Here is a 135,980-nt window from a genome sequence, read left to right on the forward strand (position 1 = left end):
GGAGCGCAGAGGAGCGGGAGGCTGCCAGGACACTGACGTGCTGGGGGGGGGAGGGGTGCACTCATCCACCGCAACTTCGACTTCCTGTTGGGTCCAAACAGCCAAACCGAAGTCAGCAACCACGGAGCCGGACTGGGTCCGCACCAGGGCATCACCACCGGTGTCCGGCTGACACTTACATCCCACAGTGCGCTTTTCGGTCCTTGTCGCTGCCCATGTGCCCGGGGGAGCGGGGTCTGTCCCTAAAAGCTCGGTCCCCAGTCCGCATCTCCCAGCCTGGATCCTGTCCCGAGGCGACAGCCCAAGCTTCCTGCGGTGGTGTCTGAGGAGGCCACGCAGTTCCCTCTTGATTCACTCTCTTTGGGGCCCTCATGGGCAGGGGGCTGAAGTAACTGTGTTCCTTGGCTCATGGACCATTGACTCAGCATCCCTGACCGATCCCGCCACTGTGTTTATATTCAATTCATGGATTCAAACCCTCGACTAATAACTAATGATCCCCTCTCATCCCCACAATCCATTCGCACGCCCCACAGGCACCCCTTCTGGTGTCTTCTCGGCTTCATTACTTGACTGTATTCTACAGAACGAGTACTGTGGGCGCAGACTGTAACTTTGTAAGGCTGTTTTGCTCCGTGACTCAGTGTGTGTTCACACTTTCTCACTCATGGCTGTGCTTTGAACTCTGTCCTTGGTGTGCATGCATCTGCTTTGTACTTCCAGCTCTGCTCAGTGTCCTATGGGGAACGTCTACCACATGTCACCGTCCACCCTCCCAGGGTGGGCACCCATCCCTCCCACAAGAACATGGCCACCCCTGCCTTAAGTGTGTCTCTCCAGAATCTGTGTGAGACGATGTCTGCAGACATTGCCTAATGGCCCCTGGAGGCCAGGATGGGGGGAGGGGGTGCCCCCATTTGAAAGCCACTGGTCTTCCCCGTCTCTACCCCTGACTCCACACTTTAGGACCTAGGCCGGGTGGGTCCCTAACTTCCACATCTAGAAATGACAGATGATGCCAGAATTTGCTGTGTATTCTATTTAACTAAGGGGAGGGGAAGGTCAGAGCCATTCAGCTGTTGGCCGACATGGTCTCTTTGATCCATTGCAGGTAGGGAATCAGTTTGGTGTAGACAACAGGCATATCGGGGCTGCCACATGGGATGTGGCCCCAGGATGTGATTCCTTGAAGCACTCCATCGCAGATCAGTGGGCCCCCCGAGTCGCCCTGCAGCACAAAGGGGGGAGGAAAAGGAAGGTCAGCAAGGCTTCGGGTTCGGGCCAGCGGGATTCCAACAGAGGGTACAGCAGCTCGAGTCCTGGCCAATGGAGAGAAGACTTCAGGGTCTAGTTTCTGCGCAGGGGGGAGGGTCCAGGAGAATAGTCCCAGCAGACAGGTCAGTGGGGGGGAAAAGTGGGGTCCATCTACCGGACCCTCCAACATTCAGGGCTCAGCTCTGACGTCACCTCTCCCAAACAGCTTCCTCTGACTGGATACCGCTCCACAGGGCCCATGGAAGGGGGTGAGCAGGGAGGGGCAAGGTCAGTTCTGAGATTAGAATGATCCACTGTGGCAGGACAGGGATGAGATACAAGGAAAGAATGAGGGCCAGAGGCTTGTGAAGAAGGCTAGGGTGAGGGTCCAGGTCGGAACAAGGACAAACCTGGGTTGAGCTAGGCAACAGACATGAGGGGACAATGGGTAAGTCCGTGGGGGTTGGGCAGGAGGGGCCAGGCTTGGGAATGGATGGGTTGGGGGAGGTGAAGTTAGGAGTGGGAGACTTACAGACCCAGGGGTGGAGGAGGCCCAGGCTTGGTGAAAAATGCTGGGCTCAAGTGGGCCTCGGGGAGGTGAAAGGCTGGGGTGCCCACCTGTGTGCTGTGGGGGGGGGGGGTATTGTTAGTGTAGACATCTCCTTGAAGCTGCTCAGCCGAGAGACTAAGGCCAAAGTTCGGATCATTCTAGGTCACATCTGCTCCTCTCTTTGCTCGCAGTCGCTCAGCAAACCCTGGGGGCTCCCTTTAGAGGTATCAGGAGTGGACCCCTTCGCCCTCCCTGCCTCCACCCTGGCCACCCCTATCCTCACTCCACACCAGGCCTCCTGCCTGTCCTCACCCCTGCTGTCTGACCCCACACAGACCCCTGAGGGCCCTGTGAACAACCAAGTCAGGCCCCGTCCTGCTTCTGCTCAGCAGTGCGCACGGCCCCGGGGTCCCTCAGAGGAGCGGCACTTACCTCCCTGTGGCCCCAGGTGAGGCCCCACGGGATGGGCCCCTTTCTTCCCTCTGGTGTCGCCTCCCGCCCTCTCCCCTTGCTCCCTGGGCTCCATCCACACTGGCCTGGCTGACACCCTCACACACCCCAGGCCGCTTCCCCCCCAGGGCCTCGGCACCTGCTCTTCCTCTGCTCTTCCCCCCCTCCTGTCATGCTGGGCTCCCCCTCTCCTGCTGCAGGTGTCCGCTCAGCCCCGCCTCCTCCCTGTCTTCTCCCTCACCACAGGGCTGTCCCCTGGCTCCACGATGTCGTGATGTCTCCTTCTGCCCCGCGGCACCAGCACCTCCTAACATGCACTGTCACTTCTGTGTGACGTTCACTGTTTCTGTCTGTGTCCCCTCACGGCGGGGGGGGGGGCTGGCTCCGTGAGGGGGCTGCTCTCTGTCTGGTCACTGCTGTCTTCCCAGGGGCTAGGTTGGTGTGGGGCATGCAGTAGGTGCTCGGTAAGTAGGTGCTGCATGGAGGAAGGGGTGAATAGTGATGTGCAGGACTGAGGTGCAGGTAGTGTCTGGATGGGGGTGTGGGATAGGACAGGGGCAGAGGCACTGGGGGCGGGGCTATAGCTGGGCAGCAGTGGGACCGATGCCTGGTGAACCCTTGCACCCCCACCCTGAATCTGGGTTCCCTCCCCCAGCCCAGGTGGTCGAGGGGGAGAGGCTGGCTCACCAGGCACCTGTCACTGTTGCCCTCCAAAGGCCCAGCGCATGGCATGTGATCTGTCACCTTCTGGGAGTGGGCCTTGGCACAGACATCATTGGGCAGGAGTTTGAGGTCCACGCGCTGGAAATTGCCGATGTATGTGACTATGGACCAAGACAAAAAGGGCTGTGACCAGACCCCAGGTGGCTCCTCGGCCCCTCCTCTCTCAGACCCTGAGTCCAGTCCCCAGCCCCCTCCTCCCCATACCCAAGTGTCTGGGCTCCAGGCTGCAGGGTCTGGCCCTGGGGTACACTTACCTCGTTCAAAGCTGCCCCAGCCAGAGGCATAGCAGGTGCTCCCCAGTTGGGGTTCCTGGTTGGGCAGGTCCAGGACCCCCACAGCATCTGTTTTCTGGGCGGGCTCTGCCAGGCGCAGCAGCATGAGGTCGTGGCTGTAGTCCTCTCCGGGGAGGTGGGCGTGGTTTTTCAGGAGATTCAGGTTGAATTCAGGGTGTGGGAAGCTTGTAATTCGGCTGAAAACCTGGGCAGTGTCTTCGTCCATAAGCAGGTTGTTGTGACCCAGCCAGAGCTGGTAATTTCTGGGGAGGGAGGAGACTCCAGGGAATGAGGAGAGAGGAGGGGGAAAGGGAGTTGGGGCCAGGGAGAATCCCGAAGATAGAGAGAAACAAGGAGCAACCGTGGAGAGAGAGGGAGCGCCTGCAGGAAAGAAGTAGTCATGGAAAAATAGAGACCTTGGGAAAACAAAAGATTGTGACAGCATGAAATGCAGATCCAGAAACAAAGAGAAGTAGTGAAAAAGAGAGAGCTTGAAACAGGAGAAGGAACAAGGCAGAGGGTAGAACAGGGAGCCAGAAGGAGCACAAAGGGGACAGGAGAGGAAGCAAAAACGCAGCGACCCTGAGAAAGGGTCCCTGGAAAGATGCAGAGTGAAAGAACAGACGGGAAGAAGGAGCAGCAGGCCCAGTGAGACAGCGACAGGAAGCAAGGGGAGAGGGTAAGAAATGGGAGGGAGGAGGCCGACAGCCTGAGAGAGAACAGAGAGGGAGGAGGACCCGGAAGGGCTGGAGGGGGCCTGGGACCAGCTCAGTGGCAGCTGGTGCTGTGGGGCTGGCTCCCCAGCAGCGGGTGGACTGGCCCCCAGCCCAAGGTCAGCATCCCCCTCCCTCCCAGAACCTCTCCACCTCCTCCCTCTCCCTTCCTCTCCAGACTGTCTCCCCTTCTCCTCCTCCACCCTCCCCTTACTACTCCTCCTCCCCCTTCTCTTCCCCACCCCCCCTCCTCTTTCTCCTCCTTTTCTTCCTTCCTCCAGGGCCCCCAGCAGGTTCCAGCTGAAACCAGCCCTTCCCTGTGTCCCCTGGAGTGTATCATTGTCCTGGAGGGAGGAGCTGGGCACATGAGAAGCGCCCCCCTCACACACACATGTCAGAATAATCCCTTCCTTTTCTCTGGGGGTCCCCCTCAGTCCCATCCTGGGGGTGCTCAGCAGCGATGGGGGAGAGGGAGTGAGGCAGAGACCCAGAGAGAGAGATGGAGCAGCAAGGTAGAGGCTGAGACATACAGGTACAGGGGTGCAGCGGAGGGACCCAGAGGTGGACAGACACGGGGGGACACACAGAGACACCGAGACCAAACAGAGAGGGAGACAGAGATAAATCATACTCAGATAGACAGACACACACCAGAGCCAGTTACTGAGAGACACGGAGACACAGGGCAGGGAGACACAGGAAGACAGTCACAGGGAGAGACAGAGAGACAGGCTGCCGTGGGAGGGCTTCCTGGGGTTGTCCCTGCCACTTTCCATGGGACCCAGACCAGTGCCATCTTTGTTTCCCTGAGACCCCCAACCTCCCCTGAGGTGAACCCAGGGTCTGCGCCCAGTTGTTTATTCCCGTGGGAGTACAGACACCCCCCCCCTCCCCAGACCCCATGCTCAGACTCACTTGTGCATGCAATGGGCAGCTGTGAGCACCCACTGTGGGTGCACCAGGACGCCTCCGCACCCGATGTTACTGAAATTATACACAAGCAACAGCCAGGGTTGGAAATTCTTGCACTCCGAGCCTCCGCTGATCGGGGACTGGATGGGAGGCACAGCACCTGCAGAGGGGGTGCTGGGTGAGGGCGGGTGGGAGGTGGCAATGGGGCCGGGAGGGTCTAGGCTAGGAGAGGGACACAGGTGCAGAAGAGCAACGCTAGGTGTCGGGGGAGACGGGCAAGAGGTACCATAAGGGCCTGCAATTCTCCTGCAGTCCCTTAACTGTGTTGGTGATGGGTCCTAGGTGGGGAGACATTCTGTTGAAATAGACCCCACCCCAGGAATCAGGTGGAAAAAAAAACCAAGGCAGCTCTGGAGCAACTTGTGGCGTGGAAGCCGGCTGTTCTGTGGTGATTTGGAGTTCTTGGACTTGGGGATGGCTGGCTTTGGTGGGGGTGTTGGCTCAAAGAAGAGGAAGGGGTTCTAGAAACAAGTGTGAAGGACTTCAAAGGAGAGGGTCATTGACTGGGAGGGAAGAATTTGAGGGGTGTTAAGGGGTCTCAGTCTTAAATATCTTCTATACCTGGCATGGGACTTTGGGGTTCTGAGAAGGTGTCAGTATTTAGGGCATGGGGCTGAGAGATGACAGCTGAATGGGAAAGGTCAACTGGGGGCTCAGGAGCCAGAGCACTGGACCATGGAGAACTAGGAGGTAGGACAGAAGGATCAGGGTCCCTGGGTCCAGTGAGGAGGGAGAACTGCTTGAAAGAGTTGGGGAACCCCAAAGAGAGAGACAGAGATGGCCCCAGGCTGTGCCTGCCTGGGAACTGTCTGGGGGTCACAGGGAGGAAGCAGGGACCCAGTGTGGCAGAGAGGACTGTGAGGAAGGTGGCAGGGTGGAGAGCTAAGGAAGGTTTTGGGGTGGGAGTGGGAGAGGTAGGAAGAGACTGGTACCCTGCCTGGGCTGGACTGTGGGTGGGAGGAATAGGGTGCATGGATGGGGAGAGGGGATGGCCTTGTGGGGGCGGCGGGGTCAGAGCACCATGAGAGTCGGGACCCCTCTCCTTTTCTCAGATCCACTCTACTCACCAGTCCACCCCAGGGACATTGCCAGGCACAGGAGCAGGAACCACATGGGGCACAGAGTGTCCGGGAGCTGGCAGACAGTGAGCTAGGAGCTGGGGAGCAACCCTGGGAGCCTTTAAAGCCTACATCCCCCATGGCCACGCCCCTGCTCTGCTGCTAGCCAAGGCCTGGCCCTGCTTCTGGGTGTGGACAGTCCCCGCCCCCCACCCCAGGGCTATGGGAGGGGTGAAAGAGCAAGCACCTGTTGTTCTTAGGTCCTTAATCACGCTGGATATATTCCGGGGTCGGAGGCCCAATGGGCCAGGGCCTACAGCTCTCTTGCCTTGCTCTTGGCAACACAGGCAGTGAGGGGAAGCCCAAGAAAAAAGAATCAGCAGCTCTGCAGAATCAGGATGCCTATTACAAAGCCTCCAATGCCTACATGCCAAGAGAGATTTTGCACCCCAAAGTCCATTGGACTCTCAAATAGGTGCACTGTGTCTCTGAACCTCTCTGATCTCTGCACCTCCCTGAGCCAAGATGCCTGTCCCCCAACTTCCCACATCCCTGAGATATGAGCTTGGATTTCAGAACTCCGAGATTCCTGTATTTCCAGATGCAGGAATGAGTTCCCCTACTATAACGTCCCCCTGAAAATCAGTTCTTGAGGTGCCAGAGTTCCAAAATCCCAGCACTACTGGACCCAGTGATACGAAATTCCAAAGGTATTCTGGAACGAGTCTCCTAGCATCCCGAAATCCAGTGTTCTCCAAAACAATTCAGAGGTCTCGACATAGAGCCCCAACCAACTCCTGTCTTCAACCTGGGCATCTGATGACCCAGGACACCGAGATCACCTCCACATCCAGGTCAAGAGAACCCTCAAAGAATCCAGTGGCTCCACTCCAATGAACATTTAGATCTCGGGGCCTCGTTAATGCACCTCAGCATTAAGTGGCATTGAATGTCACATTTTGGAGTTTCTGAAGAGATTCAAGAACTAGATTGAGCCTTTTGGGCCTCCAGTGTTGACCCAGAATGTGTCCTACAAGCTATAGACGGAATGTCTGCATCCCCCCAAATTCATGTGTTGAACTGCTACTCCCCGGTGAGATGGTTTGAGGAGGTGGGGCCTTTGGGAAGTGGTTATGTCACAAAGGAAGAGCCCTCATGAATGGAATGAGTGCACTTAAAAGGGGTCCTTTGCCCCTTCTGCCATGATAAGACAAGGGAGAAGAAAGCCATGTATGAGCCAGGAAGGGGGCTCTCACCCATGGGAGACATGGGGGTCCAGCCCCTCCCATGTCAAGCACTTGATCAAATCTTTCCCCTTTCTGAGCTGAGCAACATGAAAAGCTAGATCCCAAGATAGGAAGTGAGAGAAGTGGTCATAGACACTCACAAGTGAAGACCATAAAGACTGGGGTACAAGAATACATTCAGTCAGTTACCTGGCCTCCCCTACACACAGATCAGTGTCACCCTGTGGGAGAAATGTGACTCAGTGTGAGTGACGAACCCCTGGATACAGCACCCAATCCCCATCCTAATCCACATACACAGCCTCAACCAAAACCCAATACAACTCAACCCAACCAACCCCAACCCTACACATGTCCAACCCAAGGCAAATGAACCCACCCAACTCAACCTAAAGGAACACGGCCCCCACATCCTCCCCATTCAAAATCAAACCAAACCCACACCATCCTCACATACAACACAACCCAATCCTAACCCCCAGGTCTTTAACATCCCCAAATACATCGCCCACCATTCCCAGTTCAACCCCCACATCATCCCCATCCAAATCAAACCAAACCATTTCAAACCCCAGCAATGCCATCCCAAGCCAACCCTTACACCACCCAGTCCAATGCCTATCCAACCCAGCCCAGCCCTGTTCCAGTCCTAACCACAACCACAACTCCACCCCCATTCTAACTGCTTTTCCTACTCCATCCTCAACCCTATCCAAAGCATTTTCTCTGGGGCAAGGGAAACCCAACCCAACCCAATCCCACTCCTAAGCCTGCCCACATCCTGCCTCCACCCATGACCTGAAGGAGTCTGAGCCCCTACCCTTCATACCTGCAGACACTTTTGTGTCCATCGGGCAACTTGGGTAGTCCACGATGCAAGATGGAGCCCAGAACACAGCCCTTGGTACAATGCAATGAACATGGGAGATTCACTGGAGAGAATAGTGAATTCAGTGTCACACAAGGTTATGAATGTGGTCATACTCTTTCATGGATATGCACACATGTGGATCACACTTTCAAACTTGGGTACTGTATGGACAGCACTTCAAGCTGAAATTCACTAGACATATGCATGTGATTCAAGAATCACAATAGGGGGCGCCTGGGTGGCTCAGTGGTTAAGCGTCTGCCTTCGGCTTGGGTCATGATCCCAGCATTCTGGGATCGAGCCCCGTATCCAGCTCCCTGCTTGGCAGGAAGTCAGCTTCTCCATCTCCCACTCCCCTTGCTAGTGTTCCCTCTCTCGCTGTCTCTCTCAGTCAAATAAATAAATAAAATCTTAAAAAAAAAAGAATCACAATAGATGTTCTTATGTGCATATGGATATAGACAGAGAAGTCATGAGTGCCTATGCACGCACACACACACTCACACACACATACACACTGACCCAAAGCTTTGGATGTACAAACTCAGACCTAAATTCACAGTGTCCAGTGGAGGTCTGAACGCATTCAATCCAGAGATGCACATACTTGTACACAGGGTCTAGACATACAAGCTGGGGTCCTGAATAAGGATATACAGGAGAGACGTCAGGATGCACTCAGGCCCCTAAAGACATGTTCACAAACATAGGTCTCTAAAATAGTATTCTATCCAGTGTTTGACTTCTGTGTGTTTCCATTTCCTCATCTGCTAAATGGAGGTTGTTGTAAGGTTAAATAGGGATCTGTGTGTGTGTGTGTCTGTGTGTGTGTCTGTGTGTGTGTGAGAGAGAGAGATAATGCCTAGGACAAATTGTCGCTTAATAAATAGTAGTTATTTTAATCAAAGATACATGATCTATGGGACATACGTGTGGATATTCATGTTGTGGACACAAATACGGTCACACTCAGACATATATGCAGACCCAGGTAAGATAGTCAAGGTCAAAACCGGCTTAATCCACAAGCCACTTAGTGGTGATTCAAAGTGGCAAGCACAAACCCAGAGGCCAAGCACTCAGGTGTGGACCCAGGGTATCAGACTCCAGCGCCACACCTGGACACAAGGCTGGGTATTGAAGATGACGGAGACATAGCTGGAGATACAGGCTTCAGGACAGGACGTATCTATCCTTCTCTACATCAGCCCCCAAGTCAGATGCTTGATGTTCAAGGTCTCTCACTGCGTTTCACATCTGATAACAAAGTTCGCAAGTGCAGGCAAGTAGGAGACAGGTAAGGCCTTGCACGCTTGCCACACAGATACACACAGAGCTGCACTGTGCACAATTACCAAACAGGCCGTTTTCGAGGTCAAAGGACGATGAACCTCTACACTGGGAAACATAGATACATCCCCTCAAGGTCAAAGCCACACACACAGACACAGGAGCCAACACTAGGGCAAGATTGGACACAATCCCACGGATCAAATGACCGCACTCTTCCCCCTGTTGTTGGGAATCAGGGCTGGAACTCCAGTGAGCAGAGGGCATGCAAATATGGTGGAGGAAGAGCATGAGGAAAACTGAGTGATGTTACCTTTCCCTTTCTTGCGGGCGAAACGTAGAGGGTGAGACCAGACTCATGTTGTTAGAAATTCTCCACGAGCGTGTCACGTGCCTTCAGAGCAAAGGAATGAATACATTTTTTATTCTGGACTGTCTTCCAAGATTGTTTGTCTATCATGCAGCCTTTCAAGATGGTATCTCCCTCGGAGAAGGCTGTGTACTGTCCATGATCTAATAAAAGGTAATATTTGTTTACTGTCAAGGACAATAAAAATTATATGCCCCTCCAGAGCAATTTTGTTTGCAGCCCAGAATTATAAAGATAATATCTCCATCAGAGACTGACTTGGGGAAAGTTTGCCAGCAGCCCCCTGATAAGATTAAGGATTCCTACGCTCAGGTCCTCAGCTACGGCACAAACCACTATGTGCACAGAATCCACCTATGCTCCTCTGATCACCCCCATGGGCCTTGGGGAGCCAGGGGAACTGGTGTGAATATAAAGCTACCATGCTGGGGCGCCTGGGTGGCACAGCGGTTAAGCGCCTGCCTTCGGCTCAGGGCATGATCCTGGCGTTATGGGATCGAGCCCCACATCAGGCTCCTCCGCTAGGAGCCTGCTTCTTCCTCTCCCACTTCCCCTGCTTGTGTTCCTTCTCTCGCTGGCTGTCTCTATCTCTGTCAAGTAAATAAATAAAATCTTTAAAAAAAAAAAAATAAATAAAGCTACCATGCTGCCTGCTGTGCCATGAGTAGTAAAATCCTGCCTCTGACCCAGGATCTGGTGTGTTCTGCCAGCACCCACGACACTGGCTGGCTCACATTTGTTTGCAAGGCAGTATATCTTAGACCCTTCAGAGTTCTTGACAAACAGCTAGGCACTGAGGCAGCACCTTGCCAGATGGACCTGGAGGTGGGCAGGGGACCCGCTGGGTACAGCCACATGGTGGAGGACAGACCAGGACTGAGCTGAACTTGGTGGGAGAGGTGTAAGCGGTAGAGACCCTGGACCCTTCTCCCCCATGGATCCCTCCAGACACAAGGTCATCTCACCTGCTTTTTGAGAAACTTCTTTTTACCACTCATGTCCCTCCCCCTGCTCAACATGCTCTTCCTCTTGGGCTCTCCCTCTGGGGAGAGTATACTGTTCCCTGAAATACCAGGACAGACCCCAGGTGCCTCAAAGCCTTTCAGACATGAGCCATTGCACACTTGCTCCCTGGATCTTCTCCATCCCCTAGACCCTGGCTCAGCCCACATCTCTATTTGGACCCTCACCACACTATCCTCCCTTTCATCAGGGTCTTCCCATATATCTCCTTTCAAATTCCAGATGCTCTTCTTTCCCAATCATGCCTTCATTTTAACAACAGACACCGGGATGGCTGGGAACTCATTTTACATTGTAATTCAGCCACTCAGAGGGTGAGACTCTAGGTTTGGACTTCAGAAATCTCAGCTCTGTGGCTATAAAAGATACATGGTTCTTTCAGGGCAGACATAGAATGGCCAAGACCACCAGAAGCAGTTTACTTGCCATTCTTAAAGCCAGAAATACACCATACACCAGAAATACATCTAGTCTCAGGGATCTCAGGGATACAGCAACTCTCCACTCTTTTTTTTTTTTTTTAGATTTTATTTTTTTATTTTTCTTAGAGAGAGAGAGTGTACATGACCAGTGGGGCTCGGAGGGCCTAGGCTAAGAGCTGGAGCTGTGCTGTGGAGTTGGAGGGACATGGGGGCAGAGGAGCACAGCTCGGGGTCTGGAGAGATGGACAAGGGGTATGGGAAGGTTCTGGAATTCTGAAGCCATCCCTGGGGTTGTGGGTTGGTGGCAGGGTCTGGGTGGGGAGACTACGTTGAGGGTAGAGCCAACCACAAAGATCAGGCAGGAGACAAGAGGGCAATGTCTGCAGTAATATGTGGTGTGGGGGCCGGGTGATTTGAGGAATCACACTGGGGAAAGAGGCTGTGTGGTCTGGGATATTAGGAGCTCCCAGAAACCCCGAAAAAGGGTCCCAGAGGGGCAGAGCCTGAGAGAGGAAAGTTTTAGTGAGTCCCATGCTGGAGAATCTTCTGAGGCCTGGGGTGAGCTTTGAGGTTGTAAAACATCACTGATTTAGGTAATAGTTCTAGTTGGGCTGAGATGAGCATCTTGGATGGATTTAGGGTGTTTGGGAGTGGGGGCTCCCAGAACTGTGGCTGGAGGCTTTCAGCTGGGAGTTGGGAGAATTGGATATTTCCCTGTCACAGAGTGACAGAAAGGATGAGGGTCTCCTATGAGCTGTTGGCATTCTAAGAGGGAGTGGGAGATCCAGGAATAATGTTGTGGTCATGGTGGGAATGCAATCAGGAGAGGGGCGAGTCATCCTGGGATGGGGTGAGGGATGGCCCTTTCTGTCTGAAGAGCATGGAAATCATGGTCTGAGGTACCAGAGCGACTTGGGATTCTCTTAGGGGTGGTCTCAGAACCAGAATGGAAAAGGCAGCCAAGCACTTGAAGGCCTAGGGATCCTGGTTCATCTGACCACCCAAATCACGGGTATCCCCACACAAAATCCAGTACTTCTTGCAATGGACTGTGTAGGTCTCAGGAGCTAGATTCATGCATCTCAAGGTTCATCTTTGAGGGTCTCAGAGGAGAAACAGAAGGGTTTTCTAGGTTTCCACCATTTTGATTACCAAGGCTGTTCTGAAAAATCAGAGCAACTCATGATGGTCCAGGTTATGTGTTATGTGTCTTTAACACATATTCTTATCCAAGATATGTGTTAAAAACTTGATAGAAAATCCTCCTCCTTTCCTATCTGAGTAACCAAGGAAGCTCTTGGGGCATTGAAAGGCACCTGCCTGGGACAGTTGGTAGAGCACAGGACTCTTGATCCCAGGGTGGTAGGGTAGGTGAGTTTGAGCTCCACATTGGGGATAGAGTTTACTTTTAAAAAATAATGGGGGCGCCTGGGTGGCTCAGTTGTTGGGCGTCTGCCTTCAGCCCAGGGCGTGATCCTGGCGTTCTGGGATCGAGCCCCACGTCAGGCTCCTCCGCTGGGAGCCTGCTTCTTCCTCTCCCACTCCCCCTGCTTGTGTTTGCTCTCTTGCTGTCGAATGAATCAATAAAATCTTAAAAAAATAATAATGAAATACTCTTTTAAAAAATAAAATAAGTAAGTGGACATTGTACAACTGAAATTAAAATAACATAGCATGTTAACTATACTGCAATAAAAAAAAAAGTGGGGGCGCCTGGGTGGTGCAGTCATTAGGCGCCTGCCTTCGGCTCAGGGCGTGATCCCGGCGTTCTGGGATCGAGCCCCACATCGGGCTCCTCCGCTAGGAGCCTGCTTCTTCCTCTCCCACTCCCCCTGCTTGTGTTCCCTCTCTTGCTGGCTGTCTCTCTCTCTGTCAAATAAATAAATAAAATCTTAAAAAAAAAGTGGGCAGAGATAAACCCATTTTAAGATCATAAGAACTGGAGTTGAGGCATACAGTCAGGGACCAGAAAACCCACATGCAGATCAGGGGTCCCCCGAGTCACCCTGTGGAGAGACCTTCTGGATCCAGCATGCCATCCCCATCCTGACCGTCGTCCACAACCCCAACCAAAATATCACCTGACCCACCCAACTCAGTCCTAACCCAACCCCAAACAACTCCAACTCACTCATTTCAAACCAAACCAATTTCAGGACAATGGCCCTTCCACAACGGATCCTTGGAGCCTAGGATTCCTGGAGAGCTGACATCCAGCCTTGCTCATACACCTTTCCACCATGGCTGCCTGGGGGCTTGGGCTCCTTGTCAGACACCAGGGCTCAGCCAGTTGCCATGCAAGCCCTACCCACAAGGGGGCAGGTGTGGGCAGCACGCTGGGCAGTGCCAGCGGTGGGCGAAGTCACACAGGTGGGGCTAGTTTCAACAACGACCTCATGGCGATGACCTTGTTTCTCACAGGACTTGCTGCGTGATGCCTGGAACAGCCCACAGTTGCTCTGGGGCATTGTGTTTATGCAGCCTGTACTCACCATGAACACCCATAGGAGCTGTGTAGGCAGAGGGCTCTGTACAAGTTGAGTGTGGGGTAGACAAAAAGACCAAAGCGTAAGCAAGCAACCTGGGCTCTCTCAACCCTATGGGATGTTGAAGTTCCACTTACCTGCTCTTAACACCCTACAGCACAGTCATGCCCTGCCGCTCAGATTCTTTGCAGTCCCGAGGCACACACATGGGTCTCCAGCCCCATGACTTCAATACATCCTTCCACGTAGTATGGGAGTTGGCAAATGTCCCTTATCCTATTCCCCAAACTAGAAGTTCAGGTCCCCAGACTACCTCCCACAACATCCAGGAGCCAACCCCCAGACGTCGCCATCCCCAGATCCAGCATCCTGCTGTCCTGACCTCCCCAGTCATGCCTCCTCGGGACCCTAAGCCCTGCACTGGCACAGCCTTTGCCAGTGGCCCCATGCAGCACATCGTGTTTGGAGATGAGGAAAGCAACACAGTTAAATGTCCACACATGGAGGGTCATTTGCCAGAGCTGGGAGTGGAGCTGACACCCCTCACCTTCCAGGACCTTGTCACCACCTCGAGTCTCTGGGAAAGTGAGTGGAAAATCCCTCAGGACAGGAGCCTTTTCCTGTACTGGTACCACTTCCCTGTGCCCTGCACTACGTACATATTATTCATATATGCTGTTCCTGCAACTTCTCCAGAAGTCTTTTTTTTTTTAAGATTTTATTTATTTATTTGACAGAGAGAGAGAGCACAAGCACAAGCAGGGGGAGCAGCAGAGGGAGAGGGAGAAGCAGGCTCCCCGTTGAGCAAGGAGCCCAATGCATGGCTCCATCCCAGGATCCTGGGATCATGACCTGAGCCGAAGGCAGACACACTTAACCCACTGAGTCACCCAGGCGCCCCCAGACATCGTTGGTTTTTTTTAAGCAATGCTCTTTCTTTAGGTTTTACAACTGCTGCCTGTTTTTCCAGAAATTTCCCCCACCTCCTTGACCTCATTAGCTATAGACTCCTGTGCGTGTGTGTGCACAAGTTCAAGTTGTAACTGTCCACAGATATATTCCGAAGGTCAGAGCCATACACACACGGACATGTGCATTAGGGCGGGATTTACATATCCAGGTCAAATGACCACATTCTGCCTGGTCAGACTGGGGAAACACGGTTGTGGTCAACAAGATGTATGTGGAAGGAGGAACAAGGTTCCTCCTGCAGAAAATGGTGGAAGGTGTGTTGTAACCAGTGTTGGGATAGAATTCCCCTCAGAGCAGTTTGTTTACTGTCCAGGACAATAAAGATGCCGCTCAGAAAAAAAATCTGTTTCTTGTCCTAACTAATAACATTCCACTCTCATAAAGATTTATTTGCTATTCAAAAAATAAATATGCCTCCAGGGCAGATCTGTTTATAGCTCAGATTAATAAAGATAATATCTCCTGAGCAGAGATTGTGCAGATTTCCTGCTGCCTCTGATGAGACTGTGGATTTCTAAGCTCATTTTCCTCCACTGAGGTACAAAACATGTGTCTGCAGCATAAACCTAGAGAAGGGACTCCCTCAACTCCGTAAAGAACCGATACAAAATCTCACAGATCACATTGGTTAATGTGAGAAACTAGATTCTTCCCCCCCGTGGCTGCAAACAACAAAAGGGTGTTTTCTCTCATGTCTCTTATTCAACATTATACTGGAAGTCCTAGCTAATGCAATAAGACGCCACCACCAAAAAAGAGTAAAAAGTAAATTAAAGGTATACTTAATTAGAAAGGAAAAACTCAGGGGCACCTGGGTGGCGCAGTCGTTAAGCATCTGCCTTCGGCTCAGGGCGTGATCCCGGCATTCTGGGTTCAAGCCCCACATCAGGCTCCTCCGCTAGGAGCCTGCTTCTTCCTCTCCCACTCCCCTTGCTTGTGTTCCCTCTCTCGCTGGCTGTCTCTCTCTCTGTCAAATAAATAAATAAAAAATCTTAAAAAAAAAAAAAGAAAGAAAGGAAAAACTAAGAAGGTCTTCGCTCCCTGATGACATGATTGTCTATCTACAAAGTCACAGAAAAAATTGACAAACCTTATGGAATCAATAAGCAATTATAGCAAGATTCTGTTAACCCTCTAAATAAAACTGTAAGTTATTTTACCAGCGACACGGGTTTATTCAGGAATACCAGAGAATTGCCGTTCGGGACAGGCAACCTATGGCAAAACCATAGGCAAGTCCAGAGAACACCTGGTAGGGATGCTCTTTTATAGAGGAAAGGAAAGAGTTGGAGGGGCTGTTTTAACCAAAAAGTCCACTGGAGTAACTGGGAGTCTGGAGCGCAGTGGCTTCTCACTGGCTGAGTTGTGACGGTCCTTCACTGGTGGGGCTGTTGCCTGGAAAGGAGAAAATCTTCCTTTTCCCGCTGGGTTAGTAAACTATATGCTTCTTCCTATTGAAAATGCAAGGTATGTCTCTTCTTGTTGGGGTCTGCAAGTGACAAACGGTAGAGCATCAGAGCTCCCCCTTCTGGCCCCAGACTCCATTTTAAATTGCCTTTTATTAATTTTTCAGTTGCAAGGATGCAAGGATGCTATCTAGAAGTCAACTGTCTTTTTATATACAGCAATGAACAGTAGGAGTTTGGAATTAAAAACACAATGCCATTTACACTAGCACTCACAAAAATGAGATCTTAGAAACTAATCTAAGAAAACGTGTGGAAAATCTATATAAGGAAACTACCAAACTCGATGAATGAAATCAGAGAAGATCTAAATAACTGGAGAGAGATTCCATGTTCATGGATAGGGACACTCGATATTTTGAGACGTCAGTTCTTCCCAACTTGATTTATAGATTCAAAGAAATCCCAGTCAACATCCCAGAAAGTTAATTTGTGAACACTGACAAACTGATTTTAAACCTTATATGGAAAGGCAAAAGACCCAGGACAGCCAGCAAAATCAGGAAAAGAAGAAGAAAGTTGGAGAACTGACACCATGTCAAGACTTCCTATAAAGCTACAACTATCAAGAGAGTGTTGTGTTGGTGAAAAAAAATAGATCGATAGAATGGAATATAGAGTCACAAAACAAAACAAATGCACACAAATAAAGTCAGCAGACTTTTGACAAAGAAGCAATGGCAATTCAATGCTAAAAGTCGTAGTCCTTTCAACAAATATGGAAACATTAGACATCCACAGGCAACAACAACAACAAAAAGAATCCAGACTAAGATCTTACCTTTTCACAAAAAACTGATGCAGAATGGAATATAAATGTAAAACAAAACTAACACATCAGTTATTTCTAACATAGGAAGGTCAGAAGCCAGGCACCAGACCCAGGGCATTCTGTGTGTGGTCGTTATGTAGTACCTGCTAGAAAGATGGGGACTCCCCTGAGGACTTTCAGCCCAGTTTCCACAAGTTCTCCTTCTCCCCCCCATTCTCCTTCCTTCAGGAAGTCACTGGGCAGGGAGGATTGTATGACATTGAAATCATGGCCCAAAGACATGGAATGTAGGAGGACAGCAAGTCAGAGTGTGAGAGGGAGAGAAAGAGAAGGAGAAGAAGTTAGACAGAGTCAGTGACTTCAGAGAGACAGAGCTGGGCACTGGCTCCATTCAGCTCCACATCCAGAAGTACAGGAGGGAGGGGGGAGAGATGGACTCGAAAACTGAGAGACACAGAGTCAGACATGGAGTCAGAAAGACAGAGAGACTGAGTTAGAGGAGGACATGCACAGACGACAGATTCCTCGAGGCAGAGATGGAGGGAAACCTCCAGAGGGTGATGGAGGCACAGGACCTGAGAGACAGCAAGTCCAGTACATGCACCACAGGGCTGTTCATGGGGCCATCTCTGGACTCCTGAGTCTTGTTCTGAGGTGAGCCCCTGCCTGCTGCCTCCTTGGTGGTGCAAGGATGCATGGATGAGCATCTTGGATTGGGTATGTCCCCATGGCCAGCAGACACACTCAAGGTGCTGTAATTTTTAAGTTAAACTCTGGCGCTGCTCTGATCCCAGACCCAGGTGAAGGAACCAGGAGAGGGGTCAAGAGTGGAAACACAAGGAGAGACCCCTGAGCCAGTCCCTAAGGCCACTGATCTACCCCCTGCCATCTCCTATTTTCAGTATCTCTCTCTCTTTTTTTTTAAGATTTTATTTATTTATTGACACAGAGAGAGACAGCCAGTGAGGGAAGGAACACAAACAGGGGGAGTGGGAGAGGAAGAAGCAGGTTCCCAGTGGAGGAGACTGATGCGGGGCTCGATCCCAGAATGCTGGGATCACGCCCTGAGCCGAAGGCAGACGCTTAACGACTGAGCCATCCAGGTGCCCCTGTTTTCAGTATCTCTGTTTCTAATTGACTATTTTGACCTTACAAGAGGGTTCATTCCTGCCGCCTCTGCCCTTACCTGCACACTCCCCCCAGTGCAGGTGTCCATGCCGCTGAGGTCCCTACTCCCAAGCCCCACAGTGTAGAGTGGACATCTTTTACAGCTCCCTCGTCAAACTGTGCGAGAATCTTTCTGGGGCATTTGCCCACTATCAGAACCTGTGGCTCTTTAGGGCATATGGATACTCGACTAGTTCTCCGGGTTAGTCTCTACCATGACTATCCTGGTCCGTAGGCTCACTAGCAGAGGATGGAAGTTTCTCTCCATCAGCTCCTGGGGTTACTTAGCTTCTCATGTTGGCAGTCCATGAGGTGCGAGAGGATGTCTCCGTTTTACCTTGCATTTATCTTACAAGTGATTTCGAGCATCTCGCAAACGATTGTTAGCTCTTTCATTTTCCCTCTGCACACCACTTGTTCATACTGCTGCTCATTTCTCTATAGGACAGGCCATCTCTTTCTTGTCCATGTGCAGGAGAGTCTGGTATATTCTAGATATTGATCTCTCATCTGTTGGGCACCAAATCACTCTTTCCTTTCATTCTGCTGTCTGCTTATTTATTTAACCCACCACATTCTTCCGTGAACAGAAGCCTTTAATCTCAAGGCAATGAAATCCATAATATTTTTGTCTTAAGTTTGTGTCTTTGGCATCATGGCTAAGATCCTCCCTCGTCCCTCCTTTACAAAGATATTCCCCTACATTTTCATGCCATTGCCCTATGTTTGTTTCTGTCTCTCTGTGTCTCCTGTAAATGTCTTGCTCTTTATGATCTCATTCTCCCTCTTTCCCTCCATGCCTCCCTCATGCCTCTTCTTTCCGTTCATGTCTCCATCTCTTCATCTCTTTTTTTTCTGGGCTTCCCCCACCTTCACTCTTCCATAATAATGTAATAAACAATATATGATCTACAGTCAGGCTCCCTGGATTCAGTTTGCTACCTGTGTGGTTTGGGATAATATGAAATAGTCATCAGAACCTGCAAAGTTCTAGCACACTGCTTGGCACATACCAGATGCTTAATAAATAGGACCTGTGATATGAACCATCTTGGAATATTCTGTCTAATAGGTGTCCCTTCACACACCTGGCATTCTGAGCCATGCCGGATAGTTTATGCTACCAATGTGATTTATGTTAACAACTGTTTTTGTACACCTGGGCCTGGGCCATGTTGCATCACTTGGACCTCTGGAGAGACGGGAGACTGAGTAGTTAAGGTCAGTCATGCAGATACTCCGTGCCCATTATACTGACCCCCCTATAAACTCTGGACACCAAGGCTTGGGTGAGCTTCCCTAGTTAGAAATACTTTGTACTTGTCACACATTGTTGCCGGCAGAATCACGTGCTGTTCATGCAACTCCACTGCAGGGTGGTCCCTGATTTCTCCACATTTCGATCGTTGATTCCTTTGTTGATTTTGGTGTGTATCCTGTCATTGTAATAAGCCATATAAACCACAGTATAACATATAAAACACAGGATAACAGTCAGTGGAATAAACCATATAAATCACAGTATTACAGCCTTTCTGAGTTCCTGGAATCCTCTAGGAAATCATTGAATCTGAGGGTGTTTGGGGGCACCTCCAACATACCTCCCTCCCCCGTAGTAAGTCACCTTCCAGGGACTCCAGTCTCTTCCCTTAGTCTGTCTGCCTACAACACAATGCTGACCCTACTGTTCCTCTACTCACAATTTTTCTAGGGCTTCCCACGGCCTCCAGAACAAATTGGGTTGTTCGAAGTCCCATCCTTGCTGTGTGTGTCTGGTGCACTCTGCTTCCAACTTCTGTTTCTTGCTCCATGGACAGCATCTACCATGGGTCACTGTCCCCTCTCTCAGAGTGGACACACATCCCTCTTTCATCTCACCATCACCACAGAGAACCCAGACATCCACCTCCTTCTGTGTGTCTTTGCAGAACCTATGTGAGATGTCTGCAGACATTGTCAACATTCCTGGGATGGGAGGACGCCAAACTGCCCGCATCTGAGAACTGCTGGGGTACACCTGTCTCTGCCCCCTTCCTTTCCCTCCTACTCTTTGGCTCCATATGGGTGGCCTGGTCCCCAGCCCAAGGGCAGAGTCCCCATTCCTCTCCTCCCTCTTCCTTCTCCCCTCTACCCTCTCTCTGCCCTCCCCCCTCCTCCACCCTCCTCCCCCCCTCCCCAAACACTCCCCCTTTCTCTTCCCCTCCCCCTCCCTCTCCCTCTCCCTCTCCCTCTAGCTCTTCCTCCATGGCCCCCACCAGGCCTTCCCAGTGTCCCCCTGCCATGGATCATTGTCCCAGAGGGAGGGCTGGCACATGAGAAGCCCCCCCAACACACACATGTTCAAGAAACTTATGGGTCCACTCCAAGTCCACTGGCCTCCCCAGCCACTCCCCTCCACCATACAGCACTGTACCAACGCCACCTTGGGGGCTGGGACATCATCGACCCAAATAATACACGCCAGAGCTACTCCAGCAAGTGCATCCAGGACACCTGGGTCTGAAGGAGGAGGAGGCTGGGGACCAACACCTCTCGGTCCCAAGGAGTGGGGGCTGAGGAGCCAGATGATGTCACCCACAGCTGGGTCCCTCCATTGCCAATAGCCAGGAAGCCAAATGATCTCCCCTATATGGACCTCAAACTCCTGTCTAATGACATGTGTGCCTGACACCACATACAGAGGATGACTGACTTCATGCTGTGTGCCAGGAACTTGGAGGGTAGTAAAGACACCTGCTTGGCGAGCCAGCCTCTCCCCCTCGGCCACCTGGGCTGGGGGAGGGAACCCAGATTCAGGGCGGGGGTGCAAGGGTTCACCAGGCATCGGTCCCACTGCTGCCCAGCTATAGCCCCGCCCCCAGTGCCTCCACCCCTGTCCTATCCCACACCCCCATCCAGACACCACCCGCACCTCAGTCCTGCACATCACTATTCACCCCTTCCTCCATGCAGCACCTACTTACCGAGCACCTACTGCATGCCCCACACCAACCTAGCCCCTGGGAAGACAGCAGTGACCAGACAGAGAGCAGCCCCCTCACGGAGCCAGCCCCCCCCCCCCGCCGTGAGGGGACACAGACAGAAACAGTGAACGTCACACAGAAGTGACAGTGCATGTTAGGAGGTGCTGGTGCTGCGGGGCAGAAGGAGACATCGCGGAGCCAGGGGACAGCCCTGTGATGAGGGAGAAGGCAGAGAGGAGGCGGGGCTGAGTGGACACCTGCAGCAGGAGAGGGGGAGCCCAGCAGGACAGGAAGGGGGGGAAGAGCAGAGGAAGAGCAGGTGCCGAGGCCCCGGGGGGGGTGGGGGGGAAGCAGCCTGGGGTGTGTGAGGGTGTCAGCCAGGCCAGTGTGGATGGAGCCCAGGGAGCAAGGGGAGAGGGCGGGAGGCGACACCAGAGGGAAGAAAGGGGCCCATCCTGTGGGGCCTCACCTGGGGCCACAGGGAGGTAAGTGCCGCTCCTCTGAGGGACCCCAGGGCCATGCGCACTGCTGAGCAGAAGCAGGACGGGGCCTGACTTGGGTGTTCACAGGGCCCTCAGGGGTCTGTGTGGGGTCAGACAGCAGGGGTGAGGACAGGCAGGAGGCCTGGTGTGGAGTGAGGATAGGGGTGGCCAGGGTGGAGGCAGGGAGGGCCAAGGGGTCCACTCCTGATACCTCTAAAGGGAGCCCCCAGGGTTTGCTGAGCGACTGCGAGCGAAGAGAGGGGCAGACATGACCTAGATTGATTCGAACTTTGGCCTTAGTCTCTCGGCTGAGCAGCTTCAAGATGTCTACACTCACAATATCCCCCCCCACCACCACAGCACGCAGGTGGGCACCCCAGCCTTTCACCTCCCTGAAACCCACTTGAGCCCAGCATTTTTCGCCAAGCCTGGGCCTCCTGCCTTCTGGCTCTCACTGATCGTCCCCTCCTCTGTCCCCTTGCCCAGCCAGGTCAGGCCTATTAGCACCTGGACCCTCATCCCCCCCCCCCCCCCGCCTGCTTTACAGGCCTCCAGCCCCCATTGTCCCCCTCTACTCCATCCCCCTCCTGCCCAGTCGGTCATTCTGAACTCAGAACTGACCTTGCTCCTGCGTGCTCACTTCAGGGCAGTGCTACAAGTAGGGAGCTCCATGAACTGGAGCTACTCTGAGAGCGGCACTCCAAAAAGTGCCCAACCAGGACGGGGCTGGAGGGCGCTGCTCCCCGAAAGGGACAGGACGGGGGCGTGGCCTCAGCTCTGGGGGCGTGGCCTAGACTGGCTGTTCTCTGGGCAGGTCTAGGCTGGGACTGTGGAATTAAGTCTTTCAGGAGAGGGCTGGTAGCCCAGCTATGGAGACAGCCTGGAGGGATGCTTAGAAGCCCTCCTTTGTGCTGCGCCAGAGAAGAGCCGCCCCACCGATGTCAACAACCTCGCGCAGCCACCAAGGACTCCCCCAGCACCGCCCCCAGCGTGCCAGCCCAGGTACCCTCCGCCTTACCTCCGGCTGGGTCTGGAGGAGGCAAAGTGAGCCCTATCTTTAAGTCTCACGGTGTCTCCGTCCTTGACTTTCCCTGCTCTCCTCGTGGTGTGTCCCAAGCCAGTCCCCAGGGCTGCAGCGTGGCAAGGTGCGCGGGGTGACCGAGGAGGTCTGCAAAACCGCCTACCAGTTGCTGTATCGTCGGGGCACGTTCTGTTCCAGCAGCAGAGGCCCGAAGGCAAAGGGCCCTGCATTTAGGATCTGGGAAAGGCAGGGGAGAAAGGAGGAGATCTGTCCACAGGGAGACAGGAGTGGGGCAGAGAGGAGGAGAGAGTGAGGATCAGGACACGAGGACGGAAAGAGGTGAAATAGGGAGACCCAGGGAGGTGAAAGAGAGCAGGAGACAGGCCCCATGCAGAGAGGGGGAGGGAGAAAGGAGCCGTGGAACACGGAACACTCCAGCCGGGCTGGAGGTGCAAAGAGAACAAAATGGGAGCCGGTGGGACATGCAGAAAGGAGGGAGGTTGAAGGAAAAGGAGGAAGGAGATGAACAAACTGAGATGAAGAGAGCTGGAGGAAGGCAGAGATTCTGACACGGAAAGGCAGGAAAAAAGAAACAGAGGGAACCAGAGGGGAGAGAGAGAGAGAGAGGGAGAGAGATAGAGGGAGAAAGGCAAGCTGGGGGACCCGCAGAAAAGCAAAAATTGAACTTCAGGACGGAGTGGGCAGAGGAGGGCCCAGGCTCTGAGACGTGAGTTCCTGGGGGGTAGACTGGGGGTGGGGGGGAGGCCTGTCCTGCCCACCTTCGTCTTTTGTCCTGTTCTGTCTCTCCACTCCTTTGATGTTCGGCCTGACTTGGATCTTGGTCCCTCTGCCTCTGTCCCTGAAGGACGGCGGGAGCCCTCTGGGCTGGGGTGGAGGGGTACTTGCAGGACTTGGTGTCCATAGGGGTGCACCCCTGCGGAAAACCCCAGCACACCAACAAATACCTGCGCAAACGTGGGCCCGTTCACTGATTGGATCCAAAAATTCCTGCAGAACAACTAAGGACAAATCTCAGGACGAGTCTCCAGCCTCCCCTCTCTGCCGCCGCCGAGATCCACCTTCTTCAGAGTTCCCGAATTCTGCGTCCTTCCCCCAAACAGCCCTCCCACAGACCCAAGAGCAAACCTCCGCGGGACAAGCGCACATTGGCGTCACCTAGCGGCAGGAGCCTTCCAGGGCAAGAGGAAAAGACGCAACGTTTGCAGTCTCGGTTCCCCCCTGCTCCTCAGCCTCCCCCCAGCACAGAACGAGAAATAGCCTCGGATGTAACCTTGTAATCCTAGTCCGTACATGAGGTTTTCTCCCTGCTGGATAGAAGAACACTCTCACGCTGGGGCTCCACGTAACTCCACGTTTCTTCTCCCTGGGACTCAGTGTCCCCATTTGTAAAACGGGAGTCTCCAGAAAGGAATTTCAGAGAAAGGTGCCATATCTGAGAGGTGGACAGACTCAGATTCTTCAAGTCCCTGATCTGCCGCTGCCCGACTGTGTCATCTAAGAAAGACCGTAGGACCACCCCTCCCTATGATTTTGTTCTCAGGGGAAAACAGGACTGATAATGACCAGGGTTACCCAGCACTGATTAAATGCCAGGCACGGGTTTCAGGCACTACTGCCTCAAAACACTCCTATGAGGCAGAAGCAATTATTCTCATCTTACAGATGAGGAAACTGAGGCATAGGGAGGCCCAAAGTTGCACAGTATTATGGGTTGGAGGCAAGATTCCAGGCCCCTGGCTCTAGAGTCCACATCTGAATCACATCCTGTGTTTACCAGTCTTCTAAGTGCCAACCTAATTTTAGGATTTACACACTTGCTCCATGCATATTACCTCCTCCAACCCAGAGACTATCCCCATCCTTTCTCCACTCCTACCCCACATTGGTACCCTGATAACCAGAGAAGTGATGCTTTGCACCCAAGGGGTAACAAGAGCCCTTGGATCATTTCTCCCCCCCGCCCCACAACATCTGTAGCCTGGATGACCTTGAATGACTGGGGGCCTCCCCTCCCCACTGTCTGTTCACCTGTGAAATGGGGTGAAATTAACAGTGCCCTTAGCTCCTTACGTGCTCTTAGATACTCCTTGGAAAACTCTATGAGGGGATCCTCTGATTATTTGATTTTAAGGATGAGAATCAGAAGCAGAGAAAGGAAGACACGCCAGAAGCTCCCAAAGGAGCAAGTGGGGAAGTGGGGGGTCTGAGCCCAGGTTCTCTGACTCCAGAGCCAGTTCCCTGAAACACCACCTTCAAGTCGTCCCACGTTGAAGGGGGTGGGGTGGGGGTGAAGGGGAGCCTCAGGCACCAGGAGTCCAGTCCCATTCCAGGGTGGGAGGGACACGGTGACTGTCTCCCTGGGGAAGGCGGTAAGATGAGGCTTGTTCAGACGGGAGGATCCCAGCCTCAGATGCCTCGCTGAAGGCAGCGACCTGGTCCTGAGGTGTTGCGGTCATCACTGAAGGGCTGTGAGCAGGGAAGGGAAGGGCTCCACCCTGAGCGTAGAAAGACCTTCTGAGACCACCTGGTGGTGGGTGGGAGGAGACAAAACAGAGGACTGGAGGCTGGAGGTGAGGGTCTAGGAGCGGAGGAGGATGCCCGAGCGGCAGCCAGGCCAGGGGAACGGAGAGAAGGGATGGGGCTGGAGACCGCTGGGCTGTAGGGGGATAAGGAAAAGGAAGGGGCGGGGACAGTGCCTGGGGGACTGACCGCAGACTGGGTGAACAGCGGAGCTGTCCCTGCGATGGGAAACATGGGGGGAGGAGTTTGGGGAGAGAGAAGTGAGTGAGGGCATAATGAGTGACAAGGGCCTGAGGACACTGGGGGTGAGAGGACGCCCAGGAGCCGGTGGCTGCCAGAGGCTGGAGTTCAGGGTCAGATGAAGGAGACCTGCGTGGTTGGTGGTTGAACCACAGGAGCTGAGGAAAGAAAGGCTCCGGGCTTCGGGGAGTGTTCGCAGGAGGAGGACAAGGCAGACGGCGGGACTCAGGCCGCCTGGGGAGGTGAAGGACAACTGGAAAGGGGCCCAGGAGGACGTGGATCGATAGCCCAGGTCTGTCGCGGTCCGAGTGGGCGGGAGGAGGGGCGCTGACGTCACCGCGTCGGGGGCGGGGCGAGGCGCCCTCCCAGTGAGCCTGCGAGCCAGGGCGGAGCTAGGCGTGAGATCCGTCGGTGTCCCCGTCTGTGTCATGGGGATGCTTGCAACACCTGCCTGCGTGATTTCGTGGGAGAAACACGTGCGATCGTGATGGAAAGCGCTTAGCCTGGCACCAGGGAAGCTCTCCTGATGAGTCCCCCAGGGGTTCACCTCCTTCCCCTCGTCACCACCCAGGTCCAGCAGAGGGAGGTGGCTCCCCGGGTTGAGGCAAACGGGCCAGCCAGGTGCTCCAAGAGTCAGAATACTCCCCCCAGCACCTCTGAGTGACCAATGCCTATGACGCCCCTCTCTGGGCTTCGGTTTTCTCCATATTAAGGAGGAAGCCATGATAACCACCTCACAAGGCTGTCAGGAGCATAAATGAAATAAGGACCACAGGAACGGTCCGACTGAAGCTGTGGCCCGCTGTGAGTCCTAGAGACTGTCAGCACGAATTTGTAGCCAGATGAGGGGGCAAAGGAGTTCTAGAATAGCTTTTAGCCTGGCAATCCAGAATGTCTAAATGTCTGGGGTTCCAGAACATCTGAAGATCCAGGGTTCTAGAACATGTGGAGGTTTGTGGTTCTACACAATTTTAAACTCTCGGGTTCTGAAGTGTTTGAGGACCTAGACTTCCAGGGTATCTTAGGTTCTAGATACTAGATTCTAGATTCTGAAGGTCTAGTATTCTAGAGATTTTGAGGGTCTATCATTCTAGAATAACGGAGACCCTAAGATTCTGGAATAACTGAGGGTCTGTGGTTCGGGAATATCTGAAAGACATCTGGTGGCTTAGGTGCCATCATTCTCAGATATTATCTGTGCGGAAATCAAGGGCCAAGAACCCATAGGCATTGGCCACTGAGCCCCTAAACAGTCAGCCCTTGTTCATGCACCCCTGGCTGCATCTGGCTTTCCAGATACTGAGAAGGACCATGTTTATAATAGGTCCTGACCTTCACTGGGTGATCTGAGGTCAGTCCCTCCTGCTCTCTGTACCTCCTCATTAGTTGAACAAGCCAGGATAGACTCTAGAAAATTGCTCAGGGCCCTCTTATGGTACTGAGACACTGGAAGACAACTTCAAATTCCCAAAGCTTTGAGTCATTCTAATAATGATCTCCAGAAAGCAGAATCCAGATTTCAAAATGCAGAATCAAGACAGCAGGATCCAGATTAAGGACTCCAGTCTCCCAGTGTCTAAATTCATACTACAGAGAAGATTCTAGGAATCTCTGACTTGTGGAACTCAGGCCCATATCTCCTAGTCCGGCCCTTTAAATGCACAATGCAGATTTAAAACTCCAAAGCTAATCCATGAAATCTTAAAAGTCTAGACCCAGATTCTAGAATCCAGGCCCCAAAACTCGAAATTCAAAATCTAACATTCATGCTCCAGGACCCAGGCTTCACACAGCGGATGTAAGGGGTCCTAGGACCTCAAGTCCTAGGTGCTAAACACCAAATTCCAGACTCCTAGTCTGGACTCTAGATTCAAAGGCCCTGGATCTAGAATCCAAGACTAAGACCTGTCACTCAAAGACCAGACTCTAGGATCCAGATTCTAGACTCAAACTCCAGAATTCGGACTCCAAAATCCATAGTCTATACTTCAGGTCATAAATGCCTGACTCTAGACCTCCAAACTCAGAGTCCAGAGTTGAAGATCCACAACAAAAAGTGCAAAACCCAAGATCCAGAATCCAATACCCAGGATTCAGAGTTAGGAGGCCCAGGCACCCAGATCCAGAATCAGAGATCTGAATCCAGAACCCAAAATTAGGAAGTGGGGATCCAGATCCAAAATCCAGTGTCCAAAATCAGAGATCCAAGGTTCAGAATACAGAATTGAGACGTCCAGATCCAGGTCCAGAATCAAAGATTCAGAACCCTACTCCAGGCACAAGAAGCATGGCTCTAGAGTCCAGTTTCTACACTCTAGACCCCAAATTCCACGTTCCAGGTTCCAGGCTGCTGGTCCTATCTGTTGATTTCCTCTGATCTTTGGGCTCTTGCCCTCTTACCTCCTCTCGCTTGAGGAACTGTCCCTGGCAGAGAATTCTTCCTTACAGACTCAGACAAAAGCTTCAACCTAATAAATGCTCATTAGGCCTTGTCCCCCACCCCACTAGCCACCTAGGCGTCCCCGCCTGTAAACCTGACTCTCAACCTCCTCCCACCCCACCCTACCCCCTAGACCCGGGTGGGGCCGGGAACATATAAATTCAGGTATTCAGGTGCCTTCTTCTGGCATCCAAGCTGCCCCAGATCAAGCTGGAGGATCTGGAGGGGTGAGATCTTTGAGACAAGAGCTGGGGGTGGGGGGATTGAGAGATACTCAGGGAGACACAGGTCTGCCCTGGTCTAGGGGAGACACTGGATGCAGACATGCACCGCCCTGAGGGACTTGAGTTTCAAGGGCACCTGCGTAGGTCCATGTGTCCTTTACTGAGGTCTCAGGTTGGACCTGAACCAAGAAAATGTCCTGGAGATGCAAGAAGGAACAGAAGGGGGGGAGGGGGGATGGAGGGAATCAAGAGGACGTCCCCGAAAGCGCTTGTATAAGAGCCAAGAACAAGGTCAGGAGTTATCAGGGGTTCAGCCCAGCTCAGATCAACTGCCCCAGGTGTCCCAGGTGCCAGGCCCCAGGCTGGGCAGTGCTGGGGACACAGAGAGGACCTTACGTGAGCGTTCCTGGGGATCTGTGATGTGACAGAGACACACCAGGGGCTGGGAGGCCCAGAAAAGATACCTGTTAGGTCTCAGGGCCTCCCAGAAGAGGTGGGAGCTGAGCCTTGGTGGGCAACTATGAATTTAAAGATGAGGGGAAGGCTTTAATTCATTCCCAAAGCTTGCTGGGAACTCCCGTGAGCTGGAGCCTTCACCAGGAATCCAGAGGCAGACACCATGGACTGGAGATGGTCAGAGGATCCCCCAAGGTGGAAGTGGACCCTGAAGGGAATGGCATACCCGGAAGGAGGAACCACTTGAGCAAAGGCATGGAGGCATGAAATCACAGGAAGGAAAATGGGAGAATCGGCTGTGTGTAGAAGGGCAAGGTCATGAGAGACCCCGTCAGAGGGGCTGGTGGAAGGGGAAAAACCACTAATACCCTCGAAAGTGAGGCTGGGGAACTAGGACTTTATTCTGGAGGTGCTGGGGATCCATGAGGGCTGTGAGCAGGAGTAGGACATGGTCAACTCTGGGTGTGGAAAGACCCTGCAGGGCCATGTAGGCGGGGGCAGTGGGAACTTGATTGGAAGAACAGACGGCAGGGGTGGGGAGCGGTGGGCACCCAGGAGGCCAGGTAGCAGGCTGGGATAGGGTCTGGGGGAGAATGTATTCTGAGCCAGAGCCTCGAGCACGGAGAGAGATCCAGGAGCAAGTGGAATGGTGCTGGGGCCTGACAGGCTGTGGGGGCACCTGAGGGTCTGTTCTGGTGTCTGGAGGAAGGACATGACCCTCGGAGATGGAGAACTGGGTTGGGGGGGAGAGCAGTCTGGGTTGGGGTTGGGGGAACAAAGATGGTGGAAGAAGTTTCTCAAGCAGCGGAGGGGATGAGTTTGTGTCTGGAGGGATCCAGGTTGAGCCCCAAGTGTCCAGCCATACACCAGTTCACTCTCTCCCCTCCCCAGACTTCAACAGAACCCTCGTCCCTGCTCTGCAATGTGGCTTCTCCTCACCTTCTCCTTCCTGCTCACGTCTGCAGGTGAGGCGGGCCCAGGTCAGGTCTGGGTCTATGGGAACATGGTGCCCCTCCCCCACTTCAGGAGCAAATCCTGGCCCTGCAGTCTTCCACAACCCCCCATCACCCTCCCCAAGTCCTCACCCTACCCTGAGACTGTCAGAGGCCTGGGGCTGCCCTAGACTCCGCATGCCACCTGGCGCTGCTTGCTGCTCCCGGGGTGACACAGACCTGAGTTCGAGTTCTGGGGCTGCCCGGTCCTTGCTGTGTGACCTTGAGGAAATTACTTCACCTCTCTCTACCTAGAGTGCCTTCTCTAGGGGACAGGACCCACCTATGACAGTAATGGCCAGGTTTCAATAGCATAAAGTAGTTAAAACTCATAATAAGCCTTAAACAAGTGTTAAGAGGCCAAGACCGCAGACTTCTAGGCTCGAATTCCAACTCACCATGTTTGGTTACTTAACATCTCTGTGGCTCGGGATCCCCAGCTGAACCGTGGAGATAATGGCAGACACCCCCCAGGCTGTGAGGATTCCATCTGGTCCTGTGGGTGAGGCACTAGAAGGTTTTTGGTCGAGGGTCCTGCCCTGTAAGAGCGTGTTGGCATTGCTGAGTCCTGGGTATACGCCAGGCACTCGCGTGGATATATGCCAGAGCTCGCCTAATTCTCAGAACGTCTCTGTGGGGTGGCCTCCACTGGCCTCATTTGATGGGGGAAGGGGAGAGGGTGGCTGGAGAGGGGTGGCCGCTATGTCAAGGTGACCCTGGGAGGCAGGAAAACTCCAGGCCATGTTCAGCTACTACCCATGGAGAATGTAATTGTAACCTGACACCTCTACTCTGGAGAAGTTGACTTTCATTGTACCCCCACATGACCCTCGCCTCTGGGGGCCCCTTAAAGCTCCCCCTGCTGCCAGCCTCCCCTCAGGCTTTCTCTGTGCTCTCTCCTCCCTGCCTCCCGCCTGCCCGCTGCACCCAGCGGGGGCCTCCACGCTCCTCCGGCTGGTACTGGCCAGGGGCAGCCTTGCCGCCCAGCTGTTCAGCCTGCACCCTCTGTCCTTCTTTGCAGGACAACAACCCCACCCTTCCCTTCTTAAGCCCCCTGTCCACCACATCCGCATTCCCCCAACCTCGCCAGGGCCCTTGTTCCAGTTCCTGACCCTGGAAGGCAGAGGAGGGGCGTTTGGTCTGGCTGTGCCGATTCCTGCCCCAGGGTGGGTGTCTGTGTGCCTTGCTGTGACCTTCAGGGGTCATATCCCCATTGCACCGTAGCAGATCATGGTCTTGTAACCTTGAAATATCCCTGTTTATGTCCTTGTGTGTGTGTGTGTGTGTGTGTGTGTGAGTGTGGCGGGTTTTCAAAGCCCTGTGTGTCCACATGCTGCCCACGTGTGTGAACTGGGTCCCCTCTGTGAAACTCAGTGAGTGACCTTGAACACCAAGTGACTGACCGGGGGGCTCATCTATAGACAGGAAAATATGTCCTGTCCTGTGTCTCTGGCTATGTCTTCGACCTTGGATGCCTAGCCCTGTGTCCATTGTTTCCCTGGGGTCTGATCTCGTGGGTCCACATCTGAGCGTTGGCCCTCTGGGTTCATGTCTATTACTCTGAATCCCCACACAGTGATTTGAAGACGAATCACAATGTGGACCTTGACTATCTTCATCTAAGCCTGGTCATCTGTCTGACTTACTTTGGCTAAATTTTTGTCCCAAACCCAAATATCCACATGTATGTCTGCATAAACAAATCCATGTGTCCTTTGTTTAAAATAACTAGTCTTTATTAAGCAGCTATAATAAGCCAGACATCAAAGACACACACACACACAAACTTATTTAATCCTTACAACAATCCCATTGTTGTAGGCCCAGAGAGGTCAAATAATTAAATAATTTGCTCAGAGGCTCACAGATAACATGTTTGGACCCAGGGGCTTTAGTCTAACATTCCAGATTTAACCACTCTACTTAGACTCATGTGTGTGAGCAAGTCTTTGGGGGCCTGAGTGCAGATGTGTGTCTCTCCCCATGTACCCTTATTAAGAACCCCACCTTGTTGTCCAGTCCCTGTTGGTTAGTGCGCAGGTCTGTGACTGGTATATTCAGACCCACGCCAGAGACTGTAAATTTATTTTTTAAGAGATTTATTTACTTATTTGTCAGAGAGAGAGAGAGAGGGAGCGCACACACAAGCAGGGGGAGCAGCAGGCAGAGGGAGAAGGAGAAGCAAGCTCTCCGCTGAGCAAGGAGCCCAACACGGGCTCGATCCCAGGACCCCGGGATCATGACCTGAGCCCAAGGCAGACGCTTAACCCACTGAGCCACCCAGGCGCCCCTGGAGACTGCAAATTTAGATGTGAGTTTCTTTGTGTAAATCATGTCTGTGGATGTGTGTGTGTGTGTCACACCCACGCCCATGCTGTAACTGTCCAGATTCCTATACACCTACGAATGTCTGTGCTGTGATTCTTGAACCCAAGTATATGCAAGTGAATTTCGGCTTAAAGTGCTCTGCACCTCAGTTCCTAAGTTTGGAAGACTGGTTGTGCCTACGTTTGCCCATGACCTTGGGTGGCCACATCTCCATTTGGCTGAGATGTCCAGACTCTGGAGCCAAGACTGTGTCATACATATCGAGTGGCCACAGCCATCTGATGTCTGTGACAGCTTGGAGATGAACTTGAGTGGCTGGTTCCAAGTGGCCATCTCTCTGGACCTGTATCCAGTGTCCCGGTCTCCACTCCTAATCTCAGAGGACTTCTTGACTTCTGGGCCTTCCCCACCTCCCTGCTCTCCCAGAATCCTGTAGTAAATGGGTGAGGGCCAAGGGCAAGGGGACAGTTGTGGAGAAAACAAGCAGCAGTTCTAAAAGCCAGAGAGAGGCAGTGCTGAAAATTCAAGGACAGGGACGTCTTAAGAGACGGCGGGGGGGGGGGGGGGGGGGGGGGCACGAGTGAAAAATACATAGTATGGGCAGGGTGCCGGCAAGGTGTAGGACCCAAGGAAAAGGGCTCTGTCCTCTGCCCCCTCTCCCAGCAGCCCGGGACGACACTGACAAGATGCTGGGAGGGGAGGAGTGTGAGCCCCACTCCCAGCCGTGGCAAGTGGCCCTGTTTGAGCGTGGACGCTTCAACTGCGGCGCTTCCCTCATTTCTGCACACTGGGTGCTGTCTGCCGCCCACTGCCAAACCCGGTAGGAAGGCAGGGCGCAAAGTCCTGGGGGGCATGCAGGCAAGGGTCTAGGGCTCTGAGAATCTTGGATTCTGAGCAGGCAAGTGCTGGAGCCTGGGGGCTGAGTTCCGGGTGGGTGCACCTCCTGGGTCCCTGAGGGGCAGGGGCTAGATCTGTTGGGTTCAGAGCCTTGGGCAGAGGGTAATGGCATCGCCAGATTTCCAGAGGGTGCGGGGACCCCAGCTCGCCCGCTCCGTTATCTTTCTGTCTCCCCCACACTCCACTTGCGGGTCATCGCCTGCCCTCACCTGCCCTCACCTGGCCGCGCAGCTTCCTGAGAGTGCGCCTGGGCGAGCACAATCTGCGCAAGCGCGACGGCCCGGAGCAGCTGCGGACCGTGGCTCGCATCATCCCGCACCCGCGCTACGAAGCGCGCAGCCATCGCCATGACGTCATGATGCTTCGTCTAACCCGGCCCGCGCGCCTCTCCCGGCAAGTGCGCCCCGTGGCGCTGCCCACGCGTTGCCCCCAACCCGGCGAGGCCTGCGTGGTGTCCGGCTGGGGCCTCGTGTCTGATGACAAGCCTGGGACCAAAGGGAGCCCAAAGTCACAAGGTGCGTGAAAGGACGGCGCTGGGTGCCGGGCCTCCAGGGTCCCTATTCTCCAGGGCTCTTGGGGGAAGGAGACAAGGGCCTGAAAATACGGATTCACTCCAAGTCCACTGTCCTCCCCAGTGAGTCTCCCAGATACACTACATTGTGCCAACATCAGTGTGATCCCGGCCACATCTTGTAACGAGGACTACCCAGGGCGCGTAACGGCCTCTATGGTGTGTGCGGGAGTAGAAGGCGGAGGCACGGACTCCTGCGAGGTCAGAGCCATGGGGTAGGGGGACAGGTTTGGGAGATCGTATGGGGTGGGACTGTGCTTGCTTTAAGCCTGAGAAGATGCTGGCGATAGGTTTGGGGATGGAGAAGGAAGAGCAGTTAGGATGGGGGTGAGGTTAGAGATGGATTGGGTTGTGTTTGGGGCGGAAGACGCCGCGGTTGGTTTGGAATGGCCTGGGTTTGAGTTAAGAATGGGAATGGGCTTGGGGCGCCTGGGTGGCTCAGTCGGTGAAGCGTCTGCCTTTGGCTCAGGTCATGGTCTCAGGGTCCTAGGATCCAGCTGGCCGTTGGGCTCCCTGCTCAGCGGGGGCGTCTGCTTCTCCCTCTGCCTCTGCCCTTCCGCTCGTGCTCTCTCTCTCTCTCTCAAATAAATAAATGAAATCTTAAAAAAAAAAAAAAAAAAGAATAGGAATGGGCTTGGTTTGATTTTATTTTTTTTAAAGATGTATTTATTTATTTTAGGGACAGAGAGAATATGAGGTGGGGAGGGGGCAGAAGGAGAGAGAGAATCTCGAGCAGACTCCCTGCTGAGTACGGAGCTGGCAGCCTGGAGCCCTATGCGGGGCTACATCCCAGGACCCTGAGCTGAAATTAAGAGTCAGATGCTTAACCAACTGAGCCACCCCGGCGCCCCTGGTTTGTTTTTAGGTGGAAAATATGTTGCGTTGAATGAGGGATAGGGTAAATTTTGTCTTGGATGTGAAAGACATGAAGACTGGGATTGGTTGTGTTGGCAGTAAGGATGGGCGTAGGTCTGGTGTGATTCTGAATGGGGAAGATGCAGGGGTGGGGTTGGGGTTACATGGGGAGCATTGAACATGGGTTGGCCGAGTTGTATTGACTTGTGTTGGGTTGGAGTTGGGTTGGATTGGTTTGGGTTAAATTGGGTTGTATTGAGTTGAGTTGGGGTGGGATTGCATGGGGTGGGGTTGGACTGGGTTTTGATTGGATTGTGAATGGTGATTGGGATAGGGATGGGGGCACTGGATCCAGACGTTTCCCATTCACACTTTCCCTTCTTCCCACAGGGTGACTCTGGGGGACCCCTGGTCTGTGGGGGAGTCCTACAGGGCATTGTGTCCTGGGGTGATGTCCCCTGTGATACTACTACCAAGCCTGGTGTCTATACCAAAGTCTGCAGCTACTTGGAGTGGATTAAGGAAACCATGAAGAGGAACTGACAATTTTGTTTCACCACCTGTGTCTCTGACTGAGCAGAAGCTCCCAGAGCTGGCCAGCAGCCCCATCCTGACCTGGGACAGTGTTGGGCCATCCCTCAAGACCTCTTTTGTCAAGGCACCAATGTCAGCCAAGGACTTGTCCCGTCTCAGGCCAGAGCCGGTGCTCAAGGTCACCTATTTAAACACCGAGATAACAAGAGTGCTGATGCAAGCTTCTCTGTAGGAGTTTCTGGAACTTTCTTCTGGGGATGAAGGGAAGTGGGAGCCAGAGACCGGGTGGGGACCCTGAGGCACCGTACATTGTTCCTTTTCACCCACTGCCCCGATGCCTAGCTGAAGAGAAATGGCTTGAAGTAAGGCTCTCTTCATGCATGTGTGCCTAGGTCAGCTGTGTGATCTTGAGGAAAAGACCCAGTGCCCCTCAGCTTCCGTTTCCCCATCTGTAAAACGGAGCTCATCATATTGCTTACCTCACAGTCTTGTAAGGATTAAATGAGGAAGTTCCTATGAACTGATTCAAATAGTGCCTGGCACTGGGGAAATAGATCTCTGGACCCCAGTGAAAGGACCCAGCCCACAATAGATGATCAAGAGTGACCTCATTTTCTTCGAGATTTAGTTGTGGGCTTCCTGGCGGCCGGGCAAAAAAGGCAAATGCTCTTCTTTCCTTAGACAGGGTTCCCGACACACAGCAGAGGCTGGGTTACCCTGCGACCTACTTTGACTTTACTGAAGAGCCAAGGGAAGGTGTCAGGGGCCTATGAATTCAACACTGAGGCTACGGAAATCTGGTTCCCCATTCTCAACAGAGATCCCCCCAGATGTGATCTTCAAGGTCACCCAATGTTGAACTACATGAACCTGGCTCCCGAGACCTAACTATTTTACTGGGGGGGAGGAGAATTAGAATTTATGGACAGGATGCTCTTGACGGTGGAAAGGAGATAGTCTGGAATTCGTGGGACTTTGGAGGACGTAACCTTGAGCATCCAGATCTGGGGAACAATGAGTAGGGGTGGGGTGTAACGGGATCCCAACATTGTTTGGGGGCAGGGGGACATTGGATTTTGAAATGCTAGGGAATTTATTCACAGACACCACGGAAACTTCCTATTTCTGGATCTGGGGGCACTAGGATTGTGATGGTCGGTACCTGCCACAATTTTATTCGGAGAGAAACAATAGATTGGGACCTAGGTCCTGAGTCCAGGAGTGCAAGAATCAGGGTGTTCTGAAAGCCAAAGCTTATGGTTCAGAGGCAGCGGAAGCTGCGAAACTGGCATTTCAGCTCCAAGTGGTGCAGGGAGAAGGGAATCAGAGCCCCCTGCTGGTGTCTGAGGGTACACTGCATCTTCGGGTGTGTGACTTTCCTTGGGGTTCCGGTATATGGGGCTTTGTATTGGAGGTCCGTGATTCCTCCGCTCTCCTCTTTCTTTTCCCACTCACCCCCCTCACCTCCCCTCACTAGCTCTGTCTCGAAGGGCAGGGGCCCAGGAGCTCCAGGCCCTGCCCCGTCTGGCCTCAGGCCTCAGGAATGCTTCCAGCACAATCAGGGCCCAGAGGACAACAGGTGCTTGCTCTCCCGCCCCTTCCACAGCTCTGGGGTGGGGGGAGGTGTCCAGCCCCCAGGCAGCAGGGGCAGGGCCTTGGCCAGCATCTGCGTGCCAGCAGAGCAGGGGCGGGGCTGGGGGGGTGCAATGAGGGTTTTAAAACACTCCTTGGGGAGGCTTCCAAGCTCCGAGCTCACCACCAGCCTGCCCGTGGTCACCATGTGGTTCCTGGTTCTGTGCCTTGCCCTGTCCCACGCGGGGACTGGTGAGACAGTGGGGAAGATGTGGGGTGGGGGAGTGGGCCCGACTCTCATGCTGTCCTCACCCCTATAACTTCTTCCTCTCCCAAAGTCCATCCCAGACCCAGGTCCCAGGCTCTCTCCCGGGCCCCTGAAGTCCTACCCCAGCCCCTCCTCATGGTCACAGTCATTCTTGCATTAGGTCCCTGCTCCCTCCCAGGAACCCCCAGAACTTTCTCCTCTTCCCCACTCAGACTCCTTCCTCTTACCAAAGGGGCAGAGCCTGGGCCATCTCTGTCTCTCTTTTGGGGGGACTCCAACTCTTCCAAGGAGTGCCCCCAATCCCAGCAGACCCTGGGACCCTGATCACCCTCACCCACCCCCCAGTTCCCTATGGCTCTGGCTCCTGAGTCCCCAAATCCTTCTACACCCTGGCGATTTTTCCCATCTGCTCTCAGCTCTCAACTAGGTCCTCCTGTCCCTGGCATCTGGTTCCCTTCAAATCTTCCCAGGTCCCCCAAATTCCATCAGACACCTATGCTTCTCCCCAAACAGACTTTCTGGCCCATGACTCCACGTGCGCCCCTCCATCCTGGTATGAGGATTCTACAAATGTCTCTTCCTTCCCCAGCTCCTTGTCCCTGAACCCTGATCCAGCACCCCCAACTTCTCCCTGAGGAAGAACACCCAGAGCCCCAACTACAGGCTGCTTTCCCTGTAGAATTTCCTTCCTCCCCATGCTCCAGCCCTCCCCAAGTGAATCCCTCCTGTATGGCTCTGGTTTTCTGGACTTCCCTCCAGGATCCCAAATACCTTCACAGCCCAGCTGTCCTGCCCTACCTCCCCCGGTACTCCAGCATATGATTCTAAAACCCCACAACAAGTGGGTCCTCCCTGCATTCCCCCAGCTGCATGGCCCCAATATGCCTCCATCTTCATTCCTGTCCGGCACCACCCCCGAGAGAACCCCAGGTCTTTCCAGTACCCTCAGACTATGAACCCCATCTCCACGAGGATCACCCGATTCCAGAAGAACGATCATCCGGCTCTGCCTCCCCCTGAGCCCGCTTCCCAGTCCTGACCCCAACCCCAGTTCCATGGCCTCACCTCTCTTACAAAGCCATTCCTGTTCAAGGACCCCAGACCCCCAGAGGACCCTCTCCCAGCCCCAATCAAGGGACTTCAAATCACACCGAGACTCCTCAGCCCACATGCAATTCTTGACCTCTCAGACCTACTTCCCCTGCATCTTTGCAGAACCCTGAAAGCCCAACCTAGGCCTTAACCGATTCTTCAGCCTGGGATCCCTGTAATCCCCCAAATCCTTCCTTCCCAGCTTTTGAGCCACTCCCTTGGGGCATACATCCTCTGTTTCTAGAATCTTTTTTCCCTCTCAGAACTCACCATTTTCTGTTCCCCAGGCCAAGACCCCAAATCACCCCCATATCACCCAATCCCCACACCACATGCTACTCCACACGCTGCCTTCTTGTCTCCTGCCTGATCCCCGTGGTTGGCTCTGTTCTCAGCATAGTCTCCCCACCCAGGACCCGCCACCAACCCACAATCCCAGGAATGGCTCCAGAATTCCAGAAACTTCCCACACTCCTTGCCCATCTCCCCAGACCCCCAGCCCTGCTCCTCTGCCCCCATGTCCCTCCAACCCCACAGCACAGCTCCCTCTCCAAGCCCAGTATCCCCGGTCCCACTGCCACCTCCCACCTGCCCTCACCCAGCACCTCTTCCGCAGGCGCCGTGCCCCCCATCCAGTCCCGGATCATAGGGGGCTGGGACTGTGAGGAGAATTCCCAGCCCTGGCAGGCAGCTCTGTACCATTATAGCAAGTTCCAGTGCGGGGGCGTCCTGGTGCACCCACAGTGGGTGCTCACAGCCGCCCACTGCTTAAACGAGTGAGTGGGGGCAGGGTGAGTGGGGAGGGGGTGTCTGTGCTCCCACGGGAATAAACAACTGGGCACGGACGCTGGGTTCACCTCAGGGGAGGTTGGGGGGCTCAGGGAAACAAAGATGGCACTGGTCTGGGTCCCATGGAAGGTGGCAGGGACAACCCCAGGAAGCCCTCCCACGGCAGCCTGTCTCTCTGTCTCTCCCTGTGACTGTCTTCCTGTGTCTCCCTGTCCTGTGTCTCCGTGTCTCTCAGTAACTGGCTCTGGCATGTGTCTGTCTGTCTGAGTATGATTTATCCCTGTCTCCCTCTCTGTTTGGTCTCGGTGTCTCTGTGTGTCCCCGTGTCTGTCCACTTCTGGGTCCCTCCGCTGCACCCCTGTACCTGTATGTCTCACCCTCTATCTCGCTGCCCCATCTCTCTCTCTGGGTCTCTGCCTCACTCCCTCTCCCCCATCGCTGCTGAGCACCACCAGGATGGGACTGAGGGGGACCCCCAGAGACAAGGAAGGGATTATCCTGACATGTGTGTGTGAGAGGGGCGCTTCTCATGTGCCCAGCCCCTCCCTCCAGGACAATGATACACTCCAGGGGACACAGGGAAGGACTGGTTTCAGCTGGAGCCTGCTGGGGGCCCTGGAGTAGGAGAAGGAGAAAGAGAAGGAGGAGGAAGGGGGAGAAAGCCTGGGGAGGGAGGTGGAGCAGACCTTGGGCTGGGAGCCAGGCCACCCGCTGCTGGGGAGCCAGCCCCACAGCCCCTGCTGCAGCTGAGTCTGTCCCAGGCCCCCTCCCTGCCCCTCCTGTCCTCCCTCCCTGTCCTCCCTCCCTGTTCTCTCTCAGGCTGCCCCCCACCCTCTCAGCCTGTATTCCTCCCTCTCTCCCTTTGCTTCCTGTCCCAGTCTCACTGAGCCGCTGCTCCTTCTCCTCCCTGTGTCTTCCTTCACTCCTGCTCCTTCCCTCCCAGGGCCTCCTTCTTCTGTCTCTGTCTTTCACTGTCCTCTCTCTGCCTCTCATCCCCTCTCTCCCTTTGTGCTCTTTTTCACTCCCCTGTCTTTGTCTCTGGCTTTGACCTTGTCACATCGCTCTGTCTCTCACTCACTGCCTTTTCTTCATAGCTCTTTATCTTCCCAACTCTCTCTCCGAGGTTACTCCTTGTTTCTCTCTGTCTTCGGGACCCTCCCCCAGGCTCCCTGGCCCCATCTCCCTTTCCCCCTCCTCTCTCCTCATTCCCTGGGGCCCCCTCTTTCCCCAGCAATTACCAGCTCTGGCTGGGTCGCCACAACCTGTTCGAGCACGAAGACACAGCCCAGTTTGCCCAGGTCAGTGACAGCTTCCCACACCCCGAGTTCAACCTGAGTCTCTTGAAGAACCACACCCGCCTCCCCGGAGAGGACTACAGCCACGACCTCATGCTGCTGCGCCTGGCAGAGCCCGCCCAGATTACAGATGCTGTGAGGGTCCTGGACCTGCCCACCCAGGAACCCCAACTAGGGAGCACCTGCTATGCCTCTGGCTGGGGCAGCGTTGAACCGGATAAGTGTACGCCAGGGCCAGACCCCGCAGCCTGGAGCCCAGACACTCGGGTGTGGGGAGGAGGGGGCTGGGGACTGGACTCAGGGTCTGAGGGAGGAGGGGCCGAGGAGCCGCCTGGGGTCTGGTCACAGCCCGTTTTCTCTCTGGTCTGTAGTCGTCTATCCAGACGACCTCCAATGTGTGGACGTCGAACTCCTGTCCAATGACGTATGTGCCAAGGGCCACTCCCAGAAGGTGACAGAGTTCATGCTGTGCGCTGGACAGCTGGAGGGCGGCAAGGACACCTGTGCGGTGAGCCGGCCTGCCCCATCCCCCCACCCCCAGGCCTCGAGGTGCTGGGGGAGGGGACTTAGGTTCTGGACTGCTGTTGAGAGCTAACCAGGCATCTGTCTCCACTGCTTCCCAGCTCCGGCTCCCCCAACCGAGCCTCAGCGCCCTCCCCCTGCTCCCTTTCCTTTCCCCACCCTCATCCTGGTCTCCCACAGATCTCTCTCTTCTACATCAGAGTCCACCTCTGTTGGAATCCACCAGCCAGAGGGCCATGGACTCCGGAAAGAACTGTGATTTTTCCCGGAGCTGGGGAGTCGAAGTCTGCTCTCTGTGAGCCCAGCTGTTAGAGCTGGTGCTCCGCCGGCAGAACTGGGGCCCTCGCTGACCTTTCTTTTCCTCTCCCCCTTGTGCTGCAGGGTGACTCGGGGGGTCCACTGATCTGCGATGGTGTGCTTCAAGGAATCACATCCTGGGGCCACATCCCATGTGGCAGCCCCAATATGCCCGCAGTCTACACCAAAGTGATCTCGCACCTGGAGTGGATCAAGGAGACCATGACAGCCAATTCCTGAATGCCCCCATCATGTTCCCTACCCCCAGTAAAATCAAATACGCATCAAATTCGCATCACGTTTGGTGTCCGCTGGCCTTCCAGACGCAGGGAACCTGGAAGCTGGGGATCCACCCGGCCCGTCTACAGCCTCTCCAGCCCTCCCAGGCTCGCGGCAGGAGGCGTGCACGAATGAGCTAGGGGAAAGGAAGGAGCAGAGACAGGTGTAGACAAACCTGCGGAGAGGCTCAGACCCCAAAGGGCAAGCAAGGCAGGGACTCGATACCGCTCACACACGTGGGACCCGACTCTGCCCTGGGTGAGAGGACGCAATGGAGGGTCGTACTTAAAGGTTGTGAGGCGCCCACGTTTTATTGTGTGGGAAAAGTCATTTGGGGGGGGCAGGTAGGAGATGTTATCCCAAGCCACGCCTTTCTGGGGGAGAGGGTGGTTCCCCAGGAGGGCGTAGCTACATCAAATGCGGGGCAGTGCGGCGCTCCGGCGGGGGCGTGGCTGGATGTCAGGGGGCGGGACTCGCCCTCGGAATGGGTGGAGTTCCTGCGCTGGAGTGCAACTTCGGGGCGTGGCCTGAGACGGCTAGACACCCAGGGGCGGGCCCTAGCTAGGCTGGGGGTGGGGGGGCACACCAACCGGTTGCACAGCTGACAGCTTACGGACACCGAGGGGATGGTGTCGCACTGTAGGGGCGGGGGTAGGATGAGGATTCAGTGGGCGGGAACAGAGCCGCGAAGGGTAGACCGTAGCTCGAGGGGTGGGGCACGTTCTTCGGGAGTGGGGCCTCGCAGGGAGGTCTAATCACGTGGCCACGATGAAGGGGATCGGCCGGTATCTGACTGCGGTCACTGCCCTGAGAAGCTCGTGTGCGGCTGTTTCGAGAGGCTTGAGGGGTTGAGCGCACTGGGCAGGTCCACGGTGTGCTCCTGGTCCGCGTCGGACTGCTGTTGGGAGATGCGTCTCGGGGTGTTCTGCTGCAAGGCCCACCGACGGTTGCTCACCCGCCGCGCCTTAAGGGACGTCCCTTTGCGCCATATGCCCAGGTGGTTTAAGTAGCTCAGAGCTCCTGCCGGTCGGGGGCGGAGGTGGCTAGTGGGCCGTTGAACTCCGAGCCACGCCCTAGGCCCCGCCCCATCCCTCGAGGCCGACTCCCCTCGGGTCCGCCCCTATGCGGCCCCGGGCCCTGCCTCGTGTTCTCGCCTGGGCTCCGCCCCCTGCCCTACCGAGGCACCACCCCTTCCCCCCAGCCCCGCCCTCACCGGTCCACAACATCAAGGCGCCGGCCGCCCAGCACAGGTAGGTGGTCACCAGGTAGGATACCTGTGGCCTCGGCTGCAGCGTCTCGCAGTTGACCACAAAGAGTGTCAGACTGAGAACAATCAGGAACCCTGCAGTGGGGTGGGGCCAGAGATGGACACAAGGCTGGACCGGGACCCCAGGACCCCCCAGAAAGAGAAGAGACAGACAGCCTCTCCTCTCCCACTCTTCGTGACAAGCCACTGCGCGCACGTTACACACACACGTATACATACGCACACACTCCGTGACAGACACAAAGATACCCGGACAGAAGTGGAAAGAGAGAGGGGAAGCAGGAAGGAGAGAGAGATACCCCTATACTCACCCCGACTGCGAAAGATAAAGTAGAATTGAGATGCACACAGAAAGAGCGGGGCAGAGACCCCAAATGACATTCGAAGACAGACACCCAGCAGATAGCAGGACAGAACTTTTGAGATACACCTCCCCAAAGCCAAAAAGAGAGACATGGGGAGAGATACTGGGTGGTGGGAAAGGCACCCCCTCCCCCAAGCCGACAATTACCAATGCTGAAGCTGAGAGAACTGAAGACAAGGTCGATCTTAGTAAGGCGTCGGAAGACTGGCTGGAAGGAGAGGCACATGGTGGGGAGGAGGGTGAGACACAGGATCAGGGCCAGCATCATGAAGCCCATGCTCATATGGATGAGAACTAGGGGGAGAAGAGGAAATGTCCAGAGTCATCCCCAGATACTCTCCAAGGTCACCCTCCTACCTCATCCCACTGACATCCCCATGAGCAGACCAATGGACACTCCCAAAGTTTGGCAACAGACATCTTCAACTTCACCCCCACTTCCATCACCTAAGTCCCTTCCTAGAAACCCCAAAATGACTCTCTCACAAAGTCACCCCAGGCACCTGTAAAGTCAAAATCATCCCCAATTACACCCTCAAAGTTGTCCCAAATCACCCCCACCTACCCCAAAGTCAAGCCCAGAACCCTCATAATCAACTTCATCCATACTTCCAAGGTGACCCCACAGATGACCCCAAGTCACGCCCACTCACATCCTCAAAGTCACCCCATAGAATCATCTCAATCATTTCTAGAGTCATCCCCACAGACACCTCCAAAGTCATCCCATACTCCCAAAAGGCATCCCACAACAACTCGCATTAATACCCTCAGTATCACATCTAGACACCCCCATAGCACCCTCAAAAATCATCTGAGACACTTTAGTCACCCCTAGTCTCCAAAGTCACCCTACTGCTAAAGTCTCTCCCATTCACATTCCAAGGTCCCCTAACGATCCCATTCACATCCCAGAATCCCCCACAGACCTTCTCCAAATCACCCGCCTTGACCCCCAGAGTATACACAGATATGTATACACAAGAAAAACTTCCAAATACCCTAAAAACCACAGAGTCACACTCAGTTTAAGTTGCTATTTATCCAATATACATTTCAGAACAAGAATTTTGGCCCCTTCTGAGAATTACATCTCCTTTTAGCCCTTCCCTACTTTGCCTACTTTTGAACAGTGCAAAACTGCTTCAGCCAAATAAGCTAAGACTCCAACTGCTTTGTTTCTGGCACACTGCACGTTTCTTTTTTTTTTATTATTTTTTATTAAAAGATTTTATTTATTTATTCGACAGAGATAGAGACAGCCAGCGAGAGAGGGAACACAAGCAGGGGGAGTGGGAGAGGAAGAAGCAGGCTCATAGCAGAGGAGCCTGATGTGGGGCTCGATCCCATAACGCTGGGATCACGCCCTGAGCCAAAGGCAGACGCTTAACCGCTGTGCCACCCAGGCGCCCCACACTGCACATTTCTAACACATAACCAGAAACCTAACCAGAAAGTAAAAGCTTGGTCATATATACAGAACAGCGAGTCCTCTGGGGGTCAATCACAAAATCCTGGTTGAGGACTGCTCATGACATTCCTTGCCTTCTGGGGCCACAAAAATAGTCATATGACTCTGGCTGAGCCAATCACAGTGCCCCATACCACAGGCCATGGTGATTGGCCCAAAGATGGGTACATGACCAAAGCCAACCAATCAAGCTCTGCTCTGGGACTTTTTTTAAAGATCTTATTTATTTATTTGAAATAGAGAGAGAAAGGGCACAAGCAAGGGGAGGTTCAGGCAGAGGGAGAAGCAGGCTCCCCGCCAAGCAAGGAGCCTGATGCAGGATTCGATCCCAGGACCCTGGGATTATGACCTGAGCCAAAAGGAGACACTTAGCCAACTGAGCCACCCAGATGTCCCCTGGGACTTTTTCTTTTCTTTTTTTTTTTTTAAGATTTTATTTATTTGACAGAGAGAGCGGCAGTGAGAGAGGGAACACAAGCAGGGGGAGTGGGAGAGGAAGAAGCAGGCTCCCAGCAGAGCAGGGAGCCCGATGCAGGGCTCGATCCCAGGACCCTGGGATCACGCCCTGAGCCAAAGGCAGACGCTTAATGACTGAGCCACCCAGGCGCCCCCCCCCCCGGACTTTTTCTCACTGAAGCTCTCAAGAGCCCTCTTTCCTCTAGTCAAGAGGAGGAGTCTGGGGCTGCCTGAGCCTTGGACCCAGTCTCATGGGAACAGGAGATCTGATTGAGTAAAACTAAGGAAGGAAAGCAGACGAGAGGATGGGAGAAAGAGAGTTGAGATGACATTCACATCCCTGGCTCTTGTCATCCAAGAGACTGGAGCACCTTGTAGTTTGGTCGGAAGTAGACATTTGTGGCATAAGCCTCAAGGTCCATTCCCCACTCTCGGCCCCAGTTATAAGCTAATCAATGCATTGCATTGCTCTGGATGCTATATTTGATTTGGGGGTGCTCGTGTGACCCAGCCACACAAGACTTTTGCAGGAACCTTTTTGTGTTCTTTTACTTGCCAGACTGGAGGCCATATTGTTAGTATTTCTGCCACTTGTGTGTCTGTCTGCTCTCAGATCCATTTGCCACCCTTCCCTGTTCTGTATTGCAAGGACTACATTTCTGAGCCTCCTGTGCTCAGTGGCTTATCATTATGTTTGGCTAATGGGCAGCACCAGCAGAAGACTGGCTCTGGAAGGAGAGGACAAGCCAGTGTATTTATTTTCCTCTCCCCAAACCCCACCTCAGCTGATGTCTTTAGCAATAGATTCTGGTCATCTCTAAGCAAATCTCACCATGAGTCTATGCCTTCCAGATGGCTACAGCTTCCAGGCCCTGGTAAACCACCTCCCTTTCTTCTGTCCCTATATTTACCACCTCTGAGGCATCTAGAATGATTTATTTTCCTAACTAGATCCTGACTTACCACTATGTGGGGCCTTGAGGATGAAGCCAATTCAAGGAGCCAAGAAACAGACAGATAGTCATGTCTGCTGCTATCACTTGGACTCTTAAATTCAGCGATGCCCGAAAGCATTCCTACTCCCACCCTTTTTCATTTAGATGAGACCATAAATTCTTTCACTCAAGCTATTTCAAGTTAGAGTTTCTGTTACTTATGATCCCAAAGGCTCCTGACTAATTCAAATCCTTTCCATAAGTTGGCAAGGAGCACAGGATTCACTGCTGCCTGCATACCACACACTAAAATCTCGTACACACACGCACACACACACACATGCACACACACACACACAAAACTAGAATTGAATTGTCACCAAAAATCTAGAGGGAAAGGAACTCCCCAAAGCTGAGAAGCAATTGGTAAAGTCTCAGAGGCAAAGCTGGGGAAATCAGAACATAAAAATTCGAAGTTTCTACACCTTAAAAAAGCCCTCAAAAGCTATATGCCAACCATAAAGCATTGTACAATCTTAGCATTCAATCAATGATGATTTACTTTTTAAAAGAGAGCTGTAATACTGCCGTGTGTGTGTGTGTGTGTGTGTGTGTGTGTGTGTGTGTGTGTAAGATTTTATTTATTTATTTGACAGAGAGAGACAGCCAGCGAGAGAGGGAACACAAGCAGGGGGAGCGGGAGAGGAAGAAGCAGGCTCCCAGCGGAGGAGCCTAATGTGGGGCTCGATCCCGGGACTCCGGGATCACGCCCTGAGCCAAAGGCAGACGTTTAACGACTGAGCCACCCAGGCGCCCCTGCCTTGTGTGTTTTTTAAGTGACCAACATACACAGTATAGAGGCATACCTATACGTGTGGGTGTGGGTGTGTGTAGATGTCTGTATAAACACAGCTATTTTCTCATATGTGCAGAAAATAAGACTAGAAGAACACGCAGGAGCTTAAAAATGGCTTAGCAGCACTGGTTACCCCCAGGAAAGGGAATGAGTGGGATAGGGGACGGTAAGGTGAGGGAGACTCTTGCACTTGTTAAAATGTTGAACCGTATAAATACATTGCCTGTTCAAATAAAAGTAACTTAAATTTTAAAATAAAGAAAAATTTTAAAATCACACAAAGTTAACGTGTTAGAGCAAAAGGGGAATGAAATGAACGTTCAACACTCGTTTTTCCTTCCCAGGAAGGAAACCAGCGTCCCGTAGAGCTTTAAGACCTCAGCACGTGACCAGCTCCATGACTAAAGAGCCGCACTAGACCTGGAACCAGCAGCTGAAAGGAGGCATGGACTCTATTCTGGTAGGTGTGGCCATAGCTACGTCCGGGGTCCCAGGGCAGCAGAGAAAGAGGTTCCCCAGTGGAGTCCAGGCCTGGAGAGACTGGGGTGCACAGGGCATCCTGTGCCCCACCAGCCAGTCCTCCGGAGGCTCTCTGGGCATGGTCCTGAGCACTTGGCTCCTGGGGCCCGATCCTCTGGCCTTGCAGGGGTTCTGCCAACGCCCCAACATCCTGTAGAAATCTATTTTCTGCTTAAACTAGCTTTAATTGGTTTCTGTCACTTGTCATGAGAACCCTGACTTCTCTGGGGAGCATATATCAAAGTCTTACAAAGTCTCCTCAGTTCTCCTGAAGCATTGCTGTTCTGCTCTTGGGAATACCCCCAGGGCAATTATACTCCAATACGGCATCATAAATATGGGAGAAAGTTGTGAACTGTTGTTTTTCTTCACCCCGCATCCATTCCCATTCTTCTGGCAGCAGCAACTTGACTTTGTTCAGAGGAACTCTGCCCACTTTCTGTCCTTGTGCTTCTCATAGAAATGACCCCTCCACTGACTTGTAAGAAAAGAGTGTGATCCAGACCCAGCCAATCACAGCATGACATCTTCCTGACCACAGCAACTGGTGCAGGGAGGAGGGAGAAATCCCAGGGAAGTAAATCTGATCCCATCAGAGCTAATCCTGAGAGCTTTGCTTGAGGGCTGCGGAAGGCAACTTATTCTCTTTTCCCCATGGTTGTTCATAGAAAGGACAGAATCTGGGTGCTGCTGGTGGGCCCCACTGCCACGCAAAGCTTGCCTGAGGGCCCAACACAGAGGAAGCCTTGACAGGCAGGTGGCAAGAGACAGATTCCCTAATGACACCCTTTAAGTGCCTGGATCCAGCAGTACCTGAACCCGGAATAGATCTATGCCTCTGTACTCCTCCATAACTTGAAATCATGTTTGTCTTATTTACACCAGCTTGAGTTTGGGAGGTATGCAAGAAAGAGATATCCGAGATAAATAAATAAGATTAATACCACACAGTGTTCTGGAAATTTCATGAACTTATTTGAGATCTGAAATGAAGGTAGGTGCATTGGCTGAAGAAAAGAACCTTTAATAATAATAATAATAATAATAATAATAATAATAATAATAATAGCAGCAGCAGCTAACCCTGGGGTAGCGTGTAATATGTGCCAGGCACCGTTTTAATTCCTCTACATGTTTTAACTTGCTAACTCTTCAAACAATGCATGAGTAGGGACTTCTACCACTACCATTTTAGAAATGAGGAAACTGAGACAGAAAGGTCAAAGAAGGTGCCCAAGATCACCCAGTCAACAAGCAGTTGAGCCAGGATCCAAACCCAGGCACTCTGGCTCCAGGTTCTGGGCTGCCTCCTGTTGGCAGTGCTCAAAAGCACTGGAAACACACAGAGACCTACAAGGAAGCAAAACGCTTCTGAGACGACTGGAAATCATCTTTTTAAAAATCATCTTTAAAAAAAAAAACACGCTATTTTTAAAAATGAGGGTGAGGGCCGTCAGTTGAACATCTGACTCTTGGTTTCAGCTCAGGTCAGGATCTCCGGGTCCTGAGATCAAGCCCCTCAGCTCAGAGTCTGCTTGGGACTCTCTCTCTCTCTCCCTCTGCCCCTCCCCCCTGCACTCTCTGTCTCTCTCAAATCAATAAATAAGTCTTTTTTTAAAAAGTGAGGGAGAGAATGATGGCGTCTTCACCCCTCTAATCACTAGGCAGATTGATTTTTGGTCAATTGGAATGCTCTTCCCGGGCACTAGGACAGTCCTGTTTCCCTGTTTCTTCAAAAGCCATATATAACTCCAGCAGACTCCGTCACAAGGCCTTCAGAGAATCTCCAGAGACCCTCCCCAGAATTCCAAACATTTCCCCCAAGAACATCCAAAGAGATTCGCCCAGAGAGTCCCGCCCCTGATAACCTCCGGAGACACGCCTTCCTTCGAGTACCCCATAGCCTGTCCAGGCTCCTACTGACCGGGGACTTGGCCCAAGTTGGCACACTTGTGCTTCCTGCAGTCTGTCCAGATGCCCAGGAAGCCAGTATAAGAGCCCTGCAAGTAGGCCAGACGTCCGTCCACCACGCTGAGCACCATCAGGGTTGCGAGGACGCTGAAGATGAGACACCAGCCCCGCAGGATGAACTTGCGGTCCTCGACCCAGGAAGAGACCACGTCGGCTGGTAAAGAAGAGAGTTCTGGGGGCCAGGATCCACCTGCAACCCACTGCCGCATGCGAGTCTCCGTTTCCGACCACAGCCACATCTCCATCCCCACCCAGACTTTGTCTTTTACCCCATTCTTTTTTTTTTAAATAAAGATTTTATTTATTTGACAGAGCCAGAGACAGCCAGCGAGAGAGGGAACACAAGCAGGGGGAGTGGGAGAGGAAGAAGCAGGCTCCCAGCGGACGAGCCTGATGTGGGGCTCGATCCCAGAACGCCTGGATCACTCCCTGAGCCGAAGGCGGACGCTTCACGACTGCGCCACGGAGGCGCCCCCTTTTACCCCATTCTCAATCCCCTTCCTCCCACAGCCATCTCCCCACCCCCACCCAATCCCCAGTGCCCACCTCAGCCCCATCTCTGATTCCAAACGCATCCTCATTCTCGTCTCTAACCCTAATGCCCAACTCGGCCCCCATCCACAACCCCACTCGAAGCCCGACCCTACTTGTTTTGTCTCCAACCCCATCCTCCAGTTCCTGTTCCCCAAACCCCATGCTCCATCTCTCCTCTCAACCTCACCCGCTTACCTAGACCCGTCATAAATCCCAATGCAGGACACACACAGCTACAACACAGGTCCCAAAGCGTGTTCACGAGGCCGAGACCCACAGTGTCGCCTATACCTATACTCGCCAAGCCCCTGTGACCCTGCTGACCTTCCCAACCGGCAGGGACTCCCGTCCCCCCTCCCTTGCTCACTTACCTCCAGCCACACAGACTTCACAGGGTCCCTCTCTCACTGAGAGCTTTCCTACCTGGGCATTTCCACACACAGTTCAGGCTGCTCCCTCTGCCTGGAGCATTCTTCTCGCACCCGTGCCCAGAACGCCCTAACCGCCCTCCCAGGCCATTCCTCCCACATCTCCTTTCCGAGCCGCCCAGCCCAGCCCACCCTCAATTCTTGGGCAAGGTCACCACCAAATGCTCCCACAGTGCAACATGCAACTTTTCTTCACTGGTATCCCCCGGACTTGTGCTGCCCCTTATTTCACTACTTTCTTCCCTATCGGTCTATCGGTCTTCCCCCACAGACCTCCTCGAGGGTAGGCAACGCATCTCTTCGGTTTCCCACTGCACCCTCATCGGCTGGTATCGAGCTTTTGCTATTTGTTCAATGAAAAAGGTAATGATTGCATGCAAGAATAAATGAACTGGCGGGGGCTTCCATGGTATCTAGGTAGAGTAATTGCTTCCCGTCCTTCCGTGACACCTCTCGATGTGGATTTCGGGGACAGTTGGGTATATGGGTCTCGGACTTGGGAAAGAGCTTGGCGGATGGAGAAAGTAACTTGGAGAGTCAAAAATCAACCTCTGCCACGTGTAAAAAATTCGACAGCTGTTGATTACAATGGGTTCTGGGTGCTTTTACATGTTATTAACCCACTTCATCCTTCAGACAACCCTCTACAGTCTCCTTATCTCCTTGGACAAATGAGGACGCTAAGACACAGAGGAGTCGGCTATTCCTGTAATTAAAGACATGAAAGTTTGTGCATTTTTCTTTTTTCTTTCTTTTTTGTCCCCAAACGGCTACCATAAAAGCCAAAAGGAAGGATGGGGGAAACGGAAGTTTAAATATCTCCCCTCCTGGGGCACCTGGGTGGCTCAGCCGTTAAGCGTCTGCCTTGGCTCAGGGCGTGATCCTGGGGTCCTAGGATCGAGCCCCGCATCGGGCTCCTCCGCTGGGAGCCTGCTTCTTCCTCTCCCACTCCCCCTGCTTGTGTTCCCTCTCTCGCTGCCTGTCTCTCTCTGTCAAATGAATAAATAAAATCTTAAAAAAAAAAAAAAAAGAAAGAAAGAAATATCTCCCCTCCTGACTGGTAAGGTTGCATATACACGGAATATCTGCATTCCCACTGACCTCTTTTGAGTTCTTCTCAAGCTGTGGCTGTTCTGTCTCCCCTCCCAAGCCCGGACTGCAGGTCTCTGAGGGCAGGGAATGGGTCCAACCTTCTCTTGGTCCCCGAGGCCTCAGAAAAAGGTGAAGAAAGACAGAGACAGAGGAGAAAGAGAGCAAGGAGAGACACTGACCTTAAAAAGGGACTACGAGGAGGAAATTGATTCAGGGAAGGCCCTGGGAATGGGGTGGGGGGTTAGGGGCAGATAGGAGGAGGGACTTACAAATTCAGATCTCAAGCCCTCCAGAAACTGTAAGAACTGACCTCAGAGACGCCGGTACCCCAGCGCTGGCGTAGCCCTGCTCAGCCCTGACCCTACTCTGGCCCCTCTCTGATTCTGCTCTGTCTGGTCACTCCCTCCCCACTGCCACCCCACCCCTGCCCAGTCCTGACATCTCTCAGACCCAGCCATGACCTCTTCTTGATCCGATCCTGACCCTGCCCATACCCGACATGGAACCCACCCTGACCCAGCCCCAGCCCCCATGTCACTCACACAGGGCAGAGTATGAATCCATGGCCAACGTCCTAACCTCCTGGAACCTCTCCAACTGTCATGGAACCTCTCCCTGCCCCCAGCTGCAGGCCAGACTGAAGCCCTGAGGCCAGCCCCTGGACAGCAGGAGAGACCAGAGAACACAGCAGAAGGGTCAGAGAGATCTAAACCACAAAGGACAGAGCCTGAACCTGGGAAAGAGACCAAGAGACTCCTAGGGGGCCATGAAGGTGCCTGGAAGGAGGGGCTAAAGCAGTTGGCAGGCTGTTTAGTTCATTTGGGGACTGACCTTGCCCTGCATTTCCACATGTTCCAGAAGCCCCAACCTCACCACAAGAGCACCCAGCCAGATGTCCTTCCAGCGGCTCCCAGTAATCCCCGAAAGGAGACCCAAGGCTCTCTGCCCGTTCTCCACAATCGCCGGGTGAGCATCCAAGAACCCCTACTAGCCAATAGTCGCTGGGCCGGTATCCAAAACACACCATCCATTATCAGCAGTCGCCGTGTCAGCACGGAGGACACGGCAGCCACTATTAGCGGTCCCCGGGTCAGTATCCAAGACGCACCGTCAGTTACCTTCAGTCGCCGTTTCAACACCCGAGACGTTCCACCCATTTTCGAAATTCGCTACTTCAGCGTTCAAGATTCTCCATTAACCACTCGCAACTCCCTGAGCAACAGAGAGTCAGTTACGTACAGCAGCAGTCAAGCCAGTAGCAAAAACCTCCGGCCAACGACCTGGAGGCCCCGCTCAAGTATTCAAGGCCTCACATCGCCGATCCGGGCCAAAGTTGATGTCCCCCCTTCAATTACTCACAGCCCCACGGTCAGTATCAAAAGCAACGATTCAATCATCCGGACCTCCCAGGAGAGTTTCAGAGACTCCGCGGACAGCGCCCAAATCAACCAAAGTACCCTAGACGACGATATCCAGAGCATACAGTCAAGCAGATCCACTGTGATCGATTCTGGCGGGTGAGAGGCAGGGGTCCAGGCAGTGGGCCGGGTTCTAGGCTAGAATTCGGGGGGCGGGGGCAGTACTCAAAGGTCAGGGACCAGAACTAAAACCAGTATACTGGAGGCTGGAGGTTGGACCCAGGTGTGGCAGGAAGCTGAATCTGAAGGTTGGCTCTGGGCAGGGGGGGGAGACTTGGCATAAAGGCTGGACCTGCGATTGATTCACCCTAGGAAGGGAATGTGGGGGTGGCAGGGTCTGGAAGCTAGATCTGGAGGCAAGGGAGCCTAGAGGCTGAACATGGGTGAGCAGGTTGTAGAGGCGGGACCTGGGGGATACAGGGCAGGGAGGATAGACACAGAGAAAAGAAAGTCTGAAGTCTCGACGGGATGGGACGGGGTCTGGCAGCTGGACCTGGGGTGGCTGGGCTGGGTGGCTGGATCAGATTTGACCCCGGGGGTGGGCACTCTGCCACAGGTTTCATAACAGGGGCAGACTCAGCCATTCACAGCTGCCCATGGGCTGGCGGCTGCTGCACCGAGCCAAGAAGATCAGCCGCCAGGTGAGCCTGGCACTGAGCCTGCTCAGCATGGCGATCATCGGTCTCATCTCTCTGGGCCAGCCCTGGGTCCACTTCCAGGTGCCACTCAGACCTCCTGGGCACCCTGATGGCTCCTTGACCATGCCCATCAACACCATCCTCTTTGTGCGGTGCCCTGACATCTCCTGCCTACATGAGTACGACCAGAATGCTTGTAAGGCCTGCTTACCATTCCTGGGACTCGACTCTCCTCTTTGTCCCAGGGACCCTTCTCTGCCTTCCCTGGGATGGTCCTCACTGCCCTGGGTTAGTCTTCCCTTCTCTTGATAGTTCTCACTGCCCCCCGGAGAGTGGTCCCTTCCCCCAGATGGTCCTCACTGCCTCACGACCGTCCTCATTGCCTCGGTTCATCTCGCCTCCATGGCGCCCTACCTCACAGTCCTCATAACCCTAGGATCTTACACAGTATCCTGAGGCTTTTTCATCCCCGGGAATCTGCCCTCATCACACAGAGCTGGTTCCTCAACGCTCACCCCACCTCTCCCTGCCCAAAAACCTTTCTCATTGACCCAAAGGTGTGTCCTCAATGCTAAAGGCATCTGCCTTCATATCCCTTCTCTAGAGCCCGATTTCAATTTTCTTCAAATGAGGCTGAAGAATCTTTTTTCTTTTTTTAGATTTTATTTATTTATTTGACAGAGATAGAGACAGCCAGCGAGAGAGGGAACACAAGCAGGGGGAGTGGGAGAGGAAGAAGCAGGCTCATAGCGGAGGAGCCTGATGCGGGGCTCGATCCTATAACGCCCGGATCACGCCCTGAGCCGAAGGCAGACGCTTAACCGCTGTGCCACCCAGGCGCCCCGAGGCTGAAGAATCTGCAAGGGAGAGGGTTCTTGAATAATCCCAACCTCAGCGGAGACCGGCTCCCTCATGCTCAGGGCCCGAGTGCCTCTCAAGTGTTCCTGGTTTCTTCCTTCCCCAGATTTGTTGGACTTGGCCTGGGCCTTTCTCCTCCTCGCCAGCATCGCCAGCTTCTGCCTCTGCATTTTACTTACAAACATCATCTTCTCCGCCAGCTCCAACTCGCCCATGCTGGACTTCTCCAGTGTCGTCATCAGCGCCCTGGCAGGCACGGCACTGAGATTTTGCCCCCAGGAATCAAGGCGAGAAGTACCTTGCCTGGTGTCCATCACGCTAGCCAGTCCCCTCCCCCACCACATTCCAATCTTACACCTATCCTCACTTTCATCACCAATCCCAATCCTATGTCCCTCCAAGTCTCCAAACCGTCCCCATAAAAAATATGAGCTTCCAACACAAGCCCATCTCTAGCCCCGATACCAGCCTCCGTTTTGCCTCCCATCTCTAGCACCAGCAAATCTCAAACTCACCCGTCTCCCCTTTGGGGATGTCCATCCCCATCCCAAACTGCATTCCAATTCTATCTACATTTCAATCTCCAAACCATCCCCATTACTATCCCCAACCCCTTTCCAAATCTCAACACCCAGCTCAACCCCGTACGTAACAATTCTCAACATTCGTTCCAAACTCAACCCAACCCCATCACCTGTGAACCTCACTTTCAAACTCAACCACAACCCATCCCCAACCCCATCCTCCCTCCTTATCACTCAAACTTCAACCTCTATCCAATACCCATTTCCAGTTCCAACCCCATCCCAAATCCTGTCTCCCCACCACCACCTGCTCTGCGTTCAAGCTACTTTTTTTTTTTAAAGATTTTATATATTTATTTGACAGAGATAGAGACAGCCAGTGAGAGAGGGAACATAAGCAGGGGGAGTGGGAGAGGAAGAAGCAGGCTCCCAGCGGAGGAGCCTGATGTGGGGCTCGATCCCATAACGCCGGGATCACGCCCTGAGCCAAAGGCAGACGCTTAACCGCTGTACCACCCAGGCGCCCCGCGTTCAAACTACTTAATCTTTCTGAGCCACAGTTTCCCCATCTGTAGGATGGGGATAAAATTTCCTTCCACGTGGAGGTGTGGTGAGGATTGAATTAGAACATGTTGGTACTTCATGGTACCTATTTAACTTTGCCCAAGTCCTTACCATGAGAATCCTCCCACCTGACCCAAATAACTCAAAATTGATACTCCGATTAGAACAGTCTAGTTTAAAAGAAAAAAGGAGGTGGAGGAGGAGGAGAAGGGTCTAGTTTCCATTTGCATGACAAATACACTTTTTAGGAAAGGAGGTGGGGCAGCACTTTAATTTGGAAATGAAGGCTATCAAGTGCCTGGCATTTGTAGTAATTGACCACAACTTTTATTGTATTAGGAAAACACTCTCGGAGAAGGTTAGTAAAGCCAAGAATAGGCAACACTCAACTTCCTTGTGTGCGAAGAGTGTTATCCGATGTGCCGGTACAAAGGGTAGAAAACACCTCTGTTTTATGTCATCTGATATAAGACTTTTTTTTTTTCTACAAAAAAAAAAAATTGCCCATTCCTTTTAGTTAAATGGAAAACACTTCCTATGTTATTTTTTAATAACATAAAGAAAAAAAATTACCCAGGACTCTACTACCCAGAATTTTAAAAGTTGAAATATTCAGAATGAGTGGGCTTCTTGTCCCCTTCTTCAGAAGCCCAACATCGAAGACCTGATACAATGATAATAATCGAGCTCAATTCTGGGCTCCCTGTGTGTCAGGAAATGGGCCAATCTCAACAACTCCTCATGACAGCCCAAGGAGATGAGTCCTGTGATTACCACCACTGTATAGAGGAGGGAAATGAGGCTCAGAGGGATGGCGTGGTTGCCCTAAGGTGGGAGGGAGAGGCAGGACAAGAGCTCTGGTCCGCTGGCCCCAAAGCCTATGGTTTAAGATGCCACCACGGGCTGGTTCAAGACTAAGACTTGCACTTCCGGTGTGCTCTACTGTGACTTTGTCAGGAGCCCGTTTTCCCGCCGGTGCATAGAGGTACAGGGAGGCGACAGAAAGTGGGAGAACAGGGGCGCCTGGGTGGCACAGTCGTCGAGCGTCTGCCTTCGGCTCAGGGCGTGATCCTGGCGTTCCAGGATCGAGCCCCACATCGGGCTCCTCCGCTGGGAGCCTGCTTCTTCCTCTCCCACTCCCCCTGCTTGTGTTCCCTCTCTCGCTGGCTGTCTCTGTCTAATAAATAAATAAATAAATCTTTAAAAAAAAAAAAAAAGAAAGTGGGAGAACACTGAGCAAGAGCTAGGCAGCCACACGACTATGGGTAGGGGTCTGCACACACCCGATGCCCGGCTTCCTCACACCCGTACTCATGCAGGGACCAGCATCATCCTGGGTGTCCTGTTCTACCTGATGCAGGCCCGTGAGTACTTGCAGGAAGGCATGACCTACCAGCTGGGGTGCAGCTTCTATCTGGCATGGATCGGCGTCTTTCTCTTCCTGATGACTGGTCTGGGCTCCGGTGGGGTTGGGTTTGGGCATGGGTTGTCAGGGAGACAGACAGGGACTGAGTGGGATAGAGTTTGGGATGGGGATGGGTTGTGGACAGGGCCAGATAAGATGGGATTGAGGTGGGAGACAGGACTGGGGAGATGAGCGTGGGGAGGGGTGGGCATAGGGATGGACGTGGGGATGGGACTGGGTGTGGGTCTGGAAATGGATTGGCGACAGGGTAGGGGTGTGATTGGGCTTGCAGAGGGAATCGGGATCAGGGGTGGGCTGTGAACTGTGCTTCTCACCCCCTCTGCTCTCTTCCTTCTCCAGGTTTCTTTTCCTATCTGAACTACATGAATTTCTGGTCCATCCTGGCACTCCAGGCCATCTGGACTTAGGATACAGGAATGACTCCACCTCTCCAGGCCTGTTCCCACGGCTCCCTGCCAAGTACCTGACAACCCTGCTCTCTAGTCTGCCACCCCTGCTGAGAGTCTTGCCCTTTTCAGTCCCCTCTGAATCCCCCCCACTCAGATTAATAATTAGTATATTTAAATAATCTGTATTTTTTGCCCAGAATATTCTCTTAGCTCAGTACATGGTAAGCATTCTATGCAAATGCCATCTCTCCGCGAGCCCATCCCTTGGGCCCTCCGGGGTAGAGGCATAGGTAAGGGAAGGAACTCAGGAGAAAGAGATGCAAGGCGCAAGGTCAACAAAGAGACTGAGCCAATGGTTCCTGGTGCCAATCAATAATTGTTGAATAGCTGAGTCTCTCCAGGCCCTCAAGGCCTTATCTTTTACTTTCATGACCCCCAATAATCAGCCCCGTCTGAGGCACATTCTCCCTGCACCCACACTTCACCTCCTGCCTTTACCAGCAGCCTCTGTCACCACCTCCTCTTCTCCCCTAACCACCCCCTGACACAGGGCTGTTCTTTTTAAAAATTATCTATTTATCTATCTACCTATCTTTGAGGCTGTCCCATGTAGCATATTTTTTTTAAGATTTTATTTATTTATTTATTCGACAGAGATAGAGACAGCCAGCAAGAGAGGGAACACAAGCAAGGGGAGTGGGAGAGGAAGAAGCAGGCTCATAGAGGAGGAGCCTGATGTGGGGCTCGATCCCATAACGCCGGACCACGCCCTGAGCCAAAGGCAGATGCTTAACCGCTGTGCCACCCAGGCGCCCCCTCCCATGTAGCATATTTTTGCTATCCAAGTCATTTGCTGAGCAGGGCAGGGTTGAAACTCAAGTACAAATTTTATCTCATTGCCTGGGTCCCCCTACAGGGTCTCGACGTGGGGGTCCCCTCTACCTCCCTCTCACACAGTGGCTAAGCTGGAAGGGTTGAGTCTAGGCTCTGCCACTTACTAGCTCTGTGACCCGCGTCCAGGTGTTGAACCCTGCGGGTCTGTTTTCTCATCTGTAAAATGGGGGTAATGACAGTAGTTCAACCTAGATGGAGTTTAACGTAACACCTAGTCCATAGTTTGTGCTCTTTAAGGGTTGCTAAAATAATCCTGCCGCTTCTCTCCCACAAAGGGCTCTCAGATTTCTTCATCTTTAGTGAAAACTGAGCTGCAGGTATGTGGCCGACACTGGATGGACAGCAGCGATCAAACTGGACACAAATCCTTGTTTTTATGGCTTGACATTTTGGCGGAGAGGCAAAAATACATGCCCACAAACAAAGAGATATGTTAGGGATAAGTACTATGAGGAAAAATAAAGGAGAGGAAGAGAGATGGGTCTGGGAAGGGGTGGGGGCTCCCTGCCAAGGTGACATGTGAGCAGACACATGACTGAAGAGAGGGGAGCCATGGGGATAGATTGGGGGAAAGGATTCTTGGCAGAAGGAACAGCAAGTGCAAAGGTCCTGAGGTACAAATGTCCTTCCTTGGCCGGTTCCAAGAAGACTAGGGAAGCCAACGCGCTACTGCAGGGTGAGCAAGGGAGGGGGGGCAGGGGCAGAGGGGGAACAGGGGTCAGGTCACTCTGGGCTTTGTGGGCCACAGTGAGGGCTTTGCTTTACTCTCAGTGAGGCAAAAGCTAGTGAAGACAATGCCTCATTTTCTTTTCTTTTCTTTTTTTTTTTTAAGATTTTTATTTATTCGACAGAGATAGAGACAGCCAGCGAGAGAGGGAACACAAGCAGGGGGAGTGGGAGAGGAAGAAACAGGCTCATAGCGGAAGAGCCTGATGTGGGGCTCGATCCCATAACGCCGGGATCACGCCCTGAGCCGAAGGCATGCGCTTAACCGCTGTGCCACCCAGGCGCCCCTCATTTTCTTAACAGAAGGGTATAGGTCTCTTCTACTTCAGACCATAAGCTTCATGAAGTAAGAAAACAATCCAAATGACAAGGGAGTCCAGCTAAGCAATGTGTGTTCCCCTCACAGAAAGGAATACTTTGCCACTGTTTAAGGAATGAGGTCACTCTGTATGTACTGATGAGGGGGAGACTATTTAGGGGACAAAGTGGAGTGGGGGGGGGTTAAGCATCGTTACCCATAATACGTGCATGCGTGTGTATAGCCATAAAGTAAAAAGTCTACACCACATCCACAGTGGCGACTCTGGTGAGTGGGTTTGAAGTAAAGAAGTTTCATTTTTTATCTTTGGAAAAAAAAATGTTTACAATTATGTCAGTGGAAAGACATTCCTTGGAGCTCCGACCCTACCAAGAATCCAAGCCCCCAGGTCTTAGACCCTCTAAACTGGGAGGCGGGTGGAGGGCAGGAGATCCGGCCCTCACTCAGCCCCCTCCTGCCTTAGATCCAGAAGTCCAGCCTTCCCGCCCCGGCGACCAGGCACCTACCCCTCCTTTCGCTGCTCGGGACCAGCCTCTCATTCTGCGCCACGCGAGTGCCGCCCCAGGACATCCCCTGTCAATCTCCGCGCTGGCCCCGCCCACCACCCTGCGCCGGGACTTCGTCTGGGTCGGCCCCGCCCCCTGCGCTCACGGCTCGCGCCACTGCCGCGCCGGCAATTCCAGTTGCCTCCGGGTCTGGCTCGGTCCTCATTCGGGGTCCTGCCCCTTTTCAGCCCGCCTTTGATGCTGTCCTCAGAATTGCCTGACTCTCATGACAGGACAACGGGGCCCGCTATCCCACTGCTCCTTTTATCCGAGTCCAGGAACAACATCGTATCGTCTTCAGGAAGATTTTGGCGAGAACGGGCATAATTCGCTTCCCCAAGCCCCAAAGTTGGGTTTCTGACCCGGCGCGTGTGCTGGACGCCTCGGGGCGGAGCCTGGGCTGGCGCGTGTGGCGGGCACTGCGAGCGGCGCGCAGTATAAAGCGGGACGCGCGGCCACTCGCGCATGCTTTCGAGAGAGGGAGCGGCTGGTGAGCTTTTCTTGCAGTTTTGATTGTGTTCCGTTCGCGCGGGTGAGCACTGGAATCTGGGTCGCTCCTGTCATGAGGTGCCCCGGGCTGCGGCGGGGCGTCCAGGTCGTCGCGTGGAAGGGGTCAGGGCCTTTGTGAGACCCCAGTGAGCACTCCGAGGCGAGCCTGGGGTTCTCTGCGGGGCGGGCACCCTTTGGAGAGGGCGCTCAGGGCGGGGGATACTCCTGCCGCCGGAGCGAATGAGGGCTTCCAGAGCTAGCGCGCCTTTGCTCCGCAGCCCGGCTGGCTGCGCCATCTCTGCTTCCCACGTCGCGGGGCTCCGCCATCTTGTCCATTTTTCTTGGGGGGGGCTGGGGGGGTGCGTGGAGAACGCGTGTAACACGGAGTTTTTCTTTATGAGATTTTTCACTCCTGTGCTAGCTAAATGTGTTTTCTTTAAAACGCTGTTTTAAAAGTCGCTGTTGTTTTTTTCGATTGCACGTGGCTGGCATTTTGCACAACCTAGAACAAAGGTTATGGGGGGGGTAGAGGCAGGATCTCGGGGCTTTCTAAGGAATGAGGGGGAGTGGAGTCTCGAATTACTGGGTTGTTTCTGAGAACCACGTAGGTGTGGTTTCAGGAGAAAGCACATGGGGCCTTTGTTTACCCTCAGGAATCGTTCTGACACGGTCCCTCCAAATATGAGTTTTGTGTTCACTCCATGCATCAGTTCTGTGAAGGGATACTTCTGGGCTGATTGGTCCTTGGGGTCTTGGACATCCATCCGTTTCCTGATTGCCGAGGAGACCCAGCCCTGGGGCACCTGGCTGGTTTTCTATCTCCCCACCACGACCCAGCAAAAATCCTCTCTAGCTGAGTGTCTTCTCCCTTCTGGCAGCCACCTGGAAAACCGTTGAATTGATCCCAGCTATGGCCGTGTCACGAGTGAAAGGATTTTTCTCCCCCATTCATCACTGGCGCGCCCTCTGTCGCTATTGTCCGATGTATTTCTCTTTCACTTTTTATTATTAAAATCCTCAAGCGTTGGGGGAACTCGACAGAAGTTTAAGAGTGTAACATTTTGCCATGTTTGCTTTCTTCTTGCTTGGTGTTTTGAAGGCACGTTTTTAATTTCATCGAAAATCGTTAACACTTTATTGTATTTGTGGTTCCGAAGTCCTCTCCAAAATGTCTTCCTCTGCTGATGTCTTCCAAAATGGTTGCAGTAAAGGGTTCTCTGGTCATTGCATATGCTGCTTATATCTTATGGGTGTTTTTCCTAGAATAGCTCCCTCCTTTTATCTCCCAGTAGGTTCTTCCAAGGGATGTGTATCCTCGCAGCTTTCACTGTTTCCGGTTACCAGCAAGTATAGCCAATGCTGAAAATCTGTAAAACTGGGCAAGGGCTAATAGATGCTGGTGTTTCTCCATGTAGTAGGTTTGAGGACAGTCCCCTGTGGACCTGTGACACTGGGGAGGTGGGGTAACATGGTGTCTCCATAGGGAGAGTTGGGGGCTTTCTTACCTTCCTAATGGGTTTTGTGTTTCCCAGTCTCTTAAGTGCAGTTAGTTTGGCCTCTGTTCCTGAAGGTGAGTGGCCTTGGGATGTGGTTGCAGCGGGTACCAGGGCTCCCGTGATGTCCAGCACTGGGCTCCGATCACCCCTGAGGATGCAGTGCCCCCCAGGACCTTTGACACCTGGGGATCTGAGGAGCCTGGTTTTGATGTCCAGACTCCCCCACAGACTCTTTCTTCCTCCATCCTCACCAAGTCCTTCCTGTGTTACAGGTGCATCTTCAAGCTGAGGGACCACCCACTACAACCCCATCTTGGTGAGAACCCTTGCTTCCATTCCCTGACCCACCCACTTCCCCTCCCCGCCCATCTAAAATACCTTCATTAGGGGTGACATCACATTAGATATCTCGGACCTAATTTATGTGCCAGTGTTTGTGCTGGGGATTTACGTGCAAATCCCTGTTCATTTATAGCAGTGGACATGTAGCCAGAATGGGCCTAGGGTCCACATCCCAGCTCTGCAGTTCATGGGCTTGGAGAGCTAGTCAAGTGATTGCTTTCCTGAGCCTCAGTTTCTAAATCTGTAGGGTAGGCACAACACATTAGGAACATATGGGCCTGAATCCTCTGCTCATTTGTGGGGGGGAGGGGGGACAGCAGTGATATTCCCCATCTTCAAGGTAAGGGTTGAATTAGATGGAGAATACATGGATTGTGGAAGAAGAAGAAAAAACATGTATTTGGGTTTCAAGGAAAAGGACTAATCAAATCTAATTTTCAAAGTCAGAAGAAACAAGCTGGCAGCATTTATCACTGTTGATACTGAGGGTTTTGTAGATTGAATACCTTGTGCCTTTAAGCAGAGCTTAGCTTCCCAAGAATCCTATATAGATAAGCTGACACAGTTATTAAAGTTACCCTTGAAGTACACAGTACCCATTGTTTAAAGGGACCATTTATCTGGACAATGTTGCACAAGTGTTTCAAAGAGCTAAATCATAAAATGGGCGTAGAGACCTGTTATCTGAAAAGAAACAAGTGTTCTCTGCGCTAGGACGCTGGGAACTGAACTGCAAGTGTGTTCTCTGGCGTCCTTGGGGGTTGCAGCTCCTGCTGACAGGCACTTGAGGGAGGAGAAGCTACTTTCTGTGGTGCGTGAGCTCAGATGTCACATCGTGAGTGTCTGTCTGAGGACCTGTGTTCTTCACCGAGGTGTCCCCTGCAGAGCTCTGAACATTCGTTGCTGCTGAGAGGGAGTTTCTGGGAAAGTGGAGTAGGAAGTTTCCATTTGTTCGGCAAGGACGGGTGAGGGGAGACGAGCAGAACTGGAGGCTTTGGAAGATGCGTGGGGGGATAACAGACCTGAGGTGCGGGCAGAGCAGACATGGGGGTGTTTTCAGCAGGGTGCTCCTTGGAGCTGAACAGAGGAAGGAGGAGAAACAGCCCCGGGGTTGGGGGCAGGACGGTGCTGGAGTCAGTTGCTGCAGATCATACGAGTGACACGCATGGACGAGCCGTAGTGAGGGGTGGTCAAGGGGAGCTGAGGGGGGCAGGGGGAGTATGGGCCACACTGAGGGGTGGTCAGGGGGAGCTGAGGTTGGGGGTGGGGGGGGAGAGTATATCATCAAAAGGCACCTGATGGGGGCTTGCTCCTTGGCACCCCAATGGCCAGGTGTTGGTCATTTGTCCTACCTGGATGAGCGCTGTCATCCCCCTTAGGACTGGAGCAGGTGGCTTTGGGACCCGAGTGAGGAGGTGGATAAGCGCACTGGGGGCCCCCATGATGCCCAGCACTGGGCTCTGACCTCCCCTGAGGACATGGTGCCCCCCCAGGACCTTTGACACCCGGGGGGTCTGAGGGGCCCCCAGTCTGCGGAGGGGAGGGATGGAGGGCCATGGTTGCCCTGTGCCCCGCTGACTTGCTCTTCCCCTCTCTGACCCCTTCCCGTCCGCGGGTGGTTCCTCCAGGAGTCAAACAGCCCCGCCATCCCTCTGTGCTTGGTAAGGACAGAAGAGGGTCTCTCTCATTGTTCATACCATAATAATAATAAATTTGCCATTACAGATCTGTAGATGATAGTAATACTAGAAAAGCAAATGCTGAGCATTTACTTAGAGCTGGGCCTAGTGTTAAGCACTAGATTCACTTGCTCTTCACAGCATCCCTGTGAAGTGGGGGGTGGCAAGGGGAGGTGCTGACGGGACAGGCTGCAGTGACGCTGTCAGGGCTTTTGAAGGGGCTGTGCTTGTGACCCCCATGATGTCCAGCACTGGGCTCTGACCTCCCCTGAGGACGCAGTGCCCCCCGGGACCTTTGACACCCGGGGATCTGAGGGGTCCCACTCCGGGGAGGTGCTGGAGGGTGTGGCTCTTTTCCCACCTGATGGCCTCTGTCCTTTCCTGAAGCTCCTGGGGCAGTGCCTCTCCGGGCTTCCTCCCGTTCGCTGCAGGGGACAGCTGTGATCATGGCCGAGAGAGCACTGGCGCACACCCAGATGGGGCGGGGGGACCGTTACTACACGTACACTGAGCTCCTGGCCATCTCGCGGCGCTTCAAGCAGAACCCCAACGAGCTCATGATCACCTGGATCCTGCGCGTGTATGACCAGGGGGGCCCGGCCCTGTCCCTGAATTCTGGAGAGCTGGCCCTGCTGGGCGACCTGACCGGCGATGCCATCTTCAACTACCGCTGTAAGACCCTGCGGGGCGGCTGCAAGACGCTGCTCACCTGGCTGCTGCTGGCCTGGCGCCAGCGCTGGGAGTCCTTCCTGCACTTCGAGGCCACCGAGCTGCCCTTCCGCCCCTGGACCACCATGGAAGAGGGCATCCAGCTGGTGCGTGAGCTGGGCATGCTGGACTGGATCTACCGCGAGCCCCCCTCGCCGCCCGCAGCAGAGCAGGGGCCTCGGCCCGCGCCCGAGGACGTGCCCTTCACGCAGGGCCTCCAGCGGCGCCTACTGACGGCCGCCCCCTCTGAGCTGCGCCTCTCGCTCGTCAGCCTGCTGGTCAAGGGCATGACGGTGCTGGAGGCGGTGATGGAGATCCAGACCATCGCCGACGTGGGCCTGCTCTGGCGCCAGAGCCAGCCGGGCCGCGCCAAGCTCATGTTGGGGCCCAACCCGACGCGCAAGGACCTCCTGGGCTGGCTGCTGAGCCATGGCGTGCCCAAGGAGAGGGTGGACAAGCAGCCCACCAAGGTCCTCCTCGAGCTGTACATCAAAGAGGCCAAGCGCAGCCGCAGCCACCCTACCTACATGCTGGGGGAGGAGCAGCCCCCACCTCCTCCCTACTCAGACCAGGCCTGCGGGGAGGAGCCGCCTGTGCCCGTGCGGCACGACTAGGTCCCCCTGGGCACCGTCTTTTAGATGGTACTCAGTGGCGGAGGGAGGCTAGATTCCAGGGGAGACACGAAGTCGGAGCCAGTGCCTCCTGAACCCCCCCCCAGCATAGACTGAGGGATGGCCCACCTGCCTGTTCTCCACCCTCCCTGGGGGCAGGCTGCCCCCATTACTGTGTTTGCTCCCCAGAAGAGAGGACTGTCCTTATCCCTGCCCACCCCATAGGTGTTGTCAGGCAGAGTGGTGGAGACAGGCAAGCCGGCCGGTACCCCCCCGGGTGCCTTGTTCCCCCAGGGTGCAACCTGTACTGTTCTAGTCTGTTACATTTCAGCCCAACTGGCACGGTGGGCGGGCACCCACCCTTCGGCCACATGGGCCCCCAAAGCACTACAGGCCAAGTGGGGGGACCCCACAGGCCACGACATGAAAGCACCTTGAAGTTTGTACCCTTTTTTAAAGGTATTTTTAAATGCAATGTTTTTACCTAATAATTTAAGCATACGCAACACTTTAGTTTTAGGGACGCTCCTTTCTCTTAGAATGGTTTTTCCCTTAAGGCTGTAATTTTTATTTTATTATTATTTTGCAATTCCTTTCCCTTTTAAAGTGGACTTCTGCTGTTTGCTCACCTGGAGAACCCGCAGCCAGTCCCATCCGATCTCTTTAGGCGGATGTGTAACCTCTGGCCAGTGTCTGTCACGTCTGGATTAAAGGTGTTGGGGCCCGGAATCACAGCTTTGTGAGGACTGACGACCACCTTGGCGGGCCGTACTAGGCACGTGGGACTCATTAAACAGCGTGAGCATTGCTCTATGTGGACTGTGGTGTGTGGCCAGGGCTGTGGCATGGTCCTGGTGTGAATCCAGAACCCTCTTGGGGCAAGAGGGTAAGGATCATGCGCCGAGGCCCCAGGAAAGCCCCCATCTCTCCTTGGGCCATCCCTGGGTGCCGAGAAGGCTGGGCTCCTATTGGGACTCACAACAGGGTAGGGGAACCTGCTAGAACTTCAGGTCTGAATATCTAAGCAAGAAGATGCTTCTCCCCTGCCCTCCTCCCCACCCAGGGGTGCATGAAGGCATTGAGGAGGCCCTGTGATCACTCCATACCTCCAGGGGCAATGATGGACGGGGTCATGTGGAAGTTCTGAGAGCCCGGCCCCCTCCCAGGGATGGGGTGAAGGAGGGAGGTCTCAAGTTTCTCTAAGCTGTGCACACAGGGCTGCTAGCCCTGGCACCTTATCCCCCAGGTGGAAGTTTGGGGTTCTGGTGGCTAGGAGTAGTTTCTGTCTATAAGCACCCCCCCATCTCTGATCACCTCCAACTACCCCATCTAAAGGGCGCCTACACACCAGGCTCCCCACTGGTCATAGTTGTGTCCATACATACACTTGATGTAGGCATGACCATTGGTGCTGCACAGCCTGGGGTGTGGCCAGTGAGGGGGCTGGTGCCCCAGGTTTGGCCACTCAGTGCTCGGTATGTGGTGGGAGGGTGGCAGGTCCCTTCCTGGGCTGAGCAGTTCGGTGCAGGACCACCATGAACAGAGCCTGCAGGTTTTATTAGCGGGTGTGCAAGGGCTTCGGTGTTGCCCTGGGCTATGCTTGTGATAGGAGCCCTAGATGCCGTCTGACCAGCACAGCAGCCGCCAGCCATGTGTGCCCAGAGAGTCCTTGAACTGCCGCCAGTGCAGCTGGGACCTGAATTTTCCACTTTATTTCATTTAAATAGCCACGTGGCAGCCAGTGGGTGCCGCGGCAGACCGCTCCCCCCACACACACCAAACCGTGGCAGCCTGTGCTGTGCTCAGCAGCCCTGAGCAGTGGCCCCAGCCCCCCCTGCTTTGCCGGTTGCCGGGAGCTTAATGGCAAGAGTTGTGGGTTCTGATGACTGGGGAGTCTGGGCTCTGCCAAATGAGACCGGAGCGCAGAGGCTGGTCGCTGGGGGCTTGCCTGTGGCTCTGGACCTGGCACTTGTGAGCACTTCCTCTCCAGGGCCGGGCCTGACCCACCCCACCCGGAGGATGGAGAAAATTAAAGGTGACGCCAGCCTCTACAGCACCGAGAGCCTGCCAGGGTCCCCAGAGCCACACTGACTCCCAGGAGCCAGGGCTCAGCGGAGTGTGTGACCCGCGGAGGGGCTCCGTGAGCAGGTGCGCACGCCACATGTGCTGTACCTACAAACCCGTGTTCCCCCGTGTACTGACCTGCCGTATACTCCCGTGTGTGCACACGCACATACACAGCACCTACACGTGGACCGACACGCACGTGTGTGCATGCAAATGTGCCCCGTGGACGCGTGCACATGTATGCAGACGGCCTGTGTGCCCCCATACAGAAGTGCAGAACACAAGTGTCTAGACACAGGAACCACACGGGTATACCTGCGTGCCACGTACGTGTCCACGAGCCGCACTTCGCACAGGCGCGCGTGCGCACAGCGCTGCCTGCAGCTTCCAGGCCAGGGAGCCCCCCGCCCCCATTTCCCGCAGGAACAGGCGCGCACAGTGAGTCACAGAAGCCACAGCAGCGGGTGAGCAGACATGTTCGGGTGCAACGCCAGCTGTGGGAGAGGGGTTGCCCGATTTCCCAGCTCACACGGGGCCCCCCCAGGCCCGCAGGCAGCTGGGTCTCCAGGCCAGCAGGCCCAGCCCCATACTGAGCGCAGCCAGCACTGCCACAGCCCCAGACAGCAGGGGCACCACAGTGGCTGTGGGGAGAACACGGGAGTGTGAGTCTTGGGACCTGGGCCCCCCCACACTCCCACCCCAACGCCAGTGACCGTCACCTGCTGGGGTGGCAGGCTCACGGGAGCCGTGGCAGGGGACCCCGTGAGCCGGAGGCCGGGCCGGGGCGGTGAGCTGGCGGAAGCGGCCTAGTGGGCAGGCGCCTGGGCACCCGGGGAGACTGAGGGGCAGGGGCAGGCCGGTGGAGTCGTTGCGGTAGAAAAGGGAGATGGTGACATTCCTGGAGGAAGACAGGAGGTGGTGGCACCCAGGCCCCTCCTCGCCTCCCCTGCCACTGACCGAAATCTGGAGAGGAGTAGCTGAATGGAGACGCTGGGCCCCTGACTCCTACCTGTCACCCTCCTCCATCCATCCCGCACAAATCTCCCGCCGCCTGGGACCCCATCTTCTTTCCTTGAGACAGTTCTGTCCTGCCCGTTCCCGGGTGCCACCCCCTCCTTACCCTGCATCTTCGTCCGGGTCCCCTAGGCGCCTCCGGAATTCAAAGCCAAGGCAGGCAGCATACGGTGGGGTGTGCCCGTCATAGAGACCCAGGGCTCCCTGGAGGGCCAGCAGAGTGCTGTCGTGCTGCAGGCGGATCCCAGGGCTGAGACACGGCTCCTGTCTTGATGTCTCCTCTCTCCTGAACTCTAGACTTGGGCATCCAGCTTCCTCCCAGATGTCCCCCAGATCTCACAGAACCAACCCCCCCCCAAATCGGCTCACCCTGGAGTCAGTCCCACCAGTTACAGGGAATCATTTAATGAACATTGGTCAAACAGATGCAAAAATATGATTGGGCAGCTCAGTTAAACAACTTGTCCTTCCAGAAGAGGTAAATTCTCTTATAACACATCACCTCCCTCCTTCCAGACTGTGTACCTCTAGTGATATGGTCTGACAGTATGGTTTGGAGATAGGAGTTACCCAAGGCAGTGGGTAACAGTGGGTAACAGTGAAGTTCCATTGAGACCACCCCACCAGCTCTTCCTTGCCCACATTGCCATCTGCCATCCCCCTCATCCCTGTGCCCACGTGGCACTGCCTCCCTTCCCAAAGACTCACAGCTGAGTACATAACCATCTTGAGGGGCAGCCCCAGGCGCTGGACCCGAGAGAAGTTGCCAAGGATGGCATCCAGCAGGATCCCTGAGAGGGCAGGAACAGAGCGCTGAGAATCCTGCAGAGGAAGGCGCTTTGGCCTCCCGACCAGCCCCACACCTTACCTCCTGTCAGCTGGGCCTTCTCGGCTGCCCGGGGTGGACCCACGTGGGCCCCAATATCCAAAGCTGAGATCTGGGCTAGGGTCCGTAGGACATTCGGGGAGGCCCAGGATGGGAGGGGAAGACCGTGGGCTTGCTGGAGAGAGACAAGGAGAGATGACAAAGTGACCGGGACATCCTGAGCTCCTCATGCTCCCCTCAGGCCCTCCCGGTGCCTGTGCTGTCCCCTTGAGCCGCAGTCCTCTCTCCCACCCCTCCTCCGAATCCCTCGTGGGCTGGGGCTGGGCAGGAAGTCATGGCCAATAGCAACCATGAATTGACAGTAGTAATGACCATCACGCAACAGCCCAGGAGCCCTCACGCCTGGAGTCAGAGCTGTTTCAAACTTCAGACGTTTTGGAACCTAGAAGGGCCCGATGGTGGCAGTACCGTCTCCCTCAGCACACGTCCAGCCCCCTTAACCACACACACTGCTATTCCCACGTGCGACTAGGATCATTGTCACGGGGTAGGGTAAGCAAAGACTATCTCTCCGAAGAGTGCCACGCCGGTTCAGGTCAGCTCCTGCTGCTCGAGTGTCGGGTTTGGGAGCTTTTCCCACAGAACGAACAGAGGAGGAACCGCAAACACGTAGCCTCGAGCCTTCCTGCAGGCCTCGCTGTGTGCCAGGCACGGTTCTAAGCACCTCGTGTGGATTAATCCGTTTTGATCTTCACAGAAACCCCAAGGGGTGTTGGTATGGGCATTGCTATCCCCACTGGGCAGGTGGGCAAACTGAGGCACCAAGGGTTAAGTGACTTGCCTGAGGGAACACAGGTACTGAGCAGCAAAGCTGGGATTTGAATCCAGGTGCCCTTAACCACCCGGCTGGATGGGTGGGGTGGGGGCTCACCTGGCACATCAGTGTGTCTAGAACTTTCCATGCCCGGCGGAGCGGCTCTCCGACCAATGACAGCCCTGTGTAGTTCTCCAGGCGAGTCAGGAAGTCCTGGATGTACCGGGGCTGGGTGAGTCTGACGGGCCTCCTCACCCCTCCCTGACAAGCCCTGCCACGCAGCCCCCACCCCAGGCCCCTCCAGCGCCGCCCCACCCCCGCTCACTGTCCAGCCCTCCAGCGCCGTCTGGTACTCCGCAGCCTCCGTGGCCTCTCTCAGCAGCTCATGGTATCGAGGACAGCTGCGCATGGGGAACCTCAGCAGCTGGGGGAAACTGAGGCTCAGAGAGGACAGCGTGACTGGGACCCCACAGTCACAGCGCGGGGAGTTGGGGCTGTGGAGCCCTGGTCCAAGCCTCTCTCTTCAAAATATGCGGTCCCTCCCAAATCTGGCCGCACAGCACGGGACGGCCGCTCACCTCGTGCAGGCAGCTCGGCGGCAGGGAAGGGCTCACGGCTCCAGCCCACACAGGCTGCCCGGGGCCGCTCAGCCGGAACTGCCTCTCCCAGCCACCGGCTCCCCCCATCCAGGGGTCTGGGTCTCTCTCCATCCCTCCCACCCCCTGCACCTGTCCAGCCCCCTGACCTTGTCCTCAGTGACGGGCACTGTGTGCACAGGGATGGGCCTCCAGGCAGCCTCTGAGCGCCCCGGGGCAGCCTCGGGGAACAGCCCTGCGAGGTTGGCCTGAGCGCTCTCCAGCGTGCGGTCAAAGTCAGTGCTGCGAACGTAGACCTGCGGTGGCGGGGAGAAGGCAGGCAAAGGGACCACTGCCGGGTCAGAGGTCGGCTGCAGCAGCAAACCAAAAGCTCCAGATTCAGTGCAGGGTCAGAGGTCAGGTGCAGGGCGTCAAAACCCAGGGTGAGTTGGAGTGTCTGGTCTTTCACGTTGGAAGGTGGGATCAAGGGTCAGAGGTCAAGGTCAGGAGCAATGGGGTTGGAGGTCAGAAGTTGGGTGAACGTGTGGGATTAAAGGGGTCAGTTGCGTCAAAGAAAGAAAGAAAGAATTGCTGGTGGCTGGAAGTTGGAGTTCAAGGTCGGGAGGGGAGGTGGAAGGACGTGGGACCAGAATCCAGTACATGTCTATCAGGGATCAGAGGTCAGAGGTCAGGAGGAATGAGCCTAAACGGGGGATGTCAAAAGACAGAGGAGGATGTAGGAAAGACAATTCAGATCTGATGAGGGGCAGAGATCAAAGGTTGAGCTCGGGAGGCAAACTGAACCAGTGAAGGTCAAAGTCAGAATCAGTCAAGTTTTGGAGTCAGAAACCAGAGGTCAGGTTGGTGTTGGTGGGCGTCAGAAGACAGAGGTGGACTCCAGAAAATAAAGTCAGAGTTGATGGAGCCCAGAGGTCAGAGGTGAAGCATGGGACTCCTGTGGAGACAGGGTCAGAGGTCAGCGTGAGTTAGTTGATGGTCTGGAGGTCAGAGAGCAGATACAGGGTGCAGGTCAGGTTATTGGGGGTCAAAGGCCAGAGGTGGAGGCCCACAGTGAGGGTTGGAGTCAGAGGAGGTCAGAGGTGAGAGGTCAGGAGGCCAGGCGAGGGTCATGTCCTTGGCAGTACCTCCTCCCGCCGGTACTCCGGGCTCAGAAAGTCCTCATAGCGGCTCCTCAGGAAGCGTCCCAGCTCCAGCTGCTGGCGGACCCCCTCCTGAGGGCAGAGGAAGCCTCAGCAGACCCCTCCCCCCCCCGCCCCCTCCACAGCCTCACCCCCGGCTTCTCACCCCAGTCAGCTGGCCCAGGCCTCTGGGCCACAGGGCGGTGGTTCCCTCCTTGTGTGGGTCGGTGGGGTAGGAGGCCAGCGGGGCCCGGTCGCCATGGCGGAACACCTGGGGACAGGACCAGGTCAGGGCTGGCCTGGGAGAGGTGAGGGGCCAGGCCAGGGCAGGGGACACCTCACCACAGCCACGAACACCAGGGGTCCTTCCGCCAGGGCCCAGGGTGCCAGCAGCAGCAGGAGGAGCAGAAGTCCAGCAGGGAGGCCCCAAAACCCTGGCCCGGCCATCTCTGCACAGCCCAGACGCTGAGCTCAGCCCACTGTCTGTGCCACAGCCCCACCTGCTCATTACCCCACCTCGGCACCCCCCGAAAAGCAGGTCCCGGCATGCCTCCCCCCGGAGCCAAGGTGGCCTCCTGGGATCCGGCTCCCCCAGGGCCTTCACCGGACTTGGATTAGCCAGACTTGCTTAATCTTTACTTTACCTCTGGCAGGGGTTGATACGGTTCTCACCGTCCCCATTGTGCAGATGGGGAAACTGAGGTACAGCGGGTTCCGTCATTTGCCTGAGGGGACACAGGCAGTGAGTGGCAAAGCTGGGATGCAAAAGGAGACAGCGAGGGGCGCCTGGGTGGCTCAGTTGTTAAGCATCTGCCTTTAGCTCAGGGCGTGATCCCAGGGTCCTGGGATCGAGCCCCGCATCCTCTCCCGCTCTCCCTGCTTGTGTTCCCTCTCTTGCTGGCTGTCTCTCTCTCTCTGCCAAATAAATAAATAAAATCTTAAAAAAAAAAAAAAGGAGACAGAGATACCCACCCCCAAGTAGCCCCACATTCTAGACACATTCTCCGTTTTCTTCTCCCTCCCCACAGCCCATGTTTCTGTTTTCCTATTCTCACCTCTTAAATGTTGGAGCTCTTCTTGGAGATGTCACCTTCTCCCAGCGCCTCCCACATCTGGCCCCAGCCAGCACGGCCCAGGGGTTGAACACCTGGACCCTGGATTTGGGTAGGCTGGGTTCAAACCCCTAACGTTACCGTTTACAAGCTGTGCAACTTTGGGCAAGTTACCGCACCTCTCTGTGCCTCCTCGTTCATCAAATCCATAAAATGGGAACGAGGACAATCCGTACCTCGGGGAGCTGCTTTGAGGATTAATGAGTTCAAAGAGCAGGGCGGAGCCTCTTCGGAACCTCAGCGGGGAACCCGCGCGCCTCCAGCAACTCAAACTGTTAGCCGGTCTGCGCATGTCCACGAGTGACCGCGAGAGGGCAACGGGCATGCACTTTGGGATTACAGAGAATTTAGCGAGGAGGCGAGTTGGCAAAGATGGAACCCGTGGGTAATGACCTTCGACTGTCCTTGTTCTTTAGCCTCTGTGTTTCTGGTAACCGGGAAGTTAGTTCTGAAGGCTTAATGGACAGAAAGAGTTGGCTGCATAGAATGTTCGCGGGAAGGCTGGTGGAGTGCAAGTCAGGGACCGTGACCGTGACCGGGAGAGGGGGCGGCGGCGGGAGTCTCTGGCGCTGTCCCTGTGCCTGTGGTCCACAGGTGGGGAAGCTGCCCCCGCCCCCACCCCCAGCACTGGTGACAAGACTCATGGAAACGCCCAGTCCAGCTCTAATGCTCTCACCTGGTGTCTGGCCGACACTGCGGGAAGAAATTTTGCCCGGGGCCACCTCCTGGCTTCCAGCCTCCTCCCTGCTCCAAGACACTAACGCTCCGAGCTGATTCGGTGCCTCCCCTGTTCACAGCCTCCCCTGGCTCCCCAGCACCCTGGGGTGGGGTGGGGGGAAAAAAAGCCTCAGTGTAGCGTTGGAGATCTGGATTCTCCAATTTCAAATGTCCCAGTCCCAAGTGCCGGTACTGCATGTAACATTCTGCAAACAAGTCCCCCTCTACCTCAAGCACCTGTCCCATGTCCCCTCTACCCAGAATGCCTTTCTCTCGTCACCACGGCCACCATTCTGGTCTCCTAGGCAACCCCTCTTAGGTTATAGTGGCTGGTCTGTCCTCTCTGGCTCAGAGTCCAGGAAAGGAAGAGGGAGGTCAAGCAAGCAAGCACTGAGCTCAAGGCCATGGCCATGAACTTTCAGGAAGTAAGGAGGGGTCTGGCAGGGGGAGGGAGGTCGGGAGAAAGGGGAGGGAGGGAGTGGACCCTGACCTCTGACTGCTCCCCCAGAATGTAACCCTGGCCATGGCTGTATTCACCATCCTGGCCTCCATCTACTTCTTCAACAAGGTGAGTGGGAAGAGGGTAGGGGTGGTGGGCTGAATCTCTGTCTCTTTGGCCCCTATTTTATCCACTTAGGCTCTCCTCCTCTCCCATGCCTCTGTGTATCTCTGTGTCTTCCTCCCTTAGGCTCAGCAATGAGAAGACCCAGGACGCCTCATCCAAGAGCATTCTGCCCTCGATCATGACTCAGGCCCCTGAGACCAAATAAATGGACTGAATCAGCATATGCTGTTCCCTCCTGGCTGTGGCACAGACCCCCCCTCCCCCGCCCCCCACCGCTCTGTCTGAGGGACCCGGCTCTGAGACGGGAGGGAGGAGGGGCCAGGAGTCCAGTCTCCTGGGTCTGAGGGAGGAGGGGCTAGAGGCCTGGAGTCTCTGGTTTGAGACAGGGAGCCCAAAGTCTGAGTTGGGTTTTGAGGGTTGAGTAGGAGTCTTTCAGGAACAATTAGAGAAGAAGAGGACATTTGAACTCTGGGTGCAAAGGCACAGAGGGGAGGGGCGCCTGGGTGGCTCAGTTGGTTAAGCATCTGCCTTTGGGCTCAGGTCATGATCCCAAGGTCCTGGGATGGAGAACCGCAATGACTTGCCTGCTCAGCGGGGAGTCTGCTTCTCCCTCTCCCTCTGCCCTTCCCCTCTGCTCATGCTCTCTCTCTCTCTCAGACAAATAAAATCTTTAAAAATTAAAAAAGCACAGAGGGGAGACAGAGCAGGGCTGATTCACCTGGTATCAACACGGACTGCTGTGTACTTCAGATATAGTCCTTCTCTCTGAACCCTGGTTTTCTTCTCAGACAAAGGTGAAAATCTTTGTCTAGGGGGCCCAGGTGGCCACAGCCAGAAAAACTTGAGATCAAAGACACGAATGGAATTTGTCAGCCACAAAAAGTCTGTAGTTATCATCTTCTTTGTTATATTCTACCAACACATCTTTCTCTTTTCTTAGAAAACTCCTATTCAACCTTCAGTACCCACTGTCAATGCCCTTTCCTATGGAAGTGTCTAGACCTTCAGACAGACAGTCTATTACCTCACTAACCTCCTCCTCCCCACTCGCTACCCTCATCCCCAGTAGATGGGATGCCCTGGGTGACACCCCAGCCTTTGAGTGAGCTTCAGTCACCTTCTCATCTGAAGAACCACTTCATTTCGACTCAACATCTGAAAAGGCAACTCCTGAGTAGGGTGACCGAACATCCTGGGTTTCTCAGGGAAGGCCTAGCAAATTTTGATTAGGAACGGATTTATAGCCTCACTACGATTTTGCCTCGCGGATTGCAGACGCTTTGGGCCAGTTGTTGCAACATCCTTGGTAACAGCGTCCTCTTGAATTCTCAAAAGCGTCCTGATTCAAGAGGCTAGTTTTACAGACGGGAGGTCCTGGTTGCAATACTATGAGCAACCACACGGGGGCGGTGTTGGACCATTTTCCCAGCCAGAAGTGAGTCCGCCCGGCTCTGGGAGGGAACCCGGCTTCCGAAAACCAGAATTCGGAGACCTTCCTGCCCCTCCCAGGGTTTCTCTCTCTTCCTGGACCTTTGCCTTGCTTCCGGGCTCTCTCCTCCAGCTCTCACAGGTCCTCCCACAACCAGAGCGGACTCTGCCCCTGCTCGCAGCCTTCCCGTGGCCCCCAGGTCGTGTCCCCCGCCCCCCCAAGAGTCCCAGCTCCTCAGCCTGGCCTTGGAGGCTGTGTACGACCTGACCTCCTCTAGTCTTTTTCCTTTTCTTTTCCTTTCTTTTTTCCCCGTCTCACCTACATCCGACGCACAGCTTCTCTCCCCGCCCCCCCAAAATATTATTAACCACATATAACTCAGAGATAGTAAAAAAATGTTGCTCCCCAGGGTCTTTGCTTATACGTGCTGTGCTCCCTGCCTGGAGTGCCCTTTCCCACCTCCGTTCTGTGACAGCTTCCTTTAGAAGCTTCCTAAAACCCTCCTGCTCGAGTCTGGCTGCCTGCTTTCCCCTCCCATCCTTCCTGGCTGTGACCGGGAGCTTGAGAGTGGAGTGCACAGAATAGGATCTGACTCCTAAGGGCCCCCCAGCCTGGGTTTTGGCTGTTAATGCTTATAGAACAACCAAATATAGACAAAGAAGTCGGTCTTTGCATGTCCCCTTCCCCCGCCCCCGCATTTTCAACCACTTAGTGCTGGGGTTCTGGGTCCCCTGGGAGCTATTAAGGTTGCATTTCCACAACCGCAGGCACTTCGGAGGGATGGGGCTCAGCCCGCTGCCCCGTGGGGATCCCTGGGGAGCTTTTGAAATTCCCAGAGCCCAACTCCACCCTGGACCACTTAAACCACAATGCCTGGGGATGGGGCCTGGACATCGATTGGATTTTAAAAGCTCCCCCGGAGATTCTAATGTGCAGCCAGGGTCAGAGCCATCTCTGTAATGTGTTTTCCGAAGACAAGAAGAGATGGATTCCCCCCCACCCCTTGGAGCTTAGTGCATTCATTTCTGAGGCAGCTCCGTGGACACATCAAAAGACTCAGAACGTAGAACAAAATTTAACCTTTAGTTTAGAAACATTGGGGAGTTTGAAAACCGAAGAAAACAGACAAAGTAGTTTCGGCCCCGGAGCAGGGGCACTGGAAGGGTGGGGGGAGGCGCATTGCCCAGGGCAGAAAGAGGAGGCGGGCCTGAATGATCACCAACGCCCTGCTGAGCCAGAAAAGCCGGTGGCCCAGGGCTGCCCCGGTTCCACCTAGGGGACCAAGGCGTCCTGGGCTGCATCGGACTCTCCGGTTTGAGCCCCCAGAGCCCCGGATCCCAGGAAGCACTCGGTCCCGGGATAATCGGGACGGTCGGTCGCTCTCGTTCCGAATTCCTCCGCCATGTCCACAGTCCTGCCTTTCCGTGCAGGCCCACAGCCCTCTCTCCGTGGCATCTGTCTCCCTGTCCGTCTGTCTCCCCCGAGAGCGCTGTCCTTCAAGCTGAGGCCGGTGCTATTTCAGTCTTTGACTAGAGCTCTTCGTGTTCCTGTCTCTCACTGGGTCTTTGTCTCCGTATCTTTTTCTGTCTCCTCTCCCACTTGATCCCTCCTGGCAGCCTGACCTGCCTCTCACCTCCCCTCCCTGCCTTGGCTGCCATCTGCCACCCGCGTCTATGCAGTCCCAACACGTTTGCACCTGCACGCGTCCCTTCCCCCTCCCACCTCTTTTTCCATTTCACCCCATCTCTCAGGGTCTCTGCGTCCCCGCCCCCCCCAGGGTCTCTATCCCTCTCTCAGGGTCTTCTGTGTCTCTCCCCTACCCCATCCCTGTCCCTCCCTCTGCATCTTTGTCCCTCTCTCTCCACCACTCTCTCTCTGCCTCTCTGTTCTCCTATCCATCTCTTGCCGAATCTCCCGCCTCCTATTCTCCAGAGATGGAGGAGAGAGGACCTCCCCCATACTGTCTCCAACCCCCAGGAATTTCCCTTCAGGTCCTCCCAGGATGGCTGGATGTCTCACCCATGTCCTTCGCAGACTCTCTCCCGGGGCAGGACCGGAGGGTCCGGCACAGCCGCAGCCTGAAGGCCTGGACCCAGAGTGTAATGCAAGTGGTTGGAGCAGCCTTGACTGCCCCCTCCCCCACCCTGGGCGAGCTCCTGCGGTCTGAGCAGCACCCACACCTCCACCATGTCCAGCCTGGGCCCCCCCCCGGCCCCCCCAGCCCCAGCAGCAGCAGAAGCAGCAGGTGGAAGGGGAACCAGCAGGAAAACAACATGCCCCCCACCCCCCAGGGAGCTGGGGCCTCCCTGTCAGTCTCGCCAGCTGCAGCCTGGCTCTCACCAGGCTGTGAAAGGTGCTCAGCACCCCCAGCGGCACCCCTTAAGCCAGAACCAGCTGATTGAGTGTGGGGCTGGACAGCGGTGGGGCCGTGCCCCTGCGGGCATCCCATTAGAAGGGCCAGCCCCCCAGATCGCTGGCCCCAAAGATGTCCACGCCGTAACCCCCCGGGACCGGACATATGTTCCATTCCATGGCAAAGGGTAGTGAGGTCACAGATGGAATTAAGGCTGTTTGTCAAAACGGGGAGAGGATCCCGGATTATCCAGGTGGGCCCACGGTAGTCAGGAGGAGAAGGAGGCAGAAGAGTGAGGGGCCGAGAGACGGAACATGGGTCCCTGCTGGCTTTGAAGATGGACGAAGGCCCACGAACCACAAAACAGGGCGACCTCTAGAAGCTAGAGAAGGAAACGAAATGGACTCTCCTCCTGAGCCCAGTGACCCCCATTTAGGACCCCCAGAACTGCAGGATAAATTCATGTGGTTTTAAGCCCCTAAGTTTATAGGTATTGATTCCAGCAGCCATTAGAAACAAATACACCCAATTTATAGACCAGCAAATGGAGGCGCTCTTGAAAGGCACACAGTTTGAAGGTCAATAAGTCTGTCTCTGGAAGGCAGGGGTAGGGAGTTGGGGGCAGGCAGCACGAAGAGGGGAGTCTGGACCCAAGATGGTGGCAGGAGCGGCCTGGGGGGGGGTGGCCAGGCTGTGGGAAATAGGGTGGGGGGTTAGTGTCGGTGTAAAGAGGGGGGAGTGGGAGCCATGCTCTGCCAGACCGGGGGCGGGGGGTGAGACTAGGGAGGGTGTCCTGAATTAGAGCCCACTACTAGCCTTTCCCTCCCTTCACTGTCTTCTCCATTTCTATGGCCTGGGCCCCACTCAGGCCTTCTCCTCTCCCCCAGGACCCCCACATCGACCTTCTCCTGGCCTCTCTCCATCCCCCAGGGGACTCCAGAGGGACTTCTCTACATTCAGTGTTGACTCTACCCCTCTCCTGCTCACACACCTCCCATGGCTCCCCAGTGCCCCTCAGTCTGGCTTTCCACCAGGGCCCATCAAAGCCCTCAACTCCATCTCTCAACACCCCCCCCCCCAACCCCTTACACCTGGTCCCTGCTCTGTCACAGCTGGAACCAACTTGATAACTCACTGACTATATCCATCTCTGTGGCCAGCCTGCAGCTTCTTTGAGATCAGGGTCCTGGTCTGACTCCTCTGGGGTCCCCAGCATCACACACCACAGGAGGGGGCACGTAGGAGGTCCCCATTTTCAAAGAAATGAATCATTACACTGCGTAAGCCCAGGTCTGGGTCAGTGCGAGACCCAGAGGATGGGACAGCACATCGTTCATGACAGTCCGCATCTGAGGAGCAAGGGACACAGAAGCGAATGAAACAGACAAAGCAATAAGGCTGTCACCTTGCCCCCCTCTTCATTTGATTCCACAGGGACAAGAATGGGAACCAGGACACCCATAGCACAGCTGGTCGTATGTATTGGGAAGGGCGTGGGCTCTGGACTCCCGCCACCGTGCTGAGTTTGAACCCAGACCCTGACCTCCTGATCTTGTCTGGGACCCCGAGCAATTCAGTTTCTGCCCCAGCAGGGATGCGTGAGGATTAGGAAGCATTCGGTGCTCAGTCAACAGAAACAGAACCTAGACTTCGCAGCACCCGCGGAAGGAGGGCTTCAGGCGCGGGGAAGGGAAAGGTGTCAGATGTCAGGGGGTGAGGAGTCTCATGACAGCTATTTTCCGACATTTGATGACAGTCTGTCTGTCTCCCACGGCCGGGAACATCTCAAACCAGGCCAGATTGGGGGCGCCGCCTCCCCTCTCTCCTTGCTGAGAGAAACAGAGGTAGTGATTAAGAGCGAGTAATTGCCTCCCTCCTGTCTGGGAGGTAAATATCTTTCTGCTGGATCTTTCTGTTCAGGACTGTCTTCCCTAGGCGGCGAGCTCCGGGAGGACAGAGGCCCTGTTCTGGTCAGGGATCCCAGAGGATGGCAGAGATCTGTACCGTGGGTTCAGTCAATACCTGAGGGGACAGAGTATTGTTAGGAAGAGGCTGTAGGCTCTGCAGGCTAGGGGATGTGGACCCCTCCCCTTGGGACATAAGCTCCTCCCCCAGAATGTCAGCCCCTACCCCTAGTGTATCAGTCCCGCCCCCTGAGATGTCAGCCCCTCTCCCTGGAACATTGGCTCCTGTCCCAGGATGTCAGCCCCTCCCCCTGGGATGTTAACTCCTACCATAATGTCACCTTTTCCTCTGGTCTGTTGACCCCTCCCCCAGAATATCAACCCCTCCTCCTGGGATTTCAGTCCCTCCCCCTGGAATGTCAACCCCTCCCCCAGAATGTCAGCCCCTACCACTGGGGTGTCAGCTCCTCCCTTTGGATGTTAGCCCCTCCCCCTCCAATGTAGGCCCTTCTCCCTTGAATGACCCTGTCCAAAGTAGGGATCCTGGTGTTGTTCACCTCTCTCTAGAGCCTAGAACCACGCCATTCGGCCCACCGGCTCTCAATAATCATGACTGAATGGGTTAGTGGGGTCAGTCTTTTCAAGTCCTGACTACCACTTACTCGCTGTGTGACCATTGGTAAGTGACTTTACCTCTCGGACCTTCCTCATCTGTAGAATAGTAATAATCTAATACCACTCTGGTGGGGTCGAGATGCCGATTTTGGGTGTCCATATGTTTATAAAGCTCCGGACAGGACCTGGTGCATAGGACACCATCCGTGCCTGTGAACTGCCCTTATCTGATGAAGGAAGGTTCTCAAAGAAATGTTATTAAAGAGAGATTTTCAGTCCCTAAAATCCTCTCTCATGGAGGCTGCCCAAGGAAATGCTGACTCCTTCCCTTGGCCATGCCATGCTCCCTCTGGGTCTCAAACCCACCTTACCAACCGCCCTGAGGAGAATCCTCAAGCCAACTCCAACACCAGAGTCTCCTGAAAGACTACTTAACCGCATTCATCAGAAAATCAATACAAATTTAAAACTTCATGGGGATCCCTCAGTTCTCCTTGGGGGGGGGAGGGGAAGGTGGAAGACAGTGACGTCATTGTCGCCCTGGTGAAGCATGTGAAATGCCCCACTGGGTGCCCCATGGCACCCTCTAGCAACGCAACACGTCACACGCCCTCTGGCCCTGCCAGTCCCCTAAGAAGAATAAAGAAAAGGAGAAAAACCTATCTTTTTGTTGTTTAAAGATTTTATTTTATTTTTTTAAAGATTTATTTCTTTATTTAAGAGAGAGTGTGCGCGGGGCGCCTGGGTGGCACAGCGGTTAAGTGTCTGCCTTCGGCTCAGGGCATGATCCCGGTGTTGTGGGATCGAGCCCCACATCAGGCTCCTCCGCTATGAGCCTGCTTCTTCCTCTCCCACTCCCCCTGCTTGTGTTCCCTCTCTAGCTGGCTGTCTCTATCTCTGTCAAATAAATAAATAAAATCTTAAAAAAAAAAAAAAAGAGAGAGAGAGTGCGCGCACGCACATGAGCCAGACTTGGGGGGTGGGGTACAGAGGAAGAGGGAGAGAGAAACTTTAGCAGACTCTATGCTGAGCTTGGAGCCCAATGCCGGGCTCGATCCCAGGATCCTGAGATCATGACCTCAGCCGAAACTGAGAGTTCTCCACTTAACTGACTGAGCCACCCAGGCGCCCCAAGATTTTTTTTAAGTGATCTCTGCATCCAACGTGGGCTCGAAATCACAACCCCGAGATCAAGAGTCACGTGCTCTCCCCACTTTGAGGGAGGCCAGCCAGGCACCCCTCCAAGGGCTCAAAGAATAACAGTGGCAACCAAGAATCTTAAACCTAGCAAAGCTATTTTTCAAAAGCGAAGTTTATTTCTAGATAAACAAAAACAGAGAGAATTTGCTGCTAGCAGACCTGCCTTACAAGAAATACTAAAGGAAGTTCTTCAGGAGGAAGGCAAATTCCAGATAGTAATGCAAATCCAGAGGGAAAACTAGTTAAGGTAATGATGTCATTTTATTTTGTTTTATTTTCTAAAGATTTTATTTTTAGCAATCTCGACGCCCAGTGTGAGGCTCGAACTCCTGACCCTGAGATCCAGAGTCACACGCTGCATCAACTGAGCCAGCCAGGTGCCCTGGTAATTATGTAATTTTAAAAGACAGACTTAATGCATAGTTTTTCTCCATTATTCTCTTAACTGATTTTAAAATCAGTTGTATGAAATCTTTAAAAAAAATAAAAGTAAAATAAATAAAATCAGTTGTATGAAATAATGTGCATATAATGTATCATTAGCCTATAACATATAGAGATGTAATATATTTGCCAATATCAACACAAAGGAAGTGGTGGAGGAAAGCTAAGGAAATGACCATGGATGGATGGTAAAGTAGTAATAATTATTGTTGGGTTTGTAATATTAATATGTATGACAGTAATACCACAGAAAGCGAGAAGAGATTAGAGCTATGTAGGACTAGCAATTCTCTATCTCACTGGAATTAAGCTAGTATAAATAGGAACCTGATTCCGGTCAATTAGAATGTATATGGTAAACCCCACAACAACAACCCCCCCAAAAAAATTAACAGTGTCAAGAACTCTTACAACTCAATAACAGAAATATACAAATAACCCAATCTTTAAATGAGCAAGAGATCTGAATAGACGTTTCCCAAAGGAGATACACAAATGACCAAAAGCCCATGAAAATATTGGCATCATTAGTCATCAGAGAAATGCAAATCAAAATCCCAAGGGGATAGCACTTAGCATCCACGAGGATTGTTCAAATTAAAAAGCCAGATAACAGCAAGTGTTGGCAAGGATGAGGCGAAATTGGAAGCCTCACACACTGCTGGTGGGAGCATAGAATGGCACAGCCACTGTGGGAAACAGGCGGGCACTTCAAAAAAGTCAAACACAGAGGGGCGCCTGGGTGGCACAGCGGTTAAGCATCTGCCTTCAGCTCAGGGCGTGATCCTGGCGTTATGGGATCGGGCCCCACATCAGGCTCCTCCGCTATGAGCCTGCTTCTCCCTCTCCCACTCCCCCTGCTTGTGTTCCCTCTCTCGCTGGCTGTGTCTATCCTGTCGAATAAATAAAATCTTAAAAAAAAAAAAAAAGTCAAACACAGAGTTACCGTGGGATCCAGCTATTCCCCCTCCTAGATAGATATCCAAGAGACATGAAAACATACAACCACACAAAAACTTGTACCTGAATATTTAGAACGGCATTAGAGGTGGAAACAGTCGCCATGTCCCCATCAACCGAAGAATGATAAAACGCAACATAACCATACAAGGAAATGTTATTCAGCCGTAAGAAGGACTGAGGTGATAATTTGCTGCACAACCCGGATGGAACTGGAGACCCTCACACTAAGGGAAAGAAGGAGTCACAAAAGACCTCACGTTTATGTGATTCCATTCATCTGAAATCCATAACGGGAAAATCTGGGAGGTCAGCAAATAGATTCTTGGTTTCTTGGGACTGGGAGTGGATGGAGAGGTAAGAAGATAATTGCTAAAAGGTACAGGTTTGGTGTTTGTTTGTCTGTGATGGTTAAAATGCTCTGACATTGACCGTGGTCATGGCTGCTCATATCTGAATGTACGAAGCACCATTGAATTGTCCACTTAAGTTTTATGAATTGTATGGTATGTGAATCTCAATAAAACCTTAAAATAGGGGTGCCTGGGTGGCTCAGTTGGTTAAGCGTCTGCCTTCGGCTCAGGTCATGATCCTGGGGTCCTGGGATCGAGTCCCACGTCAGGCTCCCTGCTCAGTGGGGAGCCTGCTTCTTCCTTTCCCCTGTTTGTGCTCTCTTACTCTCTTGCTCTCTCTCTCAAATAAATAAATAAAATCTTAAAAAAAAAACTTTAAAGTAATCCAAGTACAACTGTATCACATCTATGACTTATTTGTGAAATATTAACGTCTGTATAATGTTTAATCACTCAACCAAGAGCATAGAGTGTCTTCACTTTTATTCCAATCATCTTTGGGTCCTTTATTAGAATTTAAAGTCTTCTCCCCAGAATCTTAATTTTTTTTTTTTATGTATGAGTTCCTAGATGATTTCTAGATATTTCAAAGGGATGGTGAATGGTATTTTAATTACATTTCATGTGTGTCTGTTGTTGGTGTAGAGAAATGAAATTGATTTTTGTAGGTTAATCTTGGGTTTTTTTGTTCGACTTTTTAAAGATTTTCTATTTTTTTTAAGTAATCTCTAAACCCAACATGGGGCTCAAACTCACAACTCAGAGTTCAAGAGTCTCACGCTCCACCGACTAAGCCCGCCAGGCACCCCTGTAGGTTAATCTTGTAACTCAGGACCTTGCTGATATCTCTTACTTGTTCCTACAGCTTTTTAAATAAACCATTAATCAGGATTTATACACAGTACTGCGTTAAGCAATAGCCATGATGAGGATATTCTAATGTCATTCTTGCTTTTGGAAGGAAGACATCCAAAATTCTTATGGTGTTTGCTGGAAGCTTTATAAAGTTAAGAAAATATCCTTTCCCCCCCTAGTTTACTACGTGTTTTAATTTTCAATCGTAAATAGATATAAAACCTTATCAAGTTATTTCTCCATGTTGATTGTAATCATTACATTTTTTTCCTTGGTCTGTTAGTGAATTACACTGAAAGAATTTTTTTAAAATTTTGAACGACCCTTACTAATTAGTGATAAATCCTACCTGATTGTGATGCATCATGATACAATGTTGGATTTAGCCGGCTATTATGCGATGTAGGATTTTTGCACCCACATTCACAAATGAAATGGACCTACGATTTTCTTTTCTTATGCATGTTCCTTATCTGGTTTTGGAATCAGCATCGCATTGGCTTCCAAAAATGAACTAGACAGATTCTACATGATTTCTATTTTCCGGAATAATGTGTATAAGACAAAAATTAAGCATTTCTTGAATATTTGATATCAGTCACCTAGAAGACCATCTGTGCCCCTAGGGTTTTTTTGAGAGAGAGAGAATGGTAATCTTTGACTATAACTTTGTATATTTCAGTACTTACTAGTTTACTCAACTTCTTGATTTTTGGATAATTTTTGGCATTTTATATTGTTCTAGTAATGTAACCATTTCATCTACGTTTTTAAATGTTGGCCCGTAGTTGGTCATAGTACTATCGAATTACTTTTTTTTTAAAGTTTATTCATTTTTTTAAAAAGTAAACTCTACACCCACCACGGGACTCAAACTCGTGACCCTGACACCAAGAGTTCTCTCTCTTTTTTTCTTTTTTTTTTTTTAAGATTTTATTTATTTATTCGACAGAGATAGAGACAGCCAGCGAGAGAGGGAACACAAGCAGGGGGAGTGGGAGAGGAAGAAGCAGGCTCATAGCAGAGGAGCCTGATGTGGGGCTCGATCCCAGAACGCCGGGATCACGCCCTGAGCTGAAGGCAGATGCTTAACCGCTGTGCCACCCAGGCGCCCTCTCTCTTTTTTTCTTATTCGGTTTTGCCAAAAGTCAATCGATCTTAGTGACTTTTTCAAAAATCAAGATAACTTCTTGTTTTGTTAGACTTTTCTCCCCCGCTTTCATTCCATTGACTTCTGCCCCCCCCCCTTTTTTGGTCACTTATTTTGCTCTTGTTTCTGTGGATTTGCTTTATTGCTTATTTTCCCACTGTTTGCATCAGATTGTTTGCTCATCATAGAAAAAACTATTTGTTGGATCAAGTTTTTATCAACTGCTTTTTCTCCACCTGTGGAGATGTCATCTGGTTTTCCTCCATTAACCTGTGAATGCGGAGCATGAATGAATTGATGAAATCAGGAGGTAGTATTTTATTTAGGATTTTTTGATTCATGAGAGAAATAGGACTGTGGTTTTCCCTGTTTACGCTGTTCTTGACTATTTTTTCAGATTTTATTTTTTTAAGTCATCTCTACGTCCAGCGTGGGACTCAGACACACAACCCCGAGATCAAGAGTTGCACGCTCGGGGCGCCTGGGTAGCGCAGTCATTAAGCGTCTGCCTTCGGCTGGGGGCGTGATCCCGGCGTTCTGGGATCGAGTCCCACATCGGGCTCCTGGGCTGGGAGCCTGCTTCTTCCTCTCCCACTCCCCCTGCTTGTGCTCCCTCTCTCGCTGGCTGTCTCTCTGTCACATAAAAAAAAAAAAAAAAAAAAAAAAAAAAAAAAGAGTTGCACGCTCCACCAATTACACCCGCCGGGTGCCCCTGTCCTTGACTATTTTTTTCTTGTACTTACATTGTAGTGACCTCATAAAATGAGTTAAGGAGCGTTACTTCTTTTTCTAATTGCTGGGTGGATTTATACAAAGTTGTAACGATTTGTTCCATGAAATGTTATACGAAGCAACGGTTACTGAGACACGATGGACTTGATGCAGCCTTAAACGAATGAATCAGTGAATCAGTGTGCAGAACAGAGTCCCATAAAAGACCCACAAATACTAAAATACGATGGGGCAGGGACCACAGAGAATCGGGAAAAGATAACTATTTAACAAATGCTATTGAAATCATCGGTTATCCTTAGGGGAAAAAGCAAAATTGGATTTCTACATCACACCTCACAAAGATCAACTTGTGAGTTGAAGACTTTCGTGTGGAAGGGAAAACTTTAAGAATGCAAGAGAATATCCTTCACCCCTGGGGGCAGGGAAGGATTTCTTTCTTTTTTTTTTTTTCCAAATATTCATGTATTTGACAGAGAGAGACAGCCAGCGAGAGAGGGAACACAAGCAGGGGGAGTGGGAGAGGAAGAAGCAGGCTCATAGCCGAGGAGCCTGATGTGGGGCTCGATCCCAGAACGCCGGGATCACGCCCTGAGCCGAAGGCAGACGCTTAACGACTGCGCCACCCAGGCGGCCCAGGGAAGGATTTCTTAAGTGACTATATGATACCATAATGGTGGAGACGTGTCATGATACATTTGTCCAAACCCGCTGAATGCACACCACTAAGATTGAGCCTTCAGGTAAACTTTGAGGGGTGATGATGGGTAAGTTCATCAATCGATGAGCTTGAAAATGTACCCATTCTACCCACGTGGATGACGGGGGAGGCTATGCCTGTGTGGGGGTGGGGGTACATGGGAAATCTCTGTGCCTTACTCTCAACCTTTTAAAAAATATTTTATTTATGTATTTGAGAGAGAGCAAGAGAGATCACAGAGGGAGAGGGAGAAGTAGACTCCCCGCTGAGCACGAAGCTTGATCCCAGGACGCCTCACTGCCTGAGCCAGCCAGGTGCCCCCTTCCTCTCGACTTTGTTGTCAACTGAAAACTGCTCTTAAAAGGAAAAAAAAAGGGAAGAAAGACACTTATTTAAAACAAAAACAAAAACCTTGGGGTGCCTGGCTGGCTCAGTCGGTGGAACGTTCAAGTCTTTTTTTTTTTTTAATATTTTATTTATTTATTTGACAGAGAGAGGGAGAGCCAGCGAGAGAGGGAACACAAGCAGGGGGAGTGGGAGAGGAAGAAGCAGGCTCATAGCGGAGGAGCCTGATGTGGGGCTCAATCCTATAACGCCAGGATCACGCCCTGAGCCGAAGGCAGACGCTTAACGACTGAGCCACCCAGGCGCCCCGGAACGTTCAACTCTTGATCTAGGGGTTGTAAGTGTGAACCCCACTCTGAGCGATGAGATTACTTAAAAAAAATAATATCTTAAAGAAAAAAACCCCCAGCTAGCTACGTCTGTAGCTACGTATAGTAAGATATGGTCATGGGCTGGATTTTGCCCCTCTCCACGGATTCATAGGTCGAAGTCCTGACCCCAGCACCTTAGAATGTGACTGTATTTTGAATAAGGTCTTTAAAATGAAGCCCTTGGAGTGGGTCCTAATCCAGGCTGATTGGTGTCCTTTTAAGAGGACCTTTGGACACACAGAGAGACCCCAGGAATGCTTAAGCATGGACAATGACTGGGTGAGGACACACAGAAAAGGCAGCCATCTGCAAGCCAAGGAGAGAAGCCTCGAAAGGAACCAACCTGCTGACACTTGCATCTTCAACTTCTAGCTTCCAGAACGGTGAGAAATAAAATTTCTGTTGTTTAAGGTACCCTGTCTTTAGCGGCGCCTGGGTGGCTCAGTTGTTAAGCGTCTGCCTTCAGCTCAGGGCGTGATCCCAGGGTCCTGGGATGGAGCCCCGCATCGGGCTCCCTGCTCAGCGGGAAGCCTGCTTCTCCCTTTCCCACTCCCCCTGCTTGTGTTCCCTCTCTTGCTGTCTCTCTCTCTCTGTCAAATAAATACATAAAATCTTAAAAAAAAAAATGGTACCCTGTCTTTGGTCCTTTGTTACGGCGGCCCTAGAATACTAATGCAGATATCGTTACTTTTATAAAGCTCAAAAGCAAGCAAAACGAAATCATATGTTGCTTAGGGACACATACATATGTGCTAAAGTAATCATGGAAACTGAGTGAAGCATAAACTTGATTCGGGATAATGGTTACAGGTGGGCATGAGGGACAGCAAAGGACAGAGTAGTAAATAATAACATCCTAGTATTATATCGAGTGGTGAATTAATAGGCGGTCTTCTTCTCCCTGGGTCCGTACACATATATTACTTTCCATGTACCCACTATTACAGAATTGCCCAAAAGATCATTTCAAAGGCAGAGCTGGCGTTCCACTTCCTGCCACCTCTGTCGTCCAAATCCACCCCAGCTCTGGCTTCCTGCCCGGAAGGCTGCCAGGAGCTGTCACGGCTCAGGGTCGGAACCCGAAGTCCAGTTGCGTTTGGAGTAGGTGGAAATAGACTGAGAAAGGAAGGTTACTTGCCTCCTGCAGGAATTTGCAAAACCCAAGCTCACACTGCCATCTGGCCTGGCTCACACAACCACCTGTGCTTTGGAAAAAAAGCAACTTGCTGCTGGAATGACAGAGGCTGGCATTTTGGGAGGAGGTGGTAGCTTGGGGCTGAAGCAGAGGAGAGGTTGTTCGAATGAATGAATAAAGAACGTGGGGCTGGCATGGAAAAGCCTGTGGAAGCCAGGAGGGGGTCATGTTCAAAGTGAACCACTGAGGACAGAAGCACGACCTAATGGACACCTGGGTGGCTTAGTTGGTTAAGCGTCTGCCTTGGGCTCAGGTCATGATCCCGGGGTCCTAGGATCGAGTCCCACATCAGGCTCCTTGCTCAGCAGGAAGCCTGCTTCTCCCTCTGCCTGCTGTTTCCCTTGCTTGTGCTCTCTCTCTCTCAAATAAATAAAATCTTTAAAAAAATAAAATAAAAATTATATATATATATATCTCCACGACCTAAAACAAAAGAACTCATTCTATCCTCTGCATGCTTCCCTCAACTGGCCCTAAGGAGGGACACACCTCACCTCGTATATTCTGGTGGAGAATAACCTGAATCGAATCATCATGAGGAAAAAACATCAGGCAAACTCAAGTGAGGAACTTCTGTTAAAAAAAAAAAAAAGTGGGGGTTGTTCTTCCAAAATGTCAACATCATAAATATGGAAATGTTCCACATTCAAGGAGCCATGACTACAAAATGCAACACCTGAGCCCAGACGAGTTCCTGCCTGAACTGGGAGGGGAAAGTGCTTCGAGAGGGAGCATTTGGGTCAGTCGATGAAACGGAGATACCACTAGGAGATTAGATAAAAAGTATTAAGTAAATGTTGCATTTATGGAGGTTGATTACTGTGGGTGAGTAAGAGAGCATCTCTCTTCTTAGGAAATACACACTGAAGTATTCAGGGGTAAAGGGCGATGATGTGTGTAACTAACACATGCTTCAGAAAACATACGCATGTACTGAGAAACGAAAAGTAGCCCGGACTCTCAAAATCTGCCCATCTACCCACACACGCCACGAGGCCGCTGCAGAGTGAACGGGAAGCATTTCCCCCAGGGACACGCAGCAGCTGTGAAGGGTCCTAACCGGCTCCTATGTGAGCAACTACTGCTGTCTTACTCACTGAGAGAGTTTGTTCTCTAAAATCAGAGGCTTTTCGAAACTTTGTTGTTTCAAAGTATATCCGTAAGAATGAAACTTAGCCCACTCTTCCCGGAAGATCTACGTCACTTTGACACTGACGAGAAGCCTCGATTTCCAGCCCTGACGCAGAGCTTTATATAGACTTTCTGGGCATAGCATGCCACGTTTATCCTCACTTTGTAGTTTCCAAGGAAACAGGATCCTGAGTCCACTTTGCAGTCCGTAACTGTTGACTCATTTATACACACCCCTGCTTTGCTCTAAAGCTACCGAACCACAGTTTCACTTAAATTTCACCAAATTCTTCTCTTCCCCCAAATCCTGTAAGTTCATCACAGCTTCTCTTTTGGGATGTGGTCTCCTCCCCTGCAATTGGTCAGTAAACCTGATTTTAATTTGTTGCTGGTCATTGGGTTAGGATGGATGGGTGGGTGATGGAGGGATGGATGGATGGACGGGTGGATAAATAATGATAAAGCCAAAGCAATAGGGTAAACTGTTAACAATAGATAAATCTGGGTAGATACTACTTGTATTTGGGCAGGTTATCTGTAAGCTTGAGGTTATTTCCAAACAAAAAGGTGTGTGTGTTTTTGAAAAAACTAAATTCGTTTGGACCAGTATTTAGTAATTTTTTTCGAAGCCAAGGAAGAATTTTTATATTGTATTTTATGTTGTAATTCAGTACATATTCAAGATACTCAAATTTTGGGGGAAAAATTCTTACCATTTTCTATGCATTCTCTTATTTTCTATGCACTTATGAAAGACGCTTATTATTAATTTACAATTATCCGTGGAAATTCATCCGTTTTTAAAAACTCTTGGAAAGGTCTGAGCACTAGTTACATACAGTCTAATCCTAAATGAATGTTATACTTCGACTTCGGGTTTTTCTTCCCGTTGACTCGTGACGGAACTACATTTCCCAAAGCACCTTAGGGCGAGGCCCGCCAGTGGGAGATTGGGGGGGGTGAGCTTTGATTGGAGACAGCCAAATTCCTACCTGTCATGCTTTCTGGGGAACTGTAAGCGAGCCTCATGTGGGAAGAGGGGGCGGGACTTTCGAGAGGACTTGCGTGAGGTTCCCGATGGCTGCTGGGAAACGTGGTTCCGAGAAGAAGGTAGAGGGCCTGCCGCTCGGAGTCCTGGGACTTGTAGTCTTGGCAAACCGATGCCGGCCGGGTTCTTCCTCCGCTGGGTCATCTCAGGCATTGGGCCCTTCCTCCTCCACCACCGCCTTGGAATCTCTTCATGCATCGATCCCAGGCAGCTGCTGAGACCTCTGGTCCGCGACTCCGAGCTCTCAAACCGCAGGTGCTCCGCAGAGAGTCAGGGCGGGGGCATTGGCAAACGCTGGTCTTTGGCAGGCCTGGGAGGGCTTCTCAGAGGTGAGGGGGGCAGGGCCCCTATGAACAAAACGGAGTCAGGAATCAGTCCAGAATGCAGCGTACAGGGGAGCTGATGATGCTTAAACAGTCCTTGCAAAATGCCCTCCACTCCCCCCACCCCACCCCCCCGCCCCACCTCTCTGTGTGCTCATAAGTCTATGCCCCTGGGCTTAATATGACAGTGACCCAACAGTGGCACCTAGAGTAATGGACGGTGTGATGAGGAAAGCCCCCTACTCTGTGGGCGCCCAGGGAAGGCTCCTGACTGGGGGAGGCCAGGGAGGAAGAGAAGCAGAGATCAAGCTCATCTCAAGGTCCCAAACATGGCATCGTGCAGGCATCTTCCTTTCTACAAAGAGCTCCCCTGTGCCCAGGGATGCTGGGGGCTCGGAGTTGGTCATACCCAGCCCTGCCCAGCGAGCTCCCCGGTCTGGCTGATCAGGGCTTACTTAGGTCAGAAGAGAACTCAGCAGTTCTGGAACATCACGGGGGGCACCATACCCTGCTGGGGGAAGGGGGAAGCAGGTTGTTCAGGGTGACACACTTGGCCAGTTCTTGAAAGAAGCTATTCGTATGCAAAGACAGTGTCTGGACAGAACATAGAGAGGTGAGGGTGAGGTTAAAATTGCCACGTGAGAGTCAGATCTGGTGTTGCAAGGACCCCTCTGTGTCCAGCACTCTTCTACTCTTCTAGAAGGTATTCTTACCCATGATGTGCAGATGGGGACACTGAGGCACAGGGGTTATATCTCATTTTATGTGCCTCGTAGGTAAGTGGCCAAGATAGGATTAGAGTCCAGGCAGGTAACCACCACTGAACTGCTCCACATTCACCCACTCACTTTCCAGAATGTCGGGTCTGTAATGGTGGGCCCCTTCCAGGCAGTACCAGATACCCAACCATGTCTGCCTAATGTGCCCTCTGGTCGCCTAGAAGACATCCTGCTGCCTCTCCTGACCCCAGGAAACAAGTTCAGAGGGGGAAGAATTTTGAGCAAGGTCTTCAGTCCCCTGATTGAAGCCTTCCTGACCAGAGCCCCCCCACCCCACCCCACCTCCCCACCATTCCCCATTCTGTTACTCCTATAGGGGCTGTGGGGCTGAGAAATGACAGGGGTGGAGATGATACGGATGGCTCATTCCCCTCACTGGTGGATCCAGTGGTGACATTTTAGGCTGGTGGTACCATGGTGATGAAGACGCAGGGAAATAAGGACAGACGGGGTCACACTCCAGTTCCTGGGCTCTATGATGATTGTCAGGGTCAGGCCCATGTTGCCAGTATTGGGGGGAAGACACTGGGTAATTCCAAAACAAGAGCTCCTCCCTCAAAGCGTGTTGTCCTCGACGCCGAGGCCCAGGCTGGCCCACTCCGGAGTGTTCTGACTCAGGGAACAAAGGTATGAAAAAGGTGAAGAAAGAAAGGTAGCACGTGACTTACGTTCAACCATTTTTGAAATGTCACTTTCCTGGGCTCACCTGAACTTCCCAAGAGCTAATACAAGGTGGGATGGTTGTTCCCATGTTCAGGTGAGGAAACTGAGGCTGACAGAGGGGAAGGAACTGGCTTATGGCCTCGCAGGCAGGGAATAGAGAAGGAAACACTGGGAGGGAGCCCGTTTCCACGCAATATAGATTAAGTTTGTTTCTCAACACAGGCCCCTGAGGGTAGGGGAAGGGACCGGGGCAGGGCCTGACATTACATGATGGAAAGGAACTATCTGGTGGAACGAGTTTGAGATACACCAATTAAACAAAATTAAATGGGCTCTTTTCTGCAGGACTTGTCAGAACCTTTAGCTCCTTTGTATTTCCCAGATCTCTTTGACCAGGACCAAGGCCAAGGCCTGGACAATGATTGACAGGCCCTGTGTCCCAAAGGCCGTGAGTGGGACACGATGGGGGTGGAGACGTCAGCAGCCTGTGCACGCGTGTACTCCGGGCATCTGTGTGCAGGAGCAGATGATGCGTGTACATTTGTACATGTGTTCTCCATCATTCTGATTCTAGGGCTCAAATTATACATGTAAAAGCGGAACGGGATAGGCACCCAAAGGCCAGGGTCTTGCCCTCAGGCTTGCCCGGCGACGAGATAAAGACCAAAAGTGCCTCCACCGCCCGCTCAAGTCAGATTCCACAAGGCTTTATTGGCGCGGAACTTAGCCGGATGCCCGCCGCTTCCAAGAAAGACACGGGCGAGTAAGAGCTCTCGGCTGCGCAGAAGGCCCCCTGGGATCGCCCAGCCAGGGGGAACACGCTTCCATCCGTGGGCAGGGAGAGAGGGAGAGAAGGGCGTTCTCGCAGGGTGAACGGCCCAGCCAAACGGCGAGTGGTGGGATGGACTGGAGACGCGAGGACCGGCCCCGCTAGAAGGGGTACTCGCAGACGTAGTAGAGGCGGCGTTCGCAGTCGTGGTCCCACCAGGAGCCGTCATCCGAGGCCTGTGCCACGCAGTTCTCGAGCGTGCCGCCGTTGGGCTGGTTGGGGCTGAGCGGGTGCGGCGCGGGGCTAGGACCGGCTCCAGGCTCTGGACGGGGCGCGCGGTGCCAGGCGAAGAAGGACACGCGCTGGCCGTTCTCGAAGAGGTACAGTCCCTCGGAGCGCCGGTCGTGCACGCCCAGCCACACTGGCCAGTTGTAGGGAGCGAGCGCCGCGCGCAAATAACGAGTGAGCGCCTCCATCTGCTGGCGGTCCGCAGGCTGTGCCAGGCTCCCGCCCCGTGCCACGCACCGCGCCTGCGCCGCCGCCTGCGCCTCGAAGTCGCGCGATAGCAGGAAGCATTTGTGGCCCAGGCGCAGCCCCTTCAGACAGCCTGCGGGCGGGGAGGGGCGGGGTCAGGGGCTCCGGGGGCGGGGAGGAGGCGGGGTCGGGAGGAGGCGGGGTCAGAGCCACGGGGAGCAGGGAGGCGGAGAGTTAGGACCGCTGGGGTGGGGCCAGACTGCTGGAAAGGGACCGTAGGGGGAGTGGCGCGGCCCGAGTCGGGTACGCTCCACAGCGTGGTAGGGAGCGGGCCTGTCCCTCCGCGCGCCAGCTCTCCGCATTCACCCTCCACGCTACTCTAAGTCCCCATAAGCCAGCACCCTGCACATCTTTAGGAACTCGCTCGTCCCTAACACCCTGGCTCCTCACGTCTCTTCAGATGTTTCTGGGCCCTCCTCCCCCCAGTCCTCCTCTTGACCCCGATCGTCCCACTTTCCCTGCCCGGCGCGGCGCGGACTCACCCTCTAAGCGGCCATGCTCGCGCTCCGCGCGGCTCTGCGCCTCCTGCAGGGCTTGCACGGCGTCGCGGGTGTCGCTTGCTGCCTCCCGCAGCTGCCGCAGCCCCCGAGTCAACTCGACCACGCGGGTGTCCAACGCGTGCAGACGGACATGCAGCTGGTGCAGGCCTGCGTCCAGGCCGGCCAGGCGGCCCACTGCGGGCAGACAGGGAGCACGCTGGACGGGACCCGGGGATCGGAGCTGGGGGACTAAAGGGCCTGGAGGGACCTAGGGCTTCTGGGGGCAGAGTTGGGGTGGGCGGCACTCGGTATTTCTGAAAGGTAGGAGCCGGTGGCCCCGGGCTCTTGGGAGGCAAGACCAGGCACCCGGAGCTCCCAGGGATGTGGGGGTTATCGGCTGGGCGGTGGGCCATTGAAAGGTCCCAGGCAGTGAAAGGACGGTTCATTTTTGAGAAAATGACCGCGGAGACCTGGGGGCCGGGCGGAGTTAATGATTACTCACGGATATAAGTGACGGTGTCCTCAGGGGTGGGAGAGGGGCTAGGGCTAGAGGAGGGGGTTACCGTTGTTTCCTCCTCTTCCTCCCCCTGACCGTCTTCCTCGGTCCACCAGGTCTCTTTGTCTTCAGGGGTTCCCTCAGGGTTTTCGTCCCCCCTCCCAGCGGGCAGCCCCAGGGCCTCCTGCAAATGCTGAGGCAGGAGAGGGATGGTTAGGGCCAGCCCAGCTGCATTCTGACGCTCCAGACGCTCCGGCCGCCCCTTTACAGCAGTGAGTTCTGCCCCTGAGTTCCTTGTCTGAATCCATCATCCCTGCCCTTTGAGCCTGTCCCATCACTCACCCTTGCCCATTTCCCTAACCCTGGAATACCCTCCCTCCCACACCCACAGTTCCCCATCAGAGTCCTAAGCAACTCACCTTTAGCATCAGGGCCTCCCTCTCCCGCTCCTCCTCTTGGGCACCTCCCCAGACCCCCTCCCACTCCCTGTCTGCTCCTCGAGCCCCATGGCTGAAGCCCAGGAGCTGAGGGACCACCAGGGCCCCAAGCAGCCAGGCTGCCTGCATCAGGCTGGGCTCTGCAGCACCCCAGGCTGCAGAGGGATGTCTCTGGGGACTGGAGTGCGTGCAAATCACTAGCCCCCGGTTCCTGCCTCTCCCAGCTTCTTCCTGGTCCCTTTCCTCCAGGCTTTTGTCTCTGTCCACCGGTCTGTTCGTCCGTTGGTCTCTGCTCCTCTGTGTGTGTCTCTCTCCGCCTCTCTTGGCTCCCCTGAGGCCCTGCCTCTGTGGCCGGAAACCTCCAACGTTCCAAAGCCTGGATCCCGCCTTGGGTCTCCCCGCATACCCCCCTCTTCCCACTTTCCAGAGCTCACTTCCGCCCTGCCCTTTCCTTCCACCATGGCCAAAAGCTCAGATGGCCAGAAGAGGATGGAGCCGGCTCTTCAAGGGATCCTGGGGATACAACCTCTGTCCGGGAACCAGGGGGTTCTTGGGGCTTGGCCCTGCTCCCTACTCCTCCTCCTGGCCACTCCTCAGGACCAGGGAGACTGCAGGGTCTCCATAAGGTTTTTATTACCCTGTGGCCACCATCGCCCACGCACCCTGCTGGGGGAGGCTTTCCCACGATTCAATTCGCAGGCTCTAGGGCGCCTCCTGCCCCCAGATCTCCCATGCTGGCCTCAAGCCCTTGCCCCAAGATGAAAATGAGTGTGTGTGCCTGTCTATGGGGACACATAGGAAGAGCATGCGTGTCACTGTGTATGCGACTCCCAGGCGGGGCTCTGGGCTTCATTTGCTGTACTTTCCTGGAAGCCTCCTGCAGGCCAGGCTCTGGGTGGGGCAATGCTGGGGACTCCAGCTGCCCACAGACAGGCAGACAGAAGGGCAGAGGGAGGGGGAAGGCTGGGTGGGTGGTGGTCAAGGAAGCTTCTTCCTCCGGGAGGCGGAGTAGACAGACGCAGGGCTGGGCGCCTGGAGCTCGAAGCATTCATCCAAGTGCCTCGGCTCCCGCCTGGACCACTGCAGTCACCTCCTTCTGGCTCTCCCCCTCCTTTCTCCTGAGCCCCTCCAATCCACGCTGCTTGCCGCAGCCAGAGCAATGCTTCCAAACCGTAAATCAGATCACGTCACTCCCCACTCCCCTGCTCCCCCAGCTTCCCATCATATGCAGGAGGGAAGCCAAACCCTGTCCTCAGCAGGGGCCTGGCCTGCCCAGTGGGGGGGCTGGGAAGGATGGACCCTTGGCATCTCTGCAAGCTCATCTCCCCCCTTCCCCTTGCCCCCCCCCCCCCCCAGGCTCCATCCACACTAGCCTCTTCACTGTTTCCTGAATGCCAAGCTCCTTCCTACCTCGGAGCTTTCGCACTAGCCTTTTCCTCCTTCTAGATGCTCTTCCCCCAGCTCCTTCTCATTATTAAGGTCTCAGCTCAGTGAGGCCTCCATCATATCCACAGAAGCTGCACTGCTACAAGTTAACTCCCCATTTTATCTTGTTGGTATAATCAAGACGGGATTGTCTTGTCTGTTCGTTTTCTTGTTTGTTGCCCGTCTCCTGCCAGCGAAGGCAGCTGTTCTTGTTCGTTGCTGTATCCCCGGAGCTAGAACAGGGCCAATCTAGCACAGAGTAGGTGCTCAATGGGTCTGCTCAGTGAGGAAGGAAATAGCCATTCCTGGTGGGGTAACAGCTTAGCCAAAAGACTGAGCGCTCGACTGCTGTGTTAAGTGGCACCCCGCGTTCCCTGGGGCAGGGGCACAGGGGCACAGTGGGGGTGTGGGGGGGTCGCCAGGGTGGAGGTGGTGAGGGCAGTGGGAGAGAAGCTGCAGAGGCAAGGGAAGCAAGAGGCCAGGCCAGGCCCACTCTATGCCAGACCCGTGAGTCATGCAGGGCTTTCCCAGCCGGGGCCTGGCTGGTTGTGCCAGCGATCATGGAGCTCAGCAGCCAGGGATGCAGGGCCCACTCTTCAAGGGAAGAAACTGAGGCTCAGAGAAGGGACAGCGTGACCTGCTGGAGGTCACCAGCGTGGCAGCAGCCAGCCAAGGCTTCTGGCTTATCTAAGCAAGGGCAGGGTGTCCGCCTTTGCTGCTGGGAGCCCCAGGAGGGGTCTCAGAAATCCACTCGCCCAGCCTTCCCTTTTCCAAGAAAGCAAAAGGCAGTGTGACATGAGGGCAGGCTGCTCACCCCCGGGGGCCCTTCGGGTGCCTGTTAGGGGCCCGGGGACCCCTCACTAGCAGCTAGAGGCCTCGAGAGATGATGCACAGTCTAGGAAAGGCCTTGTAAACTATAGTGGGGTGCAGAGCCTCTCTTGCTGCTGGTGCCAGTGTGGGCAGCTGCTTCTCCCGGGGCGCAGACGCTCACCCCCTGGGCTGGTGGGTATGCATCCGGAGCGAGGCCTCCTGGGGCCAGGCTGGCTCATCCCCTGGTACCCTGGAGCCCACAGCTGGAGGTGCGGCCAGAGGCTTCTCAGAACTGCCCTCTGCAGGTGCCTGTGCTCCGGCTGGCAGCCCTGGAGGCGCTGGTGAAGCTGGAAGAAGGGTAGGAGCCTGGACTCTGGGGACACTCCCACCATTGCCCTGTCTCTCTAGGATGTCCCAGGCACTGGAGATCTGAGCTGTGAGGAGACTTGGGGTGTGTCTGTGTATCAGGAAGGAGGACATGCAGCGATGGTGTGCCTAGTAGTGAACAACAGGGCTGTGAAGACTGAGCCAGCCTGCCTGTCCCTGATCCTTGGTGCCACCTCTTTAGAGCTAGGTGACCTTGGGCACCAAGTTACTTAGCTTCCCTATGCCCCAGTTTCCCCCTCTGGATAATGGGAATGGTGAAAGTCCATAGCCCATAGAATTGGTGTGGGAAGTTGATGAGTAAATCCAGAGCAGAGCCTGGCACACACGAAGTGCTCAAGAAATGTCAGCTATGGGAGGGAGCTGTGGCTTAGCCTTGTGCATCTAAATGGCTGTGTGCACACCTGCGTGATGCATGGTGAGGTGGGTGGGTGTGAAGGGGCCGCATGCAAACGTCTCCTTACAGTTGTGTGTCTCTGTTTCTGGGTTGTGTGTGAGCTGGAGATCTGAGCATGCACACCTGGGTGCGTGCCCCTGTGTGTGTGTGTGTATGGGGGGGTAAATGCTGTGCTGTGTGTATGCTCTGGCACGCGGGTGCGAGAAGTACGCGTTGTACCTGGTTGTGTGTTTGTGGCGATGAACACTCAGGTATGTTAGGTCATGCATGCTCTGGAGAGTATCTATATGGGGGAATGTGCGCCCCTGCAGGGCCAGCTAGTGATTCTAAGCACCTGTGCCTTGGGGGAAGGTGTGTGTGTGTGTGTGTATGTGTGTGTGTGTGTGGTATGTGTGTGTGTGTTTGGGGGGACAGGAATCTGTAGTTCTCACAATCCAATTTGGAGGTCTACAGTCTAGTGACAAATATTTATTGTGCCCTACTGTGTGTAGACGGGCTGGTAAGCGCTGTGGGAAGTGGCGGTCCTGGGATGTGTGTGTGTGTGTGTGTGTGTGTGTGTGTGTGTGTGTAGCCCTTAGGGGGGCGGAGCCCCATGGTCCGGGTAGGGGGGCAAGCAGGGGTAGTGCCCGGTTGGGTTATCTGGTGGCGATGAGGAGTGGTGGGGGAGGGCAGGGGGAGGGGGCGGAGCCGGCGGGGGGGATGGGCGAGGTTTGGGGGCGCGGGGAGGGGCGATGTCTCCTCCGCCGGCTCCGGAGGGAGGGGAGAGGGCGGAGGGAGGGGAGGGAGGGAGAGAGAGAGAGACAGGGTGAGGGAGAGACAGTGAGAGCGAGAGAGCGAGAAGGGAGGCAGAGGAGGCGCGGAGCGGGCGGCGGCGGCGGCGGCGGCCTGAGGAAGAGGAGGAGGAAGAGCAGGCGGAGACGCCGCGCCCGGAGCCGGCCGGACCGAGCCGGGGGCGGGCTAGCCCGGAGGGGCGCGGCGGCCGCGGCAGAAGGGGGGGCGCTCTGCGGATGGCCAGGCCCGGCCCGCGGGGGGGGTGAGGTCCTCGGCCCCCCCGCCCTCCCCCCCGGCCCCCGCCCGCCCCCTCCCCGGCCCGCTCGCCCTCCGGGGCGGTGGGGCATGGCCTGAGGGTCCCCCGTCTCCGGGGGGGTGGGGGGGTGGGGGGGAGGGGGGAGGGGCCGCGGGCGCAGCCGACCGGGACTCAGCAGCCCCGCCAGGCAGGTAAGGGGGCCGAAAACCCGGGGATTTGGGGGAGCTGCGGGGCCCGGGCCGCGGGAGGGGGCGGGGGCGCCCCGGACGTCCTTGGCCGCGCGCCGGGCTCCGGGCCCGGGTGTGCGGTGGGGGGTGGGGGTGAGGAGGGGAGCGTTGCCCCGGGCGACGCCAAATTGGGTTACGCCCCGGTCCCCCGTGCCCCGTCCCAGATAGCAGACTTGAGGGGAGGATGCGGCCCCCATCCCCTGCCAGTAAGGCCCCCCAGCCCGAACCCGCTTCCCCGCGCTCCCAGGCCAAGGGCTCGGTCGCTGTACCCACCTCCTGGCCCTGCCCGGCCACTCCCCCGCCTCGCCCACCCCGGCCTACCAGGGCCCGTAGACCCCTTCTGCAGACCCACCGCGCGAGGCCCCTCCCCCAGGTCACCCTGGCTCCCTGCCCCTCCGTCGGGGGTCTGGGCCTTAGCCTCCTCCGCCCCCTTCGACCCCTCTAGCTCCTGCTTCTCCTTCTAGGCTTCTCCAATCCCCTCCCACCCCCTTCACCAGCTCCCCTCATCCCCACCCGTCTCATCTCCCTTCTCCACCGGCCGGCGCGCCCCCTCGGCTCCCGCCTCCGAGTCCTGCTCCCGGGTGCCCCCGCCCCCTCTCCCCGGCCCGGGGCTCTCCCCCACCAGTTTCTCGGCCCCAGCCCCGGCTCCTCTCCCCGCCTTTCCCCGCCTCTCTCCGCCTCCATTCATTCTCCCGGGCCCCGCTCTCGGCCACACCAGCCACCCCCCTGTCCCCCCGCAGCCTCCCAGGGCACCCCCTCTCTCCCCTTCTCCACCCCCCCCCCCCGCCGATTCCTCAGCCCGTCTCAGTACCAGCTGCGTGCCAGCTATTCTTAGCCGCGGAGCGTTTGATTCATGCCGCCCCGGCGGAGTGTGCCCGCTCCCTCCCTCGGGCCTGAGGGGGAGGGGCCGGAGCTGGTCTGGGGGGTTGGGGGCAACCGCACGCGCTGGGGAGCCCAGGCCAGCTTTGCTTTCATCCCCCAGGCCACCCCATTATTGCCCGGTTGAGGCTGGGGTCAGCCAGGGTCAGCCGAGGGGGAGTGGCAGCGGGCTCCGGGTCCGGAGGTGGGATGTGAAGTCCAGAGGGTAGGAGGCCCGGGGGGTGGTGGGGGGGGTGTGCTCCGCAAGGGCAAGGTGGGGCAGTTCTGCCTGGTACCTGGAGGGGGGGAGGGGGCTTCGCAGCCTAGCCACGCATGGTGGGGGGGGGGGGTTGGCCAGCTCGTGGTTAAGCTGCTCGCTCACCCACAGCTCTTGGAACTGTCCTCCCCGCACACTCATTTTGTCTTCCCTCCCCCAACCCCCCCAGCCCATCCCCACTCCCCCAAAGTCAGCAGTACCCTCCACTGCTTCCCATCTCCATGGCAACGGTGCAGGAGCTGGGCCTGGTGTGGGGGGGGAGGGACCAGACCAGACATTCTGGTTTCCGGTGCTGGGGTGGGAGACTGGGAGAAGAAGAGGGAGGCGGACCCCATTTGGGTCCCAGGCTTATAAGGCCACCTCAGGAGAGAATAGTGGGGATCTGGAGATGACCTCCTACCCCAGTCCCCCAGACCATCACCCCACCTCTTAGCCACCCTCCCAGCCCCCCAGTCTCTCTTAGAGTGGATCCACAGGACCAGGCAATGCCAATCCCCCTGTCTTGTAGTGCCAGTCCTCAGATGCGCCCACAGGTTTTCCACAGTCACCCCACACTGACCCAGGCCACTGCACTACTGTCACCAGGCGGCCCTCCCAGGACAGTGTCCCCACCCACCCACACCCCTCTCAGGATGCCCTCAACAGCCTTCAGAGGCTGCAGGCTTGTGGTTCCCTTGGGGACTCCCCATGCATGATAGTCTGCCCCACGACAGCGGCATCTGAGTGTCCCTGCTCCCCTGGGACACTGATTCCCAGCAGTCCTGCACACGTTGTCAGCCACACTTCAGTGAAGTCACCGGTTCCACCCGCTCCTGGGCACCACTCCCGGGCACCACGCGGCCTCCCACTTCTGCCGTCCCAGGCTCACGGCACCTCTGTCTCCCCATTACTACGTCCCCGCCTCCCCCCACCAGCTATCCAGGAGGAGGACGGGAGGGCCTCGGGTGAGGGGCCAGGCTGGGGCCAGGAGGGCAGGATGCCGGTGGGTCATCCACCTGTCTGTCCTCAGCTAATTTTAGCTGCATTTTCCGTGGCCTGCCAAAGTGGGCCAGTAGCTCCCGCGGTGATTCTGCGGTTTCTGGGACACTGCCATGCTGGGTCAGCGGCAAAGTGGGGCGCAGGAGGGGTGGAGGGCTGTGAGCAGGGCCAAGGGCAGGGAAGGAGACGCTCTGGAAGCATGACAGGGATGGGCGTGTGTGAGCAGCGGCGGCAGGAGTGTCTGGGGGTGTGTCCAGCCTCCTTCCTGCCTACTTGGGGCATGTGGGGGGGGTGGCGGCCCCTAGAACGCTTGTCCACGTGCGTGCCTGCGGCCTCCAAAGAGTCCCGGGCTCCCCATCTGACAGCTGTCCTCGGCCCCCCGGCAGCCGCCTGTGATGCTGCTGTCCCCTGTCGCCCCGTGGCCCCACGATGACCCACAGCCCCGCGTCAAGCGAGGACGAGGAACGCCACAGTGCCAGCGAGTGTCCCGAAGGGGGCTCAGAGTCCGACAGCTCCCCAGACGGGCCCAGCAGAGGCCCCCGGGGGACCCGGGGCCAGGGCAGCGGAGCACCTGGTAGTCTGGCCTCCACCCGAGGCCTCCAGGGCCGCTCCATGTCTGTCCCGGACGACGCCCACTTCAGCATGATGGTCTTCCGGATTGGCATCCCGGACCTGCACCAGACAGTGAGTGATGAGCGCCCGCTGGCCAGCGGGGGACAGGGCCCCGAGCCCACAGGAGGCGGCTTCTGCTGCTGGGCGTCCTCCCCCTTGGGCCCCATTTCCAGACCCCCATATGCTTCCCCCAGGTCTCCCTCCTGTCCCCAGAATCACCCCCACCCCCTTGCCAAACCACCTCAGGCTCCTCCCTGTCACCTCCCCAACCAGAAATGTCTGCGCTTCAACCCCGATGCCACCATCTGGACAGCCAAGCAGCAGGTGCTCTGCGCCCTGAGCGAGAGCCTGCAGGATGTGCTCAACTACGGTCTGTTCCAGCCGGCCACCTCAGGCCGCGATGCCAACTTTCTGGAGGAGGAACGGCTGCTTCGGGAGTACCCCCAGTCTTTTGAGAAGGGGGTGCCCTACCTGGAGGTGAGGCCCGCAGCCTGCCCGGCTTGGTCACAGAGGAGAGAAGGGCTGCCCTGTTTTTCTCCCAGTCACGCCCTTGCAAGAGAAAACCCAGTGGGCTCTTCCAGATCTCCTCAGCATTAGCGTCAGAGAGGCCTGCGTGTGCTGCCTCTGACCAACAGAGCAGCCTTGGGCAAGTCACTTCCCTGCCCTAAGCTTCTCTTCACCTTTCAAAGTGGGAAAGGATTCACAATTACAGTAGGTGTTCTAGAACATTCTGTGCAAGGTCCAGACTCCTACTCCTCCACGTCAGGGAGGAGCCCTGCACTCCTCTGCCTACCCAGCCAAGGCTCTAGGGCTGTTTCCACTTTGACCCTGAGATGACCCCCCCTCCCCCGGCTCAAAAGGAGTCCAGCCTCCTCCCCAGGCCCCTGATTCCAAGTCTCTATGTCTCTCCCCTCATACGCCCCTGACCACAGTTCCGATACAAGACCCGGGTTTACAAACAGACCAACCTGGATGAGAAGCAGCTGGCCAAATTGCACACGAAGGTGAGAGAACCCTGCTGGCGCTTACCCCCCAGCATCCCCCCACAGAGACCCGGAACCCCCCACCGCCACTTTCCCACTTCCTCTCCCACCTCTTCCCCGCAGCCCTCCACATTCCCCAGCCCCTTCTGTTCCTCTGCCAGGGACCCCCACCAACTTGAGATGCTGCGTTGCCTTTGGGACAGCCCCAAATGCCACCCCGTTCTCTCCATTATAAGCCCTTCTTCACTCCCCTCTGTGCCCCTCATTGCTCTGCCCGGCCCACACCATTTCCCCTTGGCTCCCACTTTCTTCTTCCTTGGACTCCCCCATCTCATCTCTGGGTCCCCCATATCCACGCAGGGCCCCTGCCTCCCCCGACTTGGCCTGGACTCTGACACAGTGTGCCTCTGCCTCAGGGCTGTTTCATAGAGACCCCGTAGTTCCCCCAAACCCATAGCCTACACCTTTCCCAGATCCAGGGATGTCTCCCAGCCCCAGCCACATCGATCCACGTTAACCTCCAGGCCTCCGACCATATGTCCCCTGTGTCTACCCTGGTTCCCTAACACCTGGGAGGAAGCCAGGGGGCTCCTTTAGCCAGAGGTGAAGAGAACAATTCTTGACACTTGGGAAAAAAGCCCCTGGCCCCTCCTCATCCCCCAGCCTGACCCCACCATGCATTCGTCTCTGTCCTCCCCCAAATATTCCATCCCTCCAGACTTGCGCCATGCGCTCCGGGACCACCGGCCACATACGGCTCCCAAGCATTTCCGGTGTGGCAGGTCCAAACTGAGCCTCGCTGTGAGTGTGAAATGCACACCGGATTTTGAAGACCCAGTACCCCAAAAGAGTAAACTATCTCATTAATAAATTTCCTGTGGATTACCTGTTGATACGGTAATACTGCGCATATATTAGGTTAAAAAGATAGGTCATTGAGATGAATTTCGGCACAATCAACAGTGCCCCTTCCTTGTTCCTTAAAGGTGGCTACTAGAGACTTTTCAGTGCCACACGTGGCTCGCTGTGTGTTTCCACCGGACAGCGCTACTCGGGACCCCAGCTTTTCTCCCTTGCTCCCTGACTGGCCTGTCTTCTCTCTCTTGTCCATGGCTCAGACGGGGTTGAAGAAGTTCCTGGAGTACGTGCAGCTCGGGACGTCCGACAAGGTGGCGAGGCTGCTGGACAAGGGGCTGGACCCCAATTATCATGACTCGGATTCAGGAGGTAGGGAGGGAAGCGGGGGCTTTGGAAGAGATGGGGGGAGCCAAGAATGAGGCGTAAGGGCTGCATGTGACTGGCCTTTCCTGCCCCTTAGAGACCCCCCTGACTCTGGCTGCCCAGACTGAAGGCTCCGTAGAGGTGATTCGAACCCTGTGCCTGGGAGGGGCCCACATCGACTTCCGGGCCCGGGATGGCATGACAGCGCTACACAAAGCTGCGTGTGCCCGTCACTGCCTCGCTCTCACGGTGAGGTGCCAGACCCCCCGGGACCCTCCCCCAGAGTGCAGTGGTCCCCTGACAGCAGGCCGAACTGCAGCCAGTTGCCCCGGACCCACCCTCCTCCCCCCCTTCATCTCCCTGGTCTCCCCTTTGCCTCTCATCTCGCCTCCTGGATGTCCCCTCCCACGTCCCCGTGGGGATGCCACTTCTGCTCTTCCCTTGGACTCCTCTCCCTTTCCCGTTTGTTCTCTCTCAAGCCTCAGTTCTTTAGATTTGTTAAAAATAGTCTCTCTTCGTGTCCCAAACACAAAGCCCCTTTCCATAGCCTGACAGACACACAGCCCCCATGGTCACTCCTCCAAGGGAATCTGAGACCCTCGGCTGACCCCCAGGCGCACCCACCCTACAGGGGATTGTCACACGGAGCTTTGTCCTGGAAGGGCCCAGGGAGATCCTAATACCTGTACTCTCCTGCTACCCAGACATTCTGGTTCCCTTGGACCCAGCTCACCACCAACCCTGCCTCTGTCTCCCTGAAGCGTAGACCCTCCCTCCTCTGTTCCTTAAAGTGCACAGGGAGCAAGCTGCCATGCCCCCAGATACAGACCCTCCTCTGCTCACACACACCCTGCAAACGCAGCGCCTCCCCCTGCCTCCCCCAAGCTCTGGCCCCCACATTTCCTACCCTTCCAGCCTGGGGCTCATTCCCCTTCTCTCACCAGCAGATGCAGCCCCCCCCCTGCTCCGTAACTAAAATGCACTTTCCCACGTAGATGAACCCCTATCCCTGCAAAACACACACCTGGAGTCGCTTACGTGGTCTTATTTTAAAATCCTCTTCCTCTCCCCCCGCCGCAATGGCACTCAATCCCTCTTCAGCCACAGGTCAGGATAGGCTGCCCCCAGAGATATGGGGCTGTTGATAAACACCCCAGCTCACAGATGCTCCAGCTTAATGGGGCCTCTCTTCCCTTCTCCAGCTGCCCTGAAGACCCTAAATGCAGTCAGACGCCAGCCACAAAGATCTGCTTAGGCCCTTGGGATTGACAAACCCTCTAGATGTACCCCCAGTCTGCTCCCTTCCCCCGGACGGATCCTGCTCTCACCCCCACCCCAGGCCTCCAGACCTACTCTGGCCAGTGCAGTAGCCATTAGTCACATGGGGCTGTTCAGATTTAGATTAATTAAAGTGAACTAAGATGAACGTTTCTGTTCCTCGGGCGCTCAGGAGCCCACATGTGGCTGCCGTGTTGAATGGTGAGGTTGCGGGGTTTTTTTGTCACTGCAAACGTTCTGGTGGCCCGCGCTGCTACAGGCTGTCCTCATGCGGTTGCTGCCGTCACTCCTCTAATGATCTGAGCTGAGCTCCCCCGGCCTCTGTGGCCGGAGCTGTTCCTGGAGAGGGACGCCCCCGCCCTCCAGCCCCTGGCCTCAGTGAGGCTGGTCCGACTCACCTTGGTCCGAGCTTGCCCTTTCCCCAGGTCTCCCTCTGCGTCCCATCCTTGGGGTCCTGGTCCCAACCACAGCTCCTGCTTGGCCGGGGGTCCTCCCGCATCCAGACTCTGTTCTCTTATGTGGTCCCCACACAGTCCTGCTGCTAGGATGCGGCGCTGACACGCCAGGCTCCTTCAAGGGCTCATCCAACGTCAGCCATGGGGGGAAGGGCCAGGCTCAAGGTCGCACAAGGGCATTGTGGCAGAACCCAAAGCAGCCTTGGCCAGTGTGGGTCACCCAAGTCTCCCTGCCCCGCTGGCCCCTCAGGTTGAGCCAGTACTAGTGGGACTGTCTTCTGTCTTGTCTCCCTCCTCAGGCACTCCTGGACCTCGGGGGCTCCCCCAACTACAAGGACCGCCGAGGCCTGACCCCTCTGTTCCACACGGCTATGGTGGGGGGCGACCCCCGCTGCTGCGAGCTGCTGCTGTACAACAGAGCCCAGCTGGGCGTCGCTGATGAGAACGGCTGGCAGGAGATTCACCAGGTGCTCCAGACGTGGCCAGGAGGGGTTGGGGAGGGGTGTGCGGAGAGGGGAGCCTGGGCCTTGATCAGAGCAAGGATCAGAGACCCTGGTGCAAAGAGCTGGGGATCCAGATGCTGGGGTCCTCATAGAGTGTGAAGGTGGGAGTAGCATAGTCTCCAAAGAGAAAAAGATGGGAGGAGTCAACACCAGGACCTTAAGGGGGCACGGACTGGGGACTGGACATCTTGATCCCTGAGATGGCGGGAGGGGGGGGGGGAGGTCTCTTGAGACTTAAGGGGCCAGGCCAGGCACCTGGGTCTTGGAATGACCCGGGAAGTCGACAGTCTGGGCCCCTGGGCAGGAATGGGGGCTGGAAGGAGAGGGAGAGGGAGATGCAGGCTTTCCTGGACTCAGGCTGTAGGATATGCGATGGTTGGGAGAGTCTGATGCGGTCTCCTGGGTTCCCTGCCCCCCCCCCAGGCCTGCCAGCGGGGTCACTCTCAGCACCTGGAACACCTGCTCTTCTACGGGGCTGAGCCCGGAGCCCAGAACGCCTCGGGGAACACGGCCTTGCACATCTGCGCCCTCTACAATAAGGTCTGCTCTGGCCGGGCGGCCCGGGCCCTCCTCCTGCCCCCAGCCCCCCAGCCTCCCTGTGCCCTCTGTTCCGTCACTGTTTCATTCATTCGTTCGTTCACGCCTTCATTCATTCAACAGGTATTTACTGAGCACCTTCCCTGTGCTGAGGACCAGGTAGTGAGCCAGACAGACAGCCCCTCCGTCAGGCACGCCTTCCCGTTACAGTCCAGGGCAGTCGGAGGGAGGTCCCAGGGAATCCAGGTCCCCCTGAGAGCCTGAATCTGGGCTTGGCCTTAGGGCTGGGGTGAAGGGGGCTCTCTGGAAAATGTGCTACCCGTGCTAAGACGAGCGGGAGTCGCTGAGTAGGAGGGGGAGAAAGGGTGTTCCAGGGAGTGGGCACAGCCTGGGCAACAAACCAGAGGGGAGAGAGCACATCAGGATCGTTCCCAGAAGGGAAAGTTGCTTCCCGGGTCCCCTTTCCTGTGTGTCTCCATTCAGCTGCCCTTGGAGCACCTGCTGTGTGCGGTGCGTCTGGGGGGCGCTTCAGGGGACAGAGGAAAGGCCAAACCACAGCCTGGAAGGGAACAAGAGTATATTGCAAGTTGTAGCAATTCGAGGCTGGGTGGACAGCCCCCACCTTGGGAGCTGTGAGTGGAGGTGAGCAGTAAAGAGCTGGCAGGGGGCCTCACGAGCCGGCCCCTGTTGGGGCGGTGGCAGCCGGTTGTGGCTTTCAGCCTGCTGACCCCAGCCCTAGGCGATCCCACGCAAGTCAGCCCCTCAGTCTCCTTCCCTGTTTTCCAGGGCTTCCTGCCCTTGGAGGGGTGCCTCAGGAACTCCGCAGAGCAGGGCTTGGCACGCTGGTGCTGGTCTGCCAACCTCTTCTCCCCCTCCTCCAGGAAGTCTTCCAAGACAGCCCCAGCCCCTTCTGCCTCATCAGAACTTGCAGTGCCGGGGACGTGGCAGGTAGCCACGTGCTGCCTTGTGGCAACAAGCAGTCTGCTCTGCTGCGGGAGAACTCAGTGTTTGTCAAACCCAACCAACGCGGTGCTGTCACTTCCCCTCCCCGGTGTTTCTGTCTCTCCTGCTCCCTGACACAGGCCTCGTGCCCAGATTCCCCAGCTCCACGGCCTCTGCGCATGGCCTGTGGGCAGACCACCCCCCCCCCCAGGCAAACCCTGTGCCCTCTCCCAGGCTCTGTCCTCTCCCTGCAAAGGGGATAATGTCAGCTGATTGTAGGGGACAAAAGACCACGTATGTTAAGCCCTCATCCCCAGAAGGCAGCATTGTTAGGACGTGGAAAGTGTATCGTTAATTCAACAGGGAAAACTTAGTATAAAGATTAGTGTGGGAGCTATTACTCTTAGTCAGATAAGCGAGTCATTTCCCCTCTTGAGCTTCTCCTTTCTCATCCGTGCAATGGGTCAGTAACACCTTCGGCGTGAAGGATCAGGGGCTGGATGTTTTACTTGCTCTTGACATGGTGCTTCGCAAGTAGATGCTTGACAGATAGAGTTCGTTTTGTACTTCTCCCTCCCTTGTCTTCCCTCTCAGACCTTAAGCTTCCCAAGGGCCAGAGCTGGGTCTGACAGATGTCCTCGCTCTCTCCTCCCCTGGCCTCCTGACATGCCCGTCTCTCCCCTGCTGGTGAAGGTCAGGTCCATGTTTATGGGCTGTGAGCTCCTCAAGGGTGCGGGCTCAGTCTGATCAATCACTGTGTCCCAAGGCCGTAGGACGTAGTAGGTCTCGGTGCGTCTTTGCTGAACGAGGGGGTGGACGGATGAATTAGGAATCAGCTACCTTGCGTTTGCCCCAAGACTACGAGCACCCCTCAGAATATTCAACAAGTGTTTGCTCTGCGAAAGACTGAATGACTGAGTGAGTGAATGAATGAATGACTTGAACAAATGAATTTTGAGTGACTCGGCTCCACGTCCTTCATCCTCATGCATCCCTGTGCATGCTTCGTGGGCATCCACCGTGTGCCCGGATGTGAGATGAGTCAGACTCCGCATGGTGCCTGTCCTGGGGAACTGGCGGGGAGTTCACCTCTGGCCCAAGGCAGGTGTGTAGACGAGGAATTGCCATGCTATGAGATCAGTGCTAGGACAGCAGTAAATCGAGGTTCTCGAGGCATCGGGTGAATTGCTGGTTGGGCTGGCGGAGTGCTCTGGCGCTGGGCTAGGCGAGGTGGCGGTGGAGGCGGGCAGACATGCGAAAACACACACGTGGCAGTTAACTGTCTAATTGGGGTCAGCATGTACACACTTAGACACACACACACTCACAACTCACGAACACACCCAGAAAACTAACTGAGCTTTGCTGTCCAGTGACCGGCTTGGGCAAGTGGAGTTGTGCGCCCACGAGACATAGATGAGCCCTAGGCTTCAGAGGCCACATTTGAGTCCTAGCTGCTCCACTCATTGGCTGTGTGACTCTGGGCCCAGATTTGCCCTCTCTGAGCCTGTCCTGTAGGATGGTCCCATACAAGCATCCTTGGTGTGCTTGTCACACGGAGAGGGAGAGACCAAGAAGGTGCTTTGTAAATGCTGGTTGAATTGCCTCGGGGTTGAGCTGGGGGCCAGGCTGGGTTTGGCCAGGCCAAGGTAAAGGGTGGAAGCCTTCAGCAACTGTTTATGAAACAGCCAGTTCCTGTGGGCCAGGCACTACTCCAGGTGTGGGTCCTGCCACAGACAAAATCATGGCCCTGTATAAAACTCAATGTAGTGGGGGAGAGCTGCTAAAGAGACAAGTCAAAGAGAAATGTCATTTGAGGGAGACCGTGTCATGAAGAAAATGAGTTAATGCTGGCCTAGAAGAATGCCTGGCATATAATGGGCATCATATAAATTAAAACAGGGGACAGGATAGGGAGCTAGAGGTAGCCAGAGAAGCCCTCTCCGAAGAGGAGGCATTTGAGCAAAAACTTAAATGAAGTGAGTGAGTGAGCCATGTGGAAATCTAGGGGCAGATAATTCCAAGCAGACAGAGCAGCAGGTGCAAAGGCCCTGGGGCAGGAGCATGCCTGTCAGAGGAAGAAGGAGGCTCCAGTGTGGCTGGAGTACGGGGAGTGAAGAAAGGTGGCAGAAGATGAAGTTGGTGAGGCTGGGGGGGAGCAGGGCAGGCAGGTCAGGTGCAGGTAGAGCCTCTAGGCCGTGGCAAGAGCCCGGGGTTTGATCCAAACAGCGAGAGGGAGTGACGTGGTTGGCATTAGGAAGGCATCGATCTGGACGCGGACAGCGTTCACCTCCCACTGCCCAACCCTGGCCCCCTCTGGCCCAGTTCCTTCTGGGTCTAGCGGAGTGCATGATAAGGGCAAAGACTCTGGCATCAGACAGTCCCTGGTTCAAATCCAACTGTTGATAGTCACCAGCGGCACGACCTGGGGCTCCTTGTGATGCCTTAGCTTCCTCGTCTGTAGAATGGGGATAGTAATTTCCATCTCATGGAATTGTTGGGCAATACAGTGAGCTTCTGCCTCTAAAGCGCTGAGCACCTGACGTGCAACATAGGAAGCCCTCCTTGCCGCTTAGGTTGGTGGCTCTCAATTGCCACAGCCCGGCCCCCAGGGACATGGAGCGCTGTGTGCAGCGGGTCTTGGTTTTCACAGCTGGGCAGGGGAGTGCTACTGCCATCTAGTGGTAGAGCCCAGGGATGCTGCTAAGACGGGACAGCCGCCCCTGCAAAGATTTATGTGGCCCCAAATGTCAGCTGCGCTGAGGTCAAGAAACCCTGCTTCTGATTAGCGCCACCCAATAGACTACAACACGGGTCACACGGGTCATTTTAAGTGTCCCAGGAGCCGCATTAAAAAAAAGAATAAACAGGTGATGTTAATTTTTGTAGCGTATCTTATGAACCCATGGTTTCCAAAAATATTATCATGTCAACATGCAAGCGATATAACAGTTATTAGAAATATTTAATTTTTTCTCCAGCTAAGTTGTTGAAATCTGGTGTGTATTTTACATGTACGGCTCTCCTCAGTTTGGACCGGACCCATGTAAAGGGCTCTTGAGCCCCATGTGGTAAGTGGCTGCTGTCCTGGGCGAGGCAGGTTTAGAGCAGGTTGTTTCCGAAGTTCTTAGCCCAGTGCCTCTGTCTGCTCATGACCTTCACGGTTGTCCTTTGTTTCGCCCTCTGCCACCGGCCATCGTCGCCATCACCCACAGGAGACCTGCGCTCGGATCCTCCTCTATCGAGGGGCCAACAAGGATGTGAAGAATAACAACGGACAGACCCCATTCCAGGTCTGGGGCTCTGAGGGCTGGTGGGGGGCACAAAGAAGGCAGGGGGTGAGGAAGGTGGGACAGATAGGGGTGCTGGCGGAGAAGCTGGTGGTCTGGGAGAGGAGGGAGGGGAGCAGTTGCTGGGGTGAAGGTTTGGGGGGCAGGGGCGGGGAGCAGCGGGCCAGGGACCTCACCGTGCTTCCCACCCTCTCCCTCTGCTGCCTGGGCCACCCCACCTCCCTGTGCCCCCTCCTTCCAGGTGGCAGTGATCGCTGGGAATTTTGAATTGGGGGAGCTGATCCGAAACCATCGAGAACAGGATGTGGGTGAGCAAGTGGGAGGTGGGGCTAAGGGGAGACCCTAGGGTACTTGGAGATGCATGGTGGGACTGGGAAGTCAGTGGACTGAGTAGTAGTAGGGGGTACGATTCTAGGCCCCCACTCTCTCTCATGTCTATCTTTCTCCCCTCATGCCTCTCCCCCGTCCTCCCTTGCCTGCATGCCCCCTCCACCTGCCTGTCTCCCCCGCCCCTGCTGCCCCCTGCCACTGTGCCCTCTCAGTGCCCTTCCAGGAGTCCCCCAAGTATGCAGCCCGGCGACGGGGACCCCCAGGCGCAGGGCTGACGGTGCCCCCGGCACTGCTTCGGGCCAACAGTGATACCAGCATGGCCCTGCCTGACTGGATGGTGTTTGCCGCCCCGGGGACCTCGTCCTCTGGGGCCCCCGGCCCTACCTCAGGGCCCCAGGGCCAGTCGCAGCCCTCGGCTCCCAGCACCAAGCTCAGCAGTGGGACCCTCCGAAGTGCCAGCAGCCCCCGGGGCGCCCGGGCCCGCTCCCCATCCCGTGGGAGGCACCCCGAAGAGGCCAAGAGGCAGCCCCGTGGACGGCCCAGGTAGGGAAAAGCTCAGCCCTGGTCCCACAGACCCCAACCCAACCAGATCCTATCCTCGGAGCCACAAGTCCCCCCACCCAGGCTGGCGCCCCATCCACCCCAGACCCTGGTCCCACCCTCAGGCCTCCAGATCTCTCTCCTGCCCTCTGAGGAAGGGAGGGCATTGTAAGCCCCAGTCTTGCACCCATCCCCAAATGTGCCAGTTTAGCTGAGCACCTGCTCAATGCCAGGGGCCAGGGGTGGGGTGCCCAAAAGAAATGTTGGTTCCAGCCCCTGAAGCCAGACAGACAGACAGACAGGGCAAGGTGAGAAAAAGCCAAATGGGGTGGGAACGGGCGAGGGACTTGGGGAAGGGTGTCTGAGCTTGGAGATGAGGCCAGAGGAGGGGTGCGGGAGCGGAGGAGCCACTCAGCGTAGGGGGGAGGACGAGCAGGGGGCATTCTGGGGGTAAAGAGGCCAGGCTGGCTAGAGGAGGGTGAGAAGGGGGACTGTGGCTGGCCAGTATGTCCTGAGGACACGGGAGAGTGAAAAATCACGCCGGGCTGGGCATGGCAGACAGAGGAGTTGGACCTGCCTCAGGAGGAAGCTGGGAGTCGCTGAAGGCTCGTGAGGGAGCTAAGAGATGACACAGTCAGAGCTCCGCTTCAGGAAGCTGAATCAGGCACAGCATGCAGGGCCGTGGGAGGGGCAGAGCCGGAAGCCAAGAGGCAGAGGAGGGGGCCGGGGGGGGGCAGCAGTGGGCAGGCAGAGGGAGCCCCCAAATGCCCTCTTCCCCCAAGGACACCAGAGCTGGGAAACCCACTCAAACCCCCTCCCCCCCTCTGATGCTCCATCCCCCCCCACCCCACGGACCCCTGTTCTCCCAGAGGTGCCCCTTCCCTCCACTCTCCCCTGCCTCTCACACCCTCTGTGTATGCAGCTCCAGCGGGACGCCCAGGGAAGGGCCGGCAGGGGGCACGGGGGGCTCGGGGGGCCCTGGGGGCTCCCTGGGCAGCCGCGGGAGGCGCAGGAAGCTCTACTCAGCGGTACCCGGACGCTCCTTCATGGCCGTGAAGTCCTACCAGGCCCAAGCGGAGGGGGAGATCTCCCTAAGCAAGGGGGAGAAGATCAAAGGTAACAGGGCAGGGCCGGGCCAGGCTGGGGGGCGAGGGTCGGGCAGGGGAGCGCACCGCTCTAGGACGAGGCAGTCAAGGACAAACAGTGCTCTGGGGCCCAGACTTTCCAGTGGACTCTGGGGACCCCAGAGAGCCCCTGGATGCCCTTTGGCCCCGGAGGAGCATGAAACGCCCATTGGGAGGAGGTGTTGAGGCCAAAGAAGGGAAATGAGCATTTGGGGGGGCCCGACACCATGCTGGGCCCCGTGGGAGTGGTACCCCCGCAGGATCAGCCTTTCAGGAGGGTGTCAGGAGCCCATCAGACAGTTGAAGGAACAGTCCCACAGGTCAAGTGACTTCCCCCGGTCCTCCGTCTGAGCCCACGGTCTTTCCTGCCCCCTGGTGTGGAGCGTGAGGCCAAGCCACTTTGACTTCACCTCCTGCCCCTGCCAGGTGTCTTCCTCTGAGAAACAGGGTGGGGCCCGCTTCCCAGGGATCTGATGAGACAGGTGTTGGAAGCCAGGGCCATGCCAAGGGCTCCCTGAGCTGCGGCGGCTGCTGTTCCTGGAGTTTTCCTCTCTTTGGTTTTTCTGTCTTCTTCTGGAAAATGGTGCCAGTAGCCCTCACGTGCAGACTTCGCAGGGCTGTTGACGTGTGTTCTTGGATAGAATGAAGCTTGGAAACGGGAAGCAAGCAGACGTGGCAGTTAATGCGAGGCGGGGGAGCAATTCTTTGCCGACTCTAGGCTGCGGAGGAGCTGAGTAGTGTCGCGCTGGAGGGCCGGGCTGCCAGGGTTCAAATCCCGGTTCGACCGCTCCTGGCTGGGCGCCCTCACACAAGGGACTTTTCTCTGGGCCTCAGTTTCTCCATCTGTACAATGGGACCCTGGTGAGGTTTTAAAAAGTCAGTTCCCTTAAAGCAGCCAGGATAATGCTGAGCACATAGCAAGCGCCAACGATTGTGATCCTCAGGGGGTCCCCACGACAGGAGCTTAGAGAGGAGAGAGACCCCGGCTGCCCGGGAAAGCTGGGGGTTCTTCCCATAGGAGACAGAGGTTGTGTGGGGCCTTGAAGGATGTGCAGGGATCGGAGCATCAGGTGGGTCGTGGATCGGCATCTGTTTTGTTCTATCTCTTCCCGTAGCCTGAGTTCCTGAAGGCAAGGTCACGTGTCATTGATCTCTGGGTTGCTGGGGCCCAGTGTAATGACCCAGGACCCAGGAAGCCTCAGTGCCCATCTGCTGAATGAGTGAATGAATGAATGGCCAGAGGCAGGAGCAAACTGTGGGGGCCAGTGGCAGTGCCTCCCGAGGCAGGGTGCCTGGGAAGTGTGTGTGCGTGCCTATGTGTGGGTGAACACACAGGCACCCACATGTGGAGGGTCAGGTCTGTGCTCTGAGACAAGAGTTTGAAAGAAGAAAGGGAAGCTAAGGTCCGAGGGGAGGGACCTTCCGTGTGCAGTATCTTCCAAGTTTCTTTCTGAAATTCAAGCCCAATACTTTTGTACATTGCTCGGTCTTTGTATCCTTCCCTTTCATTAAGACATTTAATCGCTTCAAAGCGTGCCTCCATCCACGATGCCACCGAGGTTCACCGCACCCCGTTGAGGCAGCAGGCTCCTTCTGCTCTCAGGCCAAAGCCCGGTGCCTGAGCCTGGCCTGCTCGCCCCTCCCCTCCCCACCCACCCACCAACCTCAACTCATGGCATTCTTCCCTTCCCCCACAGGGTGCCAGGGACCTCCTTCTCCCCATTCCTCACATGGCCCAAGCCCTTTTCCACACTAGGCTCTTTGCACGCGCTGTTTTTCTGCCAGGACAGCCTTTCCTCCCTCTCTTTGCCTCTTCAACTCCTAGGATCCTTCCAGTCTCAGTCTAGATGTCATGTCCTCTGGGACACTGTCCTGGCACCTCTTTGCTGTCCGATTTATACACCCCCATCTGGCCTTTCTTCGGACACCCTGTCCCTTTCTCCTGGAGCACTGACCATCATTTTCAGTTGTACGGTCACTTACAGAGTTACGCCTCCAGTGGGTGCCGGCGGGGAAGCGCCACGAGGACAAGAACCACATTGGTTGTGTCCAATGGCCCTCAACCCAGTGTCTAGCCTGGTGCTTGACTCGTGACCAGCACTAAATAAATCTTCGTTCAGTGAACGGACGATTGATTCCATGACCACCCAGCTGGTCACTGGAGGGCTAGCCAAGAACCCAGACCGCTTGTGACCCCCTCGCCTGTTCCCTTCCATGCCCTTGAGCGTCTCCTCGATTTGGTCTCCCCAGATCCTCCCAAGGGTGGCAGTTGAAGCAGAGAAAAGCACAAGGGGACCCCAACTCAAATCCCAGTGTGGCTTGAGCCATCTCTGGGCAAGGGACTTTCCTGCTCTAGCTTCAGCTTCTTCATCTAGAAAATGGGAAATCAGTTGTTGCCTACCCAGGTAGGCCCAAGGGAAGTGTGCGAAGGGCCGAGCACCAGAGCCAGGAGAAACGCTGAAAAGAGGGAGGACGGTGCGCGTTTGTTACTCTTGCCATGATCGCCAACGTCAGAAGCAGCAGCAACCCTGCTTGAACAGAGAGGTAGCAAAACATTATGACTCAAAGCCTTCACTCTGGAGACAGAGTGGGGTTCAAATCGAGGCTCTTTGGATTACAAGCCGTATATTCCAGAGCACATGACTCCGGCTCTCTGAGCCTCAGTTTACCTATCAGTAAAGGGTTTAATGAAAGTGTCCCTTCATAGGGTTCTGGTCACCAGTGAGAACTGGATAGACGTTAGCAGTTCCCTGATGTCCGTCTTTGTGTTTGGGCGGTTGCCACACGCGCGGACAGTACGCAGTCAGCAAATGTGTGTCGTGTGGGGCCCCCAGCGACAGGTTAGGGAAATTACAGACCCCCCCCCCCCGCCCCGCCCCGAGCTGTGACTGGTTGGTTACCAGGGGAGGTGAGGGCCAGTCCTGAATATGTCCCTAACCTGTGAGGACCATGTCACCAGACACAGCCCTTTCTCCCAGTGCCTCTGGATGTCCCCATTGGATTTGGAAAGCGAGAATGCAGTAGTGATACGATTTGGTTCTACCCCCTCCCCCTCATCCCTTCCCTGGACGCTTATTAAGGATGCCCTTGGGGCCAGGCCCTGTGCAAGGTACTGGGGAATTGTGGCAAGGCTGTGCATCGAGTATGTTGGGGGCGGGAGGCGACACAGAAACCTAGAAATGTTTTTATGTCCCTGCTCCCCACCCAGTGCTTAGCATCGGGGAAGGAGGCTTCTGGGAAGGCCAGGTCAAAGGTCGCGTTGGCTGGTTCCCCTCTGACTGCCTAGAAGAGGTGGCGAACCGCTCCCAGGAGGGCAAGCAAGGTAATGAGGACTCCCCAGTTGTCCCCGATCATCCTAGGGTTCTCCTGACGGGGATGGGGTGCTGGGAGGTAGATGGGACGAGCTGGGCCGGGACCCCCAGGGGTTGGCCCATGGTTTTCAGAGTGAGGGTCCAAGGTCGTCGCTTGTCCCCCTGCAGAAAGCCGCAGTGACAAGGCAAAGAGACTCTTCCGGCATTATACCGTGGGCTCCTACGACAGCTTTGATGCCCCAAGGTAAATGTCCTTACACCCTCGGGTGCCCCTCACCCAACCTCCCTTCATATTCCACCTTTAAATATTTCCACCACCTCCAAGCCTCCTTTCTGCTCCCTCTAAAGTTTGATTCAGAGGTGGGGGAAGGCAGAGTTAGCTTCAGACCACAAGCCTAGTCCCAAACCATCCTTGGCAGCCTGAGACTGCCCAGTTTTGGGGTAGCTTGAGAATAGTGGGGTGGACAAATAAGGATGGGGATGTCTGGGGGCCCAGGGAGCTCGTGTGTGTGGCTGGCTGGAGGCCTTTGTCTCCTTCATGTGCCCCATCTCTGTGCGGGGTCATGTGCAGCAGAAGTGTATGCATCCCATGCCTCGCAGGGACGTGGGGAGAGGGGCAGGCATAGCTGGGCCAGGAGGGGTGGGGCTGGAGAGATGGGCACACTGACACCTTTCCCCTCCCTGGCTGCTGGCTGACTTGCTTCAGAAGCTTGATGGATGGGATTGGCCCAGGGAGGTGAGAGGGGAGGGGAAGGGAGGGTACGGGGTCAGGAATGGGAAGAAAGGGGTGCCTGGGGATGTATGGACTTGTGTGTGCACGACCAGAGCTGGTTTCCCTGTGCGTGAACATCTTACACAGGCGAGCGTCCTTGTACGGATTCTCTGAGTGTGTCCTTGCCCCTGTGTCTCTGTAGATGCGCATGACATGTGTCTGTGTGCATGAGTGGCTAGACGCCCCTAGACGTATAGTCCTGTGCCTATATATGCCCATGACAGCGAGAGGGTCTGTCCTCCTCTGTATAGATGGGTGCATTTGTGGCTGTCATTTATGGGTGCACGACTGAGGCTAATCGTGCAGCTGGCACTGCACATTTGTGTTTCCCTGAATCTGTGTGTCTGAGAATGAGGGCAAGTGTTTCCAGGGATGTCAGTGTGTCTGCTTACCTTGTACGGACAGGTGGGTTTCTGCACACGTCTGTCTCTTTCTATGCATGTCACGGTGAGTGCGTGTTAGCCCAGAAAATCGTGTGCATGCATTTGCATCTGTCCCATTGATCTGGAATTCAGGACCTGGGGCACTGGGGGAGGGGAGGGCAGAAGAGGGGAGGATTCCAGGGCTTGGGCTTCCAGAAGGGCAAGACTGTGGGGGAGGGATGGTCATAACTGGGTATCTGAAAGATGACACCCTCCCCCACCGCTCCCCCCCCCCCCCCATCCAGGGAAGGGTCTCCTTGTTTGTAGCATCCTTCCATTAAATGTGTCCAAACCTATGTGTCTGTGTTCTGGCCAGTGGGGATGGGTGGGAGGGTTGCGGGGAGAGAAAAATAACAAGATGGGGAGAGAGGGTGGGGCTGGGGTGCCACCCTGCGCCCGGAGTGTCTGAGGCGCTTGACCATTGTGCGTGTTCACCTGGCACGTCTCTGGCTCTGGGCACTGGGTGAGTATCAAGGTCCCCCCACCCCAAATCTCCCTATCAGCCTCTGCTTCTTGTCTCTGACAGTGTCTCTCTGGGTCTCTCCTTGGCCTTGGTCTGGGAATCACTTGCTCCACCAGCTGGATAGGGGCGGTCCCTCTTGCCCTCAGCTTCTTCCTTCTCCTCCCCTAGCTCTGTCAACTTCATTCCCTCCCCTTCTCCCTTCCTCCTCGTGCCTGCTGGCATGTGCTGCTCTGTGTGGTGTCTGAGCCTTTTCCCCTCTTGCCTCCCCCCCACCCCCCGGCTCTCCCTGCCCCTGTCTGAGGTGGCCTGGCCTGTGTTGTGTGCCCTGCATCCCTGCTGGAGCTGTGAGGGCCTGGCCTGTTGCCACCCTCTCTCCTCTCCCTGGGGGTCTGTGCTCTCTCCTCTCTCGAGTGAACTGCAGTGTGTGTCTGTCCCTCTTCTGGGCTTCTTTGGGGCGGGGGGAGGGGTGTCTCTCACTGCTCTGGGGCCCAGTCTCAATGTTTCTAGCCTTCCCTTCCTGGCCCTTCCAGACTGTGTTGGGGTGCATTATGTGTCGGTCTGCGATGGGGGGCTGTGCGTCCCCTCCTGGGGCCTCTCTCACCGTGGTATCCCTGCCTGGGAAGTGGGGCTCGGTTCGCGCGTCCCCGCACGCGGTCGCCAGGCATCTTGTATGGTGTTGTGCGTCTCTCTCCGCTCTCCCTCGCTCTGCACCTGCGCGGGAGGGCTCTGGAGGGGGGAGGGGGTTAAGGGGGGGCCCCAGACCGGAAGTGCCTCCCCCTTCTTCTCCCCCCCCCCGCGCCTCGCCCTTCCCCCTTCTCCCGCCAAGGGGGCCCCGCGTTCCCCTCCCGGCCCCCTCCCCCCTGCCCGGCCCCCTCCGCCACCCGGCGCAGGACGCCAAGGGGTTAAAGCCTCGCGCCCGCCGCCCGCCTCCGGAGCTGTCCGCGGTGCTGAAGCCGGCGCCGTCCGCGGTCCTTGCGCTCCCGCCGCGGCCCGACCCCGCGCCCCGCGCCCCCGCGCCCCCCGGCATGTGAGCCCCCGGCCCTGCCCTCCCTCCCGCGGGAGGGTGCGCGCCCCCTCCCCCTCCCCCCCTCCCGGCGCGGGTCAGCATGAGGCGGGGCCTGGGGGCCCGGACACGGGGGTTCGGCCGAGCGGGGACGGGGACGCGGCGGCGGCGGCGGCGGCGGGGGCGGCCGGCACCGGGACCGGGGCCGGGGCCGCGGCGGCGATGGCTTTGTCTGCGGTCGGCGGCGGCGGGGGTCTCGGAGGCGGCCCCGGTGGGGGCTCCCTGCCGCAGCCGCCCCCCGCGCTCTCCTCCAGCTGGCCGGCCCTGGGGCCCCGGCGGCGCAGCGTCTGGTACATCTACAGGTAACGGAGCGCGCCGCCCCTTTTCTCCGCGGCAGGCTGGGAGGCCCCGGCCCGCTGTGACGACCCTCCCCTCGCCGCTAATCCCCCAGCCTTGGGACTCCTCCCCCCTCAAGCCGCCCCCCCCCTTACCTTCCCTCAGTGATAAACCCTTTTGGACCCCTCTTCTCAATCCTTCTCTCATCCCCGTCCCTGCGCCTCTCTCCCCGACCCCCCCCCCCACCACATACACTCCTCAGTTCCCTTCCAGGCCCTTTCAGACTCCCCTCATCTCTTCCTCCGAAATCTTGCCCCCAGTCAGACCCTCCAAACGGACCCCACTCCGGGGTTTGGAACCCATTACCCCTTTCTGCCCCCCTCACCGCCCCCACTCTGTGGAGCCCTCCCCGTGGGGAGCCACAGTGGCTCCCCCTCAGGCACCGACATTCCAGGCCCCTGTTCCTCTGATCCCCATCTCCCCACACCCCTTTACAGAGTTGGCAAGTCCCCTCATTCATACCCCTCTCTCCCATTCACAGTCATCCCCCCATCACACACACATCCCACCCCCGGCCTCCCCTCCCCTCCTCTTTTTCCGCTGCGTGTCACTGTGCGACTGTGCATGTGTCAGTGTGGCTGTGTCGATGTGCGTGCGTGTGTGACTGCCTGCAGCCGTGTGCGCACGCGCGTGTGTGTGCATGTGTATGTGAGAGAGAGGCAGAGAGAGAGACAGAGATGGAGAGATGGTGGGCTCCCAGCCCCCCTCCCCCAGCTGTGTCCATCTGTGTGTCCCTGTTTGACGGTGTCTATCTCTGTGTGTGACTTGGAGCGATAGAGAGGCTGTCTGAGGACTGTGTGTATGTGTGTGTGTGATGGAGTGGGTCTGTCCCAGGGACTGCGGCTGTGTTTCCCATTACCTATCCTCTCATGCCAGGCCCGTCCCCTCCCCCACAACCCCTCCTTTTCTAGTCCCCCCATGTGTCTCTGTCCCCATGTGCCCCTCTCCCTGCCTCCAGGGGGTCTGTGCCGATGTGGGGCATGTGTGCTGAGCCACGGCTGAGCTTCTGCACGGGGAGCTGCCTCTGCCTGTGTGTGCCACTTCTCGGCATGGGAGGGGGCTGGCTTCCCTGCGAGGGGGCCTCTGTGCAGACCATGGAGAGACCCATGGAGATGGGTACATGAGGAGGGGCTGAGTACCAAAGAGGGTGCCTTGTACAGCAGCAAGCTCTGGGTTGTGAGATCCTGGGTGTGTGAGAGGCACCTTTGGGGTGGGGGTGGGGGGAGTGGACGCTGCTGCAGTCTCCGTGTGTGGGATCCAGTGAACAAGAGCTGGCCGCTGAGCTCCGGAGGCCACTCTGGGGTCGCCGAGGGATGGCCTGGGGGAGAGCATTGTGTGTGCTTCTTCAGGGCAGGTAGTCAGCAATACCAGCGTGAATGGGGTATCGCGTGGGTAGCGAATGCTGGGGCGGGGTGGGGTTAGAGGGTCTCAAGAGGAGGGTGGCTGATGAGAATGGAACAGAGGAGAGTGGAGAACACTGAAGTGGGGGAAACGGGGGTGCTGGAGCATAGAGGGTGCGTGGGGTGTCTGGCGAAATGGGGTGAGGAGGGAATGCAGGAACTGTGAGGAGGATTTGGGGGTGGGGATTCGGGCAACACAGGGAGAGCACAGAGAGGATGCAGGGAATAGAAATGAAATGCAGCTGCAAGTACCAGGAGGCGGAAGCGTGTGTGAGGAAGTGAGTTGAGGATGCAGAAGTAGAAAGAGGCTTCCGCGGATGAGAATGCGGGGGACTGGGGAGTATGAAAGGAACCTAGGGTGCTCTAGGGGACACAGTGAGGTTGCTTACAGAGGTGTGAGAGGATTTGGGGGGGTGAAGCTAAGGAAGGGGCGAGAGAGGCCATGAGAGGGATGAGAGGTCACGGAGGTCTGTGGAGGACACTTTGGAGAAGGGGATGCAAGGTGTGCAGGAGGTGGAGGGATGGCCCCATGGGTGTGTGAGGAGGGTTAGTGGAAGTGAAAGCTAAAGAGGGTGGGTTGGGTCAAAGTGGAGCTTTCAGATGGCAGGGAGGAGGAGGGAGCAAGGGACACAGAGGTGAAGGGGCACACACAGGACCAGAGGATGGGGAGCACAGAGTTTAGGGAAACTGCTGGGGCAACAGGGCAGGTGGGAAGTTGGGGGAGAACATGGTGGGTTGAGGGAAGCATCCCATGGCCAGGGAGTGGGCAAGAAAGTCATGGGAGTGGGGAGAGGAAGGAGCCCGTATGGGATGGGGATGCTTGAGAGGGAGGGACAGAGGTGGTATTGTGATGATTTGCGAGTGTTTGGACGTTATTGGGGTGTATGGGTTGCCTGTGAGGAATTTAAACCTTGGCTTTGGCACTTTTCTAGCTGGTGGGATCTTGAGCATGTTACTTCTCTGTGCCTCAGTTACCCCTCCCAGGGGTGTTGTGAGAATTTGTGGATAGATAAATGTTAAATGTGTGGAGCGGCATCTGGCATTCAGTGACGGGTCAGTAAACGTCACTCGTTGTGCTGTTGGCATAACCTGGGATAAATTTCAGGCACCAAAGGGGTGGGTGATTATGGCCAATTTGGGGCAGGTGTATATGCTCTTGGAGTATTTGGGTGCAGTGGAGTGGATGGTATTATAACTGCAGCCACCCAAGTATTTCTTCTGTGTTTCTGAAGATTACTCACTGTGTGACCTTAGGCAAGTTGCTTAACGTTTCTGGGCTTCTGTTTCCTCACCTATAAAGTGGAAACAGTACTTATGCCTACCTCAGAGGCTGGCTAGGAAAGACAACTGAGTTACTTACTTGTGAAGGGTTTCAAATACTGCCTCGCCCATAGCAAGTGCTTCTTCCTGGCATGCAATGGGTATGGGAGTTCTATTGAATTATATTGGGGGATGGGGTATTTGGAGAAGGCTTGTGTCTGGAGTGTGAGGATAATGTGGGGGTAAAAAAGAGATTCCAGGGGTAGGGGAAAGACATGGGAAACATAGGGGCTTGTGGCATGAACAGAAGAAAAAGAAACAGTTGCAAATGAAGGATAAAGGAAGTCCCAAGGGCACGCTGCCTGCTGGGGACCTGGAGATCTGAAGGGGGGGTATGGGGGGTAGCAAGGGCATAAGGGCTCAGTGGAAGTTGTATGGCGGGGACAGAGGTGGGCATCGCAGAGTGCATGGTCAGGAGCAGGCAGCTCTGACCTCTGAACCAATTTCTGTTGGCCTTGTCCTTGGCCCTTTCCTCCTCTCTTCCCCTATGTTCCCTCACCCCTTTGAAACTCCTTTCCTCCTCTCTTCCTACACCCCTTCCACCCAGCTACAAAGGTGGCCTTTCCCTGGTTTGAATATAAGATCGAGAAGACATGGTGGGTATGGTGTGGCATGTTGACGGGACTGTGGTGAACCTTGAGCGAGAGCAGTTGCCAGGTCTGCCTGCGTGCGCACACGCACTGTTGAGCACGCCCAGTTACAATAAGGTGGGACGGGGGCAGGGCTGGCATACACGCGCATGTGCAGAATGCTGTCGCTGTGGTACAAATGTATGGATGTGACAGTGACAGTGGAAGTCGTGGGGGTCATGGGAGTACACAGGGGTGCTTGCGTGTAGGGGGAATGGTACCGAAATACAGTAGGAGCAGTGTGGGTATTATTGGCGTGTGCTGGGATGTGTTCAGGGGGCGTGTTATGGGAATATACTGAGATCCAAGTGAGGGGGAGTTATTATTGGAGCATACTGGGATGTGCGGGGGCGTTACTGAAATCTACTGGAGTATTCGTGGAGGGCTGTTTTGCCGAATCTGTGGGGGTAGGTAATTGAAGCGCGCGGGGAGCACGCTTGGCTATTATTGGAATGTGTTGGGGCTGGTGCATATTATTGGGATCTGCTAAGGGGTCTGCACGTGCGCTGGTCGGGTCTCAGATGTGACCACGGGATGCTTGGGGTGCAGCAGTGTGTGCATTCTGGTGGATGGAGGGTATTCTTGGGGCCCCCGAGGTGAGTGGGGTTGGAGTCAGGGCGTATGGGTATTCCTGTTGTATACTGGGGTTCCTGGAATGGCATGGATATATAATCTCGAGGTACACAGCGGTGATGTCAAGGGTTTGCGGCTGTTATCTGAGTGAGCCCAGGCAGGCGTTGAGATACATGGAATAGATTTGAGTTTAATTGAACTTTCCTGGGTGTGCGAACATCCCCTAAATGTGCTGACAGGCTTTGGTGGTCTGATGGGGGCGACTATCTGCATATTCGTGGGTAGTTTGCATTTTACTAGAACCTAGCCACTGCATGAAGGAGATACATTTGAGGTATACCAGGGAACAGATAAGTCACAGCTGCTCACTAGAACTTTCTGCAGTGATGGAAATGTTCTCTATCTGCACTGTCCACCATGGTAACCACTAGCCACGTGTGTCTACTGGGCACTTTGAAACGTGACTAGTGAGACTGAAGAACTGAATTTTTCAATTTAATTTGTAATTAATTTGCATATAAATAGTCACATGCATCTAGTGGCCACCATATTGCACAGTGCTGAGTAAGCCATGCTGCAATCTGCTTGGGTACCCGGGGAGGAGTGACTATAGTATATAAATAGTCAAGGAGCTGGGAGGGCTATCATCGAAGTACGCGTGTCCTGTCAGCTTAGTAACTTGACCGAAGACATTGAAGGAGTCCTACTGAGCACGTACTCCTGTGTGCCCAGCACCGTGCTGAATACTGTACGTACTGAACTCCCACAGCGACCCCGTCTGGTGGGGCCTGTTATTGTCTCACATTATAGACGAGGAAATTGAGGCCCGAAAGGTTAAAGCCTTGGGCTCAAGGTCACAGATAAGGAAGTGGCTAGCAGGGGCTCAAACCAGGCTGTCTGGTGAACTGGCGGCTTATCTCCCCACCCCTTGCGCTCTGCCGGCACACAGTGGGCTTGGAAACTGCTTGCTGAATGGATGGGTGGATGGATGCATGAAGGATGAATGAGGAAAGATTGAGTGGGAGAGCAAGCACTCCGGGCTCTGAGGGGGAGGCCTGTAAGGGCTGCTGCGAGCAAACACACACAGAATGGGCGAGGAAGATCCTAGGACGCGGGATGAATGGTTCTGGAGCAGGGGCTCAGGTCACCCACCGGGTTGCTGGTGGAGCTGGGACTCGGTGTCTCATAATCCCTTCTCCACCCCCATCCCCCCACCCCGCCCCCTCGCCAGCGATTACATCATTAAAGAGAAGACGGTCTTGCTGCAGAAGAAGGACAGTGAGGGGTTTGGGTTCGTGCTTCGGGGGGCCAAGGGTGAGTGCCAGCCGGGGAGGAGATGGGAGAAGGGCTCTCTGACCCAGGGGGATGGACAGGGGAAGGGACCCCAGCCCACCCACCACCCCACCCCAGCGTGCTGGTCCCTCAGCTACGGTGAGGCCTCTGTGACTTGGGTCTGAGCCCCATCCCCTGCTCGGCCTCTCCACCCCCTCCCCTCCGACCCCGCCGGCTCCTCCCCATCTGCAGCGCAGACCCCCATCGAGGAGTTCACCCCCACCCCGGCCTTCCCGGCGCTGCAGTATCTGGAGTCTGTGGACGAGGGTGGCGTGGCATGGCGAGCTGGACTGAGGATGGGAGACTTCCTCATCGAGGTGAGTCCTGGCCCCCAGCCCCAGGGGCCTTTCCAAGGGCCAGCCTCCAGCACACCTTCCACAGATACCATTCTCTCCCTGGGACCCTGGTGACAAAAATCCCTGGCCTCCTCCTATTCCACACGAAATCTGGCTGCCCAAATCCAGATTCTCTTTCAGCACCAGGCCTCCCAGCCCCCAGCCCACCCCCTAGCCAATGCTTTCTTCAGTGATTCCTTCTGAAGGCTTCTCTGAAGCATCAAAAGAAAACAGAGCTGTTCCCCAGCGCGCGTACACACACACACACACACACACACACACACGCACGCACACACACACAATGCAGGGGCAGGGGACAAGGAGGGGAGAGAGAGGTGAATGGCTGAGCCCAGCCCCTTCCCCAACCCTGGGGCCAGGAAAGTTACCAGAAGGAGAAGTGGGGCCTTGCAAGGAGGGGGGTGGTGGGGAGGGTCAGTGGGAGGAAGGAGCCAACAGTGCTACACACAGGTCTAGATAGGAGACCGCTCTGTTGGGGACTCTAAAGCTGAAAGCATCTCTCCCCTCACTTACTCTGTGTGGTGTGGGGCTATCTGTGCTGCAGGTGAACGGGCAGAACGTGGTGAAGGTTGGCCACCGGCAGGTGGTGAACATGATCCGCCAAGGGGGCAACACGCTGATGGTCAAGGTGGTGATGGTCACCAGGCACCCGGACATGGATGAGGCTGTCCATAAAAAAGGTGCTTCTCCACTCATTTGCGTGGCCAGACCTGGACACCCCATTGCCACAAGACTAAGATCCTCAGAAGCCCTAATGGCCTCATGGTCCCCACCACTGGCCTTCCCTTCCCCAAGGCTACTTGTTCATGACCCTTCTGAGGGAGTAACTGAAGGAGGCAGGGCTCAGCATGGTGGTGGCCACTGGTCTCTGATATCTGGGAGCACTGCAGTGGTGGTGGTGGGTTCTCTCCATGGTACTGATGCCTGACCCCCACCATCACCTTTTCAGCACCCCAGCAGGCTAAGCGGCTCCCGCCCCCAGCCATCTCTCTGCGTTCCAAGTCTATGACTTCAGAGCTGGAGGAGATGGGTGAGCCTGTGGAGCTGCTGGGGCCCAGGCGCTGGGGAGGGCGAGGGGCAAAAGGGGGCTGAACCAGACCTTGAGTTTGTTAGTGTTGTTAGTGACCAGGGGTCCTGTCCTCATCCTGTCCCCTAGTCCATGGGTCAGACTCTGTCTGGCCTCCGTGTGTGTCTCTGGGAAGGGGCGTCTGAGAGTCGACTTTGCTCTGTCCTCTTACATCTGTTTCTCTGTCGAGTCTCTCTCTGGGTGTGCACGTCCCTTCTTACGGGTCCCTGTTTCCTTTCTGGCTTCTCTCCCTCTGCCCCACCTCACCCCACCCCCGTTCTCTATCTCTTCCTCCACCAGCTTCCCCACCCCCACTAACAGAAAGGAAGGCCAGCCCCTCCCCAGACAGGGCCGAGTGGACCTGGGGGGTCCCGTTTCCCCTGACAGGGGGCAGATCGGGCAGCTGACCGCCCCTACCCTGAGGGAGGAGGGTGTTCCAGAGAGGGGGCCCCTCGCCTCCCCCTGAAGTCCTAACTCTTGGCTCCTCTACTGCCTCTCCCCCGGGCTAGTCTCCCCCTGGAAGAAGAAGAGTGGTGAGTGGGCACAGGACTGGCGGGGGGGCTCCCCGTCCCCATCCCGCCGGCGGACTTGCCCCTCCCCGACCCGGGCCCTTCACTGCCCCACTCGCGCTTGCGCACGCCCGCTGGCCACGCCCACTGGCCGAGCCCGCTCCGCCCCGCCCCCCAGGGGCGCCCCTGGACTTCATCCGCATCCTTTGCCCACAGAGTACGAGCAGCAGCCTGCGCCGGTGCCCAGCATGGAGAAAAAGCGGACCGTGTATCAGATGGCTCTCAGTAAGATGGCCCAGGCCTGCTCCCCGGGCTGCCCAGGACCCCTGACCCAGGCCCCCTGGGGCGCCGCAGCCTCTCCAACCCTCTTCCTGCCTGCGCGCCCTTTGGCCACCTCCGACCTCATCACCTCATATCCCATCCTTGCCGTGGCCATCAAGTATGAGCTCCCACCTCTGTCCTCAGCCTCAACCTCCCTGTTCCTTCTGCCTCCCCTCCACCTTCCCTCCTGTGACGATTTGCTGCCCTCACCCCTTCCCACCGCTGGGTCCTGGACCTGGAGATTCTGTCTCCATCAGGGCCGTCGGTCCTCGGGCATGGAGGCAGGGGTGCCCTTTCCTGGTTCGTACAGCATATTGTATGGGCTCCTGGCAGCTCTGTTTCTTCCCGAGGCCAAAGCAAGCTTCATTTCACTGCCTCTTCCCACCTCCCCTTAGACAAACTGGATGAAATTTTGGCGGCAGCCCAGCAGACCATCAGTGCAAGCGAGAGTCCCGGACCTGGTGGCCTTGCGTCGCTGGGCAAACACCGGCCCAAAGGCTTCTTTGCCACGGAGGTAGGCAGCCTGGACCAGGAGGGGGATGGGAGCATAATGGAGAGGAGGCTTGGGGGGGTACACACACCATCCTGGAACCTCTGTGCTTCTCTTTGCAAACCCTTCCTGACCCCGCTGTGTTGAATGTCAGCCCTGAGGGGCACCACACTTCCTGTCCCCCCTCCTTTCTTCCCAGTCTGGGGCCTCCTTTCCTGTCTGCCCATCCTCTTCCTTATTCTTCTCCTAAGTCTTATCCCTTGTTTCCTCACTCCTGCTCCCACCTCTTGTCCATCTCCGTCCCACCTCAAGAGTCTCAGGGAAGGCAGAATGATGTCATGGCTGGTGATCTCTGGCATCGGCCCAGCACATGATAATAGGTGCTCAACAAGTGGGAGTTACTAAAATATTATTTATTATCGCTGTCTCCACTCTGCCTGCTTTTCCCTAGGACGGAGGCCGACCTGTAATGGGTGGTGTCCTATTTTGGACACTACATTTTACATGGATTTTCTCATTCATTCCTAGGATCACCCTCTGAGGTCCACATGGTTGTTAGCCCATTTACAGAGGGGAAACTGAGGCTCAGAGAGGGAGGCAGTATTTCAATCCAGGCAAGTCAGGCAGTCGGATCCACCGCCCTGGCTCTTCTGGTGGGCCTGTTGGTCCCTCCCTAGCTGGCCTGTCATTGGGCTGTGCCCCTTCGTGGGAACACAGCCACCACCAGCCTCCTCCCACCCTCCAGTCTCTCCTCCAGAGGTCACACAGCACCCTACTTCTCTCTTAGCCCTTGCTTCTTCTCTGCTCAAGCCCTGCCCTCTGACCCTGCCCTCTGAACCCTTCTTCCCACGGGACACACCCACCACCCAGTGGCCAACAGGCTATTTACTCTAAAACTGGATTCTTTGGCTTCTGAGGGACCATGGACCCCCTTGGCAGGCTGGCATAGCCCTCCGAATAATGCTTATAAGCATAAAATAAATTACCTAGGAAAACAAAAGAAGCCAATTACACTGATAATACAGTCATCAAAATGTTTTTAAAAGCAAAATTCGTGGGGCACCTGGCTGGCTCAGTTGGTGGAGCACGTGACTCTTGATCTTGGGGTCATGAGTTCGAGCCCCGTGTTGGGCCTAGAGCTCAGTTAAACACACACAAAGTAAAAATAAAATTTGTGCTGTAGTAATATCGGTGCTTTTTGTCAACACGTTAGTCAGCAAGACTTCGTGATGGCTCTTAACTACTCTTAACTAGTCATGAAGCACATAAACACTATTCAAGAGATCTGCAACCGCTGTGCAGAGCTATAGAAATATCTGTGACTTCTCTTAGCGTTACAGGCACAGGTCTTGCTAAGGCCGGCTTGGTTTGCTGCCTATATCCTCAATTGAGGAAATGGTGTGTTTTCATTGGAAGATAATGACAATACAGATTTTTTTTTTTCTAGTCCAAGTGCACGGCCCCCTCGAAGTCTGTCCACAGACCTGCTAAGGGTTTGACTACCTACTTTAGAATGCCCCGTACTTTGACAAGAACCAAAGGAAGATGGCAAATTTTGTACTTGGACTCAGAGAACTGCTTTCAGGTTTCAATGTGGAGGGTCCTTGGCCACTTCTCAGGGTTTGGCAGAGTGCCCTGCTTGCAGCAGCCCCTCACGTCTCACCTGTCCTGAATTTCTCGAGGAATCTGAAATCTCTGAGGCTGTCAGGATCATCTTCTGTGCCCACCTCCCCCGAAGGTCAGTGTAGACTCAGAAGTGCATGGGCAGTCAAGCCAGGCAGACCTGCCTCCAAATTCTGACTTCCTCTGACTTCCTGAGTTATCTGCTCCATACTACCTAATTTCTCTGCGTCTCAGTTTCCTGCTCTGTACAATGGGGCTAAAGCCCATCTTGCTGGTCCTTATGAGGATTGAACAAGACCAGCTCCTAGCACAGCAGGTCCTCAACAGATGGTGAGCCCTCTTAGGCCACAAAACAAACTGGAGACCCCACAATGACTTGCCAGTGAGGCTTGCATGTGCCCCAGAGACCCTCCAACAGCTTATCGCGTGCAGAGTCCCCATGAGTAGATAGGGCAAATCCTGTTTTCATTTATTCAGCAAATGGCAGCCAGCATACCAGCCCCTCCCTGTGTGAACCGTGGCAACAGGACAGACAGGATCCCAGCCCTCACAGAATTCACCATCTGAGGTCCAAAGACACCCCTAGGCGGGCGCAGACACGGGCCAATAATAACACCAGCTGCCCACATGCCCCTCCCTCATAGAAATGGGACTTGTAGGCATTCACCTGAGTTCTCGAATGGTATCTCTCTTCCCTCCGGGCCGTGGAGGCCAGTGGTCATTTTCCCTTTGGGTCTCCCTTTTTATTCTCCCAGGGTCTGGCCCTGGGCCTTCCCAAAGCCCCGCCTCTTGTACTGGGGGCTCTCTTCACCCCCATCTCTGTCCCCACCTGCCCATCAGCCGTCCTGACTTTTCACACACTAAGTCAACAGAGGGGCCCCTTCCTGCTGCTTCTGGGTCTCTCTGTGTGGTCTTGTTCTCTTCTGTTTCTCATCTCCCATCTGCTTCAGCTTCTCTCCCCTCCTCACTGTCTCGCTTGGAGCCCTGTGCACTAGGCCAGAGGGGGTGTGGGGGGCCCAGTATTGCCCCTGAGGCCTCTTTTGTCAGGCCTGAGCAACAGTGAATCAGAGTACAAGATGCCACTGCTTGGAAACTTAAGAATTGGGAGATTCCAACCTCCCTGAAAGACACCCCACTGCACAAAACCTAGCGAGGGGGCACGGTACTGAGGGGCCTGCCCATGCCGACAGAGGGGGTGCAGACCCCGGACAGATTCACTGTAGGACAAGATGCCTCTTGGGCTGTCTCCTCCTAGGGTTCTGCTGTCCATCCATCTGTCCTCGCCTCTGTGTGGCTTTGGCTCCCTCAGCTACTGTCTCTGTCGCCTAGTCACTGACCCCAAGGCTACCCTACCTCCCCTGCACTCCTGCACTGTCCTCCCTTCTTCCCATCTCTGTCTGGGTGCCAGTCTCAACTTTTCTCTGGACTCAGTTTTTCCCTCTGATTATTTTGACCATACCTTCTTGATCGTATTGTCTATCTCTTTCCCTCTTGGTTGCATGCCTGACCCTCCTGGAGCAGCTCTGTCGTCCGTGTCCACCCCCCCCACCCCCACCCCGCTTCATTCCAGGGCCTCACAAGACTGCCTCTTTTCCTGCTTTGTTGGGGCCGTCTTTCTTCCCGTCGCTGTCTCATCTCCCCTCCTGTCTCCCCCCTCTGCACCCCCATCTCTGTCTTTTTCTCCTCATCTCTCTGTCTTTATTTATCTCTGCCTCTCCGTCTGTCTCCCCCTCTGCTCTCTCCCCCCTCACCCCTTTCAGGGGCTGTCTCCCTGGTGCGCATTTCTTAGTCCGTTTTCAGCCTCCAGCCTGTGCACAGCACCAGGGCACACACTCTGCCCTTGAGGCATCAAACCCACAACAGGCCCACGAGGTGGCACGGGAGGAGGGCTGGACCTCTGGCTGGCTCGCTGGGGAGGAGTCTGCCCACAGCCAGTGACGTCACGCGCACCCAGGCACTCTGATTGGCTGCCCCCTCTGCGCGGGAGAGGACGCTCCCCGCTCGTGGATGGAGGTCAGCCTGTCCCACCTTGAGTCAGTGTGCCCCTCAGGCAGGCAGTCCAACGCCTCTTCAGACGCTTGTATGGCTTCTCCATCAGTCTGACGTCTCCTCTGCCACTCTGACCCCTTTTATGTCAAGTTAACCCAACATTTAATCCCTCCTCTTCCACTTAGAAGTGTTTTCTGCCAGTGTGCCAATTTGATGCCTCTCCCTTCGCTCTGCACGCTCTTCAGTCAGAGGCACCCCTCCCCTGCCCCTCGACCCCTCCCCTGTCATTCGAACCCTCCCCCATCACTCTGTCCCCCTCCCCCATCACCCTGTCCCCCTCCCCCATCACTCTGCCCCCCACCCATCCCCACTCCCATGCCTCTATCAGATGCTTCCCTCACCTTCCTTCCCACCGCCCCATTTTTTTTAAATTTTTTTAAAGATTTTATTTATTTATTTATTTGACGGAGTAAGAGAGAGAGAGAGCAGAAGCAGGCAGAGGGAGAAGCAGGCTCCCTGCTGAGCAGAGAGCCTGATGTGGGGCTAGATCCCAAGACGCCGGGATCATGACCCAAGCCAAAGGCAGACGGTTAACCAACTGAGTCACCCAGGTGCCCCTTCCCACTGCCCCATTATCCCCTTTTGCTCGCCCTCCTAGACTCCGCATTCAGTGTCCTCTCCAGCCTGCTTCTGCCTTCAGGGGTCCCTGCATCCGTTCGGACTGGTTGTTCCCCCCATCTTGTCAGGGTGTCCTTCATTCTGCACATATTTACTGAGCACCTAATTATGCACTGGACCTGCTGGTTGGCTCTGGGGGTGGAGGAGTGAACCAGTCAAAGGCAATCCCATTAGAGAATTTACATTTGGGGGCGGGGGTTGGATTTTGCAGAATTGGGTTCTGCTCTATGTAAGAGAAACCTCCAAATAACAGTGGCTTGAACCAGAAGAGTCTTCTATCTGTGTCATGTTAATGAAGTCTGGAGTAGGGATTCCCAGGCAGATATGGCAGCCGCCATGGTCCTGAAGACCCAGGGTCCTTCTCACTTTCTGCTCCACCATCCTAAGCCTTCTTTCCAACCATAAGGTCACCTTGTAGTCCAAGATGGCTGGAGCTCTAGCTTCCAGCATTCCAGGTAGCAGGAACAAGGAAGAGTGGAAAGGCAGAAAGGCAAAGGAGGGCACATTGCTGCTTCTTGGATTACCTCTGAGGAGACTTTCCCAGAGTAACACACAACCCTTCCACGCCACGTATGCATCCCAGCTGACCTTAGTTCCGTGGGCACATGCAGCTGCAAGGGAGCCTGGGAAATGTAGTCCCAATAGGTGCCAAACGGGATTGGGGTTTTCTTACCAAGGAAGGAGAGTAGAATGGGAACTGGGTAGGCTCCATGCCCAGGGAGACAGACAATGAACAAGGAAGCAAATAATTATAATAACTCTACACTGGGTTAAGTGGAAGGAGTTATGATGCAGAGTAACAGATGGAAGCCTCTCCAGGGAGGAGACATCTGAAACTAACAGATTCCACCCGTTACCACCTTTCTACCACCTGTCTGACCTCATCTCCCACCCCTCAGCACCCCGCTCCCCCGCTCAAGACACATCAGCCTCCTGACTGTTCCTTAAGCATACCAGACTCACTCCCACCTCAGGACGTTTCCGCTTCCTGTTCCCATACTGTTCCCCCAGATGTATGCATGGCTCCCTTTTTTGGGAGATTGCTCAAATTATATCTTCACAGAAGGGCCTTCCTTGACGGCCCTGTTTTAAATTATAGTCCTCCTCTCCTCCCTCTCTTGCCTCCATCCGACCCCGTTGTGTTGCTAATTTATTTTGTCTACCGTCCAAGTAGGCAGGGGCTTTTGTCTGTTTTGTTGACGGCTCCATCTGCAGCATCTGGAACAGTCCCTGGCATGGAGCGGGTGCTCAGTAAATATCTGTGGAATGAATGAACGAATGAGACAGTTTCAATCCAGGGAAGTGAGTGCAGGGAGCGGTTAGGACAGGCGCATCCTGTGACAGTCTAAAGCAGCACCGTCTTGTCCAGCAGAGGTCCTGTGTTGAAAGAACTGCTTTATGTCCATGCTGCCCCATAGGGCAGCCACTAGCCATGTGTGGTGACTGAACCCTTGAAATGTGACCAGCAAACACAGCGGGAGGAATTTTTCATTAACGTATTTTAATTCGTTGAAATTGACATCCGAAAGGGTAGGGGCTATTGTATTGGGCAGTGTAGGTTTAGAGGAAGGGAGAGGCCAGGCCAGAGTGGGGGCTAGGATGACAAGTCTTCCCAAGCAGAGCAGGGGGAAAGGATGTTCAGGCAGAGGGAACAGAGAATCCGGAGGCCCTGAGGTGAGAAACACCACAGGAAATCTAGAGAGCAGGGGAGTACTTAGAGCAAGGGGGCTGGAGGGAGCAGGGAGCGTGATGGGAGGTGAGGGCGGTAAGGTGGGGACTTCATCCGAATAGGGTTTCCTTTCTCTGCACTTCTGTCCTCAAAGAGAAGAGAGACATACAAGGTCACCTGGCAGAAGCAGGGGAGTCAGTGCCTGATGTTGGCTCATTCTCCTTTAGTTACACTTCATTTGACACAAGCTTGTGGAACATCAGGTCCTGGTTGAGGACTGGGGTCCTAGCAGTGCAAGAGACCAACAGCATTGCTACCGTCAGACAGGCTGTTAGGATTCCATGGGCTTTTGGCACTTTCGTCTTTATAAGCCCCTCCCTCAAAAAAAGAAGTTTAAAAATCTGTCTTTAATGGCTGTATTGGTGCAAAGATGAATATTATCATCCAAGCTGGATTCTATTCATTCCCCCCCCCTCCGATGTTAAAGGAAATGAAAATATTTTCCCTGCAGGTGTCATGGGCCATAAATCCTCTACCTGTATTGCCTTCAGGGAGCCGGCATTCTAGGCAGGGAGTCAGGAAGTAAGCCAGTAAACAAGTCATCTCAGAGGGAGATGTGTGCCCTAAGGAAAACAGGACAGGGAAGTACAGTAGACAGTGACTGGCAGGGACATTTGAGTGGAGGATGGAAAGACAGAAAGGAATGTGTGACAAGGAGGTGAAAATGTTGCAGAGAGCAAATGCAGGACTTGCAAGTGTTCTAGAGCGGGGTCGGACCTGGGCATTGGAGGAGCAGGACTGGTGGACACGGTGGGACCAGAGTGAGCAGGTAGGAGATGTAGACGGGGCTCGATTGTACTGGGCGCCTGGGTTTCCTATAGCCAGAGCCTGAGATGGGATTCCTGCACCAACAGTATCCTAACGGGAGAATTATAAGGGAGTGAGGGGGGCAGGGTGGGCTGCGGGAGGTCAGCAAACGTGGTCCCCGCTGGAGTCTCTTGCAGCCTGATCCCTGGGAGAGTTCGAATTGCACCACGGAGTGAATCCTGTCTTGGATCTCCATGTCAGTCAGTCCTTGGCTTCAGGCTGCTCCCAGAAGTACGGGACGGAACTACTGGGGCCCATCAGCTCCTTTGGAGGAGGGGGATTCTTTAGAGCCAGGGGCAGCCGAGAGCCCAGCAGGTGACACTCTCAGCAGCTGGGGATGGTCACGGCGCCCCAGCTGAGGGGATCTGGGTGTGCAGTGTCTACCACAGACCACAACTCAACACCAGAGTTGGGAATTCCGATCCCCTCCTAACTGGTGATGTGAGATGCTCTGGTAGGATTGTAAGCAGGGCAATCGCACGACCTGGATTTCTTTCTGAAAGATCCCTCTGACTCTTATGTGGCAAGCAGACTGGAAAGGGGTGGCGGGACAGGGGGGCAGCAGGGAGACAGGGGAAGAGGCTAGGGCAGCCAGCGGGCCAGGCCATGCTGGTGACTTGGGCCTGGGGGGTTGACAGTGAGAACGGAGAAAAGACCCAGGTTAGTAATGGGTATGGGAAGCAGAGCAAACAGGGCTGCCTGAGAATCTGCTTTCTTTTCTTTCTTTCTCCCCACTGCCCAAACTCAGACACATTTCCCTCCCCCAGAGTTCCCTTTTGCCTCCTCCAGGCCTCTCACCCTTCCTGCAGAGGCTTGGAGAAGGCTTGGGGGCTGGCTGTGTGGTAAAGTCATGAATCTTCACGCCCAGACTGATCTTTCTCTATTGTCTTTTTTCTCTGACTGCCACCCCAAAGTCAAGCTTCGATCCGCACCACCGCTCACAGCCAAGTTATGAACGTCCTTCTTACCTGCCTCCGGGACCTGGGCTTATGCTCCGGCAAAAATCTATTGGTATGTCACCTGGAAGGGTGGGTATAATGTCACCAGCAGGGGAGGGGCAGGCTGGGAGGGTGACAGTTTACAGGAGGAACGGAGGGGCTTTGAAATGTTCTTTTCTACTTTCGTATATGACCGCAGTTCCATCGCTCTGGGCAAAGAGCTCAGGCTTTGTTGTTGGGCAAAACTGGCTTTGAATTCTGGCTCTCTGGGCCTTGGGTTCTGCATCTAGAAAATGGGCATGTTATTGTTCCTGCCTGGATGGAGTGAGTCGAAGCCCCCACCACCTAGTTTCTTCTCTCTTATACCTGACTTCACTGATGCATGCATGCATGCTACAAATGTTTACTGAGCACCCACCATAAGTCCTAGACTGCTGGGGATATGTCAGTGAGCAAAACAGAGGGAAGGGTCCTGTCCTCATGGAGCTTGCCTTCTAGCAGGGGAAGACAGACAACAGATTATAAGGATAAGAAACAAGACAATTATATAGAAGGTTGACAGTGGTATGTTCTGTGGGGGGAAAAGCAGAGGAGAATAAGAGAGATCAGGAGTGCTGGGAGGCAGATTTGAGCTAAAACGTGAAAATGAAGAGGGAGAGCCATGTGGATATATGGCCATAAGGTATTCCAGGTAGTGAGAACAGCCAAGACAAAGGTCCTGAGGTAGGATTGAGCCACTTGTGCTCAGATGGGGGAGACTGTGGGGTGGGAGGAGATCAGGAGCACAGCTGGGGGCCTGCAGAGTTTCAGATGCTGGTGAGACATCCGAGTAAGTGGATATGGCATTTGGATATAGGAGTCTGGAGCTCAGGGGAGAGGACTGAGCCCCAGGAAAGATGTGGGCGTCTTCAGCAGGGAGCCAGTGAATGAAGCAGCATGTCGCTTAAGAGTGCCAAGGGGGAGAGAGTAGTCAGAGGGGAGAAGAGGGTCAAAGACTGAGCCCTGACAGTGATAATTAGGCAAGAGACTTCACTCTTTCCAATCCACTCCGAGTCCTTTTGCTGATTGGGTCTAGCTTTTCTCCCACTTCCAGCGTCCACAGTCTGCCAGTGTGAGTCTTGCATCTGTGCCCTCTGCCTGTATCTCCTCATTTACTTCATCTCAACTACCTGTAAAGCCACCCAACATTGCTTCCCTATAAATCGGCTCTCTCTCGTAAACTTTAGCCTCACCCTAAGCAGTTCCGTCTGTGAAAGCACAGGTTTGATGTGCTAATTACATTTTATTTCTGCGTATACATGAAAAGAAA

General features: G+C 54.9%; 7 protein-coding genes, 2 long non-coding RNA genes and 3 other non-coding genes across 19 annotated transcripts in view; 8 read left to right on the forward strand and 4 right to left on the reverse strand.

Annotated features, from left to right (window-relative positions):
• Nucleotides 1–1,072: 1,072 nt before the first annotated feature.
• On the reverse strand, nt 1,073–6,047 carry LOC113247344 (kallikrein-1-like). The gene is made up of 5 exons (XM_044380057.2): nt 6,002–6,047; nt 4,878–5,034; nt 3,226–3,512; nt 2,942–3,078; nt 1,073–1,228 (listed from the first exon to the last, which is right to left on the reverse strand). The coding sequence occupies exons 1-5, from the start codon at nt 6,045–6,047 to the stop codon at nt 1,073–1,075; spliced, it is 783 nt and encodes a 260-aa protein (XP_044235992.2).
• Nucleotides 6,048–15,827: 9,780 nt separating this feature from the next.
• Nucleotides 15,828–23,746, reverse strand: LOC130544156 (uncharacterized). Of its 2 annotated transcripts, none has more exons than XR_008960187.1 (3): nt 23,324–23,746; nt 22,542–22,781; nt 15,828–16,162 (listed from the first exon to the last, which is right to left on the reverse strand). It is a non-coding gene; the product is annotated as an uncharacterized LOC130544156 (long non-coding RNA). The 2 variants fall into 2 exon arrangements; XR_008960186.1 differs by having other exon boundaries at nt 15,828–20,009; nt 23,324–23,745.
• Nucleotides 23,747–25,407: 1,661 nt separating this feature from the next.
• KLK15 (kallikrein related peptidase 15) lies at nt 25,408–35,139 on the forward strand. 2 transcript variants are annotated; one of them, XM_057314618.1, is made up of 6 exons: nt 25,408–25,617; nt 29,337–29,410; nt 32,429–32,585; nt 32,894–33,177; nt 33,298–33,434; nt 34,479–35,139. In XM_057314618.1, exons 2-6 carry the CDS (start codon nt 29,368–29,370, stop codon nt 34,629–34,631), a joined length of 774 nt encoding a protein of 257 aa, XP_057170601.1. In that variant the 5' UTR covers nt 25,408–25,617; nt 29,337–29,367; the 3' UTR covers nt 34,632–35,139. The 2 variants fall into 2 exon arrangements, with proteins under 2 accessions (XP_057170601.1, XP_026344061.1); XM_026488276.4 differs by lacking the exons at nt 25,408–25,617; nt 29,337–29,410 and having other exon boundaries at nt 32,159–32,585.
• Nucleotides 35,140–36,376: 1,237 nt separating this feature from the next.
• KLK1 (kallikrein 1) lies at nt 36,377–40,735 on the forward strand. Its single transcript, XM_026488287.4, has 5 exons — nt 36,377–36,446; nt 38,171–38,330; nt 39,575–39,861; nt 40,010–40,146; nt 40,542–40,735. The coding sequence occupies exons 1-5, from the start codon at nt 36,401–36,403 to the stop codon at nt 40,695–40,697; spliced, it is 786 nt and encodes a 261-aa protein (XP_026344072.2). The 5' UTR covers nt 36,377–36,400; the 3' UTR covers nt 40,698–40,735.
• Nucleotides 40,736–59,341: 18,606 nt separating this feature from the next.
• LOC113247282 (Friend virus susceptibility protein 1-like) lies at nt 59,342–65,063 on the forward strand. 4 transcript variants are annotated; one of them, XM_044380039.3, is made up of 4 exons: nt 59,378–59,462; nt 61,188–61,231; nt 62,886–62,918; nt 63,324–65,063. In XM_044380039.3, the coding sequence occupies exon 4, from the start codon at nt 63,383–63,385 to the stop codon at nt 64,256–64,258; it is 876 nt and encodes a 291-aa protein (XP_044235974.2). In that variant the 5' UTR covers nt 59,378–59,462; nt 61,188–61,231; nt 62,886–62,918; nt 63,324–63,382; the 3' UTR covers nt 64,259–65,063. The 4 variants fall into 4 exon arrangements, with proteins under 4 accessions (XP_044235973.2, XP_044235974.2, XP_044235975.2 ...); XM_044380040.3 differs by having other exon boundaries at nt 59,403–59,420; XM_044380038.3 differs by lacking the exon at nt 62,886–62,918 and having other exon boundaries at nt 59,342–59,420.
• Nucleotides 61,026–61,116, forward strand: LOC113247348 (small nucleolar RNA SNORD88). Its single transcript, XR_003313227.1, has one exon. It is a non-coding gene; the product is annotated as a small nucleolar RNA SNORD88 (small nucleolar RNA).
• Nucleotides 62,690–62,782, forward strand: LOC113247349 (small nucleolar RNA SNORD88). Its single transcript, XR_003313228.1, has one exon. It is a non-coding gene; the product is annotated as a small nucleolar RNA SNORD88 (small nucleolar RNA).
• On the forward strand, nt 63,167–63,257 carry LOC113247350 (small nucleolar RNA SNORD88). The gene has a single exon (XR_003313229.1). It is a non-coding gene; the product is annotated as a small nucleolar RNA SNORD88 (small nucleolar RNA).
• Nucleotides 65,064–66,847: 1,784 nt separating the features above from the next.
• ACP4 (acid phosphatase 4) lies at nt 66,848–71,137 on the reverse strand. Its single transcript, XM_044380035.1, has 11 exons — nt 71,033–71,137; nt 70,857–70,961; nt 70,697–70,783; nt 69,722–69,868; nt 69,302–69,400; nt 69,094–69,189; nt 68,205–68,337; nt 68,045–68,127; nt 67,443–67,567; nt 67,042–67,220; nt 66,848–66,963 (listed from the first exon to the last, which is right to left on the reverse strand). Exons 1-11 carry the CDS (start codon nt 71,135–71,137, stop codon nt 66,848–66,850), a joined length of 1,275 nt encoding a protein of 424 aa, XP_044235970.1.
• A 964-nt stretch (nt 71,138–72,101) lies between these two features.
• LOC130544148 (uncharacterized) lies at nt 72,102–73,299 on the forward strand. The gene is made up of 3 exons (XR_008960176.1): nt 72,102–72,187; nt 73,028–73,087; nt 73,208–73,299. It is a non-coding gene; the product is annotated as an uncharacterized LOC130544148 (long non-coding RNA).
• A 19,023-nt stretch (nt 73,300–92,322) lies between these two features.
• CLEC11A (C-type lectin domain containing 11A) lies at nt 92,323–94,883 on the reverse strand. 2 transcript variants are annotated; one of them, XM_057314577.1, is made up of 4 exons: nt 94,784–94,883; nt 93,919–94,105; nt 93,420–93,611; nt 92,323–93,010 (listed from the first exon to the last, which is right to left on the reverse strand). In XM_057314577.1, the coding sequence occupies exons 1-4, from the start codon at nt 94,808–94,810 to the stop codon at nt 92,565–92,567; spliced, it is 852 nt and encodes a 283-aa protein (XP_057170560.1). In that variant the 5' UTR covers nt 94,811–94,883; the 3' UTR covers nt 92,323–92,564. The 2 variants fall into 2 exon arrangements, with proteins under 2 accessions (XP_057170560.1, XP_026344049.1); XM_026488264.4 differs by lacking the exon at nt 94,784–94,883 and adding an exon at nt 94,332–94,744.
• A 3,634-nt stretch (nt 94,884–98,517) lies between these two features.
• SHANK1 (SH3 and multiple ankyrin repeat domains 1) overlaps nt 98,518–135,980 on the forward strand; it is a 43,825-nt gene continuing 6,362 nt past the window's right edge. Inside the window, exons 1-21 of one of the 2 annotated variants that reach the window (XM_057314610.1) lie at nt 98,518–98,583; nt 101,119–101,416; nt 101,618–101,821; nt 102,277–102,348; nt 103,446–103,554; nt 103,646–103,797; nt 105,581–105,748; nt 106,208–106,324; nt 110,479–110,556; nt 110,795–110,861; nt 111,096–111,426; nt 112,346–112,539; nt 115,756–115,869; nt 116,027–116,102; nt 124,068–124,150; nt 124,361–124,485; nt 125,066–125,201; nt 125,471–125,551; nt 126,313–126,381; nt 126,813–126,931; nt 134,648–134,744. In XM_057314610.1, the coding sequence (XP_057170593.1) occupies nt 101,162–101,416; nt 101,618–101,821; nt 102,277–102,348; nt 103,446–103,554; nt 103,646–103,797; nt 105,581–105,748; nt 106,208–106,324; nt 110,479–110,556; nt 110,795–110,861; nt 111,096–111,426; nt 112,346–112,539; nt 115,756–115,869; nt 116,027–116,102; nt 124,068–124,150; nt 124,361–124,485; nt 125,066–125,201; nt 125,471–125,551; nt 126,313–126,381; nt 126,813–126,931; nt 134,648–134,744 (2,647 nt within the window). In that variant the 5' untranslated portion in view covers nt 98,518–98,583; nt 101,119–101,161. Of the gene's footprint in view, nt 98,584–100,999; nt 101,417–101,617; nt 101,822–102,276; nt 102,349–103,445; nt 103,555–103,645; nt 103,798–105,580; nt 105,749–106,207; nt 106,325–110,478; nt 110,557–110,794; nt 110,862–111,095; nt 111,427–112,345; nt 112,540–115,755; nt 115,870–116,026; nt 116,103–124,067; nt 124,151–124,360; nt 124,486–125,065; nt 125,202–125,470; nt 125,552–126,096; nt 126,121–126,312; nt 126,382–126,812; nt 126,932–134,647; nt 134,745–135,980 lie in introns of those variants that run through there. The other variant, XM_057314609.1, reaches the window with a different exon arrangement.

The sequence above is a fragment of the Ursus arctos genome, unplaced genomic scaffold (assembly GCF_023065955.2).
Source record: "Ursus arctos isolate Adak ecotype North America unplaced genomic scaffold, UrsArc2.0 scaffold_19, whole genome shotgun sequence".
NCBI classification, from domain to species: domain Eukaryota; kingdom Metazoa; phylum Chordata; class Mammalia; order Carnivora; family Ursidae; genus Ursus; species Ursus arctos.

Coding starts and splice junctions, on each gene's coding strand:
- LOC113247344 (XM_044380057.2), bottom strand. CDS start 6,047: ATGTGGTTCCTGCTCCTGTGCCTGGCAATGTCCCTGGGGTGGACTG. Junction 3,513..4,877: donor GCTGCCCATTGCATGCACAA/GTGAGTCTGAGC, acceptor CTCCCTCCCCAG/AAATTACCAGCTCTGGCTGG. Junction 3,079..3,225: donor CAGCTTTGAACGAGGTAAGT/GTACCCCAGGGC, acceptor CTTGGTCCATAG/TCACATACATCGGCAATTTC.
- KLK15 (XM_026488276.4), top strand. CDS start 32,362: ATGGGCAGGGTGCCGGCAAGGTGTAGGACCCAAGGAAAAGGGCTCTGT. Junction 33,178..33,297: donor AGGGAGCCCAAAGTCACAAG/GTGCGTGAAAGG, acceptor TGTCCTCCCCAG/TGAGTCTCCCAGATACACTA. Junction 33,435..34,478: donor GAGGCACGGACTCCTGCGAG/GTCAGAGCCATG, acceptor TTCTTCCCACAG/GGTGACTCTGGGGGACCCCT.
- KLK1 (XM_026488287.4), top strand. CDS start 36,401: ATGTGGTTCCTGGTTCTGTGCCTTGCCCTGTCCCACGCGGGGACTG. Junction 38,331..39,574: donor GCCGCCCACTGCTTAAACGA/GTGAGTGGGGGC, acceptor CTCTTTCCCCAG/CAATTACCAGCTCTGGCTGG. Junction 39,862..40,009: donor CAGCGTTGAACCGGATAAGT/GTACGCCAGGGC, acceptor TCTGGTCTGTAG/TCGTCTATCCAGACGACCTC.
- LOC113247282 (XM_044380036.3), top strand. CDS start 62,813: ATGGTTGCCCTGTGCCCCGCTGACTTGCTCTTCCCCTCTCTGACCCCT. Junction 62,919..63,323: donor CCGCCATCCCTCTGTGCTTG/GTAAGGACAGAA, acceptor CCTTTCCTGAAG/CTCCTGGGGCAGTGCCTCTC.
- ACP4 (XM_044380035.1), bottom strand. CDS start 71,137: ATGGCCGGGCCAGGGTTTTGGGGCCTCCCTGCTGGACTTCTGCTCCTC. Junction 70,784..70,856: donor GCCTGGGCCAGCTGACTGGG/GTGAGAAGCCGG, acceptor CTCTGCCCTCAG/GAGGGGGTCCGCCAGCAGCT. Junction 69,401..69,721: donor TGCCCGTCACTGAGGACAAG/GTCAGGGGGCTG, acceptor AGTTTCCCCCAG/CTGCTGAGGTTCCCCATGCG.
- CLEC11A (XM_026488264.4), bottom strand. CDS start 94,478: ATGCAGGCAGCCTGGCTGCTTGGGGCCCTGGTGGTCCCTCAGCTCCTG. Junction 93,612..93,918: donor GGACACCGTCACTTATATCC/GTGAGTAATCAT, acceptor GTCTGCCCGCAG/TGGGCCGCCTGGCCGGCCTG. Junction 93,011..93,419: donor CGAGCATGGCCGCTTAGAGG/GTGAGTCCGCGC, acceptor CCCCGCCCGCAG/GCTGTCTGAAGGGGCTGCGC.